The sequence below is a fragment of the Lagenorhynchus albirostris genome, chromosome 2 (assembly GCF_949774975.1).
Source record: "Lagenorhynchus albirostris chromosome 2, mLagAlb1.1, whole genome shotgun sequence".
In the NCBI taxonomy this organism is placed as follows: domain Eukaryota; kingdom Metazoa; phylum Chordata; class Mammalia; order Artiodactyla; family Delphinidae; genus Lagenorhynchus; species Lagenorhynchus albirostris.
Genome location: NC_083096.1, coordinates 62,678,086 through 62,822,264, shown reverse-complemented (window position 1 = coordinate 62,822,264; position 144,179 = coordinate 62,678,086). Strand labels below are relative to the sequence as shown.

Below are 144,179 nucleotides of genomic sequence, written 5' to 3'. Positions count from 1 at the left end.
CACAGAACATGAGGTAAGTCGGAAAGCAAAAGACAAATATCTTATGATATCACTTCTGGGTGTCATCTAACAACTGATGCAAATGAACTTATTTCCACAGAGAAAGACACACACTTACAAAACAACTATGGTTATCTAAAACGAAAGGTGGGAGCAATGGGCAAATTAAGGTTAGGGCTGCCATACGTACACAAATGCATATGAAATACATATATATAAAAGACTCACCATATACGAAGGGAGGTCTACTGAACGCTCTGTATTAATTCACATGGGAAGAGGATCTGTACATGAATATATATATGTATGTGTGTGTGTGTGTGTGTGTATATATATTTTAGAAATGAACCAGAGTGTGTACACCTAGAACAAATAATACTCTAATCATTACCCTGATTAAAAAAATTAAATTATAACAATGAAGAAGATGTCCTGAGACGTAAACTTATGCGTTTTTTTCCTGGCACATTCCATTCTAATTTACAACCTAGGAACACGAGTTCCAGGAGAGCTCTGCTGCCCTAGTAACAAGGTTTGGGAAAGGAGAAACGCTGCCGCCGTGCGGCCGTTTCCCACTGCAGCAGCATTCAACCCAGCGCTAATGGTCACTAAATATTAACAACAATTGCAAACTTGTGACACACGCCTTCGAAAAAAATCCTGCAGTCGAAAATCGACCAGAAGTTTCAAAAGAGGGCAAGGTTTCAAGAAGACAATTTCAAGAGGTATATTTTACACGCACTGGTTTGTTTGTTTTTTTACCAGCAACAACAACAAAAGAGTCATGGAAAAATGCTCATCATGAGGAAACGTTAAAGCTATGCACATCCAATCTTCAAAAACGTATCAGCTCACACCGGTCAGAATGACCATCAGCAAAAATTCTGCAAACAATAATAAATGCTGAAGGGGCTGTGGAGAAATGCGTACCCTCATCTCTAAGTGGGACTAAACTGGAAAGAGCCACTACTGAAAACAGAATGGAGCTGCCTTTAACAGATACCCATTGAGGCACCATAGCATTCAGCAGGCACACTCCCGGGCCTATGACCTAAGAAGACACAGTTAGAAAGACACAGGCAGGCAAAACTGCACTGCAACAGTATGACAATAGGCAAGGCAGGGAAGCTACCAAAAAGTCCATCCAAAGATGAATGGAAAAGAAGAACTGGTACATGTACAGATGGAATAGTAGCCAAGGAAAACAATGAAACAATGCCATTTGCAGCACCATAGATGAGTCTGGAGGTAATCACAACATGAAGTAAGTCAGAAAGCGAAGGACACATATCCTGTGATATCACTTAACGGTGTTACCTGAAAACTGATACCAATGAAGATTTTTCACAGAGCAAGGCAATCAAAGATTCGATCAACAAACGTATGGTTAACCAAATGGAAAGGTTTGAGGACTGGATAAATTAGCGTATTGCAGGAAACAGAGATATACCAACACATGTGAAATATATAAGCACCAAAGACCTTTGGAATACCAAGAGAAGACTACTCAACATTGTGTCCTAAACCACATGGGAAATGGATAAGAAGGTGAACAGATAATATGTATATTTGTGTCATAACCTACATGGGAAATGGGTCCTAACATAAAGAGATATATGTATATGTTTAAAAGAACCACATCTTGCACACTTAGAAGAAACAAAACATTGTAATGAAATTTGCTGTGATAACAAATAAAATTTAATTAAGAAAACCAACAAGAAATAATGAGACATAAATGTATGGGGTTTTTCCTGGCCCATTCCATTCTAACTTACAAGTTGGAACATTACACCCAGGAAGGTTCTTTTGCCCTAGTAAACAGATTTGGGAATGGAGAAATGCTGCAGCCTTTTGACCGTCTCCTGCGAAAGCAGCTTTAAGCACAGTGCTAAGGGTTACTTAATATTCACAAGAATTGCAGCTCTCTAAAGGACACCTGCTCTCAAAAAAATCCTGGATTCGAATATAGTTAAAAAAATTGAAAAGAGGGCAACCTTGCAAAACGAAAATTTCAAGAGGCACATTTAACTCATATTTTTCCTTTTCCTTTTTTTTCAATTCAAAATGAGCCATGGAAAAAGCTCAACCTCAAGAATTACTAAAGACAAGCAAATCCAATCTACAAAAACTTGTACCTGAAAACAGTCAGAATGATCATCAGCAAAATATCTCTAAACAATATATGCTCAAGGGGTTTTAGAGAACTGTGTACCCTCTAACTGCTGGTGGGATGTCAAATGGTAACAGCCAGTAGTGAGAACAGAAAGGAGGTAAAAATTGAGCTACCATATGATCTGGTCGGCCCACTACTGGCTCTAACACCTGAGAAGACCAGAATCAAAAAGACACAGGCTGACAATCCTACACTGCAGCACTGTTTACCCTAGCCAAGACTTGGAACAACCAAAATGTCCATCAAGAGATGAATGGACAGAGAAGAACTGGTATGTGTAGAGATGAAATATTAGCCATGGAAAAAAAAATGAAATAATGCAGTTTCCAGAACCATAGATAACTCTGGAGGTAATCACAGAACTTGAAGTAAGTAAGAAAGTGAAAGATACATATCCTATGATATCAATTATAGGTGTTACCTAAAAACTGATACCAATGAAGATATTTCCATAGAGAAAGGCAATCACAGATTTAGTAAACAAACTTATGGTTAACCAATTGGAAAGTTGTGAAGATTGCATACATTAGGATATTGGGGTTAACAGGTATATACACACACGTGAAATATATAATCACCAAAGACCTACGAAATTCCAACAGAAGACTACTCAACACTGTGTCATAACCTAATGGAAAAAGGATCCCAAGATGAATACATATATGTATAGGTGTAAAACAAACACATCTTGCACACCTAGAACAAAAAAAATAAGAGTATAATCAAATTTGCTGTGATAAAAAATAAAAATTAGGGCTGCCCTGGTGGCGCAGTGTTTGAGAGTCCGCCTGCTGATGCAGGGGATACGGGTATGAGCCCTGCTCCAGGAAGATCCCACATGCCGCGGAGCGGCTGGGCCCGTGAGCCATGGCCATTGAGCCTGCGCGTCCAGAGCCTGTGCTCCACAACAGGAGAGGCCACAACAGTGAGAGGCCCGCGTACTGCAAACAAACAAACAAATAAATAAATAAATAATTTTTGAAAAATAAAAGTTATATTAAAAAAACGAACAAGAAGTAATGAGGCATAAAATTATAGGGGTTCTTCCTGGACCTTTCCATTCTAACTTACAACCTTGGAACAGAGCTTCCCAGAAAGCTCAGTGACATAGTAACCAGATTTGAGAATGAAGAAATCGTGCAGAATTTTGGCCTTCCTCCAACAGCACTTTTAAACCCAATGCTAATGATCAGTGAAAATTTACCTTAATTGCAGGCCTGTAAATGACACCTGGCCTCAAAAAAAATGTTCTGAGGCAGGGAGTGGCCAAAGAACTCAAAAGAGAGCAAATTTTTCAAGAAGATCCTATGAGAGGTAAGTTTACACACTCTTTACAGAAAATAAAGGAAAATGGATAAAAGCTCAAACTCAGGAATTATTAGACTCATGCAAATCTAATCTATGAAAAGGTTTCAACACACACCACTCGAATGACCCTAAGCAAAAGGTCTACAAACAATGAATGCTGAAGAGGTTTTAGAGAACTGTGTACCCTCTAGCTGTTGTTGAGGTGTAAAGGAGTAAGAGCCAATAATGAGAACACAAAGGAACTGTGTTTCAAAGTAAAAATTGAGGTACCATTCAATCCAGCAGGCCCACCGCTGGGCCTTTCACCTGAGCAGATCAGAGTCGAGAAGACACAGGCTGGCAAAGGTGCACTGCAGCAATATGCACAAAAGCCAAGACATGGAAGCAACCAAAATGGCCATCAACAGATGAGTGGACAAAGAAGGAGTGGTCCATATGCACAGTGGAATATTAGCTGTGGAAAACAATGAAACACTGCTCTTTGCAACACCATAGATGATCCTAGAGATAATCACAGAACATGAGGTAAGTCGGAAAGCAAAAGACAAATATCTTATGATATCACTTCTAGGCGTTATCTAACAACAGATACAAATGAACTTATTTCCTCAGAGAAAGACACTCACGGACTTAGAAAACAGCTATGGTTATCTAAAAGGAAAGGTGGGAGCAATGGACAAATTAAGATTAGGGTTGCCATAGGTATATCAATACATATTAAATACATATATCAAAGAGACCGACCATATACCAAGGGAGGTCTACTGAACACTCTGTATTCATTTAAATGGGAAAAGTATCTGTACATGAACATATATATGCATATGTATATATATATATGTATGTGTATATATATAAAATGTACAAATGAACCAGATTGTGTACACCTAGAACAAATAATATTCTAATCATTACCTTGATTAAAAAATTTAAATTATAACAATAAATAAGATGTCCTGAGACATAAAGTTATGGGGTTTTTTCCTGGCACATTCCATTCTAATTTACAACCTAGGAACACGACTTCCACAAAAGCTCTGTTATCCTAGTAACCAGATTTGGGAATGGAGAAACGCTACCGCCGTTTGGCTTTTTCCCACAACAACAGTTTTAAACCCAGTGCTAAACGTCACTAAATATTAAAACAATTGCAAGCTGGTAAGTAATACATGCCCTCCAAAAAATCCTGAGGTTGAAAATCGACCAAAAAATTCAGAAGAGGGCAACCTTTCAAGAAGATAATTTCAAGAGGTATATTTTCCTCGCACTTTTTTTTTAAACAACAAAAAAAAAGGGATGAAAAAATGCTCATAATTAGGAATTATTAAAGACATGCAAATCCAGTCTACAAAACTGTATCAGCTCACACCTGTCAGAATGACCATCAGCAAAAACTCTTCAAACAAAAAATGCTGAAGGCGCTGTGGAGAAATGCGTACCCTCATCTCTAAGTGGGACTAAACCGGAAAGAGCCACTACTGAAAACAGAATGGAGCTGCCTTTAACAGATACCCATTGAGGCACCATAGCATTCAGCAGGCACACTCCCGGGCCTATGACCTAAGAAGACACAGTTAGAAAGACACAGGCAGGCAAAACTGCACTGCAACAGTATGACAATAGGCAAGGCAGGGAAGCTACCAAAAAGTCCATCCAAAGATGAATGGAAAAGAAGAACTGGTACATGTACAGATGGAATAGTAGCCAAGGAAAAAATAAAACAATGCTGTGTGCAGCACCACAGTTGAGTCTAGATGTAATCATAAGTTGAAATAACTTAGAAAGCAAAGGACACATATCCTATGATTTCACTTACTGGTGTTACCTAAAAATTTATACCAATGAAGGTTTTTCACAGAGAAAGGCAATGAAAGATTCAATCAACAAACATATGGTTAACCAAAATGAAAGGTGTGTGGATTGGATAAATTAGGATATTGGGGTAAACAGAGATATACCAACACATGTGAAATATGTAAGCACCAAAGTCCTATGGAATACCAAGAGAAGACTACGCAACATTCTGTCTTAACCCACATGGGAAATGGATCCAAAGATGAATAGATATATGTATGTGTGTAAAAGAACCACATCTTGCACACCTAGAACAAACAAAACATTGTAATCAAATTTGCTGTGATAACAAATAAAAATTAAATTAAGAAAACCAACAGGAAGTAATGAGACATAAACTTATGGGGGTTTTTCCTGGCACATTCCACTCTAATTTACAACCAAGGAACACTACTTATAGAAAGGTACTGTTTCCCTAGGAACCAGAGTTGGGAATGTAGAAGTGGTGCACCCTGGGGCCATTTGAGGCAACATCAGCTGTAAAACCTGTGCTAAAGGTCACTTCATATTCTCAAGGACTGCAGGGCTATAAATGAGACCTGCCAAGAAAATGTGTTGAGGGACATAATGGCCAAAATAATTCAAAATAAGGCACATACGTCAAGAAACCATTTGAATACGTAAGCTGTACTCACTCTTTAAAAAAAAAAGAAGAAAAGAAAATGGCTAAAAGCTCAATATAAGAAATTATTAGACATATGCAAATCTAACCATGAAAAGGTATCAGCTCACACCAGTCAGAATGACCATCAGCAAAAAATACAAACAATAAATCCAGAAGAGGTTTTAGAGAACTGTGTACCCTGTAGCTGCTGGTGAGATGTAAAGTGGTAAGAGCTAATAATGAGAACAGATAGGAACTGCGTTTCAAAGTAAAAATTGAGGTACCATTCAATCCAGCAGGCCCACTGCTGGGATTTTCATATACGAAGACCAGAGTCGAGAAGACACAGGCTGGCAAAGGTGCACTGCAGCAATATGCACAAAAGCCAAGACATGGAAGCAACCAAAATGGCCATCAGCAGATGAGTGGACAAAGAAGAAGTGGTCCATGTGCACAGTGGAATATTAGCCATGGAAAACAATGAAACACTGCTCTTTGCAGCACCATAGATGATTCTAGAGATAATCACAGAACATGAGGTAAGCAAAAGACAAATATCTTATGATATCACTTATAGGCGTTATATAACAACTGACACAAATGAACTTATTTCCACAGAGAAGACACTCACAGACTTAGAAAACAAACTGTGGTTATCTAAAATGAAAGGTGGTAGGATAGATAAATTAAGATTAGGGTTACCATAGCTATACCTATACATAGTAAATACATATATCAAAAAGACCGACCATATATGAAGGCAGGGCTACTGAACACTCTGTATTAATTTACATGAGAAGAGATCTGTACATGAATAGATATATATAATGTACAAATGAAGCAGATTTTGTACACTTAGAACAAATGATATTCTAATCATTACCCTGATTAGAAAAGATAAATTAAAAGAACATACAAGAAGTACTGAGACATAAACTTAGGGGGGTTCTTCCTGGCACATTCCATCCTAATTTACAACCTAGAAACACTACGTCAAGGAAAGGTCTACTGCCCTAGTAACCAGATTTGGAAATGGAGAAATGCTGCCACTTTGCGGTCGTTTCCCACAATAGCAGTTTAACCCAGTGCTACTGGTCACTTAATATTAACAATATTTGCAGGCCTGTAAATGACACCTGCACTCAAAAAAATCCTGGGGTTTAAAATCGACCGAAAAATTCAAAAGAGGGAAACCTTTCAGAAATCAGAACAATGATAGTGACAATGATCCAGGGCCTTGGAAAAAGAATGAGGGCAAAGATCGAGATGATGCAAGAAATGTTTAACAAACACCTAGAAGGATTAGAAAAGGAACACCTAGAAGAATTAAAGAACAAGCAAACAGAGATGAACAATACAATAAGTGAAATGAAAAATACACTAGATGGAATCAATAGCAGAATAACTGAGGCAGAAGAACGGATAAGTGACCTGGAGACAGAATGGTGGAATTCACTCCCATGGAACAGAAAAAAGAAAATAGAATGAAAAGAAATGAAGACAGCCTAAGAGACCTCTGGACTACATTAAACGCAACAACATTCACATTATAGGGGTCCCAGAAAGAGAAGAGAGAAAGGAACAGAGGAAATATTTGACGAGATTATTTTCGAAAACTTCTGTAACATGGGAAAGGAAATAGCCACCAATGTCCAGGAAGCACAGAGAGACCGAGGCATGATAAGCCCAAGGAGAAACATGCTGAGACACATAATAATCAAATTGACAAAGTTTAAAGACAATGAAAAATTATTGAAAGCAACAAGGGTAAAACGACAAATAAAAGACAAGGGAACAGCTGATTTCTCAGCAGAAACTCTACAAGCCAGTAGGGAGTGGCATGATATATTTAAAGTGATGAAAGGGAAGAACCTACACCAAGAGTACTCTACCCAGCAAGGATCTCATTCAGATTTGATGGAGAAATCGAAAGTTTTACAGACAAGCAAAAGCTAAGAGAGTTCAGCACCACCAAACCAGCTCTACAACAAATGCTAAAAGAACTTCTCTAAGTGGGAAACATAAGAGTGGAAAAGGACCTACAAAAACAAACCCATAACAATTAAGAAAATGGTAATAGGAACATACATATAGATATTACCTTAAACGTGAATGGATTACATACTCCAAACAAAAGACACAGGCTTGCTGAATGGATACAAAAACAAGACCCATATATATGCTGTCTACAAGAAACCTACTTCAGACGTAGGGACACATACAGACTGAAAGTGAGGGGATGGAAAAAGATATTCCATGCAAATTGAAATCAAAAGAAAGCTGGTGTAGCAATACCCATATCAGATAAAATACTTAAAAATAAAGAATGTTACAATATACAAGGAAGGACACTACATAATGATCAAGGGATCAATCCAAGAAGATATAACAATTATAAATATATATGCACCCAACATAGGAGCACCTCAATACATAAGGCAACTGTTAACAGCTATAAAAGAAGAAATAGTAACACAATAATAGAGGGGGAATTTAACACCTCACTTACACCAATGGACGGATCATCCAAAATGAAATAAGGAAACAGAAGCTTTAAAAGACACAACAGACCAGATAGAGTTAATTGATATTTATAGGACATTCCATCCAAAAATAGCAGATTACATTTCTTCTCACGTGTGCACAGAACATTCTCCAGTATAGATCACATCTTGGCTCACAAATGAAGCCTCAGTAAATTTAAGAAAATTGAAAACATATCAAGCATCTTTTCTGAAAACAACGCTATGATATTAGAAATTAATTACAGGGAAAAAAAGTAAAAAACACAAACACATGGAGGCTAAACAATAGGTTACTAAATAACCAAGAGATCACTGAAGAAATCAAAGAGGAAATCAAAAAATACCTAGAGACAAATGACAATGAAAACATGACAATCCAAAACCTACGGGATGCAGCAAATGCAGTTCTAAGAGGGAAGTTTATAGCTCTACAAGCCTACCTCAAGAAACAACAAAAATCTCAAATAAACAGTCTAACCTTACACCTAAAGGAACTAGAGAAAAAAGAAGAAAAAAAAAACCCAAAGTTAGGAGAAGGAAAGAAATCATAAAAATCAGAGCAGAAATAAATGAAATAGAAACAAAGAAAACAATAGCAAAGGTCAATAAAACTAAAAGCTACTTCTTTGAGAAGATAAACAAAATTGATAAACCATTAGCCAGACTCATCAAGAAAAAGAGGGAGAGGACTCAAATCAATAAAGTTAAAAATGAAAAAGGAGAAGTTACAACAGACAACACAGAAATACAAAGCATCCTAAGAAACTACTACAAGCAACTCTATGCCAATCAAATGGACAACCTGGAAGAAATGGACAAATTCCTAGAAAGGTATAACCTTCCAAGACTGAACCAGGAAGAAATAGAAAATATGAACAGACCAATCACAAGTAATGAAATGGAAACTGTGATTAAAAATATTCCAACAAACAAAAGTCCTGAACCAGATGGCTTCACAGGTGAATTCTATCAAACATTTAGAGAAGACCTAACACCCATCCTTCTCAAACTCTCCCAAACAAGTGCAGAGGAAGGAACACTCCCAAACTCATTCTGTGAGGCCACCATCACCCTGATACCAAAACCAGACAAAGATACTACAAAAAAAGAAAATTACGGACCATATCACTCATGAATATAGATGCAAAAATCCTCAACAAAATACTAGCAAACAGAATCCAACAACACATTAAAAGGATCATACACCATGATCAAGTGGGATTTATCCCAGGGATGCAAGGATTCTTCAATATATGCAAATCATTCAGTGTGATACACCAAATTAAAAAATTGAAGAAGAAAAACAAGAAGATCATCTCAATAGACGCAGAAAAAGCTTTTGACAAAATTCAACACCCATTTATGATAAAAACTCTTCAGAAAGTGGGCATAGAGGGAACCTACCTCAACATAATAAAGGCCATATACGACAAACCCACAGTCAACATTATTCTCAATGATGAAAAACTGAAAGCATTTCCTCTAAGATTAGGAACAAGACAAGAATGTCCACTCTCACCTCTATTATTCAAGATAGTTTTGGAAGTCCTAGCCGTGGTAATCAGAGAAGAAAAAGAAATACAAATTGGAAAAGAAGAAGTAAAACTGTCACTGTTTGCAGATGACATGATACTATACATAGAGAATCCTAAAGATGCTACCAGAAAACTACTAGAGCTAATCAATGAATTTGGTAAAGTTGCAGGATACAAAATTAATGCACCGAAATCTATTGTATTCCTATATACTAATGATGAAAAATCTGAAAGAGAAATTAAGGAAACACTCCCATTTACCACTGCAACAAAAAGAATAAAATACCTTGGAATAAACCTACCTAGGGAGACAAAAGACCTGTATGCAGAAAACTATACGACACTGATGAAAGAAATTAAAGATGGTACAAACAGATGGAGAGATATACCATGTTCTTGGATTGGAAGAATCAATATTGTGAAAATGACTCTACTACCCAAAGCGAGCTACAGATTCAATGCAATCCCTGTCAAATTACCAATGGCATTTTTTACAGAACTAGAACAAAAAATCTTAAAATTTGTATGGAGACACAAAAGACCCCAAATAACCAAAGCAGTCTTGGGGGAAAAAAGCAGAGCTGGAGGAATCAGACTCCCTGACTTCAGAGTATACTACAAAGCTACAGTAATCAAGACAATATGGTACTGGCACAAAAACAGAAATATAGATCAATGGAACAAGATAGAAATCCCAGAGATAAACCCATGTACTTATGGTCAGCTAATCTATGATAAAAGAGCCAAGGATATACAATGGAGAAAAGACAGTCTCTTCAATAAGTGGTGCTGGGAAAACTGGACAGCTACATGTAAAAGAATGAAATTAGAACACTTCCTAACACCATACACAAAAATAAACTCAAAATGGATTCGAGACCTAAATTTAAGATGGGGCACTATAAAACTCTTAGAGAAAAACATAGGAAGAACACTCTTTGACATAAATCACAGCAAGATATTTTTTGATCCACCTCCTAGAGTAATGGAAATAAAAACAAAAATAAACAAATGGGACCTAATGAAACTTAAAAGCTTTTGCACAGCAAAGGAAAAGATAAGATGAAAAGGCAACCCTCAAAATGGGAGAAAATATTTGCAAATGAATCAATGGACAAAGGATTAATCTCCAAAATATATAAACAGCTCATGCAGCTCAGTATTAAAAAAATAAAAATCCAATCCAAAAATGGGCAGAAGACCTTAATAGACATTTCTCCAAAGAAGACATACAGATGGCCAAGAAGCACATGAAAAGCTGCTCAACATCATTAATTATTAGAGAAATGCAAATCAAAACTACAATGAGGTATCACCTCACACCAGTTAGAATGGGCATCACCAGAAAATCTACAAACAACAAATGCTGGAGAGGGTGTGGAGAAAAGGGAACCCTCTTGCACTGTTGTTGGGAATGTAAAGTGATACATTCACTATGGAGAACAGTATGGAGGTTCCTTAAAAAACTAAAAATAGAATTACCATATGACCCAGCAATCCCGCATATACCCAGAGAACACCATAATTCAAAAAGACACATTCACCACAATATTCATTGCAGCACTATTCACAGTAGCCAGGTCACGGAAGTAACCTAAATGCCCATCGACAGATGAATGGATAAAGAAGTTGTGGTACATATATACAATAGAATATTACTCAGCCATAAAAAGGAGCAAAATTGGGTCATTTGTAGAGACGTGTATGGATCTGGAGACTGTCATACAGAGTGAAGTAATTCAGAAAGAGAAAAACAAATATCACATATTAACGCATGTGTGTGGAACCTAGAAAAATGGTGCAGATGAACAGGTTTGCAGGGCAGAAATAGAGACACAGATGTAGAGAAAAAACGTATGGACACCAAGGGGGGAAAGTGGCTGGGGGTGGGTGGGATGAACTGGGAGCCTGGGATTAACGTATATACATTAATATGTATAAAAGATAACTAATAAGAAACTGCTGTATAAAAAATAAATAATATAAAAAATTTTTAAAAAAAGAAAGAAAAAGTTCTTCCCTTCCCATAGACGTATTTATATGAATGAATTATTTCTATGCTTATATCTACAAATACAAAAAAAAGGAATAAATCCTACCTTGAGGGCTTCCCTTGTGGCGCAGTGGTTGAGAGTCCGCCTGCTGATGCAGGGGTCACGGGTTCGTGCCCCGGTCCGGGAAGATCCCACATGCTGCGGAGTGGCTGGGCCCGTGAGCCATGGCCGCTGAGCCTGCGTGTCCGGAGCCTGTGCTCCGCAACGGGAGAGGCCACAACAGTGAGAGGCCTGCGTACCGCAAAAAAAAAAAAAAATAAAAAAATAAAAAAACTTACCTTGAAACAAAAAAAGAAAAAAAACCACAGAACCCACCAGTTATACAGAGAAAAACCCTATCAGGGCACTTGCTCCAGTGGTAAACAATTCTGAAGTTGGTCAGAGGTGGGGAATCCTCTCCCATGCAGCCAGCAGCCCACCCGCAAGGAGCGTCCTCATTACAAAGCTGGCGGACGGTGCTGAGGCGTCTGTGAGTAAACGTGAGCTGAACCCAGGCCAGTTGCTGCTGAACTGTTCCCACCCTTCCCAGGTAAAACACCTGAATGTGTGCAAGGACTTGAAAGCCTAGAGGAAGGGCCGTGGAGCCACACCAGCGACAGCACGCAGGCCGACTTGGTGCCTGCAGGCCAACCAGGATGGTCCTGGCCCTGGGCGCACTTCTGGAAGCTTTCCATTTCCCTGCCTGAGATACCCGTCCTGTCCCGGCCCCCACTGCTTTTTTCATTCCTCACCTCTGCCCAGGGAGAAATTCCAACAGCAGGTACGGGTGACACATAGTCTTCTTTAGCAAGTAGCAGACTGGCAACTGCTGCAGAAAGTCCAGCAGAGCCCCATTCACACCGGGCCACCCACAAAGCCGTTGGCCCTACTCCCTCCCACCAGCCCAGCCCCGACACTGCTGACGGGGCAGAGAAAATGGCGTCAGACACAGCTGCAGGGGCTTTTGCTGCCTGGAGCGGTGTTTATATACACCTCAAACCAGGCACACCTGGGGAGGGCTGGCCGGCCGGGTCAGGCTGCCCAGGTCAGCCAATCCTCGCCCCTCAGGGGCTCACAGTTGCAGAAAATGGGCCTTGCTGCACCGGCCAGGTCGAAGGAACAAGTGTAGGGTTTTGAGAGTCAGGATAGACAAGGTGCTGCAGCTCTGGCTTGTTTTCTAATCATTTTATTTGGTCCATGAGTGGGAGACAACTTCAAGAAGACCCACTCCTAATGGGAGGAACCTAGGAGTCAGGGAGAGGAGGGGTGGTGGGTAGAGACAGAGGCCTGGTGCTGCGGCTGTAGTGGAAGCCTCTGGAAGACCAGGTGGAGTGAGGCCGCCCAGAGTGAAGCCCAGGGTCACAGACCTGTCGGAGCTGCTGTTTGTTAGTTCACGTCCTGCTCTGAGGTGCTCTGGGTCAGCTCTGAGCGACAGGTGAGCTGGCGGTGCTCTGCAATGAGGGCTATGTGCACGGTTCCTGTGTGCCCAGCCCTGCCGGGGTACCTGCCCAGGTGAGCTCCATATCCTGGGAGGGGCCTGCCCATGAGAGCCCCGTGGGCTGCTGGGTGCCAGCCCAGGTGAGCTCCATATGCCGGGGGGGCCTGACCACGAGAGCCCCGTGGGCTGCTGGGTACCTGGTAAAGGGTGTCAGGACAGTCAGTGAAGCCACCAAGGATATACATCCAGTAGTTCCTAATTCCTACACAAAGCTCGTCATTCTACTATCAACCAGCACCTGGTATTCTGTATTAGACTTAAAAGATGCCTTCTTCTGTATTCCATTAGTCCCAGAGTCACAAGAAACTTTAGCTTTTGACTGGCAGGACTCAACATGCAACAGAAAGAATCCTGCTGGGCCGTCCTACCACAAGGGTTCAAAAATTCCCCCACCATCTTTGTGGAAACTTTAGCTAAAGACCTAAAAGATCTACCTCTGGAGAAGTGAACCCTCCTTCAATACGCAGACGACATTCTGATCGCCAGCCCTACTAAGGAGGTCTCTGAACTACCAAGCCAATAAAGGATAGAAGTTGTCCAAGACAAACGCTCAAATATCACAGACTAAGGTGACCTGCCTGGGCTTCATTCTCACAGAAGGTCGGAGAAGCCCATCCCAGGAAAGGGAAGAAGCCATTTGCAGCCTTACCCCTTTCTAAAACTAGCTTAGGGGTTCCTGGGGAGGCCGGGGTTTGCTGCATCTGGATCCCTAACTACAGTCTACTAGCTGGGCCTCTATATGAAACACTGAAAGGAAAAGATGATGATCCTTTTGAATAGAATCCAGAAGTGGCCTTTCAAGAATGGAAAGAGCAGTCAATTCAGACCCTTGCCCTGGAACTCCCTAATTGAGCTAAACCCTTTGACCTTTCCATTCCCGGTGAAAGGTGAATCGCCATTGGAGAATTAGTGCAAAAACTGGGACCACTTGAAATGGAACAACGCAAGAATGCCATCCAGGTAGGATAAACTACGGTCACCAAGGGGCTTGGCCCACTGCCACATCTGGCCAAGATACTGGCGGTATCTAAAAACCTGGAACTCAGCAGCCCAAAAGGCCACCTCCCTCCTAAGGGAAAAGGACCCCACGTGGTGATCCTAATCACCAACCATGCCCTGAAGTTGCAGGGTTCGCTCCGTGGGCACACCGACCTCGAGTGAGGAGGCCCTCCAACTCCAACATCCAGAGAGATAACCGGGGGCAACAGGGCACCATGACGACTCGTGTGAACATCACTTGACCTGGAGCTTCTCTCAGAAAACAAGTGTGTACCCCAAAAAAGCAGACTACTGCTTGCAGGACTTACTGCACCCAGAGGGGAGCTAATAAGCTTGGCAGGGGAACCGTATATCACGCTGTCACCATAGAAAAGCCAACAGCCACCGCGGTGACGGCGGCCAGTGAGACCGGCTGGACTCCTGGCTACTTCAAAAGGCCGTTGACTCAGTGGCTGTCATGGTCTTGGATCAGCACCGGGCCTGGACTGTCTGGGAGCTGAGCGGGCAGGGCCCTGACACCTGGTGCTGTTTGTACGTTAACTCAGGGGCCTAATTGAAGAAAGCGCAGACTACTGGTCAGAGCATCTAGGCTGGCAGAAACGGTCAGCCTAAGGTGGCCGAACAAATGTGGGGCGGGGTAAAACCGGCCCCCACAGCGTCTCTGCGCATCTCTTTCCTGGACCCTTAAAGGTCATTGGAATCTATAACACTTCCAATGCTGGCGCTCAGGCGGACGAGCAGTGAGGCAGGAGGCCTGGGGACAATCAACCTCACCTGGAGGCTGCTGGGGAGAAGTTCTGCCCCTCCCCACCGGGTATGAGGACTCCCAACTTAGCACGAAGCATTTACAAAAGAGGGGTCTGCACCCTCAGTGCCCCAAGAATGAGGAACGGGACAAAAGGCAGAGGAGGGTTTTGTCACTGGCCAAAGCCCATTAAAAATTCCTGGGAGATAAAAATAGAATCTGGGCAATAAAATAAAGTCTAACCTTTTTTTCCTTTGTGCTTTGTCTAATTTCACTTGTTCCTAGGGTTCCGCAGGCAGAGGCCTCACACCCGGCACTGCAGACCCGATTTCCTAGTGCAAAATGGCTGGGCCGACACCTCAGCTCGCGGGGCCCCGTTCAGACTCCGCGACATAGAGCCGGAGCTCCAGCCAACCCGGCCCTCGAGAGCTCCGCCCCCTCCCACCTGCTGACGCTGACTGGATCCCTACACAGCAGCCCGGCCCACAGCCCGCGGGGGAGCGCTCGCTCTCACCTCTCCATTCTCTGATCAAAATATAAAGTTTCCTTTGCTTCTGAACCAAACTCAATCTCGATCTGTTGGCTCCAATGACACTGGGCAGGGGGACCCTTGTTGGGGCCCACTCTGGAGGATCAGTATCGGAAATTGAGAACATTGTAACTTCAATGAACAGATGTGTGAGCCAAACTGTAATTAACATAGAGCAGTGTATAAGGCTCGGGTAAAATAAGATGTTTCTAACACTTCCCTTGGATATTTCCATCACTTTATTATAAGCAAGTTCAGTGAAAAGGTTTGTCTTATTTGTCAGGTCAATATTAGAGAAATGAAGTGATTTCTTTCCAAGGATGTACGTCTAATAATCTTGGCTGAAGCTTCAATCTTGTTTTGAATGCTTTTCCATTGAAAATGATACCTCTCTTTCAGCTCCCCCATTTCTGAGTATAAAATCTTATAACTTATTATTACCAAAGGGGAAACGCGGGAGGAGGGATAAATTAAGAGTTTGGGATTAACACATACACACTGCTATGTATAAAATACATCATCAACAAGGAACTACTGTATAACACAGGGAACTACACTCAATATTTTGTAATAACCTGTAAGGGGAAATAATCTGAAAAAGAATAGATATTTTTATCGACATCATCTATCAACGACAGATAAAATGTAACCTAAAGGAGGTCGATGGTGAGCGCTTCTGACCGTGAAGACTTCAATCATCTAAAGCTCGGAATCTGACTACTGCCCAAGGCCCTTAATGAACAAACATGTACCCGTAGCTTAAAAATTTCCCAGTGTGGGGTTCGGGGAGACACTGATTTGGAAAAATCCCTGGTGTTCTCCTTACATGCAGGGAACTCTTCCTACAGCTAAAACATGCCTGTGACACCTAGAAGATAGTACACCCTTTGATCGGAAAGAGTTTGGAAAAGACACGTCATCTCCTCATATCCTGGTAGTTGGGTTCACCCCTCCAGCCTCTTTCCTAACAAGCTCCCCATTTGGAGAATCAGCACCTGTAACCTCCTGTTTTGTACAGTTTGCAATTTTTCCGAGGATGGACGGGAAGAGGGGGAACCAATGAGAGACAAGCTCTAGGTGTTTGGACAGGCACATGTCACTCTAATTTCCAATCAGGAATAATTAACCAAAGGCTCAGCTTGTTCCCCGGAACCAGAATAGGGCCTGAAGCAATCCTGCTGTTTTGCGGCCAGCTCCCAAAAAAGTGAGTTGAAAAATGGAGCCGAGGGGCACTGCAATTCACAAACCTGCAGAGTTATAAATGATAACTATCGTCCAAAAATATATTGAGGTAAGGCAACGAAAAGGATTTGAAAGCAAGGCAGAGTTGCAGGAAACAGTTTTCAAGAGATACATTGGACTCGCCTTTAAAGCACATGAAAAGCGGCAGAACTTCGCCAATGATGCAGTTGACCAAAAAGGGAGTATGTGTTTTTCCTGAATACAATAGTATATATATATATATATATATATATATATATATATACTATTTTACAATTTTTTTACCATTTCTAAAACCTAAAATAAATGGTAAGCAGGAGGACTGGAATGAGGTGGGAATATTCCTAAATTACCAAATTCAGGTTAGAAAAGTATTTAAATATGTGTTTGTTACATGTATATATAGAAGCATGTAACAGTTCAAAAATATTTTTTCTAGGTCTTCATCTACCTGAAGGTTTACATATTGGGCATTTCAAGTTGTCCTAAGGGTTACAGATACATAAAAATTGGATAGGATTGAACAGTTATACTTTTTATTTTTAAAAATGATTTCCACATTCTTCATCATATAATTTGTCTTTTCTGATAGAAACTTGTACCTCTGGCCACACTAAATTTTGTTTCTGTGGCTTTTTTTCCATTGTGGGTTTTACTGTGCTGTTGCACACATAACCTAGAAATATGCTAAAATATCACAGATTAAATGCTCTGTATATGATTCCTTCCTAAATCATAGCAGACTTTGTCAGTGCCCTACCTAACCTCAGGTCTGACTGTTGTACTTACTCCACCAACGTCCAGCTGCCTGAGGTCTTCTGGCATCAGGAGCTTCTGCTTCTCTAGTGAGGTCACAGGAACCTAAATTAGTTTAAATTTTAAAAGCAATTTAGTAGGATGCATCAAAGGCCTTAAAAACGTGCATACCCTTTGATCCAACAAGAGTAAATAATCAGATAGATGGGTCAAGAAGCATATTTAAGGATGTTTTCACATTCTTACCTAATTAAAAAAGCAGAATATCTAAATGTTAAAAAAGAGGACCATTAAACAAATTATAACAAATTTATGCAATGGAATACTGTTCAGTACTTAAAATGATATAAATGTATATTGATGGCGTTGAAAGTTCACAATATATCATGTGACTATATTGGTTCATTGGTAAATGTATGTTAGGACAATCTTTGCTTTTTAGTGCAATCTCTTAACTGTGGGTACTTGGCTAATGAGATCTTGGCTGAAAAGGACCACTTTTTAAAAAGTTACATATATATATGCACACACACATACCACATAGGAAAACATCTAGAATATTGACAATAACTTGTAATTTATTGTCAGTATTCTAGATCTTGCATAGAGTGGTAAATGTTTATTAGCTTATTAATAAATAATAAAGAGGGTCAATGATGAGAATGTGTTACAAAGTAAGGGTTATGATTATTTCAAATTTGTGCAGTTGAAGTCCATTAAAGAAAGGAAAGAAAGGAAAGGGGAAAAAACATCTAGGAGGTTATACTCTAAACTGTTCATGGGAGTTATATCTGACTAGAACTTTAAGGGTGATTGTTTTCTTTTTTACTCATTTACGAGTTTCTAATATGACTATAGTTCTATATTATGTATATAATGGAGAAATAATAAAAGTCAAAACCATTAAATTTAAGATTAAAAATATTCAACAATAACAACAACAGTGAAGCTTTACGCTCTTAAATACACGAAAGACTATTGTGTGTGTTGGCCAATTATGTTCTTTTGTAGCAAATGCATTACACTGATTTGTGGAGCATCCCATGTGGAATACAGACAAAACATTTCTGTAAACAATGGATAAAGTATATTGGATTTGATTCATTTCACCTATGTCAGGCTACTTTTCCACAATACTTGCAGAAAATGCCGGGTTGTTTATCAACTAACACATAAAAGAAAAGAAGCTACTCGGAAATATAAAGCCATTTGGAAAACACTCCCCTGGGTTGTAAGGTGTTATTGATATGGAGGTGCCTGAATGTAGCTACTTTTTTAGGGAAAGGAGAATTTCTAAATGTTACTACTTAAGTTACTTTATCTTAAATAAAGGAGAACTGCAGATGTAATTTATTTAAACATTCATAGTTTCAAATAGTGAAGTCATTTTAAAAAACTGAGGTTGCTTTGGGACTTGGTTATATGTCTCTGCTAAATATTCCCTAGTACTTTCCCTAGGATTACATTGTATTGTCTTGAAGTGTTCAAGTACCTGTCTTTCTACATTGTAAGCGCAGTAGGAATAGGAATGATATCTGTCTCACTGGCACATTAATAGGAACTTAATATTTTTTAAAAAATGAAAGAATGTATAAGTGAATGAGTGGATAGAGCTGTGAATTTTAAAAAAAATTTATTGGAGTATAGTTGATTTACACTGTTGTGTTAGTTTCTGCTGTACAGCAAAGTGAATCCGTTATACATTACATATACAGTTATACATTACATCCACTCTTTTTTAGATTCTTTTCCCATATAGGTCATTACAGAGTATTGAGTAGAGTTCCCTGTGCTATACAGTAGGTCCTTATTAGTTATCTATTTTATATATAGTAATGTGTATATGTCAATCCCAATCTCTCAGTTTATTTCCCCCCCTTTTCCCCTTGGTAACCATGATTGTTTTTTATATCTGTGACTCTATTTCTGTTCTGTAAATAAGTTCATTTGTACCATTTTTTCTAGATTCCACATATAAGCGATATCAGATATTTGCCTTTCTCTGTGTGACTTACTTCACTCAGTATGACAATCTCTATGTCCATCCATGTCGCTGCAAAAGGCATTATTTCATTCTTTTTTATGCCTGAGTAATATTCCATTGCTCTGTTGATGGACATTTAGATTGCTTCCATGTTCTGGCTATTGTAAATAGTGCTGCAATGAACATTGGGGTGTATGTATCTTTTTGAATTATGGTTTTCTCCAGATATATGCCCAGGAGTGGGATTGCTGGATCATATGCTAGCTCTATTTTTAGTTTTTCAAGGAACCTCCATTCTGTTCTCCATAGTGGCTGTACCAATTTACATTCCCACCAACAGTGTAGCAGGGTTCTCTTTTCTCCCACCCTCTCCAGCATTTATTGTTTGTAGATTTTTTTGACGATGGCCATTAGGGTTGTAATTTACAGCTAGGAAATAAAGGGTTGGGGTTTTAAAAAGCACAATGGAGATGGTTACTTACACACTGATGGAGAAGTGTATGTTACATTAAGATTTGAGATTTTAAGGTAAAATATTTACATCTGTAGTTGACACTAACCAACTGCAGTAAATGAAATGCCAAGATAGAAATATAGTGCTAAAAGTTCCTATGAGGTGTAAGAATGTAGAGAAAAATGGTAGATAAGCTACAATAGCATAATTACATAAATTCAGAGCTGGGAGGGAACTTAAGGCACCTAAAAGTCAATCCTTTCATTTAGTACATGAATAAATTAAATAACTTACAAGGTCACATAGCTCATTATTGATAATACCAGACCGTGGGCAAGGACTCCTGACTTGCTGTTTCCACCAAACCTAAAGAAGGATTGACTATCATCTAAACCAAGGAAAGGGGGGTGGTCAGAGACAATCATCTTGTTCATTGAACATGCTGGTCCAGACTGGTTCTTCAGCCTCAAAGAGCAGCAAAAATGTGGGGTCATTAGGAATGGCATTGTAGAGGAAACAGAAGAGTTCACATTCAGAATACAGTATGCAGTACTGTGTCCACACTGGAGGAAAGATACATTAAAGCTGGAGAAAGAACCACAGGAGGAAATGAAACTGATCTGAGAGTTGGAAGAATAGTATATAAACACTCTGACATTTCAGCCTGAGCCGTTAAAAGAAAATAATTGTTGGAACTGGACCTGAAACGTTTGAAGTCAGCATAGAGGAAAATGAGATGCTTCCACAAAATAGCCCTGGACACCATTGTCAGATGTTGTCATGAATTAAATGACCCATAAGACTGATCCAGTATGATAATTACTATGGCCTTGTTTACAAAACCCTTTTTCTTGTCATTTCAATTCCCACTTGATCCCTAGAAACGCCACCAATGGAAAGGGGACTAGTTGAATGCCTAGTTGTTTCCCTTGGTGACAGTGGTGCTTCAGGTGTCAACAGGATGACACTTACTTGGAGTCCCTCCTCTGTTGACCTTCATTTCATTCCAAATCCTGGATTATTGTGAATGAGAGACACCTCCTCCCCATCAATCTTAACTGTCAACTACTGATGTCTTTTATCCATTTTCTCTTGTTGGCGTAAACAGTAATTTCATGCCTGTGAATATTTTCCTGTGTAAATATGCCTTGATTTGTAATAGCCATAGTGAAAACTGTTTTCTATGAAACTGTCAGAGCATTCAAAAGGTAAGTGTTTTGTGTATCCAGAAATAAATAAATTATCCCTTAGTTTCCCATCTTTGGTGTGTTCCATTTCTTGCTTCAAGTTAATCAGATGTCACAGTCATCGTCTTTCTTTTCCTAGGGTTTTTTCCTTCTTTTATCTTCCCTTTTGTATTTAACTTTTAATGTTCATCTTTGCATATATTTTTTTAAACTCTGATATTTTCATATTTATTTGAAAGCTTAGAGGTTTTAATAGTATTAATGTGTGCATTTTCATTAGATCGCAAAAACTGACCAAATCCTCTGCTAGTGAGCAATTATTGTAAAAAACTTTGCAAAAAATATGAGTTTTAAATACTGAATAATAACACTAAACTGCTAATAATGATAATCTCTAAAGGAGGGGATTAAGGAGAAATTTAACATTCTATATAAAACTTTTCTGCGTTGCTTGATTTTTATACACTAAACATCTATAACTTAAGTGAGAAAACAATTATAATAAATTATTAATAACTGAATATTGAACATGAGATATTGAGCTAATAGAAAGCTGAAGTCAATAAATATCTTTCTCAATGTAAATAGGTCTCTTAGTACCTCTTCCAAGCTAGCAAAATACTGTTTAGTTCCTGGTAGGAGATAATTTGCTGTATGGACCCTTGGTTACTATAGACAAGCATTTCTTAGGGTGAGCTCCACAAAATACTAGCTCTGCCCCTTAGTAATAGGCATACAGGAAAAAAAAGGATTCTGTGCTTTGGTAACTTTGGTAAAACACTGGTTTAAACAAACATAAATAAGTTTCTTCACTGCAGTATTTCTCAGGGTGTTTAATATGCTACTGCACAAGTGGGAACAGAGGGTATTACACAGGTTTTTCCAAACTTATTTGTTCCCAATACCTTTGTTCCTCCCAGAACTACTGTTCCAAGGCACATATTTTGGGAAACACTGCTGTAGGGTGTTCAAGAAAGAGTTCATTTCATAGTGATAGGTAATGAAGGATCCTACCCCTTCTTATTTATCACAGGATTTATCCATATATAAAGATACCCTTACTGAATGAAGTAAGTCAGACAGAGAAAGACAAATATCATATGATATGGCTTACATGTAGAATCTAAAAAAATGGTACAAGTGAACTTATTTACAAAACAGAAATAGAGTCACAGATGTAGAAAACTAACTTATGGTTATCAAGGGAGAAAGGGGGTGGGAGGGATAAATTGGGAGATTGGGACTGACATATACAAACTACTATATATAAAATAAACAACTAATAAGAACCTACTGTATAGCACAGGGAACTCTACTCAATACTCTGTAATGACTTATATGGGAAAAGAATCTAAAAAAGAGTAGACATAGGTATATGTATAACTGATTCACTTGGCTGTACAGAAGAAACTAACACAATGTTGTAAATTAACTATACTCCAACAAAAATTATTTAAAAAAAATAAAGTTACCCTGTTTGTTGCATGTCATTTTTGAGCCAGATATAGAATATTGAAGGTATAGATTTTTCCAATATTAAACTAATACATTTTTTTAACTAAACAAAACTTGTTTGTGACGGATTGTCCTTTTTATGTATTGATGGATTTAAAATTGTGGTTTACGTTCAGGATTTTTACATATTACGCTTATAAGAGAGACTAACCTTTAATCTTCCATTCTTGTAACGTGTTGTCAGGTTTCGGTGTTAAAGTTCTGCTGGTCTCATAAAATGAGTTGCTTAGTGTTCCATCGTTTTTCTTCTCTCTGGTAGAGCCTGTGAAATCTTGGTATTAACTCTCCTTTGAATGTTTGGTATAACTCACTAATGAAAGTATCAGAGCCTGGAAATTTACTTGCTGTGTTTTATTTCACTTGATAGTTTTCAGTTTTGCAAGAGAATCTCACTTCTGCAAGAGGAGTCAGGCGCCATTCAGTGTAGTGGCCACAGTCCCACAGCCTTGCCAGCAATAAGCAGTGGACTTAGTTGGGCACAAGGGAAATGCTTCAAGCAGCTCTGCCAGCTTCAAGATGACGTTCAGGTTCAGAGCAAGTGGTGAAGCAGCCAGAAATTTAACAGGGTAATTCTGGAAATGAGACACGCATAGAATAGCTGAGATAAGCTCCTCATACATCCTTGGCTGACTGAGACACTACACATGGTTAGAGAAGATCCAAGAGACCTTGGAGAGACCAGCAAAACGTAAAAGATGAGGGACACTTAAGCACAGGCTGAAACTTTGAATGCATTCCCCAGTCCACACACATATCAGTCAGCAGAGGGTAGGAGCCTAATTGGCTCAAGATGTTTGAGTACAACCTCTGCCCCAAGCATTGACTGACCAGTAAGCTATGCAGTCACAGAGGCAATCACTAGGGAGCCAGTTTAAGCAAACATAACAAATTAACAAACAAAAATAAAACAGCAGAGGCATCAGTGGCTGCACATCAGGGAGATAGATTCTGCAGTTTTAAATGTAGGCATGTTATTAAACAAAAAAACCAAAACTCCAACAACTCTCAAAAATATAAAATGAAACTCAGAGTAGCTACAATATATTATCTAAAATGTCCATTTTTTTAAATCAAAAACTACTAGATACGCAAAAAAACCCAGAAAAGTTCTACCCATATAGAGAGAAAAAAGCAGTTAGAAGAAACTATGAGTGGGCCCAGCTTTTAGCTGTAGCAGGGAAACACTCCAAAGCAGCTATTATAAATATGTTCAAATAATTTTAGAAATGCTAACAATGAATCAACACAAATCAAATCTCAATAAGGAAACAGTATAAAAAGGAACAGAATGGAAATTCTAGATTTGAAAAGTATAATAACTCAAATGAAAAATTCACTAGATGGTCCCAGCAGCAGATTTGAGATGACAGAAGAAATAATCAGTGAATCTGAGGATAGACTAATAGAAATTATCCACTCCAAAGAACAGAGAAAAAAGAGGATTGAAGAAAAATAAACAGGGTCTTAGAAACCTTGGAGTCAAGCATTCCAACTTAAATGTAATGGGAGTCCCAAAATGGGGAGAGAGAAAGGAGTAGAAAAAATATTCCAAGAAATAATGGCTGAAAACGTCCCAAATTTAATGAAAAACTTTAACTTACACATCCAAAAGCTCAATGAAATTTGAATAGGATAAACTAAAAGAAAACCACACCTAGACATATGAGGCAAATTTCTGAAAGCCAGGGACACAGAGAAAAATCTTGAAAGCAGTGAGAGAAAATGACTCATCATATATAGGGGGAAAACAATTAACTAACTAACTTCTAACTTCTCACTAGAAATACTGAAGGCCAGAAAGACAGTGGAATGACTTATTTAAAGGGCTGGGGAAGACGTAGAGAACGGACTTGAGGATACGGGGAGGAGGAAGGGTAAACTGGGACGAAGTGAGAGAGTGGCATGGACATATGTACAAAATAGATAGCTAGTGGGAAGCAGCCGCATAGCACAGGGAGATCAGCTCGGTGCTTTGTGACCACCTGGAGGGGTGGGATAGGAAGGGAGGGAGGGACACACAAGAGGGTAGAGATATGGGGACATAAGTATATGTATAACTGATTCACTTTGTTATAAAGCAGAAACTAACACACCATTGAAAAGCAATTATACTCCAATAAAGATGTTAAAAAAAAAAAGGGCTGGGGAAAAAATACCATCCTCTTAACCAAGAATTCTATATCCAGTAAAACCATTCTTTGAAAAAGAAACTGAAATAAAGATATTACCAGACAAGCAAAAACTGAGAGAAGATGTTACTAGCAGACTTATTATATTATACTGTTAGATCTACTACAGATTGTCAGGCTATATAAAGAAGCAAGATCCAACTATATACTGTTCACAAGACACACACTTTAGATTCACAGACACAAAGAAGTTAAAACTAAAAGATGGAAAATGATATACCATGCAAACAGTGATCATAAGAGAGCTGGAGTGGCTTATTAATGTCAGACAAAACAGGCTTTAGGGCATAGAATATTCCTAGAGATAAATAGGGACATTTCATAATGGAAAAGGATATGTATATCCTTTATATATATCTATATATGTATGACCACTCATAAATTTACATGTACTTAACAAAAGAGCCCCAACATACATGTAGCAAAAAGGGATATAACTGAAAGGAAAAATAGATAATTCAACAATTTTAGTTAGAGATTTCAACACTTCACTCTCCATATGTGGTGGCCAGGAGAAATGCCTCAAAGAACTCCACCCACAAGGAACAGACCTGACCAAGAGCCTGAGCTACTGTGCTGCATTTGCTCCCTGACTGTGCTTCCCACAGGCTACGGCCAGCCAGTTGGAATACTCCATGTCACTGGAACACTAAGGCAGGTCCATTCCTAGGAGAAATGAGGCTCTTCTTATTGTTAACTTTAACTTGAGGACTCCCAACAGCTTGGCTGAACCTTTCTTAGTCTGCACAGTAGTCTAGCGTGCTTCTGCCCAATCTTCCTTACCCCTCTCCTTCACTCAGAGCCAGGTCTGTATTGCAGTCTGGGGTCTCTCCCAAGTTTTTCCAGCCCCCTCTTTCCTCTCACAGTCATTACCCCTAATCTTCATGTGTTTAATCCCATCTTGGCATCTGCTTCTTAGAGGACCCAGATTAGCACCACTGGTACCAAGAGTGGTCCAAGAAAATAGGTGGTCAGACAGAGATTTGGAATGGCTCACTTACTGCCCAGCAGAGGAAGAAGATGCTGTCCTGGTTGGGGAATGGGACGTGGCACAAGATGGTGCCTCAGTTGCTAAAGGTTTCACTGGTGGTGGCCTGTGAAAATGTCCTGGTGGCGGAGAAAGCCGTGGCAGGAGCCATGTTTCAGGCCTTTCAGAAAATATGGGGGACCAGTGCCTACAAAGGCCGGAGTTGGCTGGTTGCTGCTAAGTTGTGATTATTATTATTATTATTATGCTATTGTTAGCAAGCAGTTAATGGTTAAGTGTGAGAGTCAGAGAACCTCTGGTAGCTTACAAAGAGGTCCTGATTGTAAGGTCGGATCTTAACAGACGGCACCGCGAAACAGAGGAAAGCTTCAAGTGAGCTTTATTAGAGAGCGCTCCCGGGCCAGGCTCACTGGTCCGAGAGAAAGGGGCCAGAGAAGTCGCACCCGGGCGAGGGTTGGGCAAGATTTTATAGGGGAAGAAGGGAAAGGGGTGTGGTGAATCTGGGAGGGTGCAGGGTATTCCTTATTTGGTGGCCTTTTCGGTTATCCTGGGGGACCGTTAGTCCCGCCCCTCGAAAGGCGGGAAGGCTGGGCTGGGTTCGAAGTCCCCAGGTCAGTTTCTGGAACTGGGTGGTCCGGAATGTCTCCAGGGCAGTTTCTGGAACTGGGTGGTCCGGAGAGTTTCGGTCTGATGCAACCTGTGGATCTGATTGTGTTCCCCTGCCTCGGGCCAGTTGGCCTCACACTGATCTTTTGCAGTAGAAGCGCAGGCACATTTGAGCAGCAGGCTGAAGACTTAGTTGTTAGAGGCTCAGAGCTCAGTAGCTGTTTACACTGGTCAGCCAAGGCAGGACCGGTAGGAAAATGTCAGGGCCTTGGTGATAAAAACCTAGGATCCTAAAATATGGGTGGGGACATCTGGATGGGTGCCTTTGAGGATATTGCCTTGGCAACCACCATGCCCCCCGGGGCCCTCTGTGCGCGCAGAGATGGCCCATATTCCCTAAAAAGAGATTAACACTTCCATTGTGCTGGCAATAGGTGCTCTCCTCAGAAGCTGTCCTCACCCCCACCACCTCCCCTGGCCACCAGGATGAAAACTGGAGCTATGTCAGGCCTGAGTAAATTATACGCAAAATTCTACTTGTGTGTGTATGTGTGTGTGTTCCTGGGGAATCGCCTCCTTTTTTTAGCTTTCTCAGTCTGTGACTAAAAATATTTCTGAAACACTAGGTTCCATCACTCAAAGCCTTAGGCCTCTTTGCCACCAGAAACAGCTGTAATTTCATTATGAAGCAGATTTGAACTAATTTTCTCTCCTAATGATCTGGGGAGAGGTTGCTTCGAGATTCCAAAGTAACTTTTCAGCAACATACCATTTGAACTCTGAGCAAAAACTAACCTGCTAAATCTGCAATCTCATTTACCCTCCAACACCAATTAGCACCTCAGTCCATCACCCTGAGGAGAGTCAAACCTGCCATCCTTGGCCACCAGTCTAAATACAAGCCAAGCCACCAGACTAAATGTAGCTACTGCTCTGAGGTTGATGCCATTAGCTGTACTGTCCTCTGCTTCTGTTGACAATTACCAGGGCTGGGACTGGGGTGAGGCAAGGAAGGCGTCTAGAGCAAACACGTAAAGAAGACTTCTTTTTAAGTTCCACCCTACGCTAGCACTTCCTCCATCCAAGAGTCAGAGCCTCCTTACATTTTGCACCCTAGGGGTCTCCCTTGTGTCACGCTAATCCCCAGCACTGTACATCACCAACCAGGATGCATCCATTATGGTGTAATGGGCAGAGCATCAGCCCCAGGGTGGAGGGGGGAGGGGTAGAAGTAGAAGTAGATTAATTACAGAGAAAGTGACCTTGTAGCTAATTGAGGAAGGTGAAGGAAGTCATTGTAGAAAAGTGGGATGCGCAGGGTGGTAATCTGGTGATAGGAAAAGAAGCAAAGGGTCAGATGCAGGTCTGGGATAAGACCTGGGAACAAAATGAAGCTAAATGGCTAAGAACAAGGAGAGTGAACAAAATAGTGATGCTGGGAGCTGGCTGGGCAAGACAACTGAACTCCTTATTTTATTTAAAGTCTTATTTTCGTAGAATCACACTAGAAAATCCTGTTATAAGGTAGGGAGAGAAAATCAGAAAATCCCTATAGAACTAAAATCTATATGTTAATGTTTTCAAAGTCTGGGAAGACTTCTGTGGGCATGTGGGATTTCTGAAGTTGGGCCAGCTAAAATTTAAGAGCCCTTGTATGACTATTCTTTTTCTGAGGAAGGGGACGAGCATATGTGCAAAAATCAATATACTGAATTTAACAAAATTAACAACTTGCATTTGGGTACTGTTTTATAGGTTACAAAGTCCTCTGACCATGTCTTTTTAGTTCTCAAGTCTTTTTTCTGTGCCTTTGCCATTTCTGTTCCCAATTCTGAAAAATCTCTTACCCCTCCTAGACTGCAGGTTGAGACTTAATTTCTGAAACTGCTTTGAGATATAATTTACATACCATACAATTCACCAACTTAATGATTCAATGAGGTTCTTAGGCAAAAGTTGTGCAACCATCATGACAATTAATTTTAGAACATTTCCATTACCCTAAGAAAGATATCCTGGACCCATTGGTCGCCACTCCCTATTTATCCCCCAACTTCTCTACCTGTAGGCAAGCTCTACCTGTAGTTACCTATTCTGGACGTTATATTTCATTTTTAGTTTAAAGTGTCCTTGGGGATTAGGAGTCCTTACCTTTGGAATTCCTAATCTCTAAATGGTATGACTCTTGCAATAATCAGGGACCTGTGACAGAAATAGGAGGGAAAGAGAAATGATATTTAACAACCACTATATGCATATCGATATAGATTCATTATTTTCACAACCATCCTATGAGCCAGGTACCATTTAACAGCTGAAGAAACCAAGGATTATAGAAAGTAAGTAACTTGCCAAAGGTTACAAAGTTAGTAACAAAGCAAGGATGTAAAGCTTGCTTTTCTGACTAGAGCTCACACTGTCTTTGTTCCACTAAATCAGTAGTTCTCAAACTTCGGTGGGCACTAGAGTCAAGTGGAGGGTTTATGAAAGACAAATTGCTTGGCCCCTCCCACAGACTTTCAGGTTTATTACCTCTGGGGTGGGGCCCATGGACTTGCCTTCAGAGGCTGCTGAAGCTGCTCTTTCTGGGACTGTGCTATATCCTGCTGCTTAACAGTATCTGAGAACAGGATTGATTAAGATCACAGAGCCAGATGCTGAAGGAGCTTTCATATCATCTGGTCATCTTTTCAGAACAGTACTTATGACCTGTCAAAGCAATTGCTGATTGATAAAAGGCAGGAGGTAGTTGGAAAGGCAAAACAGGGAACTAACATGCTGCAGAAGACATACTGAAGTGTGAGAACATTTTTTTCTGGTTGGGAAATGTGATAAGCAATTAGAGAGTTAGCTATGGTGCATGAAGCACCTAGAGGTAGCATTTGTCAGCTGGATGCAAAATGTAAGGTTGCTTGTCTAGTTCAGAACTATAGCTGCTTTAAGGAGAGAAGGCAGGCAGATAGAGGACTGTCAACAGCAAGGTCTTTTCTCCTTCTTTGGCTACAGCTATAGTTGCACACTCATGCTGACTTCATTCTCAAATGTTAACTAGGCCAGAGCTTGATCAGACTGAAATCTGAATTTGTATTAAAAACATTCTCACAGATACTGAGAAAATGTGTTCCCTTGAATCTGTTCTAGCTCTGGATTTTATTGAAAATGTTTGATTTTTTTTTTTCTTAGTGGGAGGGGAAAGAGGGCATCTGGAAATCACTTAATCCAGAATCTGCAGTGTAATTGCTAGAGGAGGCTCAAACATGATTTGAACATCCCTAGCTGTGGGATTTGGTGACCAGGCTCCCAAGAGAGGATGACACAGCACAGGGAATAGCACAGACAGCCTGCCTTGCTTTTTAGAGAGCAAAGATGCAAAAGTCCTTGCTCAGGTCACCAGTGCTGAGAATACTCTTAATAATTTAAATGGACAAGGGGAACTTCCTTATGTGTAGGTGAGCCTGCCCTAGAGACAGAATAGAGAAAAAACAGCAAAGTGAAAACAGGGAGTGCAGAGTGCAGCTGGATTAGGCCTTTATATAGATAGCTTTTGTTTTTTTTCAGAGCACTTTTTTTTTAAGTTATTTATGTATTTATTTTTGGCTGTGTTGGGTCTTCGTTGTTGCGCGTGGGCTTTCTCTAGTGGTGAGCAGGGGCTACTCTTTGTTGTGGCGTGCAGTGGCTTCTCTTGTTGCAGAGCACGGGCTCTAGGCACGCGGGCTTAAAGTGGTTGTGGCACGCGGGCTCAGTAGTTGTGGCTTGCAGGCTCTAGAGCTCAGGCTCTGTAGCTGTGGCGCACAGGCTTAGCTGCTCCGCGGCATGTGGGATCTTCCCGGACCAGGGATGGAACCTGTGTCCCCTGCATTGGCAGGCAGATTCTTAACCACTGTGCCACCAGGAAAGTCCCCAGAGCACTTTTATGTATATTAACTCATGTCAAATATTATTATTATTAAACAGGGTGCAGATAAGTGTAATGAGTAGCTCAGTTAATGAGTTAGTTTAACTAGTTAATAGATGCACGTACTAGGATTAGAGGTAGACAGTTACTTGGAATGCCAGGAAAACAAAATATTTAGAAATAATAGTAACCACATAAATGCAATCTAGGGAAAACCACATTTCCTTCCAAAGTGGTGGAAGTGAAGTTTACTTGTTGGTATTTTCTTACCTCTTTCATATTTGTTCATTCATTCATCCATCCATTCATTCAACAAACATGTATTGAGCGCTTCCTATTTCCAATTATTTTGCTCTGTGGGCCTTGGGAATGTAGAAATGAGATATGGTGTCCATTCATTCAACAAATATTTATGAAGGTCCTACTGTGTCTCAGAAATTGTTTTAGGTCCTAGGGATATAGTAGTTAAAAACAGACAAACAGGGGCTTCCCTGGTGGCACAGTGGTTAAGAATCCACCTGCCAATGCAGGGGACATGGGTTCGAGCCCTGGTTGGGGAAGATCCCACATGCCGCAGAGCAACTAAGCCCGTGCACCACAACTACAGAGCCTGCGCTCTAGAGCCGCGAACCACAACTAATGAAGCCCTCGTGCCTAGAGCCCGTGCTCTGCAGCAAGAGAAGACACCACAGTGAGAAGCCCGCGCACCGAAGCGAAGAGTGGGCCCCGCTCAGCAACAAAGACCCGACACAGCCAAAAATAAATAAATTAATTAAATAAATTAAAAAAGAAAAGATTAAAAAAACACTAGACAGACAAAGCAAGAAATGTATAAACCAGTTTGGAGTAACAAAGGGAAACAAGCTATAATAAAAATAATAAAAATGTGATAGAGGATAGGTAGACAACTAGTGTGATGAAACAAGTATAGTACAATGTTAACAGCAGAATCTAGGTGGTGGCTATATCAGTGTTTACTGTAAAATCTTTCAACTGTATGTCTGAAAATTCTTATGATAAAATATTGTAGAAGAAAGTTATAGGAATGATAAAAAAAGGCAGAGATTTGGGGAAAGTTCATGGAGGACATGGCAGTGTTTTATCCTCTTCTTCCTCTCAGCTACCTAATATCCCCTTAGCTATGAGTCCATCAACTTCCAAATTCCAATAGGCCTTGTCTTGGGCTGTGAAGAGCTCTGCAAAAGTCCTTGAAGATCTTATCTTTTTAGTGGAGAAAAACTTGGGAGGAGGAGAAGCAGACACATGAATCAGCTAAAACTCACCCACCCCACAGGCATTTGATAAGGCACCCTTCTAGCTAACCTCCCCCAAATGCCTGCCTCTGGGTACCAGGTAGCTGCGTTCCCCAGCTTAGTTTCCTATCTGAGCTTCTGTGGAGTTTGGTTTTGGATGGTTACCTGAAATATATAAAAAGTGAAGCGAACATTTGTTTTTTCTAATACTCAATTTTCTTCAGTAATTTTTTTTCAAAATAATTCTGAATTTTAGGTAACACTAAGTTTTGAAAGAGAATGCTATAGACTTAACTTCTCCTTTAGACTGTAGGACCCCCATCAGCTCATTTATACCAGTCCCAGGTTCACAGGGGCAGCGGCTGTGACTAGTCTAGTCCTCCCTCTCTCCCCTGTGCCCAAACGAAGCTTCCCTTTCCAGTTTCAGCCCTTTAGCGGCTTTTCCTCATAGATCATTTATATAGGGTCTTGTACCTGTGCAGGGTACCACGTTAAGTACTTTAAATACAATAGTTCGTTTAATATAATAATCTTAGCATGTAACTGCCATTATTATTCCCATTTAACAGATGAGAACATTGAGCAAGGGAGATTAAGTAACTTGCTCAGGGAACTGCAAGTCAATGCAGAAATCTGGCTCCAGAGGTGGCGCTGTTCTGAGTCATCAGCAGCTACTGCCTTTGTAACCAAGTGCCTAATTCCCCATCTCTGAGAAACCAGTTCACTTAAAGGTATTAATAAGTCAACGTGACATTAAGCATCATTTATCGTTTCCACAGCTCTAACTCCACAGGAACCTCAGTGTTTGGGATTTCAAACTACGGTTAGAAAGGGCATTGATGTTAGGAGGGAGGGCTTCCCTCAGATGAGCTCCTCAAATTACCTTTCTCTAGGAAGGACTCCAGAGAGTCGCCGTTTAAGGAGGATGGTGTTTGGGGGTTTCCAAGAGAGGAAATATTTAAAGCCAGAGGCTGACATATTATTTTGGCAAACGGGATGGCAAAAAGAAATCTCATTTTCGCAACACAAGTTTTTAGTCTGGATAATGGGTAAATGACATTAACTCTTCGTTTCATCTTAACCTTCCAAGCTTGTTCTAATTTTGCTTCTCAAACCTGAGGCATCTCCTCCATTATTTGATCTGTCCTTTTAGCTTTTTATCCCTTTTGAAATAGGTGGGAGCATACCCAATTAAAACGCAGAAGGCTCCTTTCTTTTCCCTTGGTCCCGCCGCAGGTCGTCGTCGCGGAAAGAGTTAACCAGGCGGGTTGGGAGAAGGGTCGGGCTCATACCTTTCCCAGAGACCCCAGGCGGCGGCGGCGGGGCCCGGGAGGGGCGGAGGCTGGGGCAGACGCCTCGCCGCCGCTGCCTCGGCGAATAGCAGTGCGCTGTCCGCCCGGATTGGAGCAGCAGCATCACGCTGACCTCTGCCTGGGATGTAAACCGGGGCGGCCACAGCGGGCAGAGGAAGGCTCTCGGCTCCTTCGGGAAAGCCAGCTCCAGCACCGGGATCCGAGCGGTGCGCAGGGAGCCGCGTCAGCCTCGACCTGGGCAGCGCCCAGCGGAGGCTGCGGGAAGCGGAGGGAGCCCGGCGCGGGCGGGGAGCGTGCGTCCGTTCGCACAGGCAGCGGGAGGAGGGGCGGCGCGAGCCATGGCTGGGGACAGCGAGCAGACCCTGCAGAACCACCAGCAGCCCAACGGCGGCGAGCCCTTCCTGATCGGCGTTAGCGGGGGCACGGCCAGCGGCAAGGTACGGCGGGGCCCCGGGGCCGCTCTCTCTTCTCCTCCCCACCTCTCCCCACCCCGGCCGGGGCCCGGCGGCGCCGCATGTGGCCGGCGGCCGCGGGCCATGTCAGTTCCTGCAGCCACCGCGTGGCCCGCGCGCCTCCGCTGCTGGCCGCGCTCCAGTGCAGAGTCTTCCCCGCGCAGACTCCGGGCGCCGCGGCAGCGGATGGGCGGCCGGGGACTCGGGCCATCTGAGGTTCCAGGGGTACTCCGGCCACCGATCACAGGGCTGGCACGCTCCCCGGCGGCGGTAATTCGTGGCCGGGGTCCTATGGGGGAGGGGCAGAGAAAGCGGATGCTTATTGTTTTGCAAGTCCGTCGTGGGGGAGAGGGCTTTAAGCGGGGTCCTCTACGAATCCCCGGTACACCCGTCTTCTCTCGGCCTGGCGTTGATGTGCTCGCCCGGCGACGCAACCCCGGTGCCGGGTCAGAGCGAGCCGGGTAGCCCGACCGGGAGGGGTGCGAGAACGTGACGCGGCGTCCCGGGGAAGGGGAGCCCCACTTGGGCTGGACGCCGGTGCTGGGCACTGCAGAGGTTTTCGGGTAAAATCCCGAGAGCCAAATAGGCGAGGTGACATCAGTGAAATGATCATAGTCGGGGCTTCTCTTTTTGGGGGGTTTTAAGAGGAAACGCGGTCGGCTTCAATGAGAAAGTTGTGCTGGCCCCATGCTCTTAGATGTCTGGGGCCGTACGCGTCTTGCATCCGCGGAAGGAGGTCGTTCTCTGGCTGTCTGACTCCTCTAGGAGCCTGCTTTCTTTGTTTTTTCAGCAAGGCAAGGAGAGACTAGGGATATGCTTTCCTAGCTTTGCCCGCGGCTTTTTCTGCAGGTGGAGAAGGGTAGAGTCCTCTCAGATAGTTTTCTTTGCTCCCCTGCCTTTAAGATGTGGCTACTTGTTTACCCTACTGTTACTCTACTGTTTAACAAGTTCATTTGGTGCCCGGGCTCCTCAAGGGGAGCCTGCGAGAAATAGGTGCTGCGCGCTGGGTTTGGCGAGGTGGGATGATGCCTCCGAGGGTCAGGGAGAGCGGAGCAGGAAGGCTGGTTGGCGCCATGAGAAGCGAGCCACGAGGTTTTTGCTCCGGAGCAGACGCAGAGTCTTAGCCCCTCCTCCATTTTGGTTTTACATTTTTCCCTCCAGGTCTGGACTACTTTGGCGCCCGGGGCCCAGGCACGGCAGCTGGCGCTATGGAACTTCTTTATTGATTAGTTAATCTCGACTGTAGCCCCCAGGGCTTGGGATCTGCCTGCTTTATGTCGCAAAAGTTTATGTTGAATTTGCCCCTGGTTGAATACCTTTTTTAATTTTTAAAAATTTTACATGTTTTTTATTGGTACTATTACTAGTAAGTCAAAGCCAAACCAGGATGCCAGCTCTTTTAGGAAATGTACCTGTTATATTAGAATTTTCTCAGTACCCCTCCGCACCCCTCCCCGCCCTTTCCATAGTATATTCGTGTTATGTGGGACCTTTTTTGTTGTTGATGGCCGTATTCCCAGCGCTCCTAGCACGATGCCTGGCACATAGTTGGACCCAAATATTAACCTGAGATCCAGCCCTCCTAGGGGGAAGGAGACCGAAACTGGCAGATGAGTGTAGCATTTAGAAACAAAATGACCTTGGTAATCATCTAAATAATTTAGTCACTACAGAGACGGAAACTAAGATCCTAAAAGATGAACTAACTCGCTTCTTATTATTGTGCGTTCCTCAATCATCACCTTTTCTCAGTGGATAATCAGTATAAATGTGTATTTCTGTAACGTGTCAAGTAGGAGCTAGGAATGAGCCATTAAGGGAACTCAACTCTGCTGTCCCTATTTCTCATCAAGGAGGAAGATACTTCTAAGAAAGGGTCTATTTTCATGCAGTTTTTAAAGCATGTTGTATCTTTTGGGCATTAACAAATACTTTGTCATTGTAAGATTTTATAATTTTTTTGTTATTAAGAAAAAGTCCGAAGGAGCATTGGACTTCAAAAATTCTTTACTGCAGTCAGTTTGCTGCAATTATGTCTTGATACTTTAGTCCAGTCCTTAGTGCCTTTTCTCCAAGGAATTTGAAGTTTTTGTTTTTGTTTTTTTTTTTTAAAGGATGGTCAGCATTAACAAACTGGACCTCCTTTGGAAGCCTCAAGTCTGAACATTGTGGTACAGGAGGGCCTGGAAGCAGTCGATACTCTACCCCCTGCATATTTGCTCTGTGCCTGTTAAGGGAATTTGGGAGAAGGCAAAGGGCCCCGGGACATCAACAAAAAAGGACAGTTTTAGAGCTAGAAGGAACCTCGGAGGCCCTGGAGTCCAACACTTCATCTCATCACTTACGGATGAGAAAAATAATGAATTCAGATCATATATTTGTCCCAGCTATTGGCCTTGTTTAAGAAGAATTGACTAAGGCATGCCCGGAGAACACAAGTTTACACTTTCAACCTGGAAAGGGGCTACTTGGAAATGGCTACAGAATGGTTTCAGAGGTACTTGACCCAAAAGGAAATGGAAATGCAGATTGCTTTGTACTCAGTGGCCTGGCAATATAGACCTTGACTGCTTTCTCCCCTCCTTTATAAGAGAAAACAACTCCCTGTTCAGCTTCTCTTGAGAGCTCTAATTTGTCTCAATGTTGTTGCTGCCCTGAGTTAACAAGTATTTTATCTTAGCCTAAATTAGTTTGGTTGTAGAAGGCAAAAAATAGCGATTGTGGTCCATATATTACATTTTTGTTTGTTTGTTTTGGCCATGCCACACAGCATGTGGGATCTTAGTTCCCCCACCAGGGATCGAACGCGCACCCCCTGCATTGGAAGCGTAGGGTCTTAACCACTGGACCGCCAGGGAAGTCCCATACATCACATTAAAGTTTGTTTTATACATGAAGATTAATTAGGACTCTAGAGTAAGCTTTGCTAGGCTGACATGGCAAATCATTCTTAAAAACTCACCTTAAAATTGTGGTGGGGGCTTCCCTGGTGGCACAGTGGTTGAGAGTCCGCCTGCAGATGCAGGGGACACGGGTTCGTGCCCCGGTCCGGGAGAATCCCACATGCCGCAGAGCGGCCGGGCCCGTGAGCCATGGCCGCTGAGCCTGCGCGTCCGGAGCCTGTGCTCCGCAACGGGAGAGGCCACAACAGTGAGAGGCCCGCGTACCGCAAAAAAAAATCACATTCTCGTATTTCCTCCTAAAGGACAAGTCTAAGAGAGCAAGAAGTAACACTGGATGGGGAAAAAAAACAGTTTAAACTTCTTTACCTGAATATATATCCATGACTTTAGGTGCCATTCCCTCTCCTCTTTATTTTTGCTGTTTACTGCGCTGTGACTTCTTCTCCAATTAAAATAGCTTCTCAGTCTGCACTGCCATCAGAGCGGTCTTCCTTAGTGTAGCTCTGACTGTGCCACTCTCCTTTTTGGAAACCTTGGATGCCTCTTCACTGCCCAGGCTATAGGTCAGATATTTCAGCACAGTGCACATCCCCCTGGCCCCCAAATGTGGTCCCAGACTATTTATTTATTTATTTAAAAAAATTTTTTTAAATAAATTTATTTATTTATCTATGGCTGTGTTGGGTCTTCCTTGCTGTGCGTTCAGGCTTTCTCTAGTTGCAGTGAGCGGGGGCTACTCTTTGTTGCAGTGTGTCGGCTTCTCATTGTGGTGGCTTCTCTTGTTGTGGAGCACAGGCTGTAGGCGCGCAGGCTTCAGTAGTTGTGGCTTGCGGGCTGATAGAGCACAGGCTCAGTAGTTGTGACGCATGGGTTTAGTTGCTCCTCGGCATGTGGGATCTTCCCGGACCAGGGCTCAAATTCTGTGTCCCCTGCATTGGCAGGCAGATTTCTAACCACTGTGCCACCAGGGAAGTCCCACCAGACTATTTTTCCACTCTTGTCCCGCTTCCCCACACCCAAATGCACACACACACATCTGTGGAACTTCTTTCATTTATACTTTTGCTCCTGGTCTTCTCTCTGGAATGGCCTCTAATCCTTTCAAGGTTTCAGTTTTGTTAATACTTCCCCCAGGGAACTTTGTTATCCATTTTCTTAATCAGAATTATTTTTTGTCTCTAATGCTTCCATAGTTTCACCACATTTTGCCTAGTGCTGGGGTTATTTGTTGACTGCTTCCCCCGCTATAGTAAAAGTTCTATAAGAGTGTCTCATTTATTTCTGCCTTAATGCCCATTACAGTGTTTGATACAGTGTTTGTTGAACTGAGTTAGGCAGACCATCATTTGTAATTATCCTTTTATTCTTTTAATTCATAAGACTATTTGAATTAGGCTTTGAAGCCACAGTTGAAACCATGTTTAACTGTGCTATTCGTGTTGCAGTGACTAGACAGTAAAAAACCCCGCTGAACCCTAATACTGTACATTGGTATTGCTTATTCAGAGCCTAGCATTTAATTAGTATGTACTAAATGAACATTTGTTGAATGTCATTGTGAAGAATACTGTATTATGAGGAAGTCAGGTCATAAGGAAATATGAGAGAAAGTCTGTCAGTATTTTATAGTTACAAGCTGCTTAAACAGCTCATCTAGCCAATTTATCATTAAAGCATTTCCTTATCTCTTCCTTTTGGAGTGGGGCAGGTGTCTTCCCCACTGATGGATAACACTGGAAGGTGTTAGGAGAATTTTTGAGTTGCCTGAGGTCATGTAGCTAGTAAGTGATAGAACTTGGATTGGAATCCAGGTTTTTCCTTTACTAAATCTATGCCTGTTTTGAACTTTCTCCACAAGCAGGGACCAGCCCTCGGACGTATTTTGAGGGAGGTCAGTCGGACAGTGTATGAATAATACAGACCAAGAGAGGACATTGCAGTCCCCTCAGAGATGGGGGCTGTCACCTCAGCTCGGCCTGACCGTGAGTCAGCATCTGCTTTTGGAGTGCTCTGGAATGCTCCCTGGACCTCCGGCTCCGGCTCCCATTGCTGGGTTCCTGGAACCTCGGCAGCCATCCCCATCCGGCCAGATCACTCATTCCGCACCCTCCCTCCATCAGGTGCTCCCAGAACCATGGGACTGCTTTGGTTCTTTTGCTGTTTTTCTCAGAGCTGGCATTGTCTGCTTTGTACCGCCTCAAGCTGCTGCCTGGGAGGTCTGACGGGATCTGGCCCTGCTGACCTCCTGCCACTCTCCCCTTTGCTCTCGATTCCAGCCACATCCCCAGCTTGGCCCATCATGCTTCGCCCCTGCCCAGGGCTCTTCACACTTGCTGTTTGCTCTGCCTGAAATTCCCCTCTTGTTCATTGTGCCAGTGCCTAGCACATGCCTGCCAGAATGAAGCCCAAGCAGCAGGTCTTGCTGCTGCTGCCTTTCCTCAGCTGCTGCCTCATTTCTTGTTGGAAAGTCTTTGAAGTGTGTTTCTGATGCACACTGTCTGTGGTCACCTAACTCCAGCTCACTGTACCTGTAGCATTTGCTTAGGTCTTCTGCCTGATATTATTTCTTTCTTATTTTTTTTAAACATTCCCACCAACAGTGTAGGAGGGTTCCCTTTTCTCCAGCATTTGTTGTTTGTAGACTTTTTGATGATGGCCATTCTGAGGTGATGGCCATGTGAGATGTGATACCTCATTGTAGTTTTGATGTACATTTCTCTAATAATTAGTGATATTGAGCATCTTTTCATGTGCCTGTTGGCTATCTGTATGTCTTCTTTGGAGAAATGTCTATTTAGGTTTTCTGCCCATTTTTTGATTTTTTTTTATATTGAGCTGTATGAGCTGTTTATATAATTTTAGAAATTAATCCCTTGTCGGTTGCATCATTTGCAAATATTTTCTCCCATTCTGTAGGTTGTTTTTTCTTTTTTTTAAAATTATCTTTTGAGTTATGTTGCTTTATATATATATATTTATTTATTTTAACATTTCATTTTATTTGTTTTTGGCTGTGTTGGGTCTTCATTGCTGCGCGCGGGCTTTCTCTAGGTGTGGTGAGCAGGGGCTACTCTTGGTTGCGGTGAGCAGGCTTCCCATTGTGGTGGCTTCTCTTGTTGCGGAGCACGGGCTCTAGGCACGCGAGCTTCAGTAGTTGTGGCATGCGGGCTTCAGTAGTTGTGGCTCGCGGGCTTTAGGGTGCAGGCTCAGCAGTTGTGACGCATGGGCTTAGTTGCTCCACGGCATGTGGGATCTTCCTGGACCAGGGCTCGAACCTGTGTCCCCTGCATTGGCAGGGGGATTCTTATCCACTGCACCACCAGGGAAGTCCTGTAGGTTGTCTTTTCATTGATATTATTTCTTTGTTGAGTCTTGCTCTCATGAGGTCCTGTGATGGAGACAGGTTGTGTTTGGGAATTTCATGGCTGAAGACCTGGCCTTTTTTGCTAGTGGGATCTGAGATGGTGCTGTTGGAATTGCTTAAGATCTCTAAGGTCTTTTAGACGTGTGTCTCAATTTTTTAAATCAATAAAAACGTTTGAATGTATATTCTATGTGTGTGTGTTTATGTGCTTTCTTGTCCATTAAACTTTTTATCATTAAACGAATTTATCATTAAAGCATTTGATCATCTTGTTATTGTAATATGTCATGTATCTGAATATGCAAATTATGTAAGTATAATCAATGTAATTAAAAACAAAAATAGGGATAATGAAAAGATAAGAAAAATGAGATAAACACTTAAAAATTGTGGTTTCTTTAGCAGTATAAAGACTTTTGGTTCTTACTGAATGTTTTATTTTTAAAAATCTTATTTCAAATGTGGTGATTCATGAATCTTGGATGATCTTGGTGATATTACTCTTAGTGATAATATAAGGCTGAAAGTTTGGTTCTAAGTTAAGTATCATGAATCTTGATTTCATGACTGTATTTTAAAAAGTTATTCCCCAAAATGATCCAAGTACAGGAAACTCATCCTTTGCAGTATTTATAAAATCATGAGAGTCCCATCCCCCAATTATGCAGCTAGAAAATTTTCATCGTCCTTGTTGCCCATCAGCTGTTTTTGCAAACCAAGATGCTCCATTTAATGTTTTCTTTCTTTTTTTTTTTTTTATACAGCAGGTTCTTATTAGTTATCCATTTTATACATATTAGTGTATATATGTCAATCCCAGTCTCCCAGTTCATCCCACCACCACCATCCCGTGTGATCCCACATTTCATTTTGGTGGAGCATTCATTTTCACAATAATAGTGACAGAAGATTCTACCACTTGCTTTTTGTATGACTTGTGGCACATTACTGTAGAGCTTTGGTAAGGTAAGAATTTTGCCTGGTACATACATGGTAGAAGCATAAGAATTTTGTGTGTGTGTTGTTGAAGTTGAGTTGTGCTTCTTTATTGCTTTAATGAGGCTCGAAGTATGCTGTCTGGTCTGATATCCATACCTCCCTTCCCCTCAGCTGAAGAGCTGTTTTGTCATATCTCAGCAAACATCCTCTGTTTGTTTGCCTGTCCTGTAGGAAGTCCAGAGTTCTGCAGCTGTCTGTAGGATTGCCTCCTCCCGCATGGTGGAGGGTGAGCTCTGTCTCTGTGCAGGTTGGTGGTCTCTCTCAGGCTCTACACAGAGCTTGTAGTAGAATGGGATGCTAAGGGTGCTGACCTGTGATTTTTGGACTATGGTCTTTAAACATGTTTGCATCCATTTCTGCTAAGAGAATTTTGGAGAATTCTTTATCCCTGTCACGTGGCTTTGACATCAGTTTCTTTTATCACATGAGTAAAGAGTAGCAAAATATGTAATTTCTGATATATTGTAAATGTTGACGTTTTAAAATAATTGTTTCCTTCTCTTCAATGTGCTCTAAATACTGTAATAATTTGACCTATTACCATCCATTTAAGAAATACATGAATAAGCTCTTCATTGAATCAGAAATGTTAATTTTTCATTTTTTTCTCCTTGAAATCTTATTTCAATTCCACTTCCTCCACAAAATGTTAATTTATTTTTATGCTTGAAAATTTGTTATCGATCACTGTGTCATCCTTCTGCAACAGAAATATGTATGTACATTGGAATGATTTTTATTTCCTGTTCTCATAAGTCTCTTCAGTGTTAATTTCCTTTGGATTGCATCAGTACGGTTATTAGCATAAATTAATCAGATCAAGTAGATATACATTTTGGTAAGTAATTAGACACAAAAGGTAGAATTATGTTGGAAAGCAACTTGATGAGACAGGTGGACCTCCCCCACCCAATTACTTCGTGTATTGGGGGATGATTACTACTTAATGCTAGAATAAGATGTTTTGCTTGTTTAGATGTAAACTTTGAGAAACCTTGTTGACGTAAGTAGATGGGAATGGAAGAACTTTTGTTATATCAGGGTCACCCAGTTTTCATCTTTCTATTTATATGTCAGAACCTGATGTGTATTTATGAATCAGCCAGCTTGCCACCCACCTCCCTTTGATTTTATTGAAAGCAGAAAACTGGAAACCTCCAGAATTGTAAAAGCATTTGTTACCCACTCGTTGGGTCATTCACTTTTTAGTAACGGCACTAGTATGTCAAATCAGTGTATGGCCACTAATTTAGGAAACTTGCATTCCGGTCCAACTTTGCCAGTTACTTATTAGGTATATTCATCTATAGAAGAGGGTTCTTTCAGCTCTTAGCGTTTCACAATTCCACAGCTTGCCTTGAGTATCCTATAATTGTTTTCTCACTACCGGTCACACAGATCAAGTACTTTTCAAATCTTCAACTCCGAACCTCTATGACGCGGTTGGCATTTGTAATCTTTTGGTGGGGTTCTGAGGCACTGTCATCTCTTGGCCCTTGCCAACATCCACCTGAACTGGATTTCTCGTAGGTCCTGGGGCCCTGTGTGCTTCCACTCACAGATAGATGTTGCTTCTTTTCCCTACAGTTCCTTCCTCCCTGCATCCTCCTTCCTTTTCCTTACCCGGATAGCCCCTGCTCATCTTTCCGTTGGTGTCTCTGTCTCCTAGGCAGTCCTCCTAGGCTGGCATGATTGAGTGTCCCTCTGCTGTGCTGCTAAAGTGTCCTACCAGACCTCCGTTGTAGAATTCTCCCCCACCCAGGGCGGTCCTTGCTTCTTTAGTCTGTCTTCCTCTCTAGACGGAGCTCTCAGCATCAGGGACTATGTTTACCTCACTGTTGCCTGAGTGAGGCTCACACATGGGCTAACAACAGTCTATGTGAGTTCTCAGTAAGTGTTTGTTAAATAACCAAACATTAAGGACTCATTTGTAACTCCCTGACATCTTCACTTAGATGTATAACAGGAATCTCAATACGTCCAATATTTAAGTCCTGCGCTTCCCTCAAATGTGCTCAACCTGCAGCCTTCCCCATCTTAGTTGATGACATTTTCAGCCTTCTAGTTGCTCAGGCCTAAGACTTTGGAGCCATTCTTGACTCCTCTTATGTTCACTTGTATCCAATCCATTAAGGAATCTTGTTGACCCTACCTCCTTACCTACATGTCCACAATCTGACCACTTTTCATCTCCACTGCTTCCACTCTGATCCAAGCCACCAGCATCTCTCAGCTGGGTCACTGCAGTAGAATCCTGACTCATCTCCCTGATCTACTCTTGTCTTCTGTCTATACTCTGTTCTCATCGTAGCAGCCAGAGTGATTCTGTTAAAATGAAGGAAGGTTGGGCTTCCCTAGTGGTGCAGTGGTTGAGAGTCCGCCTGCCGATGCTGGGGACACGGGTTCGTGCCCCGGTCCAGGAAGATCCCACATGCCGCGGAGCGGCTGGGCTCGTGAGCCATGGCCGCTGAGCCTGCGTGTCCGGAGCCTGTGCTCCGCAACAGGAGAGGCCACAGCAGTGAGAGGCCCGTGTACCGCAAAAAAAAAAAAAAAAAAAAAAAAATGAAGGAAGGTTGGTTAGCAGTTTCCCTGCTTCTGCTCACAACCTTGCAGTAGCTTCCCATTTTACTCTCAATAAAAGCCAAAGTCCTTACAAAGATCCACAGGGTCCTACAAATGTGCCTTTGCATTGGCTGTTCATTCTGTGGGGACAGCACTTCCTTCAGACATCGGAATAGTTAACTCTCTCACCTCCTTGGTCACCTTATTTAGAATTGCACCCAGTAGACACTCAAATATTTGTTGAATCAATGGATGAAGAGTGCGTTATTTCCTTGCTCAGTTATCCCTTCTAATACTAGTTTTCAGCACTTAAACCCAGTTGCTTTGGCTATTGCTGGGAGATCACTGTCCCTTTGCTGGTCACATTTGTACTTCCTCTTGGACATCACTTTACCAGGATAGGATTGTGGGCACATTGCCAACCACAGAGCTTGGCGTCAGTGTACATTCTAGATGGCTTCGGTGCCTGTTTAATGGCGCGTTTAAAAAATATATAATGAACGTTAATATCTCGCTGTCAAATTCATATTAGGGATGCCACCTAATTTTGTTTAATGAAATGCTTGTTGATATGAACTAGATTTTTACTTTAACTCAAGAAATGCTAGAAGAGTAGATCTTTTAAACCAAAACGATTATCTTCTCTATCTTAGAGGAAGGTAGATGCATCATCTTTTGAGAAAAACTATCTCTGCTTTGGGCAGCTTGCATTCCTCTGAATATAGGCCTTTCATAGCATGGATTGGAGTTGCAGAAGTGCTGAGCAGAGCCATAGGGTGGGAAAACATGGTAGCTTTTTAGGTTCTTTTGAGTTTAGAGTGGCTTGTAGGCAACAGAGTATGTCCTTACTGAATTAGAGAGATTCGACATGACAGACACTGTCCAAAGCTATGTGTGTAATTTTGTATTGTCCCATTGGGGTTATTAGTGTTCTTCCTTTCATCAACACAGATGAGACATAATTATATGTATTACAAACTTTAGTTTCTGCTGTAAAACAGCAGTGTTAAGATCTGAGATGCGACTATTTAAAATGTTTTCTCTTTTTCGACAAAAGAAATGCAGATACTTTGTAAACTGAAACAGTTGAGGTCTTCACTGCTCTAGTAAATTTATGATAGGACTGATAATAAGTAGTTCTGCGCAGGAATAGAACTTGGAACCCGGGGCAAATACCCAGGAGCCACGGGTAGCCTGCCGCATCTGTGCAGCTCATGAGTTATCACCTCTACCAACAGGTGCATTGGAATCAGCCTGGCATTTATCAAAGCAGCTGTGGTATGACTGCCCTTTGTCTCAGTAGAAGGTTTCTTTTCTTTTTTTTTAATTTTTATTTTTTTGGCTGTGTTGGGTCTTCATTGCTGCGCGGGGTCTTTCTCTAGTTGCGGCGGGTGGGGCCTATTCTTCCTTGTAGTGCGTGGGCTTCTCATTGCGGTGGCTTCTCGTTGCGGAGCACGGGCTCCAGGCACACGGGCTTCAGTAGTTGCAGTACACAGGTTCAGTAGTTGCAGCATGTGTGCTCTAGAGCGCAGGCTCAGTAGTTGCAGCGCATGGGCTTAGTTGCTCCGTGGCATGTGAGATCTTCCCGGACCAGGGATCAAACCCGTGTCCCCTGCATTGGCAGGCAGATTCTTAACCACTGCACCAGCAGGGAAGTCCCAGTGGAGGGTTTCTGAGGACCTGTTTCTGTTGTATGGTGTATTGGTTGTCTGCGCAAACTTTCTCCAGAATTTCTCCAGTAGTTGAGTTTGGTGAGGAGATTGGTTAAGAGCCCTACTGTTTCAGGTGGGCTGCATTTCCTAGGGACCTGTTGATTTTTCTAATGAGCTAAAACATGCATTAAAAGTTTATTTTATTTTATTTTATTGAAGTACAGTTGATTCACAATGTTGTGTTAATTTCTGCTGTACAGCAAAGTGATTCATTTACACATATATTTATACATTCTTTTTCATATTGTTTTCCATTATGGTTTGTCACAGGATATTGAATAGAGTTCCCTGTGCTATACAGTCAGACCTTGTTGTTTATTCATTCTATATATAATAGTTTGCATCTGTTGATCTCAAATTCCCAATCTTTCCTCCCCCCCACCCCCCCTTGGCAACCACAGGTCTATTCTCTGTGTCTTTGAGTCTGTTTCTGTTTCATAGATAAGTTCATTTGTGTCATATTTTAGATTCCACATGTAAATGATATCATATGGTATTTGTCTTTGTCTGACTTCACTTAGCATGATAATCTCTAGGTCCATCCATGTTGCTGCAAATGGCATTATTTCATTCTTTTTTATGGATGAGTAGTATTCCATTGTATATTCGTACCACATCTTTATTCATTCATATGTCGATAGACGTTTAGGTTGTAAAACATGCTATTTTAATTAGTCAGTGGCTTCATTTTCCTCTACCCCCCTTGTAGAGAAAGTAAAATTTTTTTTAATATTTACTTATTAATTAATTTATTTTGGTTGTGCTGGGTCTTAGTTGCGGTGTGCGGGCTCCTTAATTGCCACACATGGACTCCTTAGCTGTGGCATGCATGTGGGATCTAGTTCCCTGACCAGGACTGGGCCCCCTGCATTGGGAGCATGGAGTCTTAACCACTGCACCACCAGGGAAGTCCTGAGAAAGTAAACCTCTGAAAGCATAAGTAGCAGACGACGGAGTGACACATAGCAATTGAATAAGGGGCAGTGAGTATTCTTCTGAAGGCATTGCAGGCAGAGCCCTCCTTGTGTGACTCTGGAGGACACAAGCTAGAGGCTGTGCTGGATTGACCATTTGGGTTCTGGAGGGACACGATCACGGGACGTCCTGCTGGAAGTGGAAAAGCTTGTGTTTTGTACATCTGAGAAGAGCTAATCCCCAGCCTGCCATGAGGCTCCTTTTGCAGGTCTTTGTGGGGTTCAAGGTCTTGGTGTGATAGAATCAAAGCTTTATGATGTCTCTCCTTGCAGCAGGGATTGCAGTAGATCTCCAGTAGGTCCAGACAGCTCGATGGGCTTTGGAGTCAGCGTGCTTGTGTTAACGTCCCAGTTCCACCGCTCTTCATCTGTTTCTTCTGAACTCCTTTCTCCATCTGTGAAAAGGAGATCATGTCTCGTTTGGAGAGTTGCTAGGATTCCATGGGAAGGAGCAGAAGTACATACATCGCAGGGAGTCTACAGGGGACCTGTTTGCCTGCACCGTGGTTCCTGCTCTGCAGCAGCCGTGCTGTCACTGCAGGCTCTTTGGCCATCCTGCTGACACTTCTGACCAGCACGGCTCCCTGAGCACATGAGCCTGGTGCTGTCCAGGCGTTGCGGTGTTGATGGTGATGAGGACCCATTTGGGCATTGTGATTCCTACCTGCTAACCGTGGTGCTGTCTCCTTGAGGCCATGGCCTGTCCTCTTTGCTGATAAGGCCATGACTAGTCAGATGTTGACTTCTCAGTGTTCTTTTTCTCATCCCCAACTTGCTGGAGGCCTTAGCGATCCTGTTCTGTAGCTGTTAAGATGGACTTGTTTTATAAAGTGTAGTTATGGGGGAAAAAAAGCAATTAATTAACATACCTTTTTTTTTTTTGGCTGTGCCACGTGGCTTGTGGGAACTTAGTTCCCTGACCAGGGATCAAACCTGCGCCCCCAGAAATAGAAGCATGGAGTCCTAACTGCTGGACCGCCCGCCAGGGAATTCCCTAACGTTACTTTCTTTTATTTCTTTTGCGGTACGCGGGCCTCTCACTGTTGTGGCCTCTCCCATTGCGGAGCACGGGCTCCGGACGCGCAGGCTCAGCGGCCATGGCCCACGGGCCCAGGCGCTCCGCGGCATGTGGGATCTCCCTGGACCGGGGGACGAACCCGTGTCCCCAGCATCGGCAGGCGGACTCTCAACCACTGCGCCACCAGGGAAGCCCCTAACATTACTTTCTCAAAAAAAAACAAAAACCCTTTTAATTAAAAATACAACATACAGGAATGGGTGTAAATTACAAGTGTGTGGTTCAGTGAATTAATCACAAAGTGACTGCACCTGTGTAGGTACTCGCCCAAGTTAAGAAATATATTGTGACCAGCATCACTGCAAGTCCCTTGCCATCACTACCCTCCTCTCAATTGTCTCTTGATTGTCTGCTAGATGCGAGGCAGTGTTTCATAGCTGAAGAGTTACCATGTATGACTTGTGGGACTCTAGGAACTTGGTCTAGTACAGGAGATACATACATATGAAAATAAAGCCACTGAAGCTTTCACCCTTGTCTGCCTCTGAGAGAAAAGGTCGTGTCTTCCATTCATTGGTTCATTCTGTAAATATTTATTGATTTCTGACAAAGGGCCAGGCACACTGTTAAGTACTGGGACCACAACAGTGATTAGATAAAGCCCTTGACCTCGTGGGGCTCACATGTCTAGGTCTGACTCACGGGTGCTAACCTACTACCCAACCACGTGGTAGGTATTTAATAAATGTCTTCCAAACCCAACTAAATATAATCCCTTTACTCTTCTCCTATGGCATTTACCCTTTTGTAGTACTGTACTCAGCTGTTAGACCTCTGACTTTTTTCCCCCGTATTTTAAAACATTTTTATTTATTTATTTTTGAGATATAGTTGACTTATAGTATTATATTAGATCAGCTGTACAATATAGCAATTCAAAATTTTTGTAGACTATACTCCATTTATAGTTACTGTAAAATATTGGCTATAATCCCTGTGCTGTACAACATATCCTCAAAGCTTATTTATTCTATTCATAGCAGTTGGTACCTCTTAATACTCTACCCCTATCTTATCGCTCCCCGCTTCCCTCTCCCCACTGGTAACCACTAGTTTGTTCTCTCTATCTGTGAGTCTGTGGGTTTTTTTCTATTATATTCACTAGTTTGTCTTATTTTTTAGATTCGACATATTAGTGATAACATACAGTATTTGTCTTTCTCTAACTTATTTCACTAAGCATGATACCCTCCAGGTCCATCCAAGACCTCTGACTTCCAGATTCCAGGATCCTGGAATGCAGGTTGTCCATCTTTGTATTCCTAGTCTCTTGCATAGAAAGGACTTCGGTCTGATTATCGAAGGTGTGACAAGTGCCAAATAAATGGTACAGTCAGCAAGTGTTGTCAGAAGTTAAGAGGAGTTGGAGAATGTTAATGGCTATGGTAAAGCTTTTCTTGCTAAAGTCACCAATAATCACCTAGTCCCTAAGGCCCGTTAAAGCTGTTGATTCCTTAGTTTACTCTTCTGTAACAATTGACAATGACCAATTACTCTGACGAAAGTTTCTTTTTTTAATTAATTTATTTTTTTACTTTTGGCTGCGTTGGCTCTTTGTTGCTGCACGCGGGCTTTCTCTAGTTGCTGCGAGCAGGGGCTGCTCTTGGTTGCAGTGAGCAGGCTTATCATTGATCGAGGTGGCTTGCCTTGTTGCAGAGCACGGGCTCTAGGTGTGCGAGCTCAGTAGTTGTGGCACGTGGGCTCAGTAGTCATGGCTCGCGGGCTCTAGAGCGCAGGCTCAGTAGTCGTGGCACATGGGCTTAGTTGCTCTGAGGCATGTGGGATCTTCGCAGACCAGGGCATGAACCCGTGTCCCCTGCATTGGCAGGCGGATTCTTAACCACTGCGCCACCAAGGAAGTCCCTGGGGAAAGTTTTTAGATTTTACCACTCTAGGCTGACTTTCTTCCTGTCTCGTGGTTCTTCCATTTCTGAGGGTTTTTTCTGCCTGTGAATGTGTCATGCCTCAGAACCCCCTCCTTAGCTCACTGGTTTGTACCCTCTGCATACTCTGTATCCTCCATTTGTTGGTGACTCCCGGGTGATTTCTTGCCCTGAGCCTGTTCCTGGGTTCCTTTCCCACTTATCCAGCTGTCTCCTGGGCATTGCCCTTTGATGTTCATGAACTAAGTTTATTCAGGACTAGACACCTAGTCACTAGTACCCAGTCTCAACTGCTTCCAGCCACAGGTGCTGCACTACCCATATTTTCCCTCCGCAGAAATGCATGGGAAAGAAACCTCAAGTCATCTCTCTCCAGCGCTCCTCCATCCTCCCACACCCTTCCTGGCTCCTGGGGTCCCACCAGTTCTACTTGCTGAATTTCCCTTGGAATCACCCCCACCCTCCCTCGCCTGCATCCATCATTTCTTGCCTGGATAACTCTCCACCAGTGGTTGACTTCCCAGCCGCCAATCTGGACTTCTTTCAAGACATTCTCCACACTGTTGCTAGAGTGATCATGCCTGTCACTCCCCAAAAATGCTTTAGTGGCTCTTCTTTGCCTTCAGTCTTGCTGTCAGCATTGCCTCCCACCTAAGCAATGGTTTAGTCTCTCCAGGCTTACTTCCTGTTTCTCCCCATACATACACCATGCCTGTCCTTTCCAACCCAGATGTCAGCTTCCAGTTCCCAGATCTTGGACGGCTCACCTCCACACCTCTGGACGTGTGGCTGCTTCTTCTTCACATGTTGTCCCCTCCCCTTTTCTCCGGTCCCTTCAAAGCCCTGGGAGGTGTTCTCTGGCCGTCCACTGTGCTCTGAATTGAGGTTCCCATCCTGTGTTCTCCTCCCTCTAGCAACGCTGTTCGCTGTTTGCTTATTTTTCTTCCCAGCAGACTGAGTTTTAAGAGCAATGACTTTCATCTCTACTATACCTAGAATATCATAGGTATGAGGGTTTTCTTTGTTTTTGTTTGTTTTGTTTTTTGCTTTTTGTTTTGCTACGAGTGTAGGGTTGAGTTATGTATGGGTTCACCTGGATAATTTTTTTTTTTCATTCTAACATCAGAATTTGAGATCTGAAAAGTTAATCTCACATATATATAGTTCTTGGTTGGTGTGGCACAGATGTTCATGGCAGTTGCTCTCTGCAGAGCTGAACATTAAACTAGTGTTGGTAGGAAGTATACTAGCAGGAGGCACACTTGTTGATTTTTTTTTAAAATAATTTATAGGCAGGACTTTTTTTTAAAAAAATTAATTAATTTTTTGCTGCATTGGGTCTTCAATGCTGCGCGCGGGCTTTCTCTAGTTGCGGTGAGCTGGGGGCTACTCTTCGTTGGGGTGTGTGAGCTTCTCATTGCGGTGGCTTCTCTTGTTGCGGAGCACGGGCTCTAGGCATGTGGGCTCAGTAGCTGTGGCTCACAGGCTCTAGAGCACAGGCTCAGTAGTTGTGGTGCACGGCCTTTGTCACTCTGCGGCCTGTGGGATCTTCCCAGACCAGTTATCGAACCCGTGTCCCCTGTATTGCCAGGTGGATTCTTAACCACTGCACCACCTGGGAAGTCCCACACTTGTTGATGTTGCATCTGGTTTAACCTCTGCCGTGCCTGTCATGTGTGTGTAGGTGTGTGAAAGGAGAGCAGGCATGGGGATGGCAGATGGACTGGGCACTGATGTTTTAGACCATGGGACTAGTGCAGAAAACTTTGTCAAAAGTTATTATAGGGCTTCCCTGGTGGCGCAGTGTTTGAGAGTCCGCCTGCCGATGCAGGGGACACGGGTTCGTGACCCGATCCGGGAAGATCCCACATGCTGCGGAGCGGCTGGGCCCTTGAGCCATGGCCACTGAGCCTGCGCGTCCGGAGCCTGTGCTCCGCAACGGGAGAGGCCGCGACAGTGAGAGACCCGCGTACCGCAAAAAAAAAAAAAAAGTTATTATACACGAGTGTGGAAAAAAAAGTCAGCTTTAAATGAACCCTGTATTTATAGGAAAAAACATTGCTTTTCTATTGAGTTCCTAGGTAGATATTTCAATTTCAAGAAGTTGTTGGGTCACTGGTGTTTTGAGGGGTGGCACAGTCTTTTTTAAAATTATTTTATTTTTTATTTTATTTTATTATTATTTCCAGCCACAGCCCATGGCTTGCAGGATCTTAGTTCCCCGACCAGGAGTCAAACCCATGCCCCCTGCAATAAAAGCATGGAGTCCTAATCACTGGACTGCCAGGGAATTCCCTGGCCACCAGGGAATTCCCAGGCACAGTCTTTTAATTTATTAGAAAGTACAACTTTTATCATCTTTTGCCACTTCTTTTTTTTCTTAATCAGAAATAACACGTGCTCTTGTGAAACATCAGCATGACATGTTGGAGTGCCTGCAGTCACTCTATTCCACTGCCTTATTTTATTTTACTTGCATCGCTTTCTGAAATTATTTGTACGTATGTTGATTTTCTATTTCTTTTCAAAACACTTTTAAAAATAATAGCTAATATTTTTCTGAGCACCGACTGTGTACTGTTCCAAGTGTTATGTATTTATTAACTCCTTAAATCCTTCTAAGAACCCCGAGAGATACGTTACTCTAATTATCCCCGATTTCCAGATGAGGAGATTGTAGTACAGAGAAGTTAAGTAACTGTCTCAAGTCCATAAGCACTATGTGGTAGCAATGGAATTTAAATCCAAGCCGTTTGGCTCCAGAGTCCAAGACCCCACTCTGTTCTGCTGAGTCTCAGCGTAAGCTGGATAGGACAGGTGCCTGGCTTCCTGCAGCTCCCAGTGTGGTGCTCTGCACTGGCTGTGTGGAATGAACATGAAATATACCGAGCAAAAAGTGGAAATGAAGTCCTCTTTCAGCACCCTTCTGCAGTACAATTTGGTTGGTTTCCTCAAAAAGCTTTTTTCAATTACAAGCATACACTTATTCACAGATAGAGTCCTTTTACATAAATGTTAACCCGCTTGGGAAACATTTCTTTTCCTCCATGACTCCTTGGGGACATGTCCCTTGAGCTATGACATTATCTTAGCTGTGCAACAATGAACGGCCCTGAAATTGTTTTATGTTACCTAAATGTCAGTCTTCTTGAGATTTGGGGAACATTTTAGCTTCATCAGCAATATCCTGGGGAGAGTGGTGCTCGTCCAGATGGCTGCTGCCATCTATTTTCTGTTGATTCTTACTAGAAGATGTCATCTCTGTAAAGAAAGTTAATGTTGCTAAATTCTAAGGATATACCTTATTTGGAGGTTTGAGCATCCTGGTTACTGACTGTGGTCTTTTCCTAGTTCCTATAATTGTGCTGATGAGAAAAAAAAGACTGCGTAAAATTTTCTTTGTGTAATAACAACCTTTTATAATAACATTTGGGAAGTGGTTAAGTCATGTCTTTCCTTCTCTTCCCCTCCAGTGGGAGCGGAGGCTTTCCCTGAAGGGCAGGGGCTCTTAGGTTAGCCTGGGGCCCTAGGATGGTGTTCCAGAAGGGCCATCAATTTCTTAAACTATGTAGAATCTTGTTAAGTGTGCGCATTTTGCTGGAGGAGCTTTCCATCCCAGAATGGAGCAGGAGGACACAAAGAGCCCTTTTTGATACGGGTATTAACACACTCTCATTCTCAGGCTACAGCGGTTCTGGAGGCTGACTTGATTTAGAGATTGGAAATACTTTTTTCTAGTTTGAGGAAATGAGGTGGGTGCCCTCTAGAGAGGGCAGTTTGGACGTTTCCTCATTAGGGCACAGAGGTTCTCACTAATTGAGGAGAATGTGTGGGCTCAGCCTGTATACAGGGGGCACCTGGTCAGATTAAATAAACATTTTGGTGTGACACTAATGTCATGCCCACTTTCGTCCCCATCTGAGCCTTTTATCATGTAGTTTGGAAATAGCTCACACCCTCATATTTAACTGGCTGTTTTTTTTGTTTTGTTTTTGTTTTGTTTTGTTTTTGCGGTATGCGGGCCTCTCACTGTTGTGGCCTCTCCCGTTGCGGAGCACAGCCTCCAGACACGCAGGCTCAGGGGCCATGGCTCACGGGCCCAGCTGCCCCGCGGCATGTGGGATCCTCCCGGACTGGGGCACGAACCTGTGTTCCCTGCATCGGCAGGCGGACTCTCAACCACTGCGCCACCAGGGAAGCCTTAACTGGCTGTTTTTATTCCAAATGCTGCTGCTTTTGTGCAGGTACCTGATTAAAAATTTAACCTGTATGTTATTACTTGGTAAAAGTTTAAAAAATGTATTTGGTATAAAAAGACAAATAGTTCTGCCTTTGCTCTGCTACTGCCTAGTGCAGTGGGCTTGAGGAAAGTTGCTTGCTGTGCCTCATTTTCCTCATCTGTAAAATGGGTACCAAAATGTACCTCTCAAAAGAGGTGAAATAATATAGAGATGGCAGTTGAAACGTTACCTGGTATTTAGTAAATAGCTTTTAGGAAGATGATGATGACAGTAAGGATAACTACCTCTGCAGAAAGGCTTATAACCCTAAATAAGGAGTCCTTTCTCCTTCGCTCCATCCCATTTCCCAGAGACAAACACTTTCAATTCTTTTGATTATTTCACTATTTCTGAATTTCAAAAAATCACATTTTCACTGCTATTTTCTGATTTTTCCTCTCCCAATATTAAACATTCTTTATTGACTCCCTGTTGTAGATGATGAGGTTTTAACTAACACCTCTTCCCCTACGTCTCTTGTTCTAATATAATTATATCAAGTTTCAGTTAGAGCGATATTTATTTATTTATTTCTTGTTAAAAAAATAAATTTTCTTTTTTTTTAATTTTTATTGATTGATTGATTTTTGGCTGCATTGGGTCTTCGTTGCTGTGCGCGGGCTTTCTCTAGTTGCGGCGAGCGGGGGCTACGCTTCGTTGCGGTGCGTGGGCTTCTTATTGCTGTGGTTTCTCTAGTTGCGGAGCACGGGCTCTAGGCGCCGCAGGCTTCAGTAATTGCAGCACATGGGCTCAGTAGTTATGGCTCACGGGCTCTAGAGCGCAGGCTCGGTATTTGTGGCACACAGGCTTAGCTGCTCCGCGGCATGTGGGATCTTCCCGGACCAGGGATCGAGCCCATGTCCCCTGCCTTGGCAGGCGGATTCTTAAGCACTGTGCCACCAGGGAAGTCCCATAAATTTTCTTTTTTATTAATTAATTTTTATTGGGGTATAGTTGAATTACAGTGTTGTGTTAGTTTCTGCTGTACAACAAAGTGAACCAGTTTTGGTTTTTTTTTTTTTTTTACATCTTTATTAGAGTATAATTGCTTTACAATGTTGTGTTAGTTTCTGCTGTATCAGTGAATCAGCTATATGTACACATATATCCCCATATCCCCTCCCTCTTTTTTTTTTTTTTTTTTTGTGGTATGCAGGCCTCTCACTGTTGCGGCCTCTCCCGCCGCGGAGCACAGGTTCCGGACGCGCAGGCCCAGCGACCATGGTTCACGGGGCCAACCGCTCCGCGGCACGTGGGATCCTCCCGGACCAGGGCACGAACCCATGTCCCCTGCATCGGCAGGCGGACTCCCAACCACTGCGCCACCAGGGAAGCCCTCCCCTCCCTCTTGAGCCCCTCTCCCACCCTCCCTATCCCACCCCTCTAGGTGGTCGCAAAGCACCGAGCTGAGTCCCTGTGCTATGTAGCTGCTTCCCACTAGCTATCTGTTTTTCATTTGGTAGTGTATATATGCAGAGCGACATTTAGTGTTCTACATTATTATGATCATATAAACTTTGTTCATAGCTGAGTTGTGGGATACTGTTGGGTGTTACTGAATATTTCAACTGCTATTTTGAATTGAAAAAAAATGAAGGGTATTGTTGATTTGCTCTCAGTTATGAAGTTAAAGGTTGTCATGCGGTTGCTAACTGCTTAGATGTATTTTGTGACCCGCTTATTTTTCTCCTCGGCTGTTCAGTTTTACCTCATTCGTTCATATAACCGTACAGGAATCTTAGAATTGGTAGAGGTTGAATTTCTAGAAGAAACATTGGGCTTTCGATAGACTGGGAGTTTGGAGCAGACATGGATGTCTGTGAGTCTGTTAGCTTTTGGTACTAGCTGCCCTTCAGGTCCTTATCCTTAGGCTTCAGAACATATGCCAGGTTTCAGGGAAGCACAAGGTGGGACTGCCTAGGTGGGTGTGGAACGAAATGAGCCCAATGTGGGAAAAGGCAAACTGCTAATATGATTATGAAAAGGAAATACGAATGACAGTAGGGAAGAGCAGAGTCTTCAAAGTGCACTCAACAGAAGGACTAGGCAGATTTTCACAGATGGAAAGTCAGTGTTGATTTACTTCTATAATACTTGGTACAGTTTACCCAGTCTGGGGGGAGGGGCGGAGATAAGGACAAAGGAGGAGTTGTGGTTTTGTGGGTCTCAAGTGTTTACCAACGAACCAGACAGGAGGTCAGGTGGTGCGGTGCCACTGCTCTGAGAATCCTAACTGGAGACAAAACATTGCCTTTGTGTAGTTCAAGGTGAAAGTGTGGGCTCTGGATTTGGGACAGGGGTTGGGGAAAACCAGACCCAAAGCAGAATTTCTCTCTGGAGCTGCAGTTAATGAAGTAGTCCTGAAGGGATCCTGGTCTGGGACTTGCTGGCCTCAGAGATGTAGCGGGAAAGGGACAGGGCAGGGCCGGAGTGGGGGGAGGGTGGGGAGAGAGGAGGAAGCCAGTGCTCAGGTACTAATGATTGCTTTATACAGAATGATCAGGTGCAGCATTGAGAGAGAAACACAAGATTAATTCCTGCTTAAGACAAAGTTACTTTTCTCATCTTTGGCTCTAACCTTTTTTTTTTTTTTTTGCAGTATAATTGCTTTACAATGTTGTCTTAGTTTCTGCTGTACGACAAAGTGAATCAGCTATATGTATACGTATATCGCCTCCCTCTTGGCTCTTTTTGTGTTGGGGGTTAGTGACCAGTTTTGTAGGGTAATTGTCGTGAGGGTTTATACACACTGGAAAAGCTGGTTTTAGCTGGGAAAGCATGTCTCTTGGAGTGAGTAGCAGAGGATTTTCTTGTTCACAGTAGTTCTTCCCTTTCTGTTCGTGGTGTGGTAACCTTCCTCCACATTTTTCATTCAGCCTTTACCAGGTTTTGCTGAATAGTTAACAGTAAGTCATAAACGTCTGTAACTTGGTCATTTTCTGTATCAAGAAGGTGTAATTACTAACACTCATTACTCAGAGAGATGGACTGGATTAACAGGTAAGAGGTTTGACTGGGGTGACCCAGAAATGGTAAGGAATAGTCAGGAAAAGAACCCAAGCTTGCTCCATATGCCAGAACAGACCCCTTCTTTAGGTCCACGTTGAGGGGAACTGGATTAGACAGCCTTGAAATTCCCTTCCAGGTCACATAGTCTGAATCTTGGGGAAGGTAAACACAAGATTCTTTTCCCTCTGTGATCTGTGTCTCATCTTTGGAGCTGACCCGGCACACCTGGGTATCTCTGAGATCCGGTTGTGGCCGTCGACCCCCAGGGGAAACATTGTGAAAGGTGCATTGTGATGGTTTTTCTCTCCGATTTATTCTTTTGTCTTCTGGCTTCATCCATAAGCACACAGATTCTCAGGCTCTTTCCTTTGTCTTAGTTTCCTTTTGAATGTTTGGAAGGAAACTTTCATTTTGTGCCCCAGTTTTTTTTTTTTTTTTTTAACTGGGTCTGGGTGAGGTTCTTAGGGGTGACCTCAGTGCCCAGCCTGGATACCTGGTACCATCTGGTTTAACTGGGACATTCTGAAAAGTCCTCGTATACAGTGATGAGAATCAATCTCAAGCCAGTACAGCTCTTGCTGTGGCTTTGAGTCAAACATCTCTCAAGTATCAAAGCAAGGTCTCCCTCGTCAAGGCTCTTGTTCCCCAGGCTGTGCCCCTCTCAGGGCCCTGGCTCTGGTTTCTTTTCTTCTAACTTGTCCCTTTCGTTGTGAGTTACGTGTCACGTGAATATCAGGGTTCCAGCCCGGCGTCTGTGAGCTCTGAGGGGCCACCTTCCCACAGAATTTTGCAGAACCACGTGAATCATAGAGAACAGACTTTAAAGCTATGGATTGCCATCAGGCTTTCGGATTAGCGCCTGGAGGCACCAGAAAGAGCCCAACCTACTGACAGTTTTTCTCTCCTGGATCTGGTCAGAGATTGGAGGGCAGGATGGGAAAATTTGGGTGCTGGGGAGCAACTCAGTGTAGAGCAGACCATCTCAGTGATTTTAATGCCCATCTGTTTTTGCAAAGTCAAAGGAGAAGGATATTACCTTATTGCATCTCCAACACTGAACTTGTTGGGCATATTTATGAGATTTTTTTTGTCTCCATGAAAAATAAACCAAGCATGCCAGTATACCAAATAGTTATATCTTTTTTTTTTTTGTGTGGTACATGGGCCTCTCACTGCTGTGGCCTCTCCCGCTGCGGAGCACAGGCCCCGGACACGCAGGTTCAGCGGCCATGGCTCACGGGCCCAGCCGTTCGGCGGCATGTGGGATCTTCCTGGACCGTGGCACGAACCCACATCCCCTGCATTGGCAGGCGGACTCTCAACCACTGCACCACCAGGGAAGCCCCAAATAGTTATATCTTTTAAAGAACGCTAAGTATCATGTCTGCCTGCTAAATCCAGTGGGTTCTCTTTCCGTCTCTCCCCTACCCAGCTGGGAGTTTGCAGAAAGGGTCTTTATCCAAAAAGGAATCACCTCCCTCCCTGAATGTCATCCTCTGTCAGAATGCATTTCACAGAGAGCTTTTCTTCTCTACTCCCTTCTCTGTTTGGTGCTTATAACCTGTGAAGATAATGGAAAGTATTTATTTTGGGCCCCTGGTGACACAAGGTTAAGGTACGAGTGATATTCTGGAACTTTCCATTTCCATCCCCACGCCCTAGTTGTGTCTCCCTTCATGAGTATTTCACAACTGGGGACAAGAGAGTTACCTCCTTGGGAGTTCTTAACTTGCACAAACACAAGGCTCTGGAAAAGCCATCAGAGCTCTTGGAATGTCCGTTTATGGGAGCACTTGTATGTAGTTATTCGAATGTAAAGATCTCATCTTTCAAACTTTCTTCCTTAGCAGCTTTAGATAGAATCTTGGGTACCGCTTTTTCAGCAGCCTTCTCAACTAGAGCCGAGCTGTCAGAATCCCCTGCTCTCAGGGAAGTTTGAAGATTGGGGGAGGTGGGGTCCCATTTGTATCTCCCTTCATTTGGGGGTTCCAGTGGTGAGGCAGAATGCCTGCTGAGGTTTCCTGAGGGAGCGGTAGGAAGCAGTCAAGCAGTGGATTCTGGAATGGCTTTCCCCCAAGGCACCATGGAGTGTGGTGGCAGGCCAGAGAATGTGTACACCATCCCACACAAAAAGAAGGGGCTTAGCTTCTGAAACCACCCATGCCACAGGGAGGGATGGGGAACAAGGGGCTCTGGTCCTAGGATATTAGTTAATAACTTCATTCAGGTGATTACCACGCATCCCATGGGAAAGTAAACTTTGGTTTCTCTGGTTTCCCTCCAGGACTTGATCATTCGAATAATGCAGAGAACTGCCGGGTAGTGTAAGGCCCATGGCCAACCCAACCAGTGTAGCTGTGTAGCTGCATGCCAGTGGCCTTTTCAGTGACCTGTGTCCCCTCCCCCAGACCCGCCTCTTAGAGTTAGACTGTACATTGCTAACTCAGCCTCCTTTAAAAAAAAAAAATGTATCTTTTGAATCTTTATAAATTAAAGAAAGAAATTTGTATTCTCCTCTCTTGATGTTCTGATTTTTGTTCAGCTCTTCACTCTAAATCAGCCCCCCACACCATAACTCTTCCTTCACCGTACCTTTTCTTTTAAGTTAATTTTAAAAAATCATTTCTTTATTCATTTTTGGCTGCGCCGGGTCTTCGTTGCGGTGCGCGGGCTTCTCTAGCTGTGGCACGTGGGCTCAGCAGTTGTGGCACGCGGGCTTTGTTGCGGTATGTGGGATCTTAGTTCCCTGACCAGGGATGGAACCCAGGCTTGCTGCATTGGGAGTGTGGAGTCTTAACCACTGGACCACCAGGGAAGTCCCGACCATATCTTGTCTTTTCTCTCTTTTTTATTTGGCCGCACCGTACCTTTTGGGGTCCATAAATAATACCTTACTTTCTTTATTTCAGTCCCCGAACTCTTTCCTTTATACTTCTGTTTTTCCTACAGATCCCCAACACTTATTGGACCCTACTTTAGAAGGACATAGTTGAAAAGATTTTAACTGGTTTTGAAAAGTTAGGTAAGTCCCTTCTGAAGGTGTAATTAATAGTTTGCTAGGTACCTTGCACACAGGGACAATGAAAAGAGAAGGGACAGAATAAAGTATCTTGCTGGAGAAAATGATGATCGCCACTTTTTCACCCTGTGCGAAATGCTTGCCAACCTGTATTTTTTTCTGCCTGTTCTGAACTGTTTTACCTTGGAGAGTTGGACACTTGTACAACAAAGGAAAAGGACATTCTTCATCTCTGGAATGATATAGATTGTAATTGGCAGGGTCCAACTAGCTTTCTTCAGGACCTCTTTCCCCATGTTGTAGGCCTTAGTGTGTGAAGGTTAGTTCCAAGGAGTCAGGCTTTCTGAATTCATTCCTATAAATGCCTATTCCTGGTCTCTCTGAATCTCCATGTACTTTGCAGTAAAGATGTCCCCCAGTAAGTCACTTATATATAGCAACAGATCCTACTTCCTTGCATCTTGTTTCAGAACCGCTCGCAGTTGAACACATTGCAGTTGGCACACAGTCCACCACGGTAGGAAGTAAAACTGTTTTCACATGTGGGTTCAGTCACTTCCCAGTTTTTGCATTTTCTGTCACAAGCTCCTTCTGTCTTGTCTAACTGGGACCCACGTGACCTCTGTCCACCTGCGCATCCCAAGGTTTTCGTAGATGTCTGAACACAGGTTGGGTGGTGGAACACGGGCTGTTTGGTTGAACCTTGCTTTGGGTGATGCGCTGGAGTCGCCATGTCTGAGGCTGTGGCACGTGGAGGCCGGGCTACCTGTGATGTAGAACGTGGGGGCAGAGGTGAAGAGAGGGGCCAGCCTGGCCCTGGGAGACTTGGAGCTCTGTTTCCCTTCCCTGGCCAGCATGGCCCCCGGGAAGAGCCGCAGAGTAGAGAAGTCAAAATACTCTGAATCTGCGCTCTGCTCGGCCTCTGGGTGTGTCCTGGTGCAGGTCGACTAACTTCCAAGATGTTTGATCATCTCTATAAAGTAGAAAGGAATTTGCCCTATCTGTGGCATTCAGGTGTTACGAGAATAAAAGGTGAAAATAGGTATGAAAATGTTTTTAAACCCTAAAGAACTCTCCGTGATAAGGCGGTATGCATTTTCCAGGGTAGAAGGTATTATGTATTATGTGTTCTAAGCAGTATGTTACATTTTATATAAAGTAGATACGCCATCCCACTTACTATAGATGATAGGACTAAGGCTCAGAGATGTGTCTTCCCCAAGCTCATACAACTAGTGAGTGGCACAGGCAGCACTTGAATCTTCTTTTTGAAACCTGGTTTTTCCTAAGCTAATCAAGGCCCATCAAAGCAGTAGGCAACTTATAGTACTAGGTACCACCTGATGGGTTAATTTCTTCGGCAAACATTAAGTGACTGCTGTAGGCCTAATACCTGGCATTTTAGGTGTTAAGTGAGTTTTGTTTGTTGTCATTTCAGTTTTTTCCTCTAAGTAACTTGTAATGATCTTTAAAAGCGTTGGGCTTAAAATTTTTTTTCCTCTTTTTAACTACTCCAACCTTGGTTCTCAGTCTTGATTTCTTCTTTCTTTTCTTTTTTTTTTTTTTTTTGGCAGTATGCGGGCCTCTCCCGTTGCGGAGCACAGGCTCCGGACGTGCAGGCTCAGCGGCCATGGCTCACGGGCCCAGCCGCTCCGCGGCATGTGGGATCTTTCCGGACCGGGGCACGAACCCGCGTCCCCTGCATCGGCAGGCGGACTCTCAACCACTGTGCCACTAGGGAAGCCCTCAGTCTTAATTTCTTAGTTGACATTCCTGTGTCTATATACCCTGCAACTGGCCAGAGGCGTGTCTCCTAGGAAGAGAAACTTGGCATGACTTCAGTAAGTGAACTAGGAGTTGTGACATGTGATTGTGTCAGCTTTGCTTGTGTTTAGTTAGCCAGGTGGTGATTTAACTGTTAACCTTCCTAACTCTTCAGCTTTGGGCTCACCTAGGGGGAGCTGGAAAGCTTTGGTAGATAAATTAATTGGAAAACACTTCCAGAGTCAAATGTCAGTCCTTTGGCAGTTTCAGATGTCACCTGGGACGAGCATTTAGAGCCTGAGGATGAAGGATATGCGTTAAACGCAACCTTCATGGGCTCCGGGGCTTTCTTTTTAACATTGGGCAACCTGTCTACAGAGATGAGACCGAGAAGGCCTCCTACAGGTGATGTGGCTTCATTCTCTGCGGAGAGAACATTTTTCAGGGGCTTGGGAAAGCATTTGCCTCAACGGTTCCCAGAGTTCTCTTCTACCTGCCTTCTCGAGATCCTGAGGTCAATCACAGTCATGGAAGGTGGACGGTATTATTCATCCCTCCTTTTGATACATGAAAAACTGAGGTTCAGAAATGAGTGTCTCCCCAAGTGTCTTCCCCGGTCACATACAGCTAGCAGATGGTGGAGCTGGTACTTGAACCCTCATCTCGCTGAATCCTGGTTTCCACTAAGCTGATGAGGCTCCATCAGAGCAGGAGGCAAGCTGTGGTACTGAATAAACCCGAGTCATCAATTTATTCAGCCAACGTTAAGTGCCTGTTGAGTCCCTAGTACCTGGCATACAAAGACGAGTAAGGCAATAGGAGAGGACAGAGATAATGGATACAAGCGGTGGCCGTGCAGTTGGGTAGGTGACATGATGTGGGAACACCAGAGGGAGATGTCATCGCAGGGGTGGGGAGTTGGAGAAGGCGGAGACGGTGACTGAGCTGCAGTAGGAAAGATGAGCAGAAGTTTGCCAGATTGGAAAGGTGGGTGGGGATACTCGCAGGGTGGCGTTCCAGACAGAACGGGAGCAGCCAGTAGAGGCCAGCTTGGCAGCTTCGTGTGCCAAGCCGGAGGCATTTGAATGATGTCCCGTTGCCACCATACCCCACATGTCCTTTATGTGCTGCTCTGGCTGTCATCTGACTGTCATTCTGGCCACCCTCCCTCCCCTTCCTTTCTCCTTTTTTTTTTTTTTTAACCCCTCCCAAGGCTGTCAGTGTCAGCCTCACACATTAAAGGGTTACAGGCTTTCACCAAGCCAGGTGTGTCCTCTCGGAGTGATTTCCCTATGTTGTTTCCCCGTATCTGTGTCTGCTGGAGGGATGGAGAGAGTGGTACAGGAGGAGTTCTGAGGATCTTGGATCTTGGCCTCTAGGATCAGCGCTCTGAGAAAGTGAGGGAGGGGAATGGTAGGAGGACTAGAGAAAGGTTTGTTTCCAGACCATTCCAAAAAATCTCAAGTTAGGGTACATGAGGTATGTGCATGAGGTTGGTTTGTGAGACCACAAGCGTTATTGAGTGTTCTAGCCACTGTGCAGGGTGCACCTAAAGATAGAAAGCTGCTCATTTACTTCTGTCCTGAGGTGAGGTTCTGGTCCTCTGTTTCAGGGGAGGGAGTGGAGACTCAGAGAGGTTAAGTAACCTGCCCAAGCTTGCCCAGCCAATAAGGGATGGACCCGGGGATTCACACGTGTGTCTGTCCAGCTCTTCCTGCTTGCCCTGTGCCTGCTGCAGGTGTCAGTGGGTCTGGTGGTGCTGCCCTGGGTGCCATGCAGAAAGTGGCTGTGGTTCCCTGTCTGCCCCCTTGGCAGCCTTGCCTACGTTAGCTCGATTTTTGCTGACACATGAGCAAGCCAGCAGCGGCTGCTCTGATAGGCCTGGGAACTTGTCCCTGAAGGGAAAGGCTGAGTCCAGGAAAGTTATACCAGGCCTTGCAGCAGAAGTGTCTGGACATGTCACAGAATCTACTGAACTAGTAGCTGTCCCGTTTCAAATCCCATTCTACAGATTTACAGGTGATGCTGGCCCTGACTCCCTGACGTTTGATTTGAAGACTGAGAAAGATAAGACAGTTCACTGGGTGGTGACATTTATGACACAGGGAATGGAAGACTGTAATAAAATCCATATAAATTTATGTATACAAACCTTCCCCTGCATTTCAGACCCAAACAGCACCCTGTTAGCAGGTTCAACTGGAATGAAGAGAAAGTCCCTTCCCAAACTTGAATCCTGGGGGAGGGTCCCTCACCCTCTCTGGTGAACACTCCACCCTCCCTGCCCACCTTGCCTCCCCTTGACAGTAGCCCTTCCATCCCACTGCAGTGCCCTCCCCCTTTCCCCAGCCTCCTTGTAGGTTGCTGTGTGCTGGGGCTGTCTGTGTTCATTGCTCCCAGCTTTGAATCAGCTCACATCACCATCGCATTTGCAGTAGGACAGACCCCTCCCGTCCCATGGGAGCTCTGGACTTTCATCTGTACCTTTCATCTGAAACCCATCTGTACCTTAACTCCAAGCATGCCTGGTGCGCTGCTGTTTTCAGTGCTAACCACCTGCCTTTCAGGATCCACTTCTTCTTTTCTAAACTGTTTTTTTTTTTTAATTAATTAATTTTTGGCTGTGTTGGTCTTTGTGGCTGTGCACGGGCTTTCTCTAGTTGTGGCTAGCAGGGGCTACTCTTCGTTGCGGTGCGCGGGCTGTAGGCGCATGGGCTTCAGTAGTTGTGGCACGTGGGCTCAGTAGTTGTGGCTCGGGGGCTCTAGAGCACAGGCTCAGTAGTCGTGGCTCACGGGCTCTAGAGCGCAGGCTCAGTAGTTCTGGCGCATCGGCCTGGTTGCTTTGCGGCATGTGAGATCTTCTCGGACCAGGGCTCGAACCCGTGTCCCCTGCATTGGCAAGCGGATTCTTAACCACTGCGCCACCAAGGAAGTCCAGGATCCACTTCTTTTCCCCCACCTTTGTCCCCCTCCTTCCTTGAAGTCGTTGCTAAGGCTGCAACACCACCATCATTGAGCTGCCTTTTTCTCTGTTGAAGTCTTTTCACTATTGTTAAAAAGAGAGAGTACTATGACCACAGGACTCTAGCTCACCTCCCTGCAATTATGCGTGACGTTTATACAGAGTAAATTCTTCATCTTATCGAATATCTAATCTAATATCCCTTGTTTGTTAGTATCCTTGGGATTGTGATGATAAAGTCCAAGAGAGCAGGGATTATTAAGTCTACACGATTTTCCATAAATGCCCCATACTTTACCAGGCATAAGTAGTAAGTGCTTGAAACTGCTTTTTGTTTTGAAAAAGAAAAGAAAGCAACTTGTCAACTATAATTTGTGCCTTAGCACCAGTAAAACGAATTAGCTCTGGTTTATTGAATGCTTGTGCATTCCTATAAGATAGGTGTCCCCTACCTGGCCATCTTGTGGTTGAAGAAACTGAGGCTAAAGGAGATGAATCAAAGGTCACCCGTCCACATCCGATTCAAGCACAGATCTGTGTAACACAAGCCTGTTTTGTCTTCACTGTGCTCTTCTGCCTTCAGGGGAATATAAGCCAATTTCATGAAGCCACTTTTAAATATCAGTAAATTATATTATCATTTTCAGTAAACCGATTGATAATTACTGGGTGACCCTCGGGAGAGAGGAGTTCTGATAGGAGACCCTCATCATTTTTTATTACTCTTTAATGATTCCCACTTGGAAGTCCTTGCTTATTGAAAAGAAAGCCATCGGTCCTCTTATGAGCCTTGGTAGAAATCCTTACTAAATACTTGACTGAAAACATTCAAGTCCCCAGGTATGTGCTCTCATCAGTCTCTTTATGCCTACGCACAGTCTCATTTTTGATTTTCCCTTCCTTTTGAGTGGTCTCAGATGGTACTATTCTCGGAAGCTAATCCTGTCACCTGTGCTCTGAAGTGTCTCTTCCTGCTGCTTCAAAAACACTCAGGGAAGCGTGAGGTTGCCCTTGCTAAGGCAGCCAGGGCCAGGACAGGGCCGCATCCGTAGGGTGGTAGTCTGGCCACATCTCTGCTGCTCAGGGAATGGCAACCTGAGATGCCTGGAAGCGTGAGGTGCTGGGGAGTAAAAAACCCCAACCCGCCCCCGGAACCTCGAGGGTGGCACATTTCAGAGAGCCCCGTTTAAGTACCAACACTTGGGAAAACTTAATTTTAGGGAGAAGTGATCGAAAAACATCCCAAGCGCCCCCTTGTTTCCGCAGGGGGAAATGGAGCTGCTGCAGTCTGAGACTTGTGTCGGCTTTTTTTTTTTCTTTTTCTTACCATAATAGTGCACTCAGCCTGTTGCTGGCTACCGACTCCTGGCATTGACTGCTTCCAGGGACTTCGGCTTTTTTTTTTTCTTTTTCTTACCATAATAGTGCACTCAGCCTGTTGCTGGCTACCGACTCCTGGCATTGACTGCTTCCAGGACTTCCTGGCATTGACTGCTTCCAGGGTCTAGTTTCAGGTCACAGTTCCGATGTCATTGCTGAGTGGCCTTGACAAGACACTTAGACCCTTAAATGAGAATAAAATAGTGCCACACAGAGGCACTCAACAATTACTGTTAATTACTGTCCCTTTGACTGGAAATCTGGAAGGGAAGCTTCTTAGATTTGTGGGCAAAAATAAAGAGGAACCTATAATTGAGGATCTCCCTGTGTAGAAAAAGTAGAGATTTATCTAAATCAGGGACCTTGCTAGGCATTTGGCTACTTAGTGATAATTTTACTGTCTGGTTCTCAACTGCCCCCAGCCAGATCTGGAACTTAGGAAACATGTAATTATGTGTGAGCCTTTGGGCCCCAAGACAACAGATGCACAGCTATTGCGACCTCCATTTAGAGGCTGCTGCCTTCTCCTCTGCCTGGTTCCCAGCTGTGCTAAAGATGTGCTTTGCATGTTGACCCTAAGGGGGGTTTATGCACTTGAGGGCTCGTCTCTGGAGACACACAGAAAACTAGTGAGGCCAAGAGGTTTGGAGTAGAGACCTCCGGAGAGATGGTGGACAGGTTATGTGTTGAAGAACCAGCCATGCTGGCCATTTTCTGTGAGTAGCATGAAGAAATTAAGCTTAAGAAGCATAGGTCTGTGTCCTCAAGCACCAGCATTTACTCAGTTGTACTGGTGTTCTTCTCTACTTAAATTTTAGAAATGCAGCAGTATTGCTTTCTCTTGTTTTGTAGACTGTTCGTCAGTATGGGTTAAATGACATTAGAAGCTATGCTGGGAACCTAATCCTCACTCATTTACGTGGAAAAATGTGTTCCATTTTTGCACAGCCAGTGAACTTTTGGGTGGCAGTGTGTTTGTAAGTTGGGGACTGCTTGTAGGGTATTTTGTAAAGAAGGAAACATTCTTTTCAAGTCAGGACCTTCTGTGGGTTAAAGGGGAGTCACTGGAACCAGATGCTAAAAAAGCATGCTCGAAATGAGTTTTGGACTTGACTGTAGTATGGTTGAGCCTGAATAACTTCCAACAGGGTGTTTAGAAATTCAGAATATTAGTAGTGGAGTCATAGAGATGATCTAGTGCTTCCTGATTGCTGGTTTGCAAACTGGTTTGTCTGTAATAAAGAATTAAGTTGTCTGCAATGTCTATAGAAAGCACATATGGTATATATCAATTACATTATGTATTTGTGAAATACGGCAATCACTTTACCTGTATTATAAAAAATCATGTCATTTATCTTTTAATAGTTCCCCCCTTATTTTTCCAACAACTAGGTAAGTGACCCTTCATATCAGGGTCCTGGATCTGCCACCTGTTTTTGTGCATTCTTTGTCCTTTTGTAATGGTCAGACTCAGGGTGCCAAATGAGAATAGGAAACCACAGAATTTTTTTCCGTCTCTACCTGTTCTAATGATAATGGGTTGTAAACTTTACCAGGGTGCACAGCTTTTCCTCTTAGCAGTCTTTTTAAAATAAATAGACTGATTTTTAAAAATAACATTTCAGAAACAAATGTCATTTTTATTATTTTTCTGAGTAGCAGCATGTTGTGTATGGGGTTTTGGATTGGACCTCTTTCTGTTTGAACGTTATCATTTGGTGTGAAAAAATAAGCAAAATAGTGTAAGGAGGAAGAAAAATGATTTATACTTGATTCACCCAGACCTAACCATTGTTAAAACTATGAAATTTCCTTCTGAACTGTAATATATATACATCCATGGACCTTATTTTGTTTTCGGACAAAACTGAGAAAAACATAGCTTTTGAAAACTTAATATATCCCGAGCATTTTCCCATATTACCCAAATTGTTTTGCAAACATGGCCTGGTACCTGTGTTATATTTTATGTGCAACGTACAAGAATTTACTTAACAAACCCACTCCCCTCATTGTTGACTAAGTAGGTTGTCATTAACTTTTTTGCATTGATGAACATCTTCATAAATTTTTTGTTCCTTTTTAATTATTTCCTTACAATAAATTCCTAGAAGTCTAATTATAGGTTAAAAGGATGAACGTTTTTCCTGCTCTTGCCAAGCCGGGAACAAAATCCTTGGTGCATGCCATTGGCAGCATTGTGAGTAGTTTCCCAGGACAGCTGGGCCCCAGATGCAGTGTGTCGCCGCCGGGGCGGCAGTGCAGTAAGGGTCTCCCCCGCCCCCTGCCGCAGGCATGGTGAGCGCAGCAGCGCGAGCCGTAGAAGAAAAAAACCCGAGAAAACCGGTTGTAACTAGCATTTTTTGCTCTTGCTTCTTTTGGGGGTGGGGCGGGGTGAGTTCCTTCTCGAAAACTCAGCCCTATTTATATATTCCTTATTTTTTCATGTAAAAAGAGAGACCTATATTATATTGCCTTTATCTGTTTATTTATTTAATATACATGTATCTATTCTTGAATTCTTTTCCCATTTAGGTTGTTAGAGAATATTGAGCAGAGTTCCCTGTGCTATACAGTAGGTCCTTGTTGGTTACCTATTTTAAATGTAGCAGGATTATCATACTAAGTGAAGTCAAGCCAGACAGACAAAAGACAAATATCATATGATACGGCTCTATGTGGAATCTAAAAAAAATGATAAAAATGAACTTATTTGCAAAACAGAAACAGAGTCACAGACTTAGAGAAAGAACTTAAGGTTATGGCGGGGGGAGGGATAGATTGGGAGTTTGGGATTGACATGTACACACTAGATTGTCTTTCTTTTTTTTTAAACCCTCTCTCGTACACGAAAAAGCGAGCCACTGACTGTTCATTCCATTTCAGAGTGTCCACCATGAGAAGACAGTAGAGGTGATCTGAAAGGAGCAGACCTCCCATCATAGCCGAGGACCCCATGAGAGAGCTTGGAAAAGCCAGGGGGTGGTTAACTAGGGTGACCACAGCCGTGATAACTAAACACAGAACACGCGTGTCGTCAGACTTGACTTCCACCAGTGATGGCAGGACTCACGTCAGGATTCTTGCTTCCGTGTAGGTGTGAGACCAAGCCTGATCTAATTCTCTTTTCACTAACCTGGGCTTTCTTATTAGCAGTTAGTTGGTGTGTGGCTGGGAATGGAAGAAGGGCTGTAGAAAACTGAGTGGTTGGCCAGTGTGGGGAGTAGGGAGAGGAAGAAAAGGAGGATGAGGGGGGAGCAAAGATACTTTCAAGGAGCAATCTTTTAAGTCTTTTTGGAAGAGGACGTTAACTCTGGGAGATTAGAATATATGCTGTGTTTTTGGCATATACCAGGAAGCAAGCACCTTTTAAGAGCTTGGCTTGAAGTTGGTAACTAGTAATGCAAACTATTGATTTTTAAATTTTTTTGGTTAAGTTTTTGTTAATGAGAGAATTGATTTCTATAACTGAGAAAAGGGTTATAAGACATGGTGTGTGTCTCGCCCCTCCCCACAAATCATGGCTTCAGGGGCTGCTTTTCAGTACTCTGAACCTGAAGCTGGAAGGCATCTTGGTTTTAGACTCTACATGAGAAATGTGACTTTGGCTCAATATACTTTTATCGAGGGCTTGGCACTGGGATAGGTGTACAAAGATGAATGAGATCAGACCCTTGCCCGTCATTTGGTGATACAAGGTTAGTAATATAAATAATAGATAAGTTTTAATTGTGGCATAATATACATAACATAAAATTTACCATTTGAACCATTTTAAAGTGTACAGTTCTGTGGCATTAAATTGTTGTGAATGTATTTACCATCATTCATTTCCAGAAATTTTCCGTCTTCTCCAACTTAAAACTCTGTATTTGTTAAACAATGACTCCTCATTTCCCTCTCCCCGCAGCCCCTGGAAACCACCATTCTACTTTCTGTGAATTTGATTATTCTGGGTACCTCATAAGCAAATCATACAGTATTTATCCTTTTGTGATTGGCTTATTTCATTTGGCTTAATTCTTCCAGGAATTAAGTTTCATCCATGTTGTAGCATGTGTCAGAATTTGCTTCCTTTTTAAGGGTGAATAGATATTCCATTGTATGGTTATATACCACATTTTGTTTATCCATTCCTACATCAGTAGACACTTGGGTTGCTTCCATCTTTGGCTATTGTGAATAATGCTGCTTTGAACATGGGTGTACAAATATCTGTTCCTTGCTTTTAGTTCTTTTGGGTATGTATCTAGAACTGGAATTGTTGGAGCTTATGGTAATTCTATCTTTAGTGTTTTGAGGAATCACTGTACTGTCTTCCACAGTGGTTGCACCATTTTACAGTCCCACCAGCAGTGCACAGGGTTCCAGTTTCTCTACATCCTTGCCATCACTTGTTATTTTCTTCTGCTAATAGCCATCCTAATGGATGTGAAGAGGAATCTCACTGTGGTATTGGTTTTCGTTTCCCTAATGATTAGTGATGTTGAACATCTTTTCATGTGCTTATCGGCCACTCATATATTCTTAGGAGAAGTGTCTGTTCAAGTCTTGATCAGTTTTTAATCCGTTTTTTTTTTGTTGTTGTTGTAAGAGTTCTTTGTGTATTCTGGGTACCAATCCCTTATCAGATACGTGATTTGCAAATATTTTCTCCCATTCCTTAGGTTGCTTTTTTACTCTGTTGATAGTGTCCTTTGATGGTCAAAAGGTTTTACTTTTGATGAAGTCCATCTTATTTTTTTCTCTTGTTGCCTGTGCCTTTGGTTTCATATCCAAACAAAAGTCACTGTCAAATCCAACATCATGATGCTTTCCTCCTGTGTTTTCTTCTAAGAGTTTTGTGGTTTCAGATCTTGCGTTTAGGCCTTTGGTCCATTTAGAGTTAATTTTTGTATATTGTATAAGGTACGGTTCCAGTTCTTTTTTCCCTTCCCTCCCTCCTTCCCTCACTCTTCCTTCCTTCCTTCCTTCCTTCCTTCCCTCCCTCCCTCCCTCTTCCTCCCTCCCTCCCTCTTCCTCCCTCCCTTCCTTCCTTCCTTCCTTCCTCCCTCCCTCCCTCCCTCTTCCTTCCTTCCTGCCTCCCTCCCTTCCTTCCTGTGGATATTCAGTTTTCCTAATACAATATGTTGAAAGACAACTTTAATATATGAAAGAAGATGTTTAGCTGCAAGCAACTCACAGGAGTTATTGAGCCACAGTCTCTGGCAAGAGGGTTCTGTTTGAATGATATAGGAGGAAGAGATTCAAGCCTCTCACTGCATTATGGAGAGACAGCACACTGCAGGAAGCTTCCCTGTGGGTACTTCCTGTGCAACACGAGTCTGGGAATTCCCACAACACACGTCTGGGAATCTGCAGGAGCCATTTCAAGTGAGAAGGGGGGAAAGAGAAGGACATTATCAAGGTAAGATGAGAAACACATGGTATATAATGTGCTTCTTAATCTGTTATCTTTAGTTATACATGTATTCTTTATAGGAGGCTTGTTTGGAATAGGAATTATAGGAATTCCTCGTTAGTCTTTAGTTTGTGGGGGGTTTTTCAGTGGGGATATGTGCGCTTACTTTAGCTATTTGTCATGGTAGAGAAGAAACAGGGTTTCGTGTTGGTGGGAAGATATTACCTTGTTTGAAAGAAAGATAACTTTGCACATGGCCTTCATCTGTGATGGACTCTAAACCTGCTGCAGATTTCTCCCCTAAAAGTGGTGCCACAACACAAGCCTGATCTCAACATGTGTGCAGCTGTGGACCAGAGGGTTGAAAGCAGATCCTGTGTCTCTTTCCGGATGAATTCCAGGGGGACACAGCTGCAGGTTTTTCTGTAACTCTTTGCATGTGCACAGGAAGTTCCTTACAACCCACTCCTTTAGATCTCATTTCCTTTCAGTTTTTTGCCCTCAGTGCTCCCTGGGTGTCTGGCCTGTAGGTTCAGGGTTCAGAGAGCCTCTGGATTGGGGCCCTCTTGTGGTCCTCCTTTGATCTGGTTGGGATCTTGGGGGTTGAAGGCCAAGACAGGGTCCCTAAGAAGAAGAAAACTTGGGGGAATTGATTATAAATTTCTGCATGAGGAAGTCTTTTTAAAATATAACATGATAGGGCTTCCCTGGTGGCGCAGTGGTTGAGAGTCTGCCAGCCGATGCAGGGGACGCGGGTTTGTGCCCCGGTCCGGGAGGATCCCACGTGCCGCAGAGCGGCTGGGCCCGTGAGCCATGGCCGCTGAGCCTGCGTGTCCGGAGCCTGTGCTCCGCAACGGGAGAGGCCGCAACAGTGAGAGGCCTGCGTACCGCAAAAAAATAAATAAATAAAAATAAATAAATAAAAGCAAGGGCAAGAGGACAATCTATGGTTAGGGTAAGACTTTAAAAAAAAAAATATATATATATATATATATATAACATGATAAAAGCATTACGAAGTTAATCAATTTAACTACACAAATAAAATTTTTCTTCGGGAAACATCCCTTTTTTAAGGGTAAAAGACAGTTCACTGGAAAGGATATTTGTAATACAAATGAGAAATGCTCAGTTTTCTTAATGGATATCAAGAGCTTTTCAATAAAGAAAAGATCAGTAACTCAACAGAGAAGTGAGGATAGGATATCAACAGACTGGTTTCAGAAAAAGAAAAACAAAGGTTTTTAGGCATATAAAAGATGTTTAGCCTCACTTAAAATAGAAACGTAAATTAAATAGGTAGATAGCATTAAGTTAGATACTAAGAGTATGAGGAAATCGATGTATGTAAATCACTGATGCTGGGGGATATCTGGGCTTATGTATGGAAATTTTAAAAAATAGAGATTCTTTGCCCTAGCAGATCTACTACTAGAAATTTATCTGACAGGTGTATACATTTGCCCATACATGATGCTTGTTTTAGGAAAAGTTGGGCATGATTAAAATGTTTATCAGTGGAAGACTAGCTGTGGTTCCATTCATACAATGGAATGTATGCACTTGTAAAGGAAGAGGTCTTAAATGTGCTGATGAGAAAATCTTCAAAATATATGAGTGAACGAAGGTACAGCATTGTGTTAGTGTTTGTTTGAAAAGTTTGTACACGCTTCTGTTTTTTATATGCAGTGACCGCCTCTCAAATGATGTACATGAAAACCGAAAACAGCACCTGCAAGAAAGTCAGAAAGGTGGTTGGGATGTGGGGTGGGAAGAAGGCAGACTTCACACTTTGTGCTGTTTCATACCTTTTAGATTTTGTACCATGTTTCAGATATTGCCTCTTAAAAAGCTAACTGCCTTGAAAAGGGTAATAGAGATAAGTAAGTAGAAAAACCAAGATAAAAACTAAAAAAAACCCCAGAAAAATCAAAAACACTCCCCAAAACCCAACAACAACCTAGAATTTCAGCTCAGGTTTTAGATCACCAAGGTTTAACAATGAAGCGGGGACAAATGACAGAATTCTGAGCTAGAGAGAGAACGTAGTCCTGTACGGTTTCATAGATGTGAAGAAAATAAAACAAATGGGCATGAATCAGGATGAAGTCTTCAACTGAGTTACAAAATAAAAAGTTTCCCAATAGACTGTTTCCAGGAAATATTTGTATAAATGAAAAGGGGTTTTAGAGACAAGAATAATTTTTATTGAGCATGTATTTTGTGTTAGCCACTGTCTTATATATATTGACCTGTTAACACTTCGAGCCCATTTGTGGAATGGCTGTCATTCCTACCATTTGCAACAAGGACAGTTAATGGTCTGAGAGGTTGAGTTGTCTGATAACTGGTGTGGGTGCGGTAAAGTCAGGAATCAAGCCAGGTCCCGTGTGCCCAGCCTGATTCAAAAGGACCCATTTTTCACCTTTTAGACTTTGTGGTAAGTGGGTAGTTTTTGTCCATCTCGGCCTCTTTTTTTTTTTTTAATCTATCTTGCTCAGAAGCTTAGGGCATTTCTATCACGATACAAAATGGCACTTTTTACACATCTGCAGCCTAATAATTGGTACTCATTTTGAAGACCCTGAAGCACCTTGCTGGATCTAAAAGCAACTTCTTAGTTACCAAGGAAACAGTAGATTTAGCCTAGTGCTCAGTCTAGTTTCTTTTAAGTGTAGGTGAGATCTTTAAAAATTGGTTGAGTCTGTTTAGCTTGTATGATAATTATTAACCAGGATATTTGATGAAGTAGACACTCCTATATGCCAGCTAGTAATAGTCTACACTTAGAGCAAACGGAAGACATCAGGAAAAATTCTGCAGGAAAAGATTATAGAATGAAGTGATACATATCCTATGGCATATATCCTCTGGAAGAAGAAAAAAAAAATTGTGTCCAAGAGTAGACATTAATAGAAGTTGAAGAACGTGCTCATATTCTCTGTGATTTAAAAAAGAGAGAAATTGAACCCAGCCATTGAAAAATGACAGGTGTATTAGCTTTCTAGGGCTGCAGTAACAAATTATCACAAACTTGGTGGCTTGAAACAACAGAAATTTATCCTCTTACATTTCTGGAGGCAAGAAGTCCAAACTATGGATGTTCGGCGGCATTGATTTCTTCCGAAGGCTCTGAAGGAGAATCTGTTCTGTGCTCCTCTCCTAGCTTCTGGTGAAGTTCCTTGGCTTATAGATACATCACTCCAATCTCTGCCTTCATCTTCACGTGGTGTTCCCTCATGTCTCTGTGTTTCCTCCTTTTCTGTTTCCTACAAGGACACTTGTCATTGGGTTTAGGGCCCATCCATTGCAAGGATGGTCTCATCTCGAGATCCTCAACCTTAGTAACATTTGCAAAGACCTTTATGCCAAATAAGGTCACATTCTGAGGTTCCAGAGTTTAGGACATGGTCATATCTTTTTGGGGGGCCACAATTCAACCCACGACAAGTTGAATCACAAAAGATGGATGGTCATTGATCTTTTTTTCAGATAAACTTTTTTGGGAGATAATTGTAGATTCACATACAGTTGTAAGAAATAAAGCAGAGAGGTCCCATGTACCCTTTACTCAGTTTCCCCAGCGGTAATATCTTACAGGGCACTGGCCTCAATAAAGTGAAGATATAGAACATTTCATCACCACAGGATCCCTCCTTCATGTTGCCCTTTATTAGCCAACCCTGCCTTCTTCCACCACTGCGATCCCCCTTGGTCCCTCATCTCTGTCAGCCTCTTCTGCATTTCCATCATTTTGTCATTGCTAGGTTACATAAATGGAATCATACATTACCCCCCGCCCCTCCCACGCGCCTTTAGCATACTCTCTGGAGATTCCTGCAGGTAGGTTAGGAGTTCATTCGTTTTCATTGCTCACTGGTGCTCCATGGTGTGTGTCACCAGTTTGTTTAAGCATTCACCCACTGGAGAACTTCTGGGTGATTTCCAGTTTTTGCCTGTTATGACTAAAGCTTCTGTGAACATATGGGTACAAGCCTCTGTGTGAACATGTTTTCATTTCTCTGGGCTATATAAATGCCCAGGAAGAAGTACAATTGCAGGATCATATCGTAGTTGCGTGTTTAGTTTTGAAAGTGCCGAATTGTTTTCCTGAGGATGTGGGCCATTTACATGTCTCCCAGCAGTGTATGAGTGATAGCTTTCCTTCCCGTCACCAACATTTGGTGTGGTCACTATTTTTTATTTTAGCTGTGCTGTAGGTATGTAGTGAAATGTCATCCTGGTTTAAATTTACATTTCCCTAACGGCTAATGATATTGATCATCTTTTCATGTGCGTATTTGCCAATCTCTATACCCTCTTGGGTGAAATGCTCCTTCACGTCTTTTGCCTATGTTCTAGTAGGAGTGTTTGTATTTTACTGTTGAATTTTGAGAATTTTTTATATAAGATACTTCGTTTGACATGTGCTTTGGGAGTATTTTCTCCCAGTCTGTAGCTTGTCTTTTCATCCTCTTAAGAGAGATTTCACAGAGCAAGGTTTACTTTTGACAAAATTCAGTTTATCAGCTTTCCCTTTTACGGGTCATGCTTATGGTGTCAAGTCTAAGAAATCTTTGCCAAGCACTAGATCCTGAAGACTTTCTTTTCTTTTTGGCCGTGCCACCTGGCTTGCAGGATCTTAGTGCCCCCACCAGAGATTGAACCCGGGCCCTGGCAGTGAAAGCGCCGAGTCTTAACCACTGTACCATCAGGGAATTACCCCTAATAAGTTTTCTGTTTTACATAAGCCCGTTATCCATTTTGAGTTAATTTGTATATAAGGTATGAGGTTTAGGTCAAGGTTCATTTTTTTTGCCCATGAATGTCCAGTTGGTCCAGCACCATTTCTGGAAAAGACTGTCCTTCCTCTGTCAAGCAGGTGGAGTTATTTGTGTGAGTCTAAAACAAAAGTTTGGCCTGTGTCTACTGATAGTTGCTTCAGTTTCACAAATTAATAAAAGAAAATCAGTCTCTGCAAAGGATACGTGCTTTAGTGCCTCTTATCTGCCAACAGTAGATTAGCCCTGATGATTTATGATGATTTATATTGTGGTAAACTCACCATACTTTATAGAGTAACATGGTGTGTAGCTTTGGGAATTCTTTTATTTATTTATTTTTGGATTCCAGAGGAGTTTGGGGGGCCAAGGAGGTAGTTGATGAATGATGAATCCATCAAAATCTGGAAGGGATAACTTGAGGCAATTGAATCTCTTAATAGAGGATTTGAACCCCTTTCTTCAGATGCTCTGAGGAATAAATGGGAAGTTGGGTTTTCAAGGACAGTGAAAGAGACTTTCCAAAAGGACGGGGAAGTGGGTGCGTGGCACACGCTTTCGGTTTCCTCTCCCTGCTGTGCTGCAGTTAGACGCAGGTGCTAGAGGAACCCTGAAGAGAAAATTAAAAAAAAAAAATCTTTTGACCGCCAGATAGTCTAACTTCTGGTTTTCCACAATGTGGATAAGGATTACTGGAAAGGAAGAGTTAACTCAAATATGCTTTGTACAACAAAGCAGTCTTGTGCTGTTAAGTACACGTTAAACGTTTACCCATGTGTGGCCTTCAGTTTGCAAAGATTTAGCCAAGGATCCAACTGCACATTGTGCTCGCCTTTTTATCCATTCATTTTTTAAAAACAGGGGGGAGTCAGCTTTCCTTTTTGTGCCTCTCTCCAGAGGGACTTCAAGTCCTGGGCCATAATTTCTGTAATAGGCATATTATCCTTGCTTCGTAAGCCAAACTGTATGAAGTGGGTGGGTTTAGGCACCCCTTGTCCAAAGACGTGCTCATCTTTTCCTCGGAGAGGGGGCTGCGTTGGCTGAGTCTTACCATCTCAGCTTGCCTCCTGCCCCTCAAGTAAAAGGGGAAGAAAAGAGATCCAGCCTCACTTGCACCCACAAGGCAGTGAGAATTGACCCTCCGGCATGCCTCCTCTTGCTTCTGCCTTTTGCAGAGGGCTTCATAAGGAGCAAATTCATCAAAGCTGGCAATAAGCCTAGATGCATTCCATTTTTTTAGGAGTGAGGAGAGCGGTGGTGGTGCCTTTTGTGTTTGTCCTGTGGGGAGTACAAAGAAGTGTCCACAGATTCCATATTCAGGCTCAGAATCAGCAAGAGGGGGCTGAAATCAATCACTGTTTTTATACTGAATAATTGTAACCCGGTGGTGAGGCCCGCATCACCCCCTGAGCACAAGCACAGTCCTATCTTGCTTGATGTTTTGCCTGAGTTTGGTGGCAGGTGTTAACCAGGCTGTGGCTGAGACTGGAACTCGGCTTCACATAAGGAGCATGGGTACCCCCCCCCCGTTTTTTAACTGAAGTATAGTTATTTTACAGTGTTGTGTTAGTTTCAAGTATACAGCAAAGTAGGGGGATCAGTAGTGACTTGTGTTGCTCTTTTCCTAGTAAAATATTTCTCAGGAAAACTAACTTCTAAGGAAGTCCAGCAAGCCTGTGCTTTGGAGCCCAAGGGGAGGAAATTACAGAGCTGTGCTGAGAGTGTTCTGTTCCTGGCAGCTCCTGTATTATTTGTTGTGGACACTGCACCTGTGTTGTAGGGTCACTGTGGCTCTCGGGAAGAGAATAGGTTTCTGTCCCCTTCTGATGCAGTGGCAAGGCAGGCAGTGTGTGTGGTTGTTAAGAGCCGGCGTCCTGAAGCCAGCCTGCCTGGTTGTGAAGACCGGCGCAGCTGCTCTCTCGCTGTGTGATCTTGGGCCAAGTCACTTAATCTACCTCTGTACCTCCATTTCCTGTATGTAAGATGGGCACAGTAAGACCACGCACCTCACAGAGTTGATTTGAGGAGTAAATAACATAGTAAATGTGAAGTCCTTAGAACAGTTCCTGGCGTCTGTGTGTTAGCTATTGTTCATCATTCCTCGGTTGATTCTAAACAAGTTTAATTTCATGAGCGAGTGTTCTTTGAGGGCGTTTCTCTGCAGGGGCTCGTGACTCCAAAGAGAACAGAGCCAACTAGGTAATTTTACAAACCCAGAAGTGAATTATTTTAAATGTCTTTGCTAGGAATAGAGCTTAGATGGACAGTTCACTGAAAAGTCCTGGGAATATGTTTAATGTTGGTGACTGTTGATCAACTAGAATTTTTCGCAGCTGCAGGCTCATACCTGGGATTTTCTAGGCTGGACTACCTTTGCAGTACCAACACGGATCAGGAATTAAAACTGTGCTCTGTGATGACCTAGATGGGTGGGATGTGGCGGGGGAAGGAGGTCCAAGAGGGAGAGGATATATGTATACGTATAGCTGATTCATTTCGTTGTACAGCAGAAACTAATACAACATCGTAAAGCAATTATACTCCAATTTAAACACACACACACACACACACACACACACACACACACACACACACACACACACACACACACACACACAACTGAGAGCTTCCATTGTGGGGCGTTTTCATCTAGTGCTGTTTATAATCTGGTTTCCCCCTCCCAGCTGTAGCTTCCTCTATGGAGTGCTTGGCTTGCAGCACAAGTAATGTGCTAAAAGATGGGGAGGATGTTTAACTCCACTCTGACACATCAAGGTAAATACAGAGAGAGAGGCTGGCAGGTGGCACAGAGGTACCCAGTGGTCTGGGGACATTGGCCCAGGCAAAATGTTCCTCACCTCACCTTTTAAAACTCAAAGAAATTGCTCCGGTGAGGGGATGCTTGTGGCGCCTGTGATGAATAAGGCAGCCTCTTGGCCCAGGACAGGAGAATTATTGCAGCTTTCAACAGGACATTTACACTAAGGTATACTGGGTATGTGGGTTTTGACGTTAGGATTATTTAAGTTGAAAGAGACAGAAAACTTCAAACAACAGGGTTTAAACAAGATAATTTACCTCATTCCTATCTTAGTTCTATGATGCTTTGAGTCTGTGGCTCCTTTATTTAGCTGCTTCACTACCCTTAGTTAGCATGATATCAATCCTACAGTGTGGCTGCCTGAGCTCCAGCCATCAAGTTTTCATTCCAGCCAACAGAAAGGAGAGAGTCAAAAGGGGACCCTTATTCTTTTAGGAGATTCTAGAAGCTTCCATTTCACAATTGGTCTAATTGGTCAGAACTTAGTACAATCACAAGCTGTAAGGGAGGCTGGGAAATGTAGTCATGTGCGCAGCTAAAACTCGGAGGCTGAGATTTGGGTACACAGCTAGTTGTCTCTACCTGAGTATGTGATATGCTTTAGGATGGAATCGAGGCTGATGCTAAGGATGAGCAGGACAGACTATATTTGTGAAATTCCAGGTCTGAAGGAAAAAGAAAACTGTTGGGCCATCAATTCAGACATTTCCTGTGGTCATCCATTTAACCACATTTGAGTGAGCCCCCCAGGTGCCAAGCCTGCCAGGCCCTGGGAAGAAAAGCAGAGCTGAGTCATAACTGGTTCCTGTGTTCCAGGAACTCTTAGTTATTGTAAGGTAGCTATGCTCACCAACGCCTGTTAGTGATTGGATTGATCTGTGGCTACCTCTTGATGTCTAAGACCTTTTTTATCACATAACAACTTAGTGAGTTTCTGATTTAGATCTTACTTATTTGTGTGTGTGTGTGTATGTGGTGGTGGTATTGTAGTTGTAGCTAGGAGAACCTGTTTAGCAGTGCATGGGTTCTGGGGTCATCTATGGACCCAAGGCTGGTTGGCCTTAGAGATATTCCCGGGGAAGCATTGAGTGACACCTCCCTATTGCTTCCATATAGTTGGCTTGACCGGGAATTGAGTCAGCAGATTTGAGCTCTCTTCTGTCTCAGGGCAAATTACTGGGGCTTTGGTTTTCTCATACTTGTAAATTAGAGTTTCTGAGCTGCATGGGGAGCAACCCCAGCCCCCAAAGGTGTGATGTAATGTCTGGGGGCTGTGCTGAGCACCATATAAGGTAGTGGTGTGTTTCTTTTTTCTTTCTCTCTCTTTTTTTTTAAATTAATTAATTTATTTTGGGCTGTGTTGGGTCTGCGTTGCAGTGTGCAGACTTCTCATTGCGGTGGCTTCTCTCGTTACAGAGCACGGGCTCTAGGCGCGCAGGCTTCAGTAGTTGTGGCGCACGGGCTTAGTTGCTCCACGGCATGTGGGATCTTCCCGGACCCCAGGGCTTGAACCCATGTCCCCTGCATTGGCAGGCGGATTCTTAACCACTGCGCCACCAGGGAAGTTCCAGTGGTGTGTTTCTTACTCGATGATAGTGACAGGGAAAGCTACTTTTAAGAGTTATCGAGGTGACTTGTACACAGTCCCAGAGTGACGGGAGTTAGATGGGGTCTTCCTGCCTGAGGAGGCTAAGCATCTGGCCTTCTTACACTCTTAGCTGCTGGGTGGTGCCTTCAGGGAAGGTGTTAACTGATGCCCACAACCCATTCTGAAGGGTGGGGTGGGGAGGGAGTGATGAGTCAGGTGCCTCACCTGGAGCTGGCTGACTATTTTAAGCTGCGGGCTGTGTGGTTGCTAGGTTTTCCTCCATCTCAGCAGCGCTCCCTCTGATAATGAAGCAGCTCACTCTGAGCAGGACAGACAGCTTGATGCGATTCTTGCATGTTGGGCAGCATAGCCCTCAGCCTGTACTCTTCTGTAAGGTTGCGCATGAGAGATGCCAACCCCGTCCCCTGGGGACACACCCAGCCTGAAGCCCTCTGTAGGGCTGAGCTATGTTGCTCTGAGCTGACCAGCTTGGGCTCCATCCAGGTTATGTGTTGGGGTGGTTGGTGGTTCACCCAACAAAGAGGCCACCAGAGCTCATTTGCTCTGTTTGTTTCGTTTGTTTTCCTCATTTGGCAATATTGGGATTGGACAAGAGGATCTTAAGGAAGATCTTGGAAGACACACACACACTAGAAATGGCACACTAAGATGGTGTCTAGGCTGTCTGAGCCACCTCCTATGTGAGAATCAATTTAGAGAATTGCTGTACTTCCTAGAGCAATGGGAAGTGTCCCCGAGAAGGGAGTCTGCCATATTGGTTAGCACATCTGGTGGACTGGCCTAATTATGAAGTCCAGTGTTGGCATGTTCTCGGAATTACAATGTGGGAAGGAATCTTAAAGTCATTGTGAGTTGTTCTCCATCACTGTAGTTGTTTGTGAGATTTAGTCCTACAGATTTTTCTTCAGAGAATTTTCTGGGCCCTCCAAATTTCTGGCTCCAAACAGCTGAATTCGTTGAGCATAATCCAAATTTAGGTTCCAGATACCTTGAGTGTGTGTGTGTGTGTGTGTGTGTGTGTGTGTGTGTGTGTGTACTTTTAGCTTCTTTTTGATATACAAATCACTTGCCTGCCTTGAGTCACATGAAATTCTATGAAAGTTGACTTTAATGATACAGTGGGACAAAACAGTATTACGTTTCTAACCAGTTCCCTCCCTGCTCTCTGGAAATGGAGTAAATTTATAGAGAGTAGTGGGGCTGATGCCAGAGCTGCTTCAGTTTGGAATTGTGAAAAGAATTGTGCCTTTGCAGTTAGAAGATCTGTGGCTTGAGATTGGGCTCCATGACCTTGAGCAAGCCATTCAGCTTGAATGAAATCTCTAAGCTTCAGTTTTCTCATTAAGGAAAAAAAAAGATAAAATAGTATCTTGTAAAAGAATTGAGATAATATCTTCAAAATGGCACAGGAGTGAAGAAATTGTAAATGACCTTCCCTGAGTCTTCCATATGATTTCTTTTTTTCCTTTTCTAAAGCTAACCTCATTGATCTTAACTTTGTATTCAGACAGCAACCCTAGCTGGCTTGTTGCTGTGTGTCCTGTCCCCCACCCCCTCTTCTTTTAAAATAGTGTAGTAGAAGTGGCAGGGACAGAAGACATTCTGGATACATTGCGCTACATGTGGAGATACGATGCAAAACTGAGTTTACCTCCAGCCCCACGGGTGGTACCAGTTTGCCTGGGAGGTGCAGCTGGAAGGAGGGTGGGCTCTGGGGTTGGACTCCTCGCGTTGGAATCCTGGCTCCACTGCCACTTGACTTGGGCAAGTCACTTCACCTCAGGCTTCACCGTAAGTAGAGTGGGTATAATAATAATGGCCAGCATACAAGGTTGTAATAAGTAAATGGGATGATTTAAAAATGTTGAGCCCAGTATCAGCACATGGCAAGAAACTGCCCCTTAAATGTGGACTCTTCTTATAATAATAATTATTATTTTTAATTGTGGTAAAATATACGTAACATAAAATTTACCATCTTAAACCATGTTTAAGTGTACGTTTCAGTAGTGATAAGTATATTCACATTGTTGGACACCCAATCTCCAGAACTTTTTCATCAGGTAACACTGAAACTATATCCGTAACACGGCTCCCCACTACCCTGCCTCCCCCAGCCCCTGGCAACCTCCATTCTACCTTCTGTTTCTATGAGTTTGACTACTCTACATACCTCCTGAGTGGGATCATATGGTACTTGTGGTTTTGTGACTATAATTATTTAATAAGTCTTAGCTCACCACAGCAATTGTGCTCTCTCCCATTTTTAGCATTCTACAAGCTCAGGATTGCCTGCCTTCTCCTCAAACCCTAGTCATTAGTGACTTACTTCCTTTCTTGAGGGAACAAGACACCTTGCACCTCCATTTCATCCTTTTGAAAAGGGTAGGGTTAGAGAAAAGGGAAATTAAAGTGAAGGAGACATAAAAGGAGGGCCTTCAGTAAGGAAAAAACCATTCACTCATTGCAGACGTCCTCTGTAGGACTTCTTCCTTCTGATTGTGTGAAGATTCAAACCTAAGCACCAGTAGAGGCAATGAACCCCTCCCCAAGTATCTGTCGCCCCGATTTAACAGTTTTAACAAGTTCCAGAAAGAAGAAAATACTAGAAAAATCTAAATTAACCTAGAGGCAAGTGTTTGTTTGTTCATGCAGTGGTGTTTATCTCCTGAGTGATAAAAGGGTTTCTTCGGCTTGGAACTTCTGACTACCTTATTTTTTTTTTTTTCTTTTGAAGCATAGTTGACTTACAGTGTCGTGTTAGTTCCAGGTGTGCAGCAAAGTGATTCACTTATACATATATCTATATCTATTTTTCAGATTCTTTTCCATTATAGGTATTACAAGATATTGAATATATATAGTTGCTTGTGCTATACAGTAAATCCTTGTCATTTGTCTATTTTATATGTAGTAGTGTATATATGTAAACCCCAAATTTATCCCACCCCCCCACTTCTGACTACTTTTTTAAAAAAATAAATTTATTTATTTTATTTATATTTGTTTTGGGCTGCATTGGGTCTTTGTTGTTGCGCGTAGGCTTTCTCTAGTCGTGGCGAGTGGGAACTACTCTTCATTGTGCATGCCGGCTTCTCATTGTGGTGGCTTTTCTTGTTGCAGAGCATGGGCTTTAGGTACACGGGCTTCAGTAGTTGTGGCATGCGGGCTCAGTAGTTGTGGCTCGCAGGCTCTAGAGCGCAGGCTCAGTAGTTGTGGCTCACGAGCTTAGTTGCTCCACGGCATGTGGGATCTTCCCGGACCAGGGATCAAACCCGTGTCCCCTGCATTGGCAGGCGGATTCTTAACCACTGCGCCACGAGGGAAGTCCCTGACTACTTTTAAGTTGAAGAGGAAAGGAACCAGGATTGTATGACTGTAGCCAAGTCCTTTAATTTGGTGTCCACATCTGTGAAGGGTAACACTTGTGACTTCTGGGGGTAGCTGTAATGGAGCACTTGGCCTAGGGCCTGACACCTAACCAATAATCAGTTAAAATGTTAGCAGTTGGTGGTGGTGGTATGTTTGTGGAAAGAACGATCACCAGCTCAGTCCTTGAAAACATAGAGCTGAGACAAGCAGCTGTGGACCAACAAAACAGCCATCTCTACCCTCTTTCTGTTTGTTTGTTTGCTTTGTTTTGGCCACGCCACGTGGCTTTCAGGATCTTAGTTCCCCGACCAGGGATCGAACCCAGGCCCCGGCAGTGAAAGCTCTGAGTCCTAACTACTGGACCACCAGGAAATTCCCCAGCCATCCTTACTCTGGTTAAAGAGGGTGATGAGCACTAACGTTCTAGAATTGTACCTATTGTATGTTCATTAACCAATTTTATTGGCCATTGGATAGGTTGTGTCCTAGGTTGTGCCTGGGTTAAGGGAAATGATGGTTTATCTGTGAAATTAAGTAGTGTAACTTCCTTATATGCTTTTCTGGCAGTGGTGGGATTACTATTCTTCTTAAAAAAACACATATTTAATGTGTTTTAGGTACAAATAAAAAAATACCATTATTTGAATAACCTGATAGATTATATATATCTGGCTCCATGAATCCCTCTTTTCATTTTTGTTCTTTGGACTTCTGGAAGTTCTATCTACTAGTGAAGGCTGCAGGTATAAAAGTTGCCCTCTCATAGCCTTGAGCTAGGAAAAGGAAATTATGGGCCTATACATGTTTAAAAACTTAAAGAGGTTTTGATTGCATAGAACCATTGATTCTGTTGTAGCATTTTCATTTTTGAATGTAGTTTAAGTCATGTGCAAGCTTTATACCTTCCTGTGATTCCTTTTTTTTCTTTCTTTTGGCACATCTGTAGTTCCAAAAATCCTAAGTAGTTTTAAATGCTTTTTTGTGTGTTAATATGCAAAAGTGTCATAAAAGTAAAATAATTTTCTAATAATTAACAGTTGAGTCAAAATATTTTTCCCCGGGCTTCCCTGGTGGCGCAGTGGTTGAGAGTCTGCCTGCCGATGCAGGGGACACGGGTTCGTGCCCCGGTCCAGGAAGATCGCACATGCCGCGGAGCAGCTGGGCCCGTGAGCCATGGCCGCTGAGCCTGTGCGTCCGGAGCCTGTGCTCCACAACGGGAGAGGCCACAACAGTGAGAGGCCCGCGTACCGCAAAAAAAAAAATAAATAAAAATAAATAAATAATTTCCCCCACAGATCCTTATAATATGGCAGTGTGTTTCACCACGTGTACAACAGGACATATTGTGCAAAATAGTTTTTTTTTTGTAACAACTTTATTGGAGTATAATTCAAAATAGTTTTAGTTTGCACTGGCGAGTACAACAGGAATGACCAGTTTTCCTTATGCTTGGACAAATCAAATACATTCTTCATAAGAACTTTTAAAAGTTTCCTGGTTTTTCCCTGTAAAATCAGTTGGTAAAATAAGTTCAATAGTAAGACTTCTAAGGCTGAGCCCAAGAAACCTCTAACTGCTCATTTTTTCATCGCTTGTAATTAGGTCAACCAGTTCCATAGGGGGCTTGAGTTACAGCTTCTAGAGGTTTTGTAATGTAGACATTCTTATTTTTCAATTAATCTTTGTATCAAATGAAAAAAAAAGAAAAGAGTTATTTGGTAAATACAATCTTTCACTATCTCATTCTTTGGAATGCGCTTAGTTTTATACTTTTCCTTTTACAAAGAGCGTATGTTATTGGAGAGAAAAGGAGTCAGATATGTGTATTACTGGCAACACAATACAAAGCATGTAGGTTTGAGTTCATCTGGAACTGGCGTCCCTACTCTTAGTTGGGATACCCCTAGGTTGTTTCAGGTATTGGTGATGTTTATGTCTCCAGCTCTAAAAGCGGGGGCACACATCTGTGACAAGGCTGTCTGGGGTACTATGAGGGCGATGGTGTCCACGGCTCTGGACCAGAGCAAAAGAAACCAACAGAAGCAGGATGGAAACCATGACCTTGGCCTTACTGCCAACCAGCCAGGCTCTCTGCTATGAGATTCCTTTGACATAAAGAGATGTGCAGGGGCTGTGAGATGTCTAGCAAATGCCCAGTCACTTCATGACCCAGAGGCCCGTTGGCCCATCAGCACAGCCTCAATGTGCCCTTTCCCCACTTTCTGCTGTCTTTTTTGTGTATCTATACCAGGGTGCAAGCAACGAAGAATAAAATAGTGTCACCTTTTATCAGTAGCTTTGGGGAAGGCTTTATGGAAGAGGAGTTAGAGATTACGGCCCTCCTTCCCCTGCCTTCACTGTGGATACCTGAGTGTAGTAAATTGTGTTAAGGAAAGAGAGGAAGAGACTTTTGGGGCCCCCGAATTCCTTCTCAGCAGACGTTTCCTCCCTTCCCCTAATGCATCATCCAAGATATGGTAGCCTTTGGGTTCTTCTTTCCAAAGGCCCCCTTGCTCAGGGCGCACACATCAGCTCAGTGACTGGACCTCCCTTATTCCGTGGTGTTCCCTTCTTTCCTTACAGTCTTCCGTTTGTGCTAAGATTGTGCAGCTCCTGGGACAGAATGAGGTGGATTATCGCCAGAAGCAGGTGGTCATCCTGAGCCAGGATAGCTTCTACCGTGTCCTCACTTCAGAGCAGAAGGCCAAAGCCTTGAAAGGCCAGTTCAATTTTGATCACCCGGGTGAGTCGGGGCATTGAAGGGGCGTGTGGGGGGGGATCGGTTGAAGAAGTTACTTAAGCTCTCTGTTTCCCATCCATAAAATGGAGGACTGTTAGATACCTTGCGGGGTTGCGGTGGGGCTTATAGGAAAGAAGCGCTTTGCAACGCATCCTCTGGTGCTAGGCGCCTTAAATACTGATCGAATCTGTGTCTGAACAAGGGCGACTCCTGGAGAAGCCTATTCCTCAGGGTGGGCCAGACACAGGCTAGCGCACACACAGCTGGTTCTCCCGCCTCCTGCTCTGCAGCAGCCTGTGTCACACCCTCCCGCCAGCACCCAGCACGTGCGTGTACATGGCTCGTGTGTTAAACTCACCGACTGGCAGAGAGTGGGGTGGAGGGTCCAGGATGGCTGCCTGAATGTCTTTGGCCCTGACAGTCCCAGATGAGCACACTCGCCCTTCAGCTGGTTTGGAGTTCTTATAACTGTGAGAGTCAAAACTTGGTGTGATGCCTGCTGCAGTGCCCTAGTTGTGAGTATGCTTTCCAGGTTATCATATGCTGCTGGATTTAGGGAGGACAGAGATGTCTGAGGCCAGAGACGGAATGGCAAGCCAAAAAAAAAAAAAAAGAATCCACTTTTCAGAACTCATTTATACACTTTGGTTTGAGATGCAGGGAATTGGCATTCTGCTTTAGGTAGAAATCTGGCTTTTTTGTGGGGAGGGGATGCTTCTCTAGGGTGTGATACACGTATGTGAAATAATAGGTTTCTAGGGATGCCCTGTTCATCACTATAGGAGAAATCATTTTACAATTAAGAAACATCTTAATAGTTTGATTTCCTTCAGATGCCTTTGACAATGAACTCATCTTCAAGACACTCAAAGAAATCACCGAAGGGAAAACAGTCCAGATTCCTGTGTATGACTTTGTCTCCCATTCCCGGTAAGTGAGCTGCTCTGGGCTGGGGATTGTTACCTGTTGCTCCCCAGAGGGTCCCCAGAAGTTCCAGGCTTCCTCACGCCCCCCCCCCCGCCCCCATGTGTCTGGTGCCCAGTGCAGCCTGTCAGTGACAGGGCGGTGGCGTCAGCATGCCTGTAGGTGCACGGGGTCAGGAATTCATTCAGGTGCTTCCTGGAACAGTCCCATCGTGATCATCATGCTTTGTTAACTCTGAAGGGATAGATTTGTGAATTTGGACTCAGGTGAGGGACTGCACATTCGTCCTCATCCACATGCCCAAGCTGTTGTTTCTGGAACAAATGCAAGGGGGTATGGTAGAGGAAAAACAGGAAGAAGAAGAAAAGAAGCTGTTCTTTCTGCTCTCCTGGATTACTTGGGATCGAGCTGTGTGGGGAGGTGTGAGGGCACTGGGGTCACCAAAGACTAGACCCACCAGAGAGCTTCTCAATCACGTCAGACCTGTCCTTTCCATTTGTTGATTCTCATGCTCCTAATAGAATAGCAGAGTGACTTGACCTCCATCACAGCCTCCTTCCCTCTTGAGTGGTGGCAAGGGGCTTCTGGAGGACTTCCCTCCTGCTAGCCAGACCCCAAGATCTTTCAGAGCTACACAGAGCTCTTTGCTCACTTTGTCTCCTTCGGGGGACCTCCCAGGCACATTCGACACTCGTAAATGTTGTGTCAGATCACGTGTAGCTCCTTAGTAGTGGCTCAGTAAGTGTTGTTTTTAGCTCTGGGATCTTTTGAAAGTTTCTCCCTCCCACTTTTCATTTTCCTTCTTGGTTTCTTTATCCCACTCTCTCTTGAGTTGATTTTTTAAAAATGGGAAATTAGATTTCCTACCAAATATTTCTATAATTAAAAACAAATGTTTCTATCATTAAAATGTTTCTACTACCAAATGTTTGCTACCAAATGTTTCTATAATTAAAAGCCCAATCTTCATCTCCCTGTGTGTTCCTTTAGGACACATCTCAGCCTTTAATGCAGTTAGCTCACATGTTCTGTGCTCTTCTCATGAACTTTCTCAGAACTTGAGGGTGTGGCAAAGATTGGGTTGGAGGAGGAGGAAAGAGCACATTGTGATGGAAAGCCGGGCTGCTTTGGTTCTCACCTTCATCCCTCTCCAGCAGCTCTTGAAGTACTTCCTACTATGGACCCGATTCTGCTGTGCAGGACATTCAGAGAACAAGATATGCCTCCTATATCAACGTCTCCAGACTATGCAGGAATAAAGGGGCGCTTAGAATAGGGAACTGGAGCTAACATGAATAACAAGGGGGCTGGGAGAGCAAAGATCTGGGAGGCCGCAGCCGGAGAATCAGAGAAATTCGTCCCCAATGATGGCAGCCTGAGCTGCCATCTGGAGTAGAAGCTAGGTTCATGCAAAGTCCAAGAATCCGCTGCATCCATCCGGGCCCACAGCCTCTGAACGGGAACTTATGGAGTGTCTGCAGTTTCCTTGTCTAGCCATTATGGTCTCCTAGAAATTACAGATTTTGTTTCACTTTCATCTTCTTTTTTAATTTAATTTTAAACCTTTATTTTATTCAAGTATAGTTGATTTACAGTGTTGTGGTAATCACTTTCATCTTCTGAGTTTCCCATTGGTAAAGTAGCTGGGACCATGTAGGGAAAGGGATTCTGGGAATTGTAGTTTCTAGCCTTGGGGGAGTGGTGGTGATGTCAAGTTGACAAGAGACAGTCTAGCCCACCACCTCTCAGGTCCTGGGCAGGGTACTGCTACAGAATTACAGTGCAGCCTGACGACTGAGGCAGGGGGATGTGGAGCAGTAGGAGGGAGGAAGGGCTGGAGTATTTAGTGCAGGTTGTGTAAAGGAGATGATATTTAAGCTGTGCATTGGAAAGCATGAGAAGCTGTTGGGAAAGGGATTTCCAAGGTGATGGGTAGGTAGGCATTTCAGGGGCCACCTTGGTGGGGGATTGCAGTAGGTTAGGTGTGGAGAGATGGGGGTCAGTGTGTGGGAGGAGCGGCGGGAGGTGGGGAGGCTGGGAGGCAGGCAGGGCTCAGATCAGGAAGGACCATGGATGGACCCCAGGGCCAGAGGATAAACGTGTTGGCAGTAGGGAGCCATAGATGGCAGTTATGTAGGAATGGAGAGGTCAGTCTTGTGGCAGGAACGAGGATTCACAATGCTGTTTAGGAAGCCGTTGGAGTGGCCCGGGTGAGAGACTGATACAGGCCCGATGGAAGGGAGTGGAGTGAGGGCAGTTGGCAGGAGTCAGGGCCTGACCAGTGTAGTCGGGGGGCAGGGGGTGAAGATGAGTACCTTGTGCAGCACGAGCTCCATCAAGTTCACATATTAACCAAAAAAAACCCTGCAGAGTTGCCCGTCCAGATGTGTTTGACTTTTTTCTCCAGATTCCCCTCTCATACCTTTTATTTTAAAATCCTGTTCTTTAGTGGCCCAGAGCCCATCTCTTGCATGAAGCTTTGTGACCACCTAAGACCACAGCAGTCCCCCCCAACTCTTAAGAGCCACTTGTGAGGGACCCAGCTGTCCAGGGTTAACTGATCCCATCCCAGCCATGGGTCTTTCTTGGTGACCACAAACAAATGTTGGGCTACAACTGAGAAGTCACCTATTCTCTGTAAATACCTTTCTCTGGTCTTCCCCTTCTTTATCGTAAGGAATGATTGTCAAATGAGAAGGTTGGGCTAGGTAATCCCAAATTTGGTAATCCCAAATGCTCTAATACTCCAGGTTTATGTGAACCTCCCAGCCCATCTCTAAACTCCTAAACAGAATATTGCACCATAGGTTCCTGGCGCATCCTGGGCTAGTAGGTGCTCAATAAATGTTGTTTTTACCTCTAGGCTATTTCTAAATGTTCTCCCACCTAGACCTACATGTGGACTTGGGGAGTGATTGATTTCACCTTTTGGGGATACCACCCACAGAGCAGGCAGTTTGGTTCTCCTTACTGTCCCAGGATTGAAGAGGCATGACTGTTGAGTTGGAAAACCACCTGTTCCTTTTTAGTGTTTATCAGTTAGGCAAGCTGATCAGCACTGCCAGACAGTGTCAGTCTGGGTAAATTAGCACGGTCATTGCACTCACTCTGTGTATTCCAGGTGGAACCATAGGAATCCCACACACATGTTTTGTTTCCCGGCAGAGCCTTTCTGCCCTCTTCTTGGCCCAGGGCAGCTGCCTAGAGTGACTCATTATTTCACTCACTCATTGATCCTTTTTTCTATCCATCTTGCTTCTGAACTCTGCCCAGTTTGGTTCCTTATCCTAAACCACAATGAGCACCCTGTTTTCCAGTACCTGACATTCTTCTAGGGTTGGCGTGTCTCAACCCTGGCTGCACAGTAGACATACCTGGGAGCTTTTTTAAAAAAGGGCTGAAATCTTGTCATTTGCGACAACGTGGGTGGACTTAGAGGGTATTATGCTAAGTGAAATCAGTCAGACAGAGAAAGACAAATACTGTATGATTTCATGTATTATGTGGAATCTAAAAACAAATGAACAAACAAGAAAACAGAAACAGCGTCATAGATACAGAGAACAGATGGGTGGTTGCCAGAGGGGAAGGGGGTAAGGGAAGAAGAAATGGTGAGGGAGATTAGGAGGTACAGACTTCCAGCTACGAAATAAATGAATCACAGGTATGAAGTGTACGGTGTGGGGAATATACTCAATAATAATAATGTAATATCTTTGTATGGTGACAGATGACAACTAGACTTAGCATGGTAATGATTTGGAAATGTATAGAAATATGAAATCACTGTGTTGTGTACCAGCAACTAACGTAGTATTGTATGTCAATTATACTTCAAAAAACAAATTCATAGAAAAAGAGATCAAACTTATTGATACCAGTGTGGGGAGTTTGGGGAGATGGGCTTGCAGGGGGAGGGAGAACTAGATAATCAAAAGGTACATACTCTAGTTATAAGATAAATAAGTACTAGGGATGTAACGTACAACATGATAAAGATAATCACTGTTGTACGTTATATATGAAAGTTAAGAGACTAAATCCTGAGTTCCTTCACAAAAAAAGTTTTCTATTTCTTTAATATTCCTTTTAATGTTTCTTTAAATATTTCATTTATATGAGATGACAGATGTTCACTGAACATTATTACGATTATTGTGGTAATCATTTCATGATGTATGTAAGTCAAATCATTATGTTGTACACCTTAAACTTACACAGTGCTTTATGTCAATTATATCTCAATGAAACTGGGAGAAGAAAATGTAAATTTTTTAAAAAAAGAGAAAATTAAAAATAATGTATCAAATATGGAAAAAGAACAAACATTGCTTCTAGAAACGGAAAACACAACGGCACATTTTTAAAACTCAGTAGACATATTTAGCAGCAAAATGGACCTAAAAAAACCCAATTCAGACACTAGGGGATTGATCTGAAGAAATCATTCATTAATGCATTAAGGAAAGAAGAAGACAGAAAAAAACCAGAAAAGAGATTAAGAGACATAAAAGACAGTGAAAAGACCTGAAAAATATTTAATCAGGAGGAAAGGAAAGAGAATAAAGGCAATATCTGAAGAGACAGTAGCTTAATTTTCCCCAGAACTAATGAAACTCACTAAATCCATAGATTCAAGAAAGGCAACAAATTCCCTAGCAGGATAAATAAAAAGAAATACACAGGTGAGTGCTACTCTTTGGAATTGGTTAATACTCCATTGTGGCCTCCATTGTGGCCTAACAGTTAATTTTTGTGCCTGCTGCAGTTGTATTTCAAAGTTTTGTACAAAGTTGTGTGCACGCACAAACACATACATGATTGCTAATTGTGTTATTCATACTTTCCATTTCCTTCTTTATTGCTATTTCATCTGTCAGTTTCTAAAATACAGAAGTTAGGCGTCTCTCCAATACCAACGTGGATGCAGTTTCTCCTGGTATTTTTTTTTTTTTTGCGGTACGCGGACCTCTCACCGTTGTGGCCTCTCCCGTTGCGGAGCACAGGCCCCGGACGCGCAGGCTCAGTGGCCATGGCTCATGGGCCCAGCCTCTCCGCGGCACGTGGGATCCTCCCGGACCGGGGCACGAACCCGTGTCCCCTGCATCGGCAGACGGACTCTCGACCACTGCGCCACCAGGGAAGCCCTCTCCTGGTATTTTTATCCGCTCAATATACTTCGAACCTCTGCTGTTAAGTAAATAAAGTTTCATGACTTTAAAAAAAAAAAAAAGAAAAGAAATACCTGGGGAGCTTTTAAAAAATATCGATGCTCTAGCTCCACCCCAGACTAATGAAGTCAGAGCCCCAGGGGAGTCGGGTCCAGGTATAAATATTTTTAAAAGCTCCCCAGATGATTCTGTGTGCATCCAGAGTTAATACCGCCATCCTAGAGAGTCTCCTAATTGCACTAACCTGGTGCTTTTCTGCTGTCTTTCATGCTCCATATTCTGCCACCTTGGTAGTTGCTCCAACAATGCTGCCTTAGAATTTAGACAGGAACCCAGGGGACTGAAATAAAGAATCAAAGCATGTTTATGGGAGGGAAGTCCCTACTTAGTGGCCAGCTGCTGCTGACTTCACTGTGTTTGCACAAATAAAACCTATAATCTTAAGGAACTTTTGAAATAACTGTGTGGTTTTCTTCACAAATGTCTGCTAGTTAGGGTGAGTGGTAAACCTTGCAGTGGCGTCATTACTTCCCTTTTCATGAATTTTGAGGTGAAGTGCAAGGTGGTTTTCTGACAGAAGCGAAAGACAAGATTGCAGTGAAAGTTGAGACAGGGCGGAGCTGGACCCCCAGTTAACCATTTGGTTTCACTCCCCTGGCTTTTGAAAAGTCGTGTTTACAGTAGTATCTGCCTTGGGCTTCCCAATCCTGTGGGGAGATGGATGAGGTAATGTATGTCCCTGCTTTATTTATTTATATTTATTTATTTATTTATTTTGCGGTACGCGGGCCTCTCACTGCCGTGGTCCCTCCCGTTGCGGAGCACAGGCTCCGGACGTGCAGGTTCAGCGGCCATGGCTCACGGGCCCAGCTGCTCCGCGGCATGTGGGATCTTCCTGGACCGGGGCACGAACCCGTGTCCCCTGCATCGGCAGGCAGACTCTCAACCACTGCGCCACCAGGGAAGCCCGTCCCTGCTTTATTGATAAGGAAGACAGTTGTAGGAGCTGGGCAGAGCCAACCCTGGCAGGACTGGGACTCTTTCCTTCCACAGAAATCCTTTCCCCTTCCCACCCTCTTACCTAAAGTTTTCTTTTCCCCTCCCTCCATCTGCCCCTTCCTTCTTCCTCCCAGTTGCCTCAGCACTGGGGGAGGGGGTGGACTTGTTGGCAGAAAACTGTGAGTTTCTGTTTTTGAAAGTTCAGAGTGTTAGGTTCCATAAATGCCAGGACTGAGAGCATTCCTGGAGACGCCTTCGGAGGGGGAAAAAAAAAGTGATCACATCTTCTTTTGTCTGTCTTTATTCTTCATTCAACAGCAGGTTTTTTTTTGTTTTTTTGACCGCGCTGTGTGGCATGTGGGATCTTAGTTCCCCGACCAGGGACCGAACCTGCGTGTCCTGCATTGGAAGCGCAGAGTCTTAACCACTGGACCTCCAGGGAGGTCCCAACAGCAGGTTTTTTATTCCAAGGAGAAGGATGTCTACCCATCTGCTTTATGGCGGAAGCTCAGAAGAACTGGTCACAGGAGACCTTTGCTGCAGCCGTCCTGGCCCTCATTCTTGGGTCTTCCGTGGTGGTCTGAGGGCTCTGTAAGGTTGTGTTAGCTAAACCCCCTCAGTGCCCTTTCAGTCAAGGGGCTAGGACCCCAGACTCCCAGACAGCTTCTCTTGTTTCCTCCTCCCGGGCTCCCCCTACCTGGCTCGGCCCATCATCTGCTCTGTGCTTTGCAGGAAGGAGGAGACGGTTACTGTCTACCCCGCAGATGTGGTGCTCTTCGAAGGGATCCTGGCCTTCTACTCCCAGGAAGTGCGAGACCTGTTCCAGATGAAGCTTTTCGTGGACACAGATGCGGACACCCGGCTCTCCCGCAGAGGTGCGTTCCAAAAGCCTCTGATGGCCCTGTCGGTGGCCTGTGACAGGCCCCTGCCCTCCCCGATTCTGGGCCCCGTGCCTTCCCCGAGGCAGCCTTGTGCAAGGCTGCCTCGTGGCTGCATGGCCCAGCCCAACTGAGTCAGTCTAGCCCCAGGGATGTCCTGTTGCCCAAACTTTTGGTGACGTTTGAGAAGGGATTAGTCACTGACTGTTTCAGATAACGAAAAGCTTGTGACGTCACAGAGATGACATAAGAAGTTCACGTTTTGGTTTTGCTGGGGAAAAGTTTGGTTAAGTGCTCAGTTCCTTACGATTTACCCACAGGTGTCATAATCAAGATGGGAACTCACTGTAGGACATCTGGGGGGTGGGCAGGAACACCCTCTGCCTGCAACTCTGGGCAGCTGGTCCCACCTGCCTGCTTCTTTCGCCCTTTGCTTTCCGGAAAGTTCTGTGGAGGTTTGGTCACTCTGTCCACTTAGCTCGGGAGCCAAGTCAGTTGTTCTCTCTGCAGGCCTTCCTTCCACGCGTGCTGAAGACACCAAACTGCTTGCCGGTGGGAGAGCGGAGCCTGTGAATTCAGCTCTGCGGGACACGAAGCAGAGGGCTTGCTTCTACCAGAGAGCTTGGCAGGCTTTGTGGGGGAAGTGGATTCTGGACTTGGATGGGGCGGGGTGATGGCCTAGGCAGCCCAGGAAGGCATATACCTCAAACAGAGACACCATGGCTTGTTAGGACTGTCTTGCTGATCTGGACAACAGGTAGGGCTGTCGCCCGTGGGTGGTGTGAGGGGGAATGGAGAGTTGGGGAGAGATGAGAAAGGTTCCTAGCAGAGTTAGCGCTGACCGGACCCCAGCCAAAGCAGCGGGGTGTGGGTGACTGAGGAGAGGGATGAAAGCTGACTTAAGGTTTGAGTCCCCATCGTGCGGAAGAGGAGTGACACAGGAAACGCCAGGGTTAGCTCCTAGTCGCAGAGCAAGTCATTGGCAGAGTCAGATTTCATAAGCTGCAGCCCAGAGCCTTCTGACCTCAAAGTCTGTGAAGTTTCCTCTTTTCCGGTTCATGAAACAGAGTTTTAGTTTATCCAGTTCAGTACTCTTGTCACAAGAACTATAAGTGGAAATGGCAGAATCTAGAGAAATGACTCCCTGGGTTTTACCCTCCTAAGAAGTAATAGGAGTCACACTCTTTTAAGTCAGGGGAGCTGTACTTCCCCTCCCCGGTGGTGTCGGGCAGTGGGAGTAACCTGATAGAGAAAAGGAGAATTCTAGTCCCAGCAGAGCCCCTTGCTAGCTTTGTGACTTTGGTGCCTCTTGTGACCTCCCAGGCATGGGTTTTTTTTTATTTAAATGGGTAATATGAAGGAGACAGGCCTGTTTTGTAGGGTTACACAGGCCAGGTAAGAATTGCATGATCTTTTTTGACAGATAATTGAGGCTTGAGCCTGACAATTGCTTATGCATCTGCCCCAGGGTCTGGTTTATCACCTTCATCCACAAACCCAGGTCCTACCTAGGCTGATCTGCTCGGATGTCCATATTAGCTTGCCAAATTTGGGAGGCATCACTGGGGGGAAAATTGGAGTCAGATGAACTGGACATTATTTAAATGCTGGTTTCACCGTTGAGTAGATGTGTGACCTTGGGCAGATTATGGGGGTTTTTTTTGGTTTTTTTTTTTACATCTTTATTGGAGTATAATTGCTTTACAATGGTGTGTTAGTTTCTGCTGTATAACAAAGTGAATCAGTTATACATATACATATGTTCCCATATCTCTTCCCCAGATTATGTTTTAATCTCTTTGTACCTTATTTTCCTATTGGTTGATCATGTAAGGATTAGTTAGTACTCCTGGGATAGTTGTGCCGATCAGAGGTAATGCAGGTAAAATGCCTGGTGGTGGCATTAGTCGATAAATGTCAATGTGGCAGATCAGAAACCTGCTTCACCTGAGATGATGATGTTATGTTTTCCAAGTGTTCTCTCAGGACTTGTCAGAACCTCTTGAGTAGTCATGTCCTCAGGAGCTGGTGACACCTGGGCTGGTAGCATCATTAGTCCAGCAGGTGGTACTAAAATCCCAGGGGATGGAGTGATGCCTGAGGGTGGAGCGAGTGCAAGAAATTGCATAGGAAATTAGAACCGCGTTTTGTGGAGGGGCCACATCCTTGGACTCTGATTCATTCAAACAAGTAATCCTAGGGTAGATTAAACAGAAACTTCTCCCTCCTTTTCTTGCGCTGAGATCCTTATGTGAAATGGGGGAGAGACCTGAGGTGATGGTGGCCTTCTCTGGGGATTTCTTAGGGTCAGTTCTCTTCACCCCCTGCCTTCCCTGGTGCCCCCGGGGCAGGTCCTGCCTTCTTTCCGTTCCGCTGTCTTGTCATGTCACCCACTGCTTAGTCACTCTCAGCAAAAGTTGTTTCTACAAATTCACTGTCTGTCCACCTAGGACAAAATACATGCCTGGCATGTGCTTTGTGGGTAAGGGAGAGGGAGGGAGGGTTAGTCGGGAGCTGTGGGGCAAAAGAACATTCCTGGAGACTTGAGTGAGCGCTACGATTTCGCCTGTCTGTGGGTTACATCCTCCTGGGCACATTCCAGGTTGACCCTCATGTGGGAGGGAGGTCTGCATCAAGTCTCATAGCCTTGGAAGGACTTCCTTCCTTCCCAGGGACCCCCTTGTATTTCTAGGGAATTGGTTTCCTCCCAGCAAAGCTTGCCTTTGCCTTCCCTCTCTATATGCATTTAACCAACCCTTGAATTAGGGACAGGGGAGACGAGAGGCGGGGGCCCTGAGACTGCTGACCCCTCGTCTCTCCCGCCACGGCTCTCTGTGCCCAGTTTACACGGAGTTAGGGCTGCAGTGAGCCTTGGCATAGTCAGTGTGTTCTTTTACTAGAGTAACACGTCTCCTCAACGAATTTTTAAAGTGACTTGACAGCCATGGAGGAATTGTGTTTATTCTGGGTCCTTCTACGTGTGGTTCTCAGCGTTGGCTGATGGGAAGCAGCATTAGCTGATTTGGAAGGGCTGAGTGGAGGCCAAGCAGGGAAGGGGAGACCTGTCGTTTCCTGCCCTTTACCCTGCAACGCCCCTCTGAGAGGGCCTGTCTCAGCCCGGCAAATGTGCCAGGGCCAGAGTGATGACAAGGAAGCTGGTTTTAAGTCCCTGGGGTGTCCGGTTTGTGCCAAGACCTTGTTCTGCCTTAGTTGTCGGCTTCGCCCCGTTTCCTGACTGAGGAGGAGGGCGTTTCAGTGCAGTGAACTGGCTGGCCCCGAGCTGTCCTTAGCTTAAGGAGGGGGCCCGTCTGTTTAAGGTAATAATTCGATGGAAGGCTCTTGGGAGCGGAGGTGGGCGAAGCCTTCTGGTTTTGCGTGTTCCCAGCGTCTGGGCAACGTGCCGACCCACTGCCATCTCCTTTTCCAGGGTGGAAGCTGGAGGATGCCCCCTGCCTGTCTTCCTGTTTCTCCCTCTCCATCCTGTCTTTCCACGTGTCCGCCCTCCACCTCCTGCACTGCAGCCCCCCCCGCCCCCCCCCCACACCTTCCCAGCTGCTCTGAGGGACTCCCACCCCCACTGGGTCCAGCCTGCTCACCTGAGTTCACAGTTCCCATCCTCCGATACGACAGTCTGCTGTCTCAGGGAGCCATCCCCCTCCCGGAGCTTCCTCAGTTCCTGTTGTCTTCATAGAAATTTAGGCTTATTGAATACACACCATGTGCCAGCCACGGTGCTGAAGCGTTTTATGGATATCTCCCTGTCTTCCTACGTGACCGCTTTGTGAGAAAGTTGCTATTATGGGCTCTGCTTTACAGTCAAGGAAAATGAGCTCCAAAGATGTTAAGTAACTTGTCTAAGGCCACAGAGGTAGTAGTTAATGGGGTCAGGATTCAAACCGGGTCAGTTTTGCCCCCATCGCTGTAGCTGATGGGGCAAGAAGTGGCTTCGGGCTTCAGCGGTCGCAGGTGTGACTCGCCTGCGTCCACTGCTTTCTCCCTGGTACGTTCCTGTCTCCCGTGACATGACAGGTGATGCTCTTGGGTCTGCAAGACACAAGAGAGCTGCAGGCCTGGGCCGAGGGCAGTGGCAGAGCGATGTGAAAGGGGAGAGTGTGTGTGTGTGTGTGTGTGTGTCTGTGTCTGTGTGTGTCTGTGTGTGTGTCTGTGTGTGTCTGTGTGTGTCTGTGTGTGTGTGTGTTCTGGGGGAAGGACAGAGGTTCCCACAGTGCTGAAGCTGTCAGCAGTTGTGTGAAATGCACGTCTTGTGAAACAAACCCGGCATCAGGCATTTATTTGCAGGGCTTTTGAGTCAAAGCTGCTTAATAAGTGCGGCGTGTGTTTGCTTTTTTCCCTCCAGCTCTGACAACCTTTTGGTCTGGCTTCCTTTTCTCTTTGGACCTTATCTGGAGACGTGTGAAGAGCTGGAGGCCGCATGGGCGGTGTGTTTTGGTGAGCTCGGCCCGTTGGCCTGAGTGCCCGAGCTCCTGGAGGCCCGTGGGGCTGAGCCACATGGCACCTGTTGGGGCTCCTACTTGGCCAAGCGTCCCTGGCAGAGCAGCGGCGGTGGCAGCTGGAGCAGGGCCCTGTGTCCAAATGCCTGAGAAGACCATTTCCTGGCTGGGCTGGGTGCACAGGCGGCAGGGTTTGTGAGGCAAATCCTGACGATTTAGGGACCAACCAACCGTTTTATTGCCAGGGCTCATGCGGGGGGAAAACTCCTTGTGATTTGAGGAGCTGGTAGAGAAATCAATGGTGACAGCAGTATATTTGTTACCCGGGTTTCTGGAATGGGGTCTTCCTGACAGTTTTCTAGCCATCTGATCGTGCAGACTTCATGCCAGCCTGGACCAAAACCACAGGCTCTCCCTGTTACCTGCCCTTCCCCACATGCGTGCGTTCCTGTGCGCATGCCTGCGCGTAAACACAGAATTATTTACAGACGTGGCTTTCCAGAAATTCACTTACAAGGATTCCCTATGTTTGTTTAGAGTTTCATCCCACACTGAACGATTACCTGAGAAATGATTGAGGGGAGCTGAGAGCCCATTGCAAGTGACTGTAGATGGATTCGATACCCTTTTGGGGTAGGAGGGAAAGAGTTAATAGCCAAGATTGAAAACATTTGTAGGGAGGGGCTGTTTTTGATTATGGGACTCAAACTCACTTGCTGAGTTTGGGAGAAACTCAGGCCCAGGGAGGTTAGTGTACAGTGGCGGAACGAGGATTCTGGACGCTTTTCCGTGTTTTGATGAAAGACTGTATTAAAAGCAGTGTTTGTTGCAAGTCCCCGAATAACAGCACCCCCAGGAGGAAGAAGGTAGAAGATGGTGAGTTTGGGTCCATCTGGACAGCTTCACAGCTCCAGGCCATGGTTTCTTACACCATGGTTTTCTCATCTTTCACTAAGAGGTCTTCCCTTTGCAGACCTCTGTGCTTGAGGTGGGCAGGAGTGGCTGACCACAGCTGGGCCCTCTGCCCCACTTCTACCCCCTGTAGGGGCTCAAGTGTGGGTGGGAGCCGGGCAGGTGGAGGTGGCACATCAGCAGAGGGTTGCCGCCCTGAACACAGGTAAGTGTAAGGGCACGGGATCAGGGTGGGCAAAGGAGAAGTCTCCGGGCAACCCGCACCCTTTTCCAGGAACCCCCACCACCTCTCTGGGCCCGGTCCACTTCCTATTATGAGTTTGTCCTGCCTTTTTCTGGGGTTCTCAATGAAGTTTTATTTGGGTCAAATGTTGCTTGAAACCAGAAGACTATTGGCCTTTCCTGGAAAACCTCTTGCTTTGGAGAGCATAGCTGGATTTGACTGTAGCAAGATGTGAAAATGCAACTTGTTTTTCCTAAAGCGGCTGCTGACTGGCTCTCGGTCAAGTCTCTTAGGAATCCGGCTTGTGAATCATCCAGAGTCATTGTGAAGCCTGTGCGATCCTGGTCGGCCTCGTGAAAGGCGGACATGTATTGACTCATGCACTCTTTTCTTGATTCTTGTTTTTCCTTCTCTTCTAGTATTAAGGGACATCAGCGAAAGAGGGAGGGACCTTGAGCAGATTTTATCTCAGTACATTACATTCGTCAAGCCTGCCTTTGAGGAATTCTGCTTGCCAGTGAGTTGTGTTCTTGTTTTTCATTGAATTTAGTCTTTAAAATGTAATCAAACAAATAAAGGTCTGTAAGTTGAGCTCCCTGGCTGGGATTTCACTCATTCCCTCCTCTATCCTCAAGTCCCAAGAAAGGGCAGCCTTTGGTGCTTTGTTTCCTATCACTGTGTTCTCCAAGAGCTCTGTCCTGCCACTCTTTTTCTGGGGTACCCCTTCAGGATCCTGCTGTCTGATTCCAGCAAGCTGTATACTTCTTGCTTGGTAGGCTCGTGGTGTGAGACTACCTTTGAGACCCTTTATCGAGGGTGCATCAGTATCCCAGGATAGACTCAGCCACTTGGGTCTTCAGAAGGTCTGTGATGGTTGGAGTACTGGTGTAGGAGGCCTCAGCTACAAGGTATTCCCTTCTGAATCTCTTCTGCCACTACATCTGAGCCCCGTTTCGAGCTTGTCATTGGTCCCCGTGTAAGTTCCCATTTGGGAGGTTCGCCATATTGGAACAGGCTTCTGTACTTCTGCCCTAGCACGGGCTCTGTCAGGCCTGCCCACGGCAGCTGGGAACTCTCTAGTGAGGTGGCTTTCAGAGAAGGAAGGGTGAGGACGGGGGGATTCTCAGCTTTTAGCGAATCAGCCCTCAGCCTAGGAAACACCCCAGCTTCTTCATGAAAGATCTGCGAACGTTGAGGGAAGACCTCAGGGACATGAGGTTTGGAGTGGTGGCGTTAAGTTCTGAGAGAAAGTGAGAGAGGTTGGGTCTTCGTCTTGTCTTGGGTGATGCCTTCAGGGAGATGAGAGGTGTAGAGTGTGGCCGAGTGTGGGGATTTCTCTGCTTCGCCTGATAATTAACTTCTTTTTCCTCCCATGGAAAAATACGATCCCAAACCGTCTTTCTTTCTTTTTTCATTTTTATTGGAGTATAATTGCCTTACAATGTTGTGTTAGTTTCTGCTGTACAATGAAGTGAATCAGCTATACGTGTACCTATATGCCCTCCCTCTTAGATCCCTGCCATCCCTCCCATCTAGGTCACCACCTAGAGCAGCGAGCTGAGCTCCCTGTGCTATGCAGCAGCTTCCCACTAGCTCTCTATTTAGTAGTGTATATATGTAGTGTATATATGTCAGTCCCAATCTCCCAATTCATCCGCCGAACCCCACCCCTGCCCATCCCCCCCACCCCGGGGGGCCTCTTTGTTTCTTTAAGTCTGTTAGTAGGTTTTGCATCAAAACAGACTTGACATTTGTTTCAGCCTGGAACCGGGCAGACTTTGAGTCAGCCTGAGTAACGCTGATGCCCTGTTCATTCCCCTGGAGAGGATTGGGTCACAGGATTAGGTTTCTGGGAAGAGGGCAGAAGTGGCTGTGGAGCTGTGAAATTCTATCCATCCATCTGAGGACCTCTCCTGCTCTTTTTAACTTAATAATAAGAATACAGGGCTTCCCTGGTGGCGCAGTGGTTGAGGGTCCGTCTGCCGATGCAGGGGACGCGGGTTCGTGCCCCAGTCCGGGAAGATCCCACATGCCGCGGAGCGCCTGGGCCCGTGGGCCATGGCCGCTGAGCCTGCGCGTCCGGAGCCTGTGCTCCGCAACGGGAGAGGCCACAACAGTGAGAGGCCCACGTACTGCGGGGAAAAAAAAAAAAAAGAATACAAAGTAAACTGATTACTGAACATACATTAGAGTTTACTGCCAACTTCCTGCTGTTTAACTTATTTGTAATGGAGCTCAGAATTTTACGTAAATATTTTCTAGGTTGTTCTACCTGTTCCTCCTGTCCAGCCACTCAGCTCAGGGAAAAGCAGCTCATTCCCACGTCAACCAGGAACTTGGGTCTGATAAATTGTCGGCCTGGTTCAAGTTGGGCATCAGTCGCAATTCACCAGTTGTAGCGTGGAAGTTGCAGAGTACAGATGCCCATGTCCTAAGGCATCGTTTATGTGGTCTCACCAGGACACAAGTTATTTGTAAAATGGTCCACAAAATATCAGTAAACTTTACAAACAAAAAGAGAGTCTGTGGGCTTTTTTTTCTCTTTTTTTTAAGGCTGTGTCATAACAGAGCCAGGGAAAGTGGTCATCAATGGCGATTACTTCTTTTTGGGTTTACCCTCGTGCTAGATAAACTGTGTATAGAAATCCAAGGTGAATTGCTCCCCTTTAAGTTTGGTCTTACTAGCTGATGGTTTTCCATCAGTGAAGAGGCAGTTATATATTTGGTTTCAAGGACCACGTTCTCTGTGCAGATTGTAAGCTGAAACAATGTTAACTGCTAATGAGAACTCAGGGAAAAGCCGATTTATTATAAATTAGATAACGTGGATAAAATGTATTGTGTTTAAAGCCACAAGCTGCTGCTCTCTGGGATTGGTAGAAGGCTGGCCCTTTCCCCACATTCCCTTAGAAGAGGGGCTTGGTCCAGCTTCTCTCTTTAATGCGTTGTAATGCATTTAATGCATTGTAAATATCTTTCTTCACAGACAAAGAAATACGCTGATGTGATCATTCCTAGAGGTGCAGATAATCTAGGTGAGTCCTCATGGAGTGCCATCCCGTGGGGCATAACTTCTACCCTTTGTCAGTTATACTTCGGAGTAGGATGTGGTAACCAGACAAGGCTCTATAGATGTGGTTGAGCCACTGGCTGCTGCTGTGAGCCAGAAAGGTATTTATACCTATGCATCTGGCCTCGGGGACAGGTCCCTGTGAATATGCATGTACATAAATGGGGACAGGCGTGAACTTGTGCTTCTCTGGCAACAATCAGAGGGCAATAGATTACCTTCTACTGTCATTCCCAGTGATGATACCTGGCTGCCTTGTATCTGAGGCCATTTTTTAGCAAAAGTAGATTTCCTTCTTAATCTAATTTAGAATGACCTGCCACTAAGGTAGCCTTTCCTAAAGGGAAAGGGATTTCTACCACTAGTGCATTTATGCGTTAGCTTTGACTTGTCTAGAAAGTAGGACTATCCCTGGACTTAGACATAGTGGGGCAGAGTTGAATTGTGAGAATACCCCGTCTTCTCATTCTCTTTATCATTTATTTCAATTTTCCTCTGTTTAAAAAGTAAAATTTTTGCCGAGCCTTTTGGGAGTTAGTCACAGCAGTGAAAATTTCACTGTATATTTCTTAAGGACAAGGCCATTTTCATTTACATTGCCGCAGTGCGCTCATCACATCCAGGACAGTTAATATCGACTTAATCTCCTTTAACTTTCCTCAGCCTTTCTTTGTTTTTTATGACACTGACATTTTTGAGGAGCACAGGCCCATTTGTAGAATGGCACTCAGCGTGGGTTTGCTTTTGTGTCCTCAACATTAGCTTCAGCTTATATAGTCTGGAGCATACCCTGGGGGAGGGGTGTTCTTGGGGCATCACCTCAGAGAGCACTTGATGTTTAGCCCATTTTGGGTGATGTTAACGTTGATCATTTGCTTGAATCATATGATTTCTTTCCAAGGCTAAGGAAAGAGAGTCCCATTTGACCTTTGGAGGAGAGGGCCTTCTGTAGGGTCCCTGTCCTTGGGATGGGGAGCTGCATGGGATGGGGGCCCAGTGGAAGGGTCTCACAGCTAATTGATGGTGTCGGAGCGAAGGCCAGACCTCATGTCTACAGAATTCGGGTCGATTGCTTTCATCCAGTCCGTGCCTCTGATCGTGTTCTACGTTGTCCTACTCCGAGAATGCCCCTGCGGGGGTCATATTAGCCCCGATGGAGGCTTGGGGAGGTGGCGTGACCTGCTGGCAAGCAGCAGAGCCAGCTTCCTGGAACAGTTTTTAGCCTTTGGTTCCTGAGTGCCGTCCACCCAAACAGACACACAGCCCCACAGACGTGCTCCCACCCTCCCCGTGTCCCTAACACTTTTCTGGTCTCTGCCCCACAGTGGCCATCAACCTCATCGTGCAGCACATCCAGGACATCCTGAACGGAGGGCTCTCCAAACGGCAGACCAACGGCTATCTCAATGGCTATACCCCTTCACGCAAGAGGCAGGCCTCGGAGTCCAGCAGCCGGCCGCACTGACCCCCGTCTCCTCAGACCCTGGCCCCGATCTCCAAGGGACAGGAGGAGGGGGCAGAGGCACTGTGCATCTATACATATGGTTTCCTATGACATTGCTGTATTTAAGAAAACACCATGGAGATGAAATGCCTTTTTTTTTTTTTTTTTTTTTTTTGGTACTTCGGAGCAGAGAAATGAAACAGAACTTGACCCTGAGCTTAAATGACAAACTGTGCCAACTACTACTGGTGATGCCTAATTATGACTTCAACGTGTAACCAGTTATAAATACATACATATATATATATATAGAAAAGGATCTATTTTTGTGTAAATGTACAAATACTGTACAGCTGTTTGCCGTAAGTATTCTGCAGGAGGGCCTGTACTTGAGTGTGTTTTGGGGGCTGGAGCTGGAGTTTCACCAAAGGGAAGTTGCCTGGTGGGTTCCAGGTGGGGCAGGCTCAGGCGTCTGGGAGGGAGGATCACGGCTCGCGGCTCTCGGTGTCCGTGGGTCTCGTTGGAAGTGGAGTTTGGAACTTTTGATTGCTTCCCCTGCCAGATGCCACCTTCCTGGTGCTGGAGCTTCAGGATAATGTTAATGAGAGATCCTCTTTTCTTTTCTTTTTTTTTTTTTTTGAGTTGAAATTAGGCAAGACCTCAACTCAAAACTCAAACTCAGGGAAGGGGCCCACTGAGGGGAACGAGTCTTCTGCGTTTTCTTCTTGCCCCTGCCCACCTCTGGCTGCTCGGGTAGCTCCACACTTCCTTCCTTACTCACCCGCTTCTCAGTCTCTCGGAAAGCCAGAGCTGCCTTGCTCTCCTTCCCTGGTGGGGATGTGACGGGGTCGCTTCCTGACTGAGTGGGGAAGGAGGGAGTGGGACTCTCTGCCTGTCGTATCGTCTGAGATGCTGGTGCCTCCCAGGGAAGTCACCCATGAGATTCCTTGGGCTGTCCCCCCAAGCTGTGGAGTGCACAGTGGACCCTTGCAGTCTGGGCTTCGGTTGAGGGCCTCTGCCGGCAGCCTGCCCCTCACAGGGTGGCAAGAGAGCTCTGCCGTGTAGGGAGCCTGTAGCTTTTGTTCCCCAAGGCGTGGGGATTTGCAGCGAGGTGAGGATAACGGGGACCGTCACTGGCAGCATCACAGCCACATTGATTGACTTATTTACCATGCTGCCGCGTCACGTGGCAGCTGCCGGAAACGAGGGGTGGGGAAGGGGAGTGGCGTGTTTTTTTTGTTTGTTTTTGTCTTTTTGCAGTACGCGGGCCTCTCACTGTTGTGGCCTCTCCTGTGCTCCGGACGTGCAGGCTCAGCGGCCATGGCTCACGGGCCCAGGCGCTCTGCGGCATGTGGGATCTTCCCGGACCGGGGCACGAACCCGTGTCCCCCGCATTGCAGGCGGACTGTCAACCACTGCGCCACCAGGGAAGCCTGGGAGTGGCGTTTTTAAGTCACAAGTTGGAGTCTTGGGCTGAAAACATTTGGGGTGGAGAATTCCAGCCTTTCCGAGGGCTCCCTCTTGGTGAAAACTTCCTTCTTTGCAAGAAGTACGGATTCCTGAAGATTCCTGGTGGGGAGGGGTGGAGGAAGCAGGGGACCAAGCGAGAAGGAGGAGGTGTAATTATAGAGGCCTGAAGCGTCACCTTTTAACTGCAGAAGAGGCAGAAGCTTTTCACCTCAGTGTGTTCCATCTCAGTGCTCGGTAGGCTATGCCCTTAGTTATTCCCTTGTGACTGCCACAGCCTGAAACATTTTGGGGAACGCTTCTCCTTCCATTGCTTTCATAGCCCCTTGAGCCATTCAGATAAACTGATGCCGTTAACTCTAGTCACACGGGAGCAAGCGGCCATGCAGTTTGCCTCCCCTTTTCTGGACTCCACTTGACTCTAACTCCGTTGGGCTGTGTCAAAAAGTCAAACCTAATCCCCAGCAGGGCTTTGCCACCCCTGAGACCTTCAGGAGACTGTGCTGCAGGCCCTGAGGGAGCCCCCCAAGGGCAGCAGCTGCCTGGTTGGAGAAGGGGAGGGTCCCGAGGTGCCTGCTCTGAAGACCGGTACCTGGCGGGATGGCCAAGTTCTGGAGTGCGTGTTTCCGAGTCAGTATTGATTATCTTTCCAGTCATGCCTTGTGCGGTTCTGAGATGAAGGGTAGATGGCAGGATCCTGAGGACCCAGGGGTCTCCTGCCTTGCTGGGTGGGGCCTGTCTGTGCTCAGGGGAAGCCCGTCCCTGTCTGGGAGAGCCTCGGCCCTTCGGTGGTAGCACGGTCAACTTTACTTGAAGCTCCCAGGTGCCAAACCATTCAGTGCCTTGGCTGTCTATCCCACTGCCTTGGAAGATGGATTCTTCTCATCTCTGAGCCTTGAGTTACTTAGCCGCTTCCTCATCTACTCCTGGTGTTGGGACCAAGCCTCCAGTGTCTCTGAATAGCCCTGTCCTCGCTGGAAGCAGCTCTAGGGCTGCCCTGCCTCTGGGTAAAACCGTCACCAATTCTTGGTGTCTCGGTTGGGGGCTCACTGGGCCATGCTGACGACTCCTCTGGTTCTGTGACATAGTATGTCTGGGGCCAGGAGGGGACGGGAAGCTCTGCCTTGGTGTGGTGACCCCAGCGTTTAGCCAACTGAGTATCTGAATTTGAGCTTTCTATGTGGCCAATCCCGGACTTGGTATTTTAAGAGTCACTGGATCTCTGATTCCATTGGAGAGTCAGGTAGAGCCATTAGGCCAGACATCATGACATGAGTCACCTGGGTACCCTTTGCTGTCCAGGGAGGCGACACGGATGAGCAGAGTGGGGCGATTGATGTTGGTCGTGTGTACGTGGGAGTCTCTTGTCTTCAGAGATACCCTGTGGTGCTTGCTTCTCCCAGCTGCGCAGGTATTGTCCAAGGACCGTGTGTTTAGGGAACAGGCATTGTGTCGTGGGAAGGCCTGGTCCAAGCTCCTTCACCCCAGTGGAGCTTCTGCTCCCTGGGTTTCTTGTTCTTGGGCAGCCTGAGACCAATAGGGGCAGAGAGCTGGCAGTGTGCATATGGAAGATGCAGTGTTGTGACTTCAGGTGTCCTTTGATTTGGAATGGATAGGGTAGGCCCTCAAAGAGGCAGCGGTCTCTGAAGAACAGGCTGGGGAGGGTGGCAGGGAAAGGTCCCCGGTTCACCCTTCAGAACCTGTTGTCTCTGCAGCAACCCACTGTGGTCTCGGCTGCTGGGCAGTCAAGGACACTGGCTTCTTGCCTCTCCTGGGCTGGCTTGGACACTTGTCTCTGTGTCCAGGGTGGGTTGCCAGTCTCATGAGGCCACTAGGTCAGGCTAAGGCTTGTGTGCGGGAGGGACTGGAGCCCAGCTCGTTTGTGTATCACCTCCTTTGCTGTCCTTGTGAGGTTTCCCTGATTTGACATCCTTGACCAGCACTAGGGCCCAAGGCTATTGGAGGGAAGTAGTAGCCTCTTGCAGGGAAGTGTTTTCCTCTGCCCTGGAGTCTCCCCACCTGCCTGTCCACAACCGTGTGGGTGAGGCGGGCTAGGGAGATTCTGGGTCCCAGGGCTGGGCTTCTGAGAAGGGCTGACTGGACCTCTCTGCCACTCCTCTCCTTCACCCTGACCTCAGGGTGGAGTGGGGAAAGTCTCGGTGTCCGAGCAAACGAGAGGGAGAGCAGGCTGAGGAAACCGTCGGGGTGAGCCTGGAGCTGAGTCCCCTTTGATCTTGGTCTCTGGGCCTTCTTCGGCCCTCCTGGGGCAGGGGGCTGGCTACAGGTCAGCATCCGGCCACCCTTAGAGGCAGTGAGTGCCTAGCCAGTCCTGCCTTAGGAACAGAGTGAGTGGTAAATAAAGACGTAGGCTTCTTTTGTGTGTCTTAGATGCTTGCGCTTCCCCCTTTTCTTTCTACTGCCCTGCCTTTACTCTTAGCAGTTACATAAATGACCACATACTCTGTACTTTGCTGTAAATAAAGACTGAACAGAAAAGAACCCACTCTTGCCTTCTTTGTGGTGCTTGGGCCGGAGGAACAGTGGCTGAGGCCAGCGAGCTGAAGGGAAAGCGCCTCCAGGCCTTCGCTGTGTGGATACGGGCACCAGCCTGCTGTCACTATGCCTCCCCTCCTGGGCTGCACCCAGGCCACCATGTGTGCACTTGTGTGCTTCTGCTCTGCTTCTGAAGCCAGGTCAAGATCCCTGGGAGACTTCTCTTCTCTGGCTCTGGCCGGCTCTGCTCCCTCTGAGGTCATCCGGTTTGTGCAGTCTCCTCCCTTCCTGTCTTCCCTTCCCCATCCCTTCCTCAACTTTCACAATAAAAGCCAGAACAAAACCTTGTAAATAAAGAAAACTTTATTGGGGTTGGGTAGAGGAAAGTTGACATTAGGACAATGTGAACAACTTCAGGTTGAATTCACATACATATATGTGTGTGTGATTACCCTGATGACTATATCCATTTGGTGTATAGTCATACATCAATCAAATGCAGATAATCATCATCTCTTGTTACTGAAAGATCTAGGTCACCCACCACCGAGGATTGGAAAATAATTAAAGTAATTGACTTTTGTGCTCCTTGTAGCACCCCGACTCTTCCCCCCCCGGCCCCGCCTTTTCTCAGCTTCCCTTTCATCCCTTCACCTGCTGCCTCCCAGGCACCCAATGACCCTCATTGATGTGCGGAGTTGCCCTGCTATTTCCAGCCACTTGTTCCAAGGACAGAGGCAAACCCTTCAAGGAATTCAGATCCAAAAGAACTTGGATTTAAGAGGAATCCATCCTCAGAAGGCCGCTGTGTTTTCACATAACACTTAGGTGTGTGTTATCAAGTTCGATTATTACCTGCAGGCAGATGAAGACGTGAGTCGTGGTTGTGCAAGCCGCTTTAGCTGCGATCCAGTTTGCTCTGTGCGTTGCTCTCACATTTCCCCTATCTGTGGACCATGTCTGGAGTCCAAGCTTTGCTTGGGACTCTGTTCATTTCTCAGAATTCAGTTCTGCTTCCTTGTTGTAACTTGAGGCACAGTTGTGCAGGCCAGTGAAGCCCTTGAGCGATTTGCTCTGCCTCCCACCTGCCTGTCGCAGCATCCTTTGAGCCACTTTCCGCTCTGCATCCTGGACTCACCCTTTTGACGGGTGAGTGCTGCTTGAATCAAACCACGTCGGCTCAGACTGAAAGAAACCTGTTAGGACCTGCATAAGAGTTTTAAAGACAAGAGGTGGAGCAGGAGACCTAGGATGTGGGAAAACTTTGAGAGGATGGGACCGTAGGGATTGATTTCTTTCATCATCTGGTGCTGGGGGCTGTTTAGATTTCTGTTTTAAAACAGAGTTTAAACACATTTGCTAAAACCCAGAATGAAGTTAACCTTCCTGCTAAATCTTGGGCTGTACCTGCATATATGCTTATGTATCTTTTCAATTACACCATTAACTAAAGTAACAAACTAGCCAACTGAATCAATTTGAAGCTAGGACTAAAGATTTATCTAGACGTATCTCCTCAGATGAACGGATGGAGCTTACGGGTGGGAGAACATGAAACTGTGCCTTACGCAAACTCATTTTTCGCACAGTCCAATCCATGCTTGGCATTCCCTTTTACAATGAGGATTTGCTAGGTCAGTGGCGCCTGTGATGCAGGGGATGAAAATGGCCTGGGGTTCACCATGGTGTTAAGTGCTGACTGCCCTGGGCCAGGGGAAGCCAGCCTGGCCTCTGCCTTACAAGCTCATGTGCTTCATGGGGTTTTATCTGACAAGCCCAGGATGCTCTCACTAAGGGAATTAGAGTTGAGGATATTTCCAGATTCCTCTTTATCAGTGAGCACCATGTGCACCATGTACTTTCTTTTCAGTTCTTGAAATTTCCCAGTTTTCATGATAACACTCACGTCAGACTTTTCCAGCCTTCAAACAGTCCTGCAAAGTATGTTAGGAATGCGGTCCTGCTCCAGTTCTACCGAGGAAGCTAGGAAGTAGGACTGTGCTGTAGGAGGAGGCTGCCTGGTGCGTGTCTGCCATCTAGTGGTGGAACTCAGTTCTCAACGGGGGTTGCGGGTTGCCTTGGGTTGTGGGACTAATACTATTTGCTTGGCTATCACGGTTTCTAAGAGAATGGTCAGAGGGCCTAGAAGTCTAACTACTTCTGATGTGATTCTCTTTTTTCTTTTTTTTTCCCGGAAGATCTTTATTAAAGCCTTCACTAAGGCAGGTAGGAGCATCAGCTCCTACTTCTTAGTTTCTCTGTTGCTGCAGTCTACTCTAGTGGTTCCCCAAGCTGGCCATCATCATCACTGGGGCTTGATAAAGACACTACTGTGATCCATTCCTGAGAATTCTGATTCTGTAGGTCTAGGGAGAGGGTCTTTTATAGCAAACTACAGGTGAGTCAGATGAATAGGCAGAGTTGGAAACCCAGGACCTTGTGTATTTAATCGCGTAGACTGTTTAAATCTGTGATGTTCACAGCACTGGAGAGCCCATTTCTCCTGAAAATGTCATCTGTGCTGTTTAAAGCCCTTCACTGCCTGCATGGGGACTGGAAAGGGGCATTAAACGCTGCTCAGAAGCTCATTCAAGTCCAGCACTGCCTCTTAGGTTGTAAGACACCTTCCACCCCCCCAGCCCCCCCAAAAACCCGGCACCAGGAGACACTAAACTACGGCTCTATGTCTGCCCTGGGAAAGTTCCTAGGATGTCCTGGGAGCAGGGCAAGCTTTTAGAAGTCATCTAGTCCACTGCCTTCAAGCATGCTTTTAGTCATGGAGCCCTTCGTGAAGTCTTCCTTGAAGTCTCAATGTGAAAAGCAGCTTCTCCCTTGAGAATTCTCAGGGTTTTCTTTGAAGCCATTGAAGTCAAAGCCCTTCATTTTACAGATGAGGAACCTAGGGCCCAGAGGCAAAACGACTGGGTCCGGATCCTACTACCGACTGGGCTGTAGGTCTGCAGTGGACTTGATTTCAGGGTTGGAAACAAAAGTCCCTCCTCCTGTAGTCCTTTAGAGCTTCTCCAGGGCAGGCACTGGTGGCAGAAGTTGGGGTGGACCACTGCCATTGGACTGATTCTTTTTTTTTGCGGTACGCGGGCCTCTCACTGCTGTGGCCTCCCGTTGCGGAGCACAGGCTCCGGACGCGCAGGCTCAGCGGCCATGGCTCACGGGCCCAGCCGCTCCGCGGCATGTGGGATCCTCCCGGACCGGGGCACGAACCCGTGTCCCCTGCATTGGCAGGCGGACTCTCAACCACTGCGCCACCAGGGAAGCCCTGGACTGACTCTTTTGGGCAGCTACAGGAAGAAGGACCTGGGTGGGTGGAAGGCAGGAGAATGAAGAGAGAGAATCGAACTTCTTTTAAAAATTATGTTTGGTTAGTTGGGGGTCAGCTCAGTTCTGTAAAAGGGATTCCACCTTCTGCTCAATGATTTCACTGCTGTCTGGCTTCAAGTCAAAGGGAGACTTCAAGCCTGTTGGGGGAAATCACTGTGGAGTTGACAGATCTAGTTTCAATGTCGACTCTTTCACGTAATGGCTGTGTGGTCTTGTGCAGCCTGTACTCTAGGGATAAGGACCCCTGCTTTGCTCAGTGTTGAATGAGAGCTTGTACACAGGCAGGACGGCCTGGGTGTAAAGTGTCCAGGGAGTGGCGGCTGTCTTTATAGTCTTAGTAATTGGGCTGCAGTGGGTGAGACTGAGTTCCTAGAAGGCTTTTTCTTAGTAGCTCAGGGCATCTGGGAGAGGCTGGCTGGCTTGGGGAATAATTCCTAAACCAGATTTCTCTGTAGCTACTGCTGGAGCCCTGCCCCAGGGCTAATCTCAGAGTTGCCAGAGGAGGGTTTAGCAAAAGCACAATAGGATATTTTGACGCAAAGACCAACCCAATAGGTTCAGAGCTTTAGCCCGCCCCCAGGGCTATGAGCCTCCCAGGCTGAAACCCACCCATTTCTGGCCCTCTTGTTGACCCTGACACCTCCCACGGGTGTGAGGCTCAGAGATGGGAGTTGGATTCAGGGGTGGAATAAGGAAGGATATCTGTTGTACATATCATTTAGGTATTTAAAATGGATCCAAATACTTGATGGTGTGATTTTTAGGACCTCAAAATGTTGACTATCCAGAAGCCTTGGCACCAAAACAAAGGGGTCAGATATTACGTTCTCTTGTTTTGTAGCTGAAGAGTCTGTCTGTGAGGCAAACAAGCTGAGGGGCAGCACTGGGCATCTCCAGTGGGACAGCCTACGTTGTCCTGGCAGCCCCTTCAGGGTTAGGGGTCCCCCCTGGTACTCCAGCCGATGAAAGTGCCTTGTCTTTCTTGATTAGGGTTTTCAGTCTTTTTTTGTGCCATGGACCCCTCTAGCAGTCTAAGGACACCTGTCAGAATAATGTTTTTACATCTATGAAATAACATCCAAAGAAATTTAAGAAAATAAATTATACTGAAACACAGTTACCAAAATATAAAAACAAATCTGTGATACGTGTGCTTCTTTATCAACACATCAAATAGCAAGATTCAGTGGCCGGTCTAATAGCTACTACATGGTATCATAGTGATGAAACTAAATCGTATTTTGAAATTCTGCGGCAACTGTAAGGTGTTAGGAACATAACTCTGATTTCTATTGCTGACAAACAAGTCCAAGTACAACTAACATTCATTCCTGTGGTTTGTTTCCTACATTCATAACGGAAGGAAAGGCTAAAATGTCAAGTAGAGGCCAGTGAAAATAAAGATATAAATTTTAAAGATCATAGACCATCTGAATTCTGCCCAAGGCTTCTGTCCTTAATCCTCAGATTAAGAAACACTGGCCTAGATCCAAATCTTCCGGGTCACCTGGTGACTAAGGTAGACGAATTTGTCTCCTTTTACTATGTGTCTTGAGTTGAGTGAGTCAGGACCCAGCCATGGCACTGGGCTTCTTGTGTGACAGCTGTCTGGGTGCTGGCCAGTGGACACACAACAAGCAACCCCAATGTAATTGAAAATGTTCTTGAAACCACACTTAAAAGAGTAAAAAGAAGGTGAAATTAATTTTAACATTATATTTTATTTAACCCAGTATATCCAAAATACCATTATTTCAACGTGTAATCTATGTAAAAATTACTCATATCTTGCATTTTCTTTTTTTTTGTACAAAGTCTTCGTTATCTAGTGTCTGTCGCACACTCACAGCACATCTTGATTTGGACTGGGCACATTTCAAGGGCTCAATGGCTACATGGCTAGTGGCTGCCTTATTGGACAGCGCAGGTCAGTACAGTTAGAATTATATTGTGTTTGGGTCAGGCAAGGGCTCCCGTTAAATACTATCTTTTTACCAAAGTGGGTACTGGGGTCCAGAGAGAGGAAGTGACCTGCCCAAGGTCATGGCTAGTTAACTAGAGAGCCAGGCCTTGGTTAGGCCTTTGTCTAGTGGGGCTTCTGCCTTCATGTTACCCTTCAGGAAAGATTACATTTTTCCAGCCCTGGGTTCCAAGGCCTTGAGTTTTTCAGGAGTGGCCTCAGTGTTGGGAGTGCCCCCTCTGAAAGCCCGTGAAGAGGGCTAGGAAAACAGCCAAAGAGAGAAAATCCTGGAGGAGTGAAGGGCTCAAGGGGAATTCGGTGATGACCGAAGTGGAGGGTGACCTCACAGCAGGAAGAACATATGTTGGTTCAGCAATGGATGAGGATGAAATAACCAATTCAGAGTGGAGGGAAATAAAAAGAAAACTGTTGAAAAAGAATATAAGGCAAAATCTTTGAGATGATATTGAATAGATGGGGAACACAAAAAATCCATTTATCACACAGAGGTCCAAAGGAGATGATTATGAAATGGAAGGCAGAAATGACTGGTAATGAAAGGAGAAAAGGGGGAAATCCCAGAATCTTCTGGTGTTTTCCTAAATACAGATAAGGGAAGACACCAGGGAATTGTCTTCACCGCAGCTCAGTCACTAGGTAGAGATGCTGCATGCTTGTCCACGGTACTGTCTGCGTGTGTAAAAAGTTGTCTTTCCTGCATGGGGAGCTCCTTGAGAGCATAGAGCATGTCTGGCTACTCTTAGTATCCCCACCCAATGCTTGGCATGGCTTAGTTCTGCCACAGAGCAGGTGTTTGACAAACTTTTGAAAAACAAAGGGGAATAAATGAATGAGGGAGGAGAGCTCTGCATGCAGTGCAAGATGGGCACAGAGTCAGGGAACCTCATCTGGTCTGAGCTTCCACTCTTTCCTTGGGATGTTGGCAAGTCACATCACCTCTCCTGCCAGGCCTCTCCATCTGAGAAATGAGAGACTCCTCTCTGCCCTCCTCAACTTAATGATTGTTTAGTAGATCATGTGAAAGAACAGCTATAACATGAATTAGAGCAGTAAAAGCTGTCATACAAACATAAAATGTGTTATTTATTTTCAGTGGAAAATGTGACTAGGCCAAAGTGGTATTAAGAAATGATCAAGTTGGACTCAGACAAATGTGTGGGTGAGGAAAATAAGATGTCTGTACATAGCCAGAAAGGAGGTGAGAGCAGATGAAAACAGCAAAGTGGATTAATGGAGTGAAAGCCTGTGTCAGCCACTCGGAGAGCGTGGCTTTGGGACAGTGTCCGTGAACCTGCAGGAAGCATGAAGACAATGTTTGTTTCTTTACCTCTGGTCAAAGTGTCAACCTGTCACAGGATCTAACCTTCCCAAAGTCTGAGAAGTAACTCCACCATACCAAGCATCATTGAAAGAGGCTCTGTCAGTTAGGATTAGGTTCAGTTGCATATAACAACAAAACAAACTAACGAAGCGCCCCAAATAATTGGCTTTAAGCAAGGTAGTTTATTTTTCTCACAGAAGAAGTCTAGGGACTGGAGGTTCAAGGCAAATATGGTGGTTTCATCATGTTGTCAGGGACTCAGGCCTCTGTTTCTATCATTAGCACTTGGTTTATATTTTCAAGATTACTTTGTGTTCCAAAAAGGCTGCTAGAGCTCCAGTCAACAGGTTTGCATTCCATACAGGAGGAGAAAAAGAAAGACATGGCTTATTCTTGTTAAGAAAGACTTTTCAGAAGTACCACACACTTCTGCTGATATCTCATTGGCCAGAACTTAGCCTATGTCCGTATCTGCGTGCTAGGGAGATAGAGAAATGTGGTCTTTTAGCTGAGTCATTCCTACTCTGCTTAAAATAGAAATATGCAAAGATAATATAAGCAGAAAAACCAATCAAACATGACAAGTTCTCAATCAATGATAGCTGTTAATGTAATTTTTTGTTTTGTTTTTTAAAAAGGAGTTATGAAGGTATAAGTGACATAAACTGCACATACTTAAAGTTTACAGTTAGATAAAATTTGACAGGTATATATTCATGAAACCATCATCACAATCAAGATAGTAAATATATCCATCATTCCCTGAAGTTTCCTCGTAAGCCTCCTTCCTCCTCTTCCCCCAAGTAACTATTGCTTGGCTTTCTCACTATAGACTATTTAGTATTTTCTAGAATTTTATATAAGTGGAGTCATACACTATGTACTCCTTTTTTTTGGTCTGACTTTTTCACTCAGCATAATTTTGATATGGATCCATGTTGTGTATATCAAATTTTTGCCCTTTCTGTTTGTTTTCCTATTGAATTTTGAGAGTTCTTTATATATTTTGAATACACATCCTTTTTAAATATGTGCTTTGCAAGAACAGTTGACCCTTGAACAACATGGGTTTGAACTGTATGGGTCCACTTATACATGGATTTTTCCCCCCATAAATTCATATTAAAGTATTACAAGATTCCCCAGTTGGTTTAATCCACAGATACAGAACACTGTATGTGGAGGGCTGACTATAAGGTAATACATGGATTTTTGACTGCGTGGAGGGTTGGTGCCCCTAACCCCTGTGTTATTCAAAGTCAATTGTATTTTCTCCTATTCTATGGTTTGTCTGTTCTATGACAGTGTCATTTCAAGAGCTAATGTTTAAAAATTTGATGGTCTGATTTACCAAAAACTTTTTACTGATAGCACTTTTGGAGTCATATCTAAGAAATTTTTGCGTAATCCAATGTCACAAAATTTTTCTCCTGGGTTGTCTTCTAGAAATTTTACAGTTTTAGGTTTTACATTTAAGTCTGTGATCCATTTTGAGTTAATTTTTGTTTATGGTGTGAGGTATAGATGGAAGTTCATTATTTTGCATGAGACATCCATTTTTCAACAGCACCACTGTTGAAGACTCTCCTCCATTGAATTGTCTTTGTACCTTTGCAAAAACTCAGCTGTTCATATTTGTGTGTGTGTTTCTGGACTCTACTCCACTGATCTGTTTGTCTATTTGATGTCAATACATTGTCAACATTGTCAACATTTGTCTATTTGATGTCAATACATTGTCAACACATTGTCTTGATTACTGTAGCTTTATAATAAGTCTTGAAATCAGATAGTATAAGCCCTTCAATTTTGTTCTTTTTCAAAATTGTTTTGGCTATTCTAGGTCCTTTGCATTTCTATATGAATTTTAGAGTCAGCTTGTCAATTTCCACAAAATGTCCCGCTGGGACATTAATTGGGATGGCGTTGGAGACTTAGATTAGTTTGGGGAGAACTGACATCTTAACAGTGTTGTGTTTTTTGACTGTCAACTCAAGTAATCAATAAACAATCTATGATAGGAATAGAAAAGAGTTTTATTTGAGCCAAGCTGAGGACTATAGCCTGGGAGACACAGAATCAAGAAGCACTTGAATTGTATTCTGTGGACTACAAAATGCGGGAGGCTTATACAGGCAAAAACCGCAAAGTTATATAAATTGTTTGTCAAGACTTAGGATTGGAGCTGGTAAGAAGTAAGGGTGCTTATTAAGCAAGGATTGATTGGGATCCGAAATGGTAACATTGTTACGAGATTGCAGCTGGAAGTTGCTAGCAAATACTATTTTGAAAACAACTGGTGGCGTCCTTGAGTTTGATAGAGTTCAGAAAATTTAAGTTCTCAGTGATGCAGGAACATGTCTGAAACCACATCCACAGTGGCCATCTGGCTCCATTTTGAATGCTTGAACCAGAGTTACTCGATTTTGATTTTTAAATGATCTTCGATATATAATCATGACCTATGAACAAGGTATATCTCTCCACTTATTTTGCTCTTTGATTTCTCTCAGCAATACTTTGTAGTTTTCAGTTTACAGATTTTGTACATTTTTTATCAGATTTTTTCCTATGTATTTCATAATTTTTGGTGCTATTGTAAATAGTATTTTTAAAAATTCTAATTTCCAATTGCCTGTTGCTAGCATATAGAAATACTATGGATTTTTGTATACTGGTTTTTTACCTTGCAACCTTGCTAAACTTACTTATTAATGTTAATACTATGTTTAGAGTAGTTTCAGGAGTGAGCAGAGATATAACAGTGGTTTAATCTACCATATTTAATGAAAAGTTCTTGAGATTTCTGTATTCATTTTCATCATCTCTACAGGTTTGGAAATTACACATATTCTTCTTCCTTTGGTGATTATCTTTTAAAATTGACAGGCGTACTTGACTTGAAAAAAATCTCTAGTCTCCTACCTAACAATATGAGCTTTAGAAAGTTTTAACTCTGATCACGCAGTCCAGCTTACATGTCAGCATTACTGAGTTTTATTTCTACCTCGCTTTTTAATTTTTATTGAAAAATTAAATTTTTTTTACTTTTAATATTCATGTATTCATTTTACTGAAGTATAGTTGAGTTACAGTGTTTCAGGTGTGCAGCAAAGTGATTCAGATATATATATATTCTTTTTCAGATTCTTTTCCATTATACTCACCTTGCTTTTGTATCCCCTAAGTTAGTTATCATTTATTGTTTTTAAAAAACCTGTATTGTTTTATGCTGTCAGTGCTTGTTTTATATTTACCCAGAGTTTTATAATGCCTTTGTTCACTATTTCATTTTGCATTGTTCTTCGTAGTTCCAGATTCATTTTTTTCTCTAAAGTACACTCTTTAATTACACTTTTACAAAGGGTGTTAGTGGTATGCTCTTTGTTGGAAACTGTCTATTTTACTTTCACTTTTGAAAGATAATTTAGCTGTATATTTCCTCTCAACATTTGGAACATATTTTTCTACTGTCTTTTTTTTTCAAAAAGACTTCTCTTTGTCTTTGATGTTCTGCAATTTGCCTTGAAGTGTTGAGACGTGGATCTATTTTTATTTATCCTTCTTGTGCTTCCTGACTGGCAAGAGCTACGTGTGTCATATATTCTGGAAAGTTCATAGCTATTATCTTTTCTAATGTGCCTCCTCACCTTTAACCCTCTGGATCTGTAGTTATATGTATTAGGACACTTTATTCTTTTTTTTTTTTTTTTTGCAGTACGTGGACCTCTCACTGTTGTGGCCTCTCCTGTTGCGGAGCACAGGCTTTGGACGCGCAGGCTCAGTGGCCATGGCTCACGGGCCTAGCCGCTCTGCGGCATGTGGGATCTTCCCAGACCGGGGCACGAACCTGTGTTCCCTGCATCGGCAGGCGGACTCTCAACCACTGCACCACCAGGGAAGCCCAGGACTCTTTATTCTTTTCTCTAAGTCTCTTACTCTCATTCTATTGTTTCCTTTTTTAACTACTTTTGCAAAGTTTCTCAGATCTATTTCCAATTCACTTATTGTCTCTTTAGCCATGTTCAGTCTGTTGTCTAAAACTTATCCACTGAGTTTTTAATTTCATTGACTATATTTTTAGCTTTCAGAAAAACTATTTCATCTTATTACAAATCTGCTTGTTGATATTCTACAGTGTCTTATCCTTATGTTTTCAATTTCTATTCTTGGACCCTGTAAAAAATTTTTAATTTTCTTATGTACTCAACTATGCATTAAGCAAGACATATTTTGGTATTTTATCTAGAATTTCTAGTATTTTATAGCAAGAGGGCTTTCTGCTTATCTGACTCACAATAGTGAAAAAAATAAAAGTAATCCCACTGGTTTCTTTCAAACTTTTTTTCTCCAGAAAAATTCTGCTTTGTCTACAGGATCAAGTCTTACTGGGAGTTCTAAAACTTCTATTGTTCTAAGTATGTGAGTGTGCTGGGATGCCTAGGGTGTGGAGTGTGTTACTCCAAGTTAAACTGTAGGCTGTAAGTTCAGGAACTGTGAAATGTGCTTTTCTTGTATCTTCATGTGCTCCTGCACATACTTGTCCACATAATCAGTCCCTAATAGTTGGCCATTTACTTGACTTTTGTTTTGGAGCCAGGCACAGTGTTAGCATGAGATGCACACATATTTTTAAAGAGTGTCACGGAAATCTGTCTGAGTTGGTCCTGACCAGAAAAATGGTCTGTAGACTAGGTGTGACTATGCTGCAGCCAGATTGGCTTGGGAAACTCAGCTCCATCTGTGGTCTGTTTCTCTTAGAACTGGCCACTAGATGGCGAGAGTGAGCCACAGCAAGTCAAGTCCTGCTTTAACCTTCAGAACAGCTGGAAGGCAGTCAATTCAAAAACATTGAACGCCTGTCATGTGCCAGATACTGTGCCAAGCCGTCTCTGCCCTCAGGGACCTCATAAATGGCCAATGGCCACTCACGTATAGACACAGCATGTATCCGAGGCGGAATGGTATGTGCACATTCAAGTTCCTAGACCCAGGGAGTCTTTTTTTGTTTGTTTGTTTATTTTATTTTTGGCTGTGTTGGGTCTTCGTTGCTGCGCACGGGCTTTCTCTAGTTGCAGCGAGTCTTCGTTGCGCTGCGCGGGCTTCTCACTGTGGTGGCTTCTGTTGCGGAGCACGGGCTCTAGGGCCTGCAGGCTTCAGTAGTTGTGGCACGTGGGCTCAGTAGTTGTGGCTTGAAGGCTCTAGAGCGCAGGCTCAGTAGTTGTGGCGCACGGGCTTAGTTGCTCCGCGGCATGTGGGATCTTCCCGACCAGGGCTCGAACCCGTGTCCCTTGCTTTGGCAGGCAGATTCTTAACCACTGCGCCACCAGGGAAGCCCGACCCAGGGAGTCTTAAGAAGGAGGAACCACTGACCTCTTCCCTGCAGGACTCAGATTGGTCAGTTTATGAGACAGGAGCCTCCAGGAGCGTGTCACCCCCTCCCAGTCTCACCCAACTTCTTCTTACAGTTGTTTCGTGTGTATATATCTTATCATTCCCATCAGGTTTTCCTCCTAGGCCTCACTTTGCAGTTGACTAGTTATGTGACCCTGGATTAACTGTTCTCTAAGCCTCAATTTCATTTAGGGATCATAATATCGGTCCTTACCACCTCCCAGAACGGTGTCACATTTAAGTGAAGTATTAAAGGTTAAAATGCTTTGAAAATTCATAAGTGCCATAAACTTAGGAGGCATTAAAATAATTGTTCAGGGCCTTCCCTGGTGGCGCAGTGGTTGAGAGTCTGCCTGCCGATGCAGGGGACATGGGTTCGTGCCCTGATCCGGGGGGATCCCACATGCCGCGGAGCGGCTGGGCCCGTGAGCCATGGCCGCTGAGCCTGCGCGTCCGGAGCCTGTGCTCCACAACGGGAGAGGCCACAGCACTGAGAGGCCCGCATAACGCAAAAAAAAAAAAAAAAAAAAAAAAAAAAATTGTTCATGTAAATTTCTCTAAAATTCCTTCAGGGAAAGTTAGGCCCACTTGGGCATTTGTTGAATGAATTGAATGTAAGGACTTCCCTGGTGGTGCAGTGGTTAAGAATCCACCTGCCAATGAAGGGGACACGGGTTCGAGCCCTGATCCAGGAAGATCCCACATGCCGTGGAGCAATGAAGTCCATGCGCCACAACTACTGAGCCTGCGCTCTAGAGCCTTCAAGCCACAACTACTGAGCCCACGTGCCACAACTACTGAAGCCTGCAGGCCCTAGAGCCCGTGCTCCACAACAAGAAAAGCCACTGCAATGAGAAACCTGTGCACTGCAATGAAGAGTAGCCCCCGCTCGCCGCAACTAGAGAAAGCCTGCACGCAGCAATGAAGACCCAACACTGCCAAAAGAAAAAAAAAGAATGTAAGCTCTTCCAGAAAAGGAGGCCCACAGCTGGTTGATGTGTACCAGCTGGTTCAGAGCCAAGGAAACAGCAGTGTCAGTGAAGTGCTGGGCTGAGCCTCGTGCTCTGATGTTTCCTGGGCCTGATGCAGCCTGACATCCAAGAAGGGAGGTCTCCTGTAGCAGGAGTTCCTGTCTCAGGCTCTGTGGGAGGGGTCTGCCTCAGCCTGAGGAGAGGGGCTCTCTTCCTTCCCCATGCAGGGGCCTTGAGGAAGATGACATCGAGGGGGAAGTAGGACAGTGTGGGTGGAGTGTGGCTCTGTCCTAATCCCTGAAACAAGCTCCAAGAGGAAAATCCGCTGTCACTTTTCAGGACAGATGTGATAAAAGAACATGTGGCTAGGGGGGACTTTTCTATCCCACTGACAGTTGAGGGAAGGTGACCAAGTCCTCTAGTCAACGGGAGACTCCAGGTACCCTCCCATGGTCCATGGAAAGAGAGGAGAGGAGGACAGCCTGGAGACATGTTATCATGCTATCTTCCTGCCCCATCAAGGAACACCCCTGTGAGGATTCTTGGATTTCTTTGCCACCAGAGTCTATTTAATTAAATTAATTAATTTAATAAGTCTATTTATTTTATTTATTTATTTTTGGCTGTGATGGGTCTTTGTTGTTGTTCACGGGCTTTCTCTAGTTGTGGCGAGCGGGGGCTACTCTTCGTTGCTGTGTGCGGGCTTCTCACTGAGGTGGCTTCTCTTGTTACAGAGCATGGGCTCTAGGCGCATGGGCTTCAGTAGTTGTGGCTCATGGGCTCAGTAGTTGTGGCTCGCGGGCTCTAGAGCGCAGCCTCAGTAGTTGTGGCGCACGGGCTTAGTTGCTCCACGGCATGTGGGATCTTCCCAGACCAGGGATCGAACCAGTGTCCCCTTCATTGGCAGGCGGATTCTTAACCACTGTGCCACCAGGAAGTCCCCCAGAGTCTATTTTAAAAGCAATGTGCTAATAAATTTGATCACAGTCGCTGTTTTTAAAACTTAAGTTAAAATGAGATTTCCATGCAGACATTTTCGTGTGACACTGTGTGTGTGTGTGTGTGTGTGTGTGTGTGTGTGTGTGTGTTAGCCATGACATCCTATAGTCACACCGTCTCCTAAATGCTCCTTCCATTTTCCAATGTGCTAGGCTTAATTCCACCAGGGGGCGTAATTGAAATTTCTCCTAATCATTTCATTCATCAACCATGTACCTAGGCTCTGCTGTGTGTCTGTCGCTGAAATACATTATTTTATTTTAAATCTCACTTGACTTATATGAGGTGGATTATGTTACCCCACTTTCCATGAAAGGAGCTGAGGTTTAGGAGAGGTTAAGTAAATTATGCCAAGTCAGCAATGCATGGAGGTGCTGGCATTGGAACCCATGTTTTTCTAATTGCAGGGCTTCAACTCTGTACCTTACACTCTGCTGCCTCCTTTGTGTCCTGCGTCCCAAAGACAGGGTTCTTGCCTCCCAGTCTCCCCCACCTGGAGAGCTTTACAAGTGCTACGCTGCTCTCCACTAAACTAGGTTTCCTGCTCACCTGACCAGGAAATGGTTACCTCAGCCACCTGGCCTGGGCCTCATGTTCCCGATAACATCCCCATTTGGGACAGTATTGATCACAGCTGCACTTTAAAAGTCCCTCTTCACGGACCTCTCCAACCCCACCCTCAGTTCTTTTACTCGGGTCTGTGGCTTGGCCCATCTCCCTTCAGGTGAGCTCCCTGAGCTCACAATGGCTTAGAGGGGAGGAATATTCCTTCACTAGACTGTTTCCACCCAACAGTCCTCTGGTCAGGACGGCCAGGGAAGGGGAGCAGGGCCTTGATGGGTGCTGCCTGAGAAATTCAGGGGTTCATCTTGTCCTGAGTGAAAGGACACAAGAAAAAGAAGATTTGTCAAGAGGGGAGTGGACCACAGAATTCTGTATTAAGGGTCTGGCTGAAGTATGCTTGAGGGTGAAGCGGGCAGCACATGGGTTAGAGCTTGTGTTACTCAGGGCTTCAGAAGAACCCAAGCTAATCACTATCTCAGCAAAGTTTACGCTTCTTTTCTGTTTTTGTACCAGAACAGAGACTGGGAGGTGAGGTGGGGGAACGGAGGGTGTGTTTTATTGTCCTGTTGACAAACTGGAGTCTTTTTATTTTATTTTGCAGTGACTATATAGATTTTTTTAAATGTTTTTTTATTGTGGTAGAAGTCACATAACATAAAACGTACCATTTTAACTATCTTCAGCTGCACGGTTCCGTGGCACCAAGTACATTCACACGGTTGTGCAACTCTCGCCATCATCCATGTCCCAAGTCCTTTACCTTCCTAAACCGAAACTCTCTGCCTTAAACACTAACTCCCCATTCCCCCTCCCCCCACCCCAAGTTTTTCTTCACATCTCACAAAATAAAAACTTTTAGCTTTGAGAATATGGTTATATCTATTCAAGGACACTGCTCAGGGCTATCGATTTGCTCTCTCCTAAAGGACAGACTTGTCATTAAATCATACATTCTTGAAGAAGGGATGTGGGCAACCTCACTGACCTAAGGTCTAGTGCGTATCCCTGTCACTGAGCCAAGGGAGGGACCCTGGCCTGGATGCAGGCAGCTCCCACACCTGTTTCCAGAGTTCGCTTTAGAGCTGTCACCTGTCTTCCAGTGCTACCAAGGGCACTGCAAGGAGAATGGCACAGAATGGGATGTGGTTGAGGAAAACAGTCCTGGCAATGGTGTGCAGACCCAGCCAGACTGGGGGACGTCCATCCACCTAGTCCTGTGCCTACTAAAAACCCTGGCCTCAGGAGTCCTGCAGACCTGGGTGCAAATCTCAACTCCAGAAACGAATCTAGGGATTCAGAATTCAGGATAGTGCTTACCTTTGGGGAGGAGGGAAAGGAAGAGTTAGGGAAGGGGCCGGAGAGAGGCTTTGGAAGGGTGAGATTCGGTTTCTTCACCTGGCTGGTAGTTACTAGGTGTATTCTCTTTGTGATGATTTATCCATCTGTACGCTTAGGATATGTAATCTTTTCTGTATGTGTGTTATACTTCAATAAAAAGTTTTAAAATTTAATTTAATTTTAAAATTTTTATTTTATATTGGAGTATAGTTGATTTACAATGTTGTGTTAGTTTCAGGTGTACAGCAAAGTGATTCAGTTATACATATATCAATTCTTTTTCAAATTCTTTTCCTGTTTAGTTTATTACAGAATATTGAGTAGAGTTCCCTGTGCAATCCAGTAGGTCCTTGTCGGTTATCTATCTTAAATATAGCAGTGTGTGTATGTTAATCCCAAACTCCTAATTTATCCCTCCCCTCTACCTTTCCCCTTTGGTAACCATAAATTTGTTTTCTAAGTCTATGAGTCTGTTTCTGTTTTGTAACACTTAGGATTTGTAATCTTTTCTGTATCTGTGTTATACTTCAATAAAAACTTAAAAAAAATTTTTTTAAATCCCTCTTCTTACTAAATAATCTTGGTCAACTCACTTAAGCTCTCAGAGCCTGTTTCCTCACCCCATACGACGCGGCTGTGGTACCGCCTGCCTCCCAGCGTTGGGAGGATCAAGTGAGCAATTGCCTTTAAGCTCTTCATGCACGGCTTGCCTGACACATTGCTCAGTAAATATTAATTGTTTCTGCTACAGCTCCTGTTGTTCAGGCCACAGGGACTCCCCCTGCCCAGGACTGCTTGGGGCCCATGCTTCTGCACACCTGCCTGCCTCTGTTTACACATGGTCCTCCCCTAGTCCTGTTCAGGGCACACACATTAAAGACCTTCTCCCGGTCCCTTTTCCCTTACTCCTGGCTTCATCCTTCACGCCTTCGCTTGTGTCCCCCAGCCTCTCTCCCCACCACCAGGCTAAGAGCACAACACCCTGTAATGTGCAGCTTGGTGCCCCAGCCAACACCTGGCAAGAAGGTGCTCAGGAACATGTATTGAAATTAAGCGTCCCCAGCCTCTTGGTGGGACACACAGCGTGGCTCCCTGAATGGGAGGGAATTGAGGCGCCTCCCTCAGCGTTCTGCCTTTGTTCCACCATCTTGCATTAAAGTGGCACGCGGTGTTTTCACTACTGGGGAAATGTCATTCGAAAAATACACAGCAAGTGTTATATGGTGCGTCTGGCCTGCCGTCTTGACGAAAGAGGGGCGGGGAACCAAGGACGGTTCCGTGGCTGGCGCTGAGCCTCTAGCCGGACCTTCTGTGTTGCTCTGATGCCTCCCATGCCGAGGTCCCCGGCTAGGATCAGGATTATAACTGGACTAGGACTCTGCTTCCATTCTTTGTCTTTTTTTTTTTTTTTTGCTGTACGTGGGCCTCTCACTGTTGTGGCCTCTCCCGTTGCGGAGCACAGGCTCCGGACGCGCAGGCTCAGCGGCCATGGCTCACGGGCCCAGCCGCTCCGCGGCACGTGGGATCTTCCCGGACCGGGGCACGAACCCGTGTCCCCCGCATCGGCAGGAGGACTCTCAACCACTGCGCCACCAGGGAAGCCCCTCTGCTTCCATTCTTGCCCTTTATAACCTGTTCTCCCCAGAACAGCCGCAGCCATATTTTAAGAATGTAAATCAAATCAAGACACCTACTTATTCTGTAATCCTCCAGGTTCCAACACATTTAAGAAAAAAAATCCCAAGTCTTTCCTGTGACCACCAAGGCTACATGTTCCCCTCGCTGCCCCCTTCCCGCCCCAGCCCTAAGACCTCACCTCCTACCACCCTCCTTCTTGTTCTTTTGCAGCCACAATGTCTTACTTGCTAGCCCTTGATCACTGCACTGCTCCAGTCTCGGGAACTTTGCATTGGCCGTTCCTTCTGCCTGGGATGCCCTTCCTCTGATACTCACATTCTCTCACTTCATTTGGGTTCTGTTGGATGTGATGCTCAGAGCAGCCATCCTTGTCCCTCTGTCTCTCCTTTAACCCTGATTTAATTTTTTCATTGAGATTGTCTATGGCTAGGTCTATATCCACCTACTTATCTTTCTTTCTATAGATAATTCTGTGGGGTCTGTCTCCTCACTAGAATGTACGCTTTTGTGGGCAGGGACTTTGCGTTGCTTCTTGCCATACCCTCAGCCAATTGTCTAGCATACAGACAGGCTCAGTACATATTTGTTGAATAGGTGAATGAATGAAATGAGACAAGGCACGGGAAATCGCCCTGAAAAGTGGAAGCGTTATCCGTAGGTTGAGACCGTTGTCCAGTGCCTCTGCCTCTAGGGGCAGGAAAGCCTCTCACCCGCTGGCTGGTGGTGAGAGCCTGGGCTTTGCAATCGATTAACTCAGGTTCAGAACCCAGCTGTGCAACTTACTAGTTGTGTGAGCTTAGGCAAGATTCCTCATCCCTCTGGGCTTTAGTCCCTCTTCTGTAACAGGTAAGAGTCATACCTGCCTCAGGTCTCCTGGGTGATTCTTGGAGATAAAAATGGTACATCCCTTAGGCCAGAGTGCCATGCACGAATTCAGGAGGGATATATTAGCCACAAATTGGCCACAAATTCAATCCACATTCTCCAATTCAGCTCTACCAATTAAACTGATTTTATTTTTTTAATTTGTTGGCCGTGCCACACAGCATGTGGGATCTTAGTTCCCCAAGAAGGGATTGAACCCACTCCCCCTGCAGCAGAAGCATGGAATCTTAAGCACTGGACCACTCGGGAAGTCCCCTAAACTGATTTAAAAAATTCACTCTGCTTCAGTTTTGTCTTTTTTTCTTAACTAGTTCTAGGCTCAGGAAGGGAGGATGGGAATATTATTTATTGACCCCCTAAATGCACGATGTTATTTGACTTTCACAAGAGCTCTAAGAGACAGGCAGGTCTTACTTTCCTCCCCCTTTCTCAGGTGAGTAACCTGAGGCTCAGAGATGATGGGTCCTGAGCAAGCCCACACAGTTAACAAGATCCCACGTGGAGCTGGGATCACACCTGGGTCACGTAGCTCTGAACCCGAGGCCCTTGCCTTCTCACCATGGGCACGTGTGGGCGTGATATGATGATCCCACATGCCAGGGGAGGGGACATGGGCGGCCACGGTTAGCAAATCTGCTCTGGAGCTGGCAGGAGTGTAGTAGTCAGAGGCACTGGGTCTGAGGCATTGAAATCCATGGCAGGGTTGGGGAGGAGGGAGGTGGGGCTGAGGTGCAGGAGAGTGGCCCCGAGTCAGGAGGAGGGAGGCAGCAGAAAGGGCATCAGGGACCCCTCCCAGACTCCAGCCTGGGCTGGGGAAGAGCCGAGGGAGCCCGTCAGCCAGAGCTCTTGCCTAATTAGGAGCCCCAGCTGAGGCTAAGCTGCCTTGCGAGCCCTTCCCACCCAGAGGGACGAAATGAGAAGCAGCCTTGGTGGGGAGACTTCCGTAAGAAATAAGAGCGCTTGGGGAATTCAAAACTTTTCTGGGTCTAGGAAAGGCCCTGCTTCTCTCTCAAACATGTCTGCCTCTCTCCAGTGTGGCAACGTGAAGATGGCTGTGAAAATGCCAGTGTTGGGAGGGCTGACACTGTAAGCCACCACCAGCTGTTAGGCTGAAGCTTGCTCATCTGGCCAGCGGAGCTTCAGTCGGCCCCCAGGGCAGAGGCTGGAGAAGCGGCTCTGCGGAGGGCCAGCTGCCCCGAGTCAGAACTGGCTGGTTTGGACCTCTGAGCTCTCAGGTGAGGTCGCTGCTTGGACCCAGGGAATACCTGAACTGTTTTCATCCACATCATCGGCACAGGCTGGGCCCTACTGCTTGACCTGCTCCTCTAACTGCTTCAGCTCCGCCCCAGGGTCTAGGGCTTTGGGGAGCTAGGATGAAAGTGAGGGAGTGCACAAATATCATATAATACCACTTAGATGTGAAATCTAAGAAAAAGATACAAATGAACTTATTTACAAGACAGAAATAGACACACAGACATAGAAAACAAACTTAGTTGACCCAAGTGGGGATGGTGGGAGTGGGATAAATTAGGAGGTTGGGATTAATATGTATACACTACTATATATAAAACAGATAAAACAACGCAGGCCTACGGTATAGCCTGCGTTATTACTACTACGGTATAGTAGTAATAACCAATAATGGAAGAGAATTTAAATATATATATATATGTATAACTGAATCAAATTACTGTACACCTGAAACTAACACAACACTGTAAATCAACTATATTTCAATAAAAATTTTTAAAAAAATGAACCCCTTATCAGAAAAAAACATAGTGCAAAAGTGGATTCAGTGCAGATGTTAGGGGAAATCCTCGTCTCTCCAGGCTCACCCACCCACATTTTATCAGCACTAGTTCTCCCTCTTCCCCCATAATAGGTGATGGGCTTGCAATTTTAGACTCAGAAAATCCTGATGGGTCTTTTGCCAGCTGTGTGACCATTGAGTAAGTCCCTTAAGCTCCCTTATCCACAGATTCTTCATTTATAAAAATTTGCCTCAATACTATCTATCTCTTACGGTAATTGTGACTTTATTTATTTTTTTACATCTTTATTGGAGTATAATTGCTTTACAATGGTGTGTTAGTTTCTGCTTTATAACAAAGTGAATCAGTTATACATATACATATGTTCCCATTATCTCTTCCCTCTAGCGTCTCCCTCCCTCCCACCCTCCCTATCCCACCCCTCTAGGTGGTCACAAAGCACCGAGTTGATCTCCCTGTGCTATGCGGCTGCTTCCCACTAGCTATCTACCTTACGTTTCGTAGTGTATACATGTCCATGCCTCTCTCTCGCTTTGTCACAGCTTACCCTTCCCCCTCCCCATATGCTCAAGTCCATTCTCTAGTAGGTCTGTGTCTCTATTCCTGTCTTACCCCTAGGTTCTTCATGACATTTTTTTTTTCTTAAATTCCATATATATGTGTAAGCATACGGTATTTGTCTTTCTCTTTCTCACTTACTTCACTCTGTATGACAGTCTCTAGGTTCATCCACCTCATTACAGATAGCTCAATTTCGTTTCTTTTTATGGCTGAGTAATATTCCATTGTATATATGTGCCACATCTTCTTTATCCATTCATCCGATGATGGACACTTAGGTTGTTTCCATCTCCGGGCTATTGTAAATAGAGCTGCAATGAACATTTTGGTACATGACTCTTTTTGAATTTTGGTTTTCTCAGGGTATATGCCCAGTAGGGGGATTGCTGGGTCATATGGTATTTCTATTTGTAGTTTTTTAAGGCACCTCCATACTGTTCTCCACAGTGGCTGTAACAATTTACATTCCCATCAGCAGTGCAAGAGGGTTCCGTTTTCTCCACACCCTCTCCAGCATTTATTGTTTCTAGATTTTTTGATGATGGCCATTCTGACTGGTGTGAGATGATATCTCATTGTAGTTTTGATTTGCATTTCTCTAATGATTAGTGATGTTGAGCATTCTTTCATGTGTTTGTTGGCAGTCTGTATATCTTCTTTGGAGAAATGTCTATTTAGGTCTTCTGCCCACTTTTGGATTGGGTTGTTTGTTTTTTTGTTATTGAGCTGCATGAGCTGCTTATAAATTTTGGAGATTAATCTTTTGTCAGTTGCTTCATTTGCAAATATTTTCTCCCATTCTGACGGTTGTCTTTTGGTCTTTTTTATGGTTTCCTTTGCTGTGCAAAAGCTTTGAAGTTTCATTAGGTCCCATTTGTTTATTTTTGTTTTTATTTCCATTTCTCTAGGAGGTGGGTCAAAAAGGATCTTGCTGTGATTTATGTCATAGAGTGTTCTGCCTATGTTTTCCTCTAAGAGTTTGATAGTTTCTGGCCGTACATTTAGGTCTTTAATCCACTTTGAGCTTATTTTTGTGTATGCTGTTAGGGAGTGATCTAATCTCATACTTTTACATGTACCTGTCCACTTTACCCAGCACCACTTATTGAAGAGGCTGTCCTTTCTCCACTATACATTCCTGCCTCCTTAATCAAAGATAAGGTGACCATATGTGCGTGGGTTTATCTCTGGGCTTTCTATCCTGTTCCATTGATCTATCTTTCTGTTTTTGTGCCAGTACTATACTGTCTTGATTACTGTAGCTTTGTAGTATAGTCTGAAGTCAGGGAGCCTGATTCCTCCAGCTCCATTTTTCGTTCTCAAGATTGCTTTGGCTATTTGGGGTCTTTTGTGTTTCCATACAAATTGTGAAATTTTTTGTTCTAGTTCTGTGAAAAATGCCAGTGGTAGTTTGATAGGGATTGCATTGAATCTGTAGATTGCTTTGGGTAGTAGAGTCATTTTCACAATGTTGATTCTTCCAATCCAAGAACATGGTATATCTCTCCATCTATTTGTATCATCTTTAATTTCTTTCATCAGTGTCTTATTATTTTCTGCATACAGGTCTTTTGTCTCCTTAGGTAGGTTTATTCCTAGATATTGTACTCTTTTTGTTGCAGGGGTAAATGCGAGTGTTTTCTTGATTTCAATTTCAGATTTTTCATCATTGGTGTATAGGAATGCCAGAGATTTCTGTGCATTAATTTTGTATCCTGCTACTTTACCAAATTCATTGATTAGCTCTAGTAGTTTTCTGGTAGCATCTTTAGGATTCTCTATGTATAGTATCATGTCATCTGCAAACAGTGACAGCTTTACTTCTTTTCCAATTTGGATTCCTTTTATTTCCTTTTCTTCTCTTATTGCTGTGGCTAAAACTTCCAAAACTATGTTGAATAAGAGTGGTGAGAGTGGGCAACCTTGTCTTGTTCCTGATCTTAGTGGAAATGCTTTCAGTTTTTCACCATTGAGGACGAAGTTGGCTGTGGGTTTGTCATATACGGCCTTTCTTATGTTGAGGAAAGTTCCCTCTATGCCTACTTTCTGCAGGGTTTTTATCATAAATGGCTGTTGAATTTTGTAGAAAGCTTTCTCTGCATCTATTGAGATGATCATATGGTTTTTCTCCTTCAATTTGTTAATATGGTGTATCACACTGATTGATTTGCGTATATTGAAGAATCCTTGCATTCCTGGAATAAACCCCACTTGATCATGGTGTATGATCCGTTTAATGTACTGTTGGATTCTGTTTGCTAGTATTTTGTTGAGGATTTTTGCATCTATGTTCATCAGTGATATTGGCCTGTAGTTTTCTTTCTTTGTGACATCCTTGTCTGGTTTTGGTATCAGGGTGATGGTGGCCTCATTCAAACTCATAGAATGAGTTTGGGAGTGTTCCTCCCTCTGCTATATTTTGGAAGAGTTTGAGAAGGATAGGTGTTAGCTCTTTTCTAAATGTTTGATAGAATTCGCCTGTGAAGCCATCTGGTCCTGGGCTTTTGTTTGTTGGAAGATTTTTAATCACAGTTTCAATTTCGGTGCTTGTGATTGATCTGTTCATATTTTCTATTTTTTCCTGATTCAGTCTTTGCAGGTTGTGCATTTCTAAGAATTTGTCCATTTCTTCCAGGTTGTCCATTTTATTGGCATAGAGTTTCTTGTAGTAATCTCTCATGATCTTTTGTATTTCTGCAGTGTCAGTTGTTACTTCTCCTTTTTCATTTCTAATTCTATTGATTTGAGTCTTCTCCCTTTTTTTCTTGATGAGTCTGGCTAACGGTTTATCAATTTTGTTTATCTTCTCAAAGAACCAGCTTTTAGTTTTATTGGTCTTTGCTATTGTTTCCTTCATTTCTTTTTCATTTATTTCTGATCTGATTTTTATGATTTCTTTCCTTCTGTTAACTTTGGGTTTTTTTGGTTCTTCTTTCTCTAATTGCTTTAGGTGCAAGGTTAGGTTGTTTATTCGAGATGTTTCCTGTTTCTTAAGGTAGTTCTCTCTTAGAACTGCTTTTCCTGCATCCCATAGATTTTGGGTCGTCGTGTCTCCATTGTCATTTGTTTCTAGGTATTTTTTGATTTCCTCTTTGATTGCTTCAGTGATCACTTCGGTATTAAGTAGTGTATTGTTTAGCCTCCATGTGTTTGTATTTTTGACAGATCTTTTCCTGTAATTGATATCTAGTCTCATAGCGTTGTGGTCGGAAAAGATACTTGATACAATTTCAATTTTCTTAAATTTACCAAGGCTTGATTTGTGACCCAAGACATGATCTATCCAGGAGAATGTTCCATGAGCACTTCAGGAAAATGTGTTTTCTGTTGTTTTTGGATGGAATGTCCTATAAATATCAATTAAGTCCATCTTGTTTAATGTATCATTTAAAGCTTGTGTTTCCTTATTTATTTTCATTTTGGATGATCTCTCCATTGGTGAAAGTGGGGTGTTAAAGTCCCCTACTATGAATGTGTTACTGTCAATTTCCCCTTTTATGGCTGTTAGTATTTGCCTTATGTATTGAGGTGCTCGTATGTTGGGTGCATAAATATTTACAATTGTTATATCTTCTTCTTGGATCGATCCCTTGATCATTATGTAGTGTCCTTCTTAGTCTCTTCTAATAGTCTTTATTTTAAAGTCTATTTTGTCTGATATGAGAATTGCTACTCCAGCTTTCCTTTGGTTTCCATTTGCATGAAATCTCTTTTTCCATCCCCTTACTTTCAGTCTGTATGTGTCCTTAGGTCTGAAGTGGGTCTCTTGTAGACAGCAAATATATGGTTCTTGTTTTTGTATCCATTCAGCCAATCTGTGTCTTTTGTTGGGAGCATTTATTCCATTTACATTTAAGGTAATTATCGATATGTATGTTCCTATTCCCATTTTCTTAATTGTTTTGGGTTCTTTATTGTAGGTCTTTTCCTTCTCTTTTGTTTCTTGCCCAGAGAAGTTCCTTTAGCAGTTGTTGTAGAGCTGGTTTGGTGGTGCTGAACTCTCTCAGCTTTTGCTTGTCTGTAAAGGTTTTAATTTCTCCATCAAATCTGAATGAGATCCTTGCTGGGTAGAGTAATCTTGGTTGCAGGTTTTTCTCCTTCATCACTTTAAATATGTCCTGCCAGTCCCTTCTGGCTTGCAGAGTTTCTGCTGAAAGATCAGCTGTTAACCTTATGGGGATTCCCTTGTGTGTTATTTGTTGTTTTTCCCTTGCTGCTTTTAATATGTTTTCTTTGTATTTAACTTTTGACAGTTTGATTAATATGTGTCTTGGCGTATTTTTCCTTAGATTTATCCTGTATGGGACTCTCTGTGCTTCCTGAACTTGATTAACTATTTCCTTTCCCATATTAGGGAAGTTTTCAACTATAATCTCTTCAAATATTTTCTCAGTCCCTTTCTTTTTCTCTTCTTCTTCTGGAACCCCTATAATTTGAATGTTGGTGCGTTAATGTTGTCCCAGAGGTCTCTGAGACTGTCCTCAGTTCTTTTCATTCTTTTTTCTTTATTCTGCTCTGCAGTAGTTATTTCCACTATTTTGTCTTCCAGGTCACTTATCCGTTCTTCTGCCTCAGTTATTCTGCTATTGATCCCATCTAGAGTATTTTTAATTTCATTTATTGTGTTGTCCGTCATTGTTTGTTTCATCTTTAGTTCTCCTAGGTCCTTGTTAAATGTTTCTTGCATTTTGTCTATTGTATTTCCAAGATTTTGGATCATCTTTATTATCATTATTCTAATTCTTTTTCAGGTAGACTGCCTATTTCCTCTTCATTTGTTAGGTCTTGTGGGTTTTTATCTTGCTCCTTCATCTGCTGTGTGTTTTTCTGTCTTCTCATTTTGCTTATCTTACTATGTTTGGGGTCTCCTTTTTGCAGGCTGCAGGTTCGTAGTTCCCGTTGTTTTTGGTGTCTGTCCCCAGTGGCTAAGGTTGGTTCGGTGGGTTCCGTAGGCTTCCTGGTGGAGGGGACTAGTGCCTGTGTTCTGGTGGATGAGGCTAGATCTTGTCTTTCTGGTGGGCAGGTCCACGTCTGGTTGTGTGTTTTGGGGTGTCTGTGGACTTGTTATGATTTTAGGCAGCCTCTCTGCTAATGGGTGGGGTTGTGTTCCTGTCTTCCTAGTTGTTTGGCATAGGATGTCCAGCACTGTGGCTTGCTGGTCGTTGAGTGAAGCTGGGTGCTGGTGTTGAGATGGAGATCTCTGGGAGGTTTTCGCCGTTTGATATTATGTGGAGCTGGGAGGTCTCTTGTGGACCAGTGTCCTGAAGTTGGCTCTCCCACCTCAGAGGCACAGCACTGACTCCTGGCTGCAGCACCAAGAGCCTTTCATCCACATGGCTCAGAATAAAAGGGAGAAAAAGTAGAAAGAAAGAATTAGTAGATGAAGAAAGAAAGAAAGAAAGGAAGGAGGGAGGGAGGGAGGGAGGAAGGAAGGAAGGAAGGACAAAAAGAAATGAAGAAGATAAAGTAAAATAAAATAAAGTTATTAAAATAAAAATAATTATTAAGAAAAAAAAAACAGACGGATAGAACCCTAGTACAAATGGTGGAAACAAAGCTATACAGACAATATCTCACACAGAAGCATACACATAAATACTCACAAAAAGAGGAAAAGGGGAAAAAATCATAAATCTTGCTCTCAAAGTCCACCTCCGTAATTTGGGATGATTCGTTGTCTATTCATGTATTCCACAGACGCAGGGTACATCAAGTTGATTGTGGAGCTTTAATCCGCTGCTTCTGAGGCTGCTGGGAGAGACTTCCCTTTCTCTTCCTTGTTCTCACAGCTCCCTGGGGTTCAGCCTTGGATTGGGCCTCGCCTCTACGTGTAGGCCGCTGGAGGGCGTCTGTTCTTCGCTCAGACAGGACGGGGTTAAAGGAGCCGCTGATTCGGGGGCTCTGGCTCACTCAGGCCGGGGCGGGGGGGGGGGGAAGGGCGGGGCACGGAGTGCGGGGCGGGCCTGCGGCGGCAGAGGCCATCATGACGTTGCACCAGCCTGAGGCGCGCCGTGCGTGCGTTCTCCCGGGGGAGTTGTCCTTGGATCCCGCGACCCTGGCATTGGCGGGCTGCACAGGCTCCCCGGAAGAGGGGTGTGTATAATGACCTGTGCTCGCACACAGGCTTCTTGGTGGCGGCAGCAGCAGCCTTAGCGTCTCATGCCCGTCTCTGGGGTCCACGCTTTTGGCGGCGGCTTGCGCCTGTCTCTGGAGCTCCTTTAAGCAGCGGTCTTAATCCCCTCTCCTCGCGCACCAGGAAACAAAGAGGGAAGAAAAAGTCTCTTGCCTCTTCGGCAGGTCCAGACTTTTCCCCGGACTCCCTCCCGGCTAGCCGTGGCGCACTAACCCCCTGCAGGCTGTGTTCATGCTGCCAAGCCCAGTCCTCTCCCTGCGCTCCGACCGAAGCCCGAGCCTCAACTCCAGGCCCCGCCCGCCCCGGCGGGTGAGCAGACAAGCCTCTCGGATTGGTGAGTGCCGGTCGGCCCTGATCCTCTGTGCGGGAATCTCTCCGCTTTTCCCTCCGCACCCCTGTTGCTGTGCTCTCCTCCGTGGCTCCGAAGCTCCCCCACTCTGCCACCCGCAGTCTCCGCCCGTGAAGGGGCTTCCTAGTGTGTGGAAACTTTTTCTCCTAAACAGCTCCCTCCCACTGGTGCAGGTCCCGTCCCTATTCTTTTGTCTCTGTTGTTTCTTTTTTCTTTTGCCCTACCCAGGTACGTGGGGGCTTTCTTGCCTTTTGGGAGGTCTGAGGTCTTCTGCCAGCGTTCAGTAGGTGTTCTGTAGGAGTTGTTCCACGTGTAGATGTATTTCTGTTGTATCTGTGGGGAGGAAGGTGATGTCCGCGTCTTACTCTTCCGCCATCTTCCCGGAAGCCTCTAATTGTGACTTTAGCAGCCCATCGCAGCTATAAATTCCCTCCCATCTTATCTTTAATCCCCGTGCATTTTTCCATAGTCACAAATTTCCACACCTGATATCCCCTTGGGTTAAGAAAGAGTCTCCAGAAGATTTGTAGAAAATATTTAAACTTATGCTTAGTGAATCAGTGTTGCAGGAGGGGCAACACCTGTAAAGATGCATCCATTAACCCCAGCCCTGGGGCTAGTTGATCACATCTAGTAAGTCATGAACAGCAGGGAGTGGGGACAGAGAGAAAGGGACACAGGCTGGGTAAGCATCGAAAGATGTGGCTAGAAAGGCCCAGACAACTGGGGGAAATCTTAACTTGGGCGGAGGTAGCAAGAGAAGCAACCCAGGTCGGCCTCTAAAAGGGGAGTCGTGAGTGAGAGCAGGAGGCAGGCTAAGGGCGGGGGGTTGGCTTAGGCTGGTGGCCCCATTGAACTGAAACAGACGTTGGGCCTGCAGAGGCTCTGGACCAACCTGCTGTGTTGACCAGCAAGAAGCTCACGGCTGTCTTCTCGAAGAAGCCTTCACCCAGAAGGGACTCTGGCTCTCAGCCAACCTCGGGCAGGGTCTGGCAGTCTGCTGCAGGGCCAGTCACTCTGCACCCCTCCGGAGTGCTACCATGTCCCCAGTGCCCGGCAGTGGCTGTTCCATATCACTGCTCGAGACACAGTCCTGCTGCCAGGAGCTCTCAGTTCCCTGCCCAACACGACCCCGTTTCTGACCCCAGTGGGCCTTACCTGCTGCCTGGTCACACCGAGCTACTTTGTCTCCTACAAAGCACTGCCCGGGATAATGAAATAGTCATAATGAAACCCTTAATATTTAAATCTCCAGGAGCCGCAGCCCTGTACCCTATTGAACTACAGATAAATCATCCTGGTTAGACGGCCTCACTGGGCTCCAGTTTCTCTGCTTCAGCTGCCTTGCCTGTCGGAGCTTTTCTTTGTGAGTGGGCTGGAGGCTGCGTTTGACAGATCTCCTAGGGAGAGGCGCCCCCGTTCATTTTCCTTGGGTAAATTCAGTAAAAAAGTTTTGAGGGCCTACTGTGAGCGAGCAGGGCAGGTGTTTTTGTCTGTTTTGTTCACTGCTGTAGGCCTGACGCTTAAAATGGTGCCGGCACACCATGGGGAATCAATAACAATTGCCTCACGCACGAATCCTCACCATGGCCCTGTGGAGTACTTGTGTCATTCTCATCCACAGATCACAAACCAAGGCTTAGACAGGGGAAGTGACTTGCCTAAGTGCACACAGAGAAGTGGGCAGACAGGGCGGTGAGAGCACACACATTCATTCCCAGGTCATCCTGGTTAAGTGGGGTAGCTTTCTCTGTGCTGTTTTATGGGGGGGGAGGGGTTGGCTTGGCTTGGCGACACCGAGTGCTGTCTCGTGGGCCCACCAAGATGTCCTCCTCGATGGATAGCCTGCCAACTTTCATTGCCTATTAGCTGAATCCCATGGTTCTGACATTTAATGGGTCACTTGTGAGCAACAAAAGATGGGGCAGTAAAATTGGAAGTAGGCTGTCCTCCCGAAATTTTGTTTTCAGCCTCAGAGCAAGGACAGTCCTTGGTTTCTTTGAAAAGTGGATCCACCTAAACGTGAGGTGAGATGTATCAGGAATATTCCTCAAGGTGGAGTCGATCCCCTTCCACCCTCTTAATGCTGCCTTATCTTTAGATCTAATGTTCTCACAGGGGAGCCATGCCAGTTCCTACCTTGGAATCAACAAGTTCTGACTGCAGTGGGGCTTCTAGGTAAGGAGCTGCTGCCTCTTCGGTGTGGGCAGTGGGAGAAGTAAGGCATGCTAGAGCTGCAGGGAGTTTAGCCATCATCAAGACCAGTGGTTCTCTAAGTACGAGCTGGGGCCAGCAGCATCACACCACCTGGGAACATGTTCTAGGTGCAAAGCCTCAGGTTCCACTCCAGATTTACTGAATCAGAAACGCCAGGGAAGGGGCCCACAATCTGTGTTTTAACAAGTCATCCAGGTGATTCGTACCCACACTAAGAATGATCTGGATCACACTGAGCTAGACCAGGGTTTCTCAGACTCAGCACTATTGACATTTGGGGCTGAAAAATTCTTTGTTGTGCATTGTAGGATGTTTAGCAGCATTCCTGGTCTTTCTCCACTAGATGCCAGTAGTACTTACCTTCCAGCTGTGACACCCAAATGTGTCTCCGGACATGACCAAATGTCTCCTATGGGGCAAAATCATCTCTACTTGAAAACCATGAGTCCAGACCCTTGCTTCTCAAAATGTGGTCCATGGTCCAGTAGCATCGGCCTCATCTAGACACTTGTTATAAACGAAGACTCTGGGCCTCAGATACTCCACAAGTTCTTCAGATGATGCATCTGCAGTTAGAGATTGACAAGTGCTGATCTAAACCGACTGCCTCATTTGACAAATGGGGACATGGCCTTCCAGAGGGGGCAACTTGCCTAAGCTCATGACTCCTGTCTTCTGAGCCCTGAATGTGCAAGTCTAGGTGCTCACTTATCATGGTTATTTCTGAAGTTAGGAGAACCGCCTGCCTGGATCCTAACGCTTTTGGGGGAGCCTTGGTGGTAAGGGACCAATAGCAGGGAGCCAGGGCTTTCCCACACTCTGGGGAATGGCAGTCTCTGTAGCTGCCAGTATGTACAGTAGTTTGAGGAAACCTGGTTAGATATTTTGCAAACCATCCCTTAATTGGGATTTGTCTGATGATTGTCTCGGGACCAGTCTGGGATATGAGTTTTGGGGGGAAGACCACAGAGGTAAAGTGTCATTTACATCTCATCACATCACAGGGTAGCTTTTACTTCTTTCCTCCAATAACTGATTAAAAATGCTCAGATGCCTCCACTCCAGGTAACCACCAGCATAGTCACTTTACTCTTGCCCTGGTGAATGCAAAGTAAATCTTGTGTAACAAAGTGCTTTGGAACAGTTCCAGCATCTCCTGCCCAGAGTCTCCTATGGCCGATAAAAGCCAGCCAGGCAATATTAGAGCTGAGATCTGACACAAAGTCCCACCTTTCCTTTATTAATGGGGACTGATAGACACAGCCCTTCTCTAATGAGCAGCCAACCGCTCAGCAGTTTTCCTTTTATGGTTCCCATTTCTGATCATTGCACCACCCTCATTAGTCAGGTTGACAGCAGCCTCCTGGTGAACAAAGCTGGCAGTCACCAATGCCAGCACAAAGGCGGCGAGAGTGATGTGAAAGCCCCACAAGGAGTAAGGACTCCGCGTGGTCCATCCTGCCCAGGTCTCTGGATCAGAATCTCGTTCTGGGTGTGACATTAACCACCCAGGGAATTCTCTCCAGTAGAACAGATTGTTGCCGTTTAGACGATTTTCCAGATACTCCAACAACTACTCCTTATAACACTTTCCTGCTCACCCTCCACAAGACAGACTGACACACACACACACACACACACACACACACACACTTATACACATCTCCCCTGCTGGCCTGCCAGATTTTGCAAAATTTTCTTTGTTTGAAGAAACTGCAGAGTTAAGACGGTAAACATCTCTGTTTAAGGGCAAGTGTTGTGAAAACGCAGTGTATTGGTTTTCTATTGCTGCCGTAGCAAACTACCACAAATTCATAGCTCAAAATGACACAAATTTATTATCTTACAGGCTGGAGGTCAGACATCTGAAATGGGTCTTATGGGTTAAATCAAGGTGTTGGCAGGTTTTCGTTCCTTCTGGAGGCTCAAGGGGAGAATGGAATTCCTTGCCTTTTCCAGCTTGTAGAGGCTGCCTTGTTCCCAGGCTCATGATCCCTACCTCCATCTTCAAGGTGCACTAAGCTTCCCTCTGTTTCCACCGTCACGCCTCCAGTCTGACTCTGGTGCTTCTGCCTCCCTCTTAGAAGGACCCTTGTGATTATCTAGGATAATCTCTCCATCTCAAGATCTTTAAATTTTTTTTTTTTTTTTTTGGAAAGTACCATATTGCTAGGTTCTGGTGATTAGGATGTGGGTATTTTGGAGGGGGTGCCTTGTTTGGTCTACCAAGCCCATTTACTCTTTGGCTAAATGCCAATAATAACACTATTTATTATATAAGTATAAACTGTGAGTACTAATGAGATGCTATGTGTCATTTGTTGGGCACAGGTCCTGACACAGAGTAAGCCTTCGGTAACTGTTAACTAACTGTTATTATTGGAATCATATCTTGAGTTACTGTCTATCATTGACCCTTTGGTAATCGTTTCATCAGCCAGACATTTGGAAAGGCCAGCAAGTGATCAGCAATGGAACAGGTATGGTTTATGCTAGGAGTTGGGGAGAGGGGCTGAGAAGGGTGAGAATAGGGGAGATGTCTAGGGCAGGACAGATCCAAGTGGGGTGCTGTCCACGAGCAGGCCCTGGGCGACACGGGTGGGAAAGTGAGCGTGCAGGGCTGTGTACAGAGCACCAAGAGGACGGAAGTGAAAGAGACCAGTGTAGGGAGGCATAATTTACTTAACTAACTCTGATATTTTTTTCTCATCCCCTTGATCCCTTAATTGATGGTGGCTTGTCTCAAACGCCCCTGTACCTTGTTCCTCCTCCCCCTATTCTAGTTCCTCACACCTCTGTAGCACCATGTAAGCTCTGCTCTCTCTTCAAGGTCTGACTTAAGCACTACTTCTTCCAAGAAAGCCTTTACTAATCATTTAGTAATCATGGTTATTTCCTCTCCTCCAAATGCCAGTAGGGCTTAATTCCAAGCCACTGGTGTGGCACCCCCTAATCTAGTTTTTAACAATTAGATCATAAAACATTTTACTGCCCTTCTGTGTTGCCTGCAGTGCCTAGCTCGGTGCTTGGTTTGCAGCTGTCAAGGTTTCTAAAATTGAACTCCTCTCCACCCCACCTCTGCAATTCTACCATCAGCTTGTGATTTCCCTTCCTCTGTTTAAGCCCCTCTCCTTTTCCAATCCCCTAAGCATGAAACCTTTTAGTCTGCATTTTCTGCATCACCCATAACCCAGGGGTAACAAAGATTTGATGATTCTTAACAAAAAGGTGATTTGTGTGCTCAGGTTGATTTGGGAAAACACTGGCATAATTAATGGTAAGGACAGTCCTGGGAACCAGGACTCCAGAGTTCCAGTCCCATTTCTACACTTAAGGAACCACCTCCTTTCCTTTGTCTTCATTTTCCTTGTGTGTAAAAGGGGAACATTGGGCCAGATAGTCATAAAGATTCCTTTGAGCTCTTGCAGGCTTCCTTTCTGTGTGTTAAACCCACTTAGCGTTGAGGCCCCATTCTCAGGCCTGTTGACTGCCCTCTTATCCCTGTTGGAGGTGGGAAGGGATGGAGCTGTTTTTCAGACATCTTAAGTTAGACCCTGGTGCTTTCTCTGCAGAAGATGAAGTTACTGATTATGGAGCAGTTTGTTCAGGAGACACTGAAGATAATTAACAAGAGAAGAGGCAAGGCATCTGGAATGGAGTCTTTCCAATGCCTTAGCATTGATCAATCAATTCCACGAGCACTACACTGGCTGGCCAGGACTTGGATTGGGAAACTCATTGTCTCCATGGCACTAAAAAGAGTATCGGAAGGAAACAGATACTGGCTTAATTTTACTTGGGAGCTGCTGGAAGCCCAAGAAATGACGGGCATGCTATTTCTCTTTCCTTTTATTTAACATTCATTCATTCAGGTGAACATTGTTGAGTGTCTATGACATATTGTCAACACCAAAAGTGGCTCTACCACCTTCCCTACCTAATAGAAACTTTTAACACAGTGGAAGAGACAGATGTAGCTGACCAATAGCTGTAATACGAAGCAGAATGTGACACGTAGGAAATGAGGCATCCACTTTGGGGAAGAGGGAAGTGAGCTCTGAGTTGCCTGAGGTTTGCGCTGCCTCCAGAAAGCTGATGGGCTGCTCAGTGGCACAATGCGGTGAGAGGGTACTTGCGGTGGAGGAGATGACATGCATGAGGTTGCACAAAGGGAATCACGAGGGGCAGGTTCTGAAAATGGATGATGTTTGATTTTGCCTGGATCATAGCATCCTAGACAGTGTGAAATAGGATTAGGAAAAGAGGTCAGGTTCAGTTGTTTGAGACTTGAAAAGATATTGGATTTAATTTGCTGGCAGTGAGGAGACACTGGTTTCTTTTGGGCATAGAGTAGCGTGATGTATAGAGTCACACATTAACAAGCTATTAACAAAGGAGGAGGCACGTACTCCCATCTTGTTCTTCTGAGATGAAACCAAGAAGCTGTAGAAAAGAGAAAGAAGAATCAAAGAATCTCACATTCCCCATCGTTCCGCGAAAAGTAAGAACTGGCAATGCCAAGCTCCATGCCACCGTTTCTGAAGTCTCTAATGATTCCCAGGGCTGATGGAGTGCAGAGAGGTGTGACAAGAAGCTGTTTTCCTCAAATCACTCAGCTGCCAGGTGCTACATGCATCTGCTTTAGGAAAAACAAGCACATGGAGATCTGTTTGTTACTCAGAGTTCCCTCTAGGTGGCCAGAAACATCCTCTAAAATGGTTAAATAAAAAAAAAAAAAAAAGAGAGAGAGAGAGAGAGAGAGAAGTCAGAGAAAGCATTCAGAAGTACTCAGCTGCCTAGCAGCGTATGTGGCTGTTAGAAAAGCTTCCCTTGAAATATGTTCAAGAAGAGAAAAGCCTAATCCTTTCAGTGCCTGTCTGCCAAGGGTCTGGTGAATATTCTGGGGAGTGGGAGTTAAGTAACTTCCACAGTGATTAAAAGCAAGACAAAATAACAACAATAAAACCAAACCTTGTTGAGCAGTGCATTGTCCTGGAGTTTGCAGATGTGCTTATCTGGGTGCAGTTTCCTCATTCTCATTTCTGTGTGCTGCTTATCATAAGAAAAAAAATGATGCAAGGACAGAGAAAAACTGAAGACATGTTGCTCACAATTGGGAAGGACGAAAACTGACACCTGTCCAGTGAGTCTTGTTCTATGCACGCTATTTTATGTCTCATCACTTGTAGATTCTCCATGGGCTGCAGATGAACCAGCAGAGATGGCTGACACAGGATACCCTGGTAAATACAGAAAATAACATGAAGTGTCTGGAGACTTGGAGGACACTGATGAAGGGTGGTTCGTTAACCCTCAAGGACCACAAGGGGGCAGTGAGTTAAAGTAACACACCATTGTAAAGCAATTATACTCCAATAAAGATGTTAGGGGCTTCCCTGGTGGCGCAGTGGTTGAGAGTCCGCCTGCCAACGCAGGAGACGCGGGTTCGTGCCCCGGTCCGGGAGGATCCCACATTCCGCAGAGCGGCTGGGCCCGTGAGCCATGGCCGCTGAGCCTGCACGTCCGGAGCCTTTGCTCCGCAACGGGAGAGGCCACAACAGTGAGAGGCCCGTGTACTGAAAAAAAAAAGAAAAAAAAGAAATAGTACAAAGCAGAATTATATAGATTAGATCATGTCACAATTCTTTTTTATTGTTTCCAATTCTTTACATAAAAAGAATATGTTTTTATAAACAACAAGGACTTAACTGTATAGCAGAGGAAACTATGTTCAATATTTTGTAATAACCTATAATGGAAAAGAATCTGAAAAGGAATACATATATATTTATATGTATAACTGAATCACCTTGCTGTACACCTGAAACATTGTAAATCAACTATACTTCAATAAAAAAAAAGTTGCTCAGACGAGAAGACAGAAAGCTAGAATTCATTTAAACTAGTGATTTTTGAAAACTTGGTTGAAGGGAAGTTATTCTAATTTATCAGAGTTACCTGGAGCTTTTACAAAAACATTTTATTATAGAAACTTTGAAACATATACAGAATAAGCATGTCACCAAAAATGACAGAGCAGGGAACTGAAAAACTATGTCCCTCCGCTAAAGGAATGATTAAACTGACAAAAACTGTCAGAATCAGCTTTTTCAGAACTCTGGAATCTCCTAAAAAACTTACAATCATCAGGGGAATGCTTAATGAAGAAAGAAGCTGCTGAAGTTGGGGAAGAGACCACTGTATGGTTTTAAGTTACACACTTACAAATCCCCACTTCTCAGCTGGATGGCAGCCATAAGGACAGAGATCTGCATTTCTGCAGAAGCTTTCTGGTACCAGAGGGAGCAACGTGGACCTTTCTTTCAAAGAACTGTGCTGTGTGTTTTGACCTGTCTTGTGGTTCCCTGGAAAATAGGCTCAAGGGCTTGCCTTTGTTTCTCCTGCCTTGGAACTTTCTCAGGGTCGAAGTGACTTCCCTGGGTG

General features: G+C 44.3%; 1 protein-coding gene and 1 long non-coding RNA gene across 3 annotated transcripts; one reads left to right on the top strand and one right to left on the bottom strand.

The window, feature by feature from the left end:
• Nucleotides 1–12,824: 12,824 nt before the first annotated feature.
• Nucleotides 12,825–23,127, bottom strand: LOC132515865 (uncharacterized). The gene is made up of 3 exons (XR_009539200.1): nt 23,075–23,127; nt 17,817–17,888; nt 12,825–12,864 (listed from the first exon to the last, which is right to left on the bottom strand). It is a non-coding gene; the product is annotated as an uncharacterized LOC132515865 (long non-coding RNA).
• Nucleotides 23,128–33,292: 10,165 nt separating this feature from the next.
• UCK2 (uridine-cytidine kinase 2) lies at nt 33,293–108,273 on the top strand. Of its 2 annotated transcripts, none has more exons than XM_060134156.1 (7): nt 33,293–33,604; nt 86,097–86,238; nt 87,069–87,165; nt 94,062–94,204; nt 100,213–100,310; nt 102,780–102,828; nt 104,189–108,273. In XM_060134156.1, the coding sequence occupies exons 1-7, from the start codon at nt 33,506–33,508 to the stop codon at nt 104,326–104,328; spliced, it is 768 nt and encodes a 255-aa protein (XP_059990139.1). In that variant the 5' UTR covers nt 33,293–33,505; the 3' UTR covers nt 104,329–108,273. The 2 variants fall into 2 exon arrangements, with proteins under 2 accessions (XP_059990139.1, XP_059990129.1); XM_060134146.1 differs by having other exon boundaries at nt 86,079–86,238.
• The last annotated feature ends 35,906 nt before the right edge of the window (nt 108,274–144,179 follow it).

What these genes read in the sequence shown, in the direction of transcription:
- UCK2 (XM_060134146.1), top strand. Translation starts at nt 33,506, where the DNA reads ATGGCTGGGGACAGCGAGCAGACCCTGCAGAACCACCAGCAGCCCAAC. An exon ending in GACTTTGTCTCCCATTCCCG is followed by an intron (nt 87,166 to 94,061) that starts GTAAGTGAGCTG and finishes TGTGCTTTGCAG; the next exon opens with GAAGGAGGAGACGGTTACTG. An exon ending in CACCCGGCTCTCCCGCAGAG is followed by an intron (nt 94,205 to 100,212) that starts GTGCGTTCCAAA and finishes CTTCTCTTCTAG; the next exon opens with TATTAAGGGACATCAGCGAA.